The sequence below is a fragment of the Thalassophryne amazonica genome, chromosome 12 (assembly GCF_902500255.1).
Source record: "Thalassophryne amazonica chromosome 12, fThaAma1.1, whole genome shotgun sequence".
Classification (NCBI taxonomy): domain Eukaryota; kingdom Metazoa; phylum Chordata; class Actinopteri; order Batrachoidiformes; family Batrachoididae; genus Thalassophryne; species Thalassophryne amazonica.
This window is the reverse complement of record NC_047114.1, coordinates 3879877-4024055: the sequence shown is the minus strand read 5'-3', so window position 1 is coordinate 4024055 and position 144179 is coordinate 3879877. Positions and strand designations below refer to the sequence as shown.

At 41.7% G+C, this 144179-nt stretch overlaps 4 protein-coding genes across 6 annotated transcripts; all 4 read left to right on the top strand.

The window, feature by feature from the left end:
* The first annotated feature begins 6555 nt into the window (after window positions 1-6555).
* pex19 (peroxisomal biogenesis factor 19) lies at window positions 6556-34054 on the top strand. 3 transcript variants are annotated; one of them, XM_034183696.1, is made up of 9 exons: window positions 6556-6678; window positions 8654-8742; window positions 9017-9176; window positions 9251-9345; window positions 9435-9599; window positions 15079-15249; window positions 15491-15535; window positions 17660-17791; window positions 34036-34054. In XM_034183696.1, exons 1-8 carry the CDS (start codon window positions 6603-6605, stop codon window positions 17744-17746), a joined length of 888 nt encoding a protein of 295 aa, XP_034039587.1. In that variant the 5' UTR covers window positions 6556-6602; the 3' UTR covers window positions 17747-17791; window positions 34036-34054. The 3 variants fall into 3 exon arrangements, with proteins under 3 accessions (XP_034039587.1, XP_034039588.1, XP_034039586.1); XM_034183697.1 differs by lacking the exon at window positions 34036-34054 and having other exon boundaries at window positions 9251-9336; window positions 17660-18847; XM_034183695.1 differs by lacking the exon at window positions 34036-34054 and having other exon boundaries at window positions 17660-18847.
* A 4750-nt stretch (window positions 34055-38804) lies between these two features.
* On the top strand, window positions 38805-74621 carry copa (COPI coat complex subunit alpha). Its single transcript, XM_034184109.1, has 30 exons — window positions 38805-38954; window positions 39236-39349; window positions 39437-39510; window positions 40765-40845; window positions 40976-41052; window positions 41190-41299; window positions 43667-43776; window positions 51786-51885; window positions 52105-52323; window positions 53683-53833; window positions 58779-58845; window positions 58947-59022; window positions 59177-59259; window positions 60494-60719; window positions 60800-60938; window positions 65319-65481; window positions 65575-65721; window positions 65830-66019; window positions 66119-66214; window positions 67374-67462; window positions 67983-68106; window positions 68332-68421; window positions 68536-68639; window positions 68811-68957; window positions 72409-72549; window positions 72837-73019; window positions 73143-73253; window positions 73330-73491; window positions 73603-73797; window positions 74262-74621. The coding sequence occupies exons 1-30, from the start codon at window positions 38915-38917 to the stop codon at window positions 74319-74321; spliced, it is 3669 nt and encodes a 1222-aa protein (XP_034040000.1). The 5' UTR covers window positions 38805-38914; the 3' UTR covers window positions 74322-74621.
* Window positions 74622-76259: 1638 nt separating this feature from the next.
* Window positions 76260-105292, top strand: ncstn (nicastrin). Its single transcript, XM_034184110.1, has 17 exons — window positions 76260-76385; window positions 81277-81378; window positions 81746-81869; window positions 83685-83806; window positions 84464-84609; window positions 86208-86355; window positions 88291-88403; window positions 90207-90359; window positions 90916-91020; window positions 91691-91768; window positions 95594-95763; window positions 95873-95975; window positions 98130-98222; window positions 98359-98446; window positions 98547-98713; window positions 98789-99004; window positions 103719-105292. The coding sequence occupies exons 1-17, from the start codon at window positions 76328-76330 to the stop codon at window positions 103839-103841; spliced, it is 2109 nt and encodes a 702-aa protein (XP_034040001.1). The 5' UTR covers window positions 76260-76327; the 3' UTR covers window positions 103842-105292.
* A 2199-nt stretch (window positions 105293-107491) lies between these two features.
* On the top strand, window positions 107492-140499 carry LOC117522237 (vang-like protein 2). The gene is made up of 8 exons (XM_034183630.1): window positions 107492-107582; window positions 132320-132702; window positions 132861-132984; window positions 133056-133663; window positions 134110-134243; window positions 135291-135426; window positions 135516-135759; window positions 140077-140499. Exons 2-8 carry the CDS (start codon window positions 132632-132634, stop codon window positions 140335-140337), a joined length of 1578 nt encoding a protein of 525 aa, XP_034039521.1. The 5' UTR covers window positions 107492-107582; window positions 132320-132631; the 3' UTR covers window positions 140338-140499.
* The last annotated feature ends 3680 nt before the right edge of the window (window positions 140500-144179 follow it).

The following is a 144179-nucleotide window of genomic DNA, read 5'->3' as shown; positions in this document are numbered from 1 at the left end:
CACCAGGTTTGCACACACTGTAGCTGGTATTTTGGTCCATTCCTCCATGCAGATCTCCTCTAGAGCAGTGATGTTTTGGGGCTGTCGCTGGGCAACATGGACTTTCAACTCCCTCAACAAATTTTCTATGGGGTTGAGGTCTGGAGACTGCCTCGGCCACTCCAGGACCTTGAAATGCTTTTTACCGAGCCACTCTTTTGTTGCCCGAGCGGTGTGTTTGGGATCACTGTCATGCTGGAAGACCCAGCCACGTTGCATCTTCAATGCTCTCACTGATGGAAGGAGGTTTTGGCTTAAAATCTCATGATACATGGCCCCGTTCATTCTTCACTTAACACGGATCAGTCGTCCTGTCCCATTTGCAGAAAAACAGCCCCAAAGCATGATGTTTCCACCCACATACTTCACAGTAGATATGGTGTTCTTGGAATACAACTCAGCATTCGTCTTCCTCCAAACACGACGAGTTGAGTTTTTCCAAAAAGTTCTATTTTGGTTTCATCTAACCACATGATATTCTCCCAATCCTCTTCTGGATCATCCATATGCTCTCTAGCAAACTTCAGATCGGCCTGGACACGTACTGGCTTAAGTAGGGGTAGAGGTGGGTGGATCGATCCTAATATTGATAATATCGATACCAACGCTGATATTGATATTGAACAATCCTCGTGTAAAAAGATCGATACTCAAGCTTTTTTTCTCTCCCGCACGGACTGACTGCTACGCACGCAGATTCATCAAAGTCTGCTCTCTGTAAGAGCAGCGCTGCGCTGTCACACAACACGAAGCAGCGCACCCTTGTATTGTGGTTTGTCAGCCCTCTACCTCAGGAGATTTTGTTTTAAGTTGTGTTGAGTGATATTTTTTTTAAACAAAAATGTTATTGTGATAATAAAGTATGTTGTTGTCACGTACAATGTTTGGCGAAATTCTGTCCTAGGTCTTTTGGATCCTTTGGATCTATGAAGCTTAAATATAAAAAGTATCGGTATCGGTGATACTGGGCCTGCATTTACTTGGTATCGGATCAATACCAAAATTCCCGGCATCGTCCACCTCTAGTAGGGGGACACGCCTGGCACTGCAGGATTTGAGTCCCTCTCTGTGTAGTGTGTAGCCTTTGTTACTTTGGTCCCAGCTCTCTGCAGGTCATTCATTAGGTCCCTCCGTGTAGTTCTGGGATTTTTGTTCATCATTCTCATGATCATTTTGACCCCACAGGATGACATCTTGCGTGGAGCCCCAGATCGAGGGAGATTATCAGTGGTCTTGTATGTCTTAAATTTTCTTACACTTGCTCCCACAGTTGATTGATTCACACCAACCTGCTTGACTATTGTAGATTCACTCTTCCCAGCCTGGTGCAGGTCCACAATGTTCTTCCTGGTGTCCTTCGACAGCTCTTTGGTCTTGGCCATGATTGAGTTTGGAGTCTGACTATTTGAGGCTGTGCACAGGTGTCTTTTATACAGATAATGAGTTCAAACAGGTGCCATTAATACATTTAACAGGTGACAGGTCTGTGAGAGCCAGAAATCTTGCTTGTGGGTGACCAAATACTTATTTTCCACCATAATTTACAAATAAATTCTTTAAAAATCCTACAATGTGATTTCCTGGATTTTTTTTTTTTCATTTTGTCTTTCATAGTTGAGGTGTACCTGTGATGAAAATTACAGACCTCTCTCATCATTCTAAGTAGGAGAACTTGCACAATCAGGGGCTGACTAAATACTTTTTACCCCCACTGTACATATACTCAACAAAAATATAAACGCAACACTTTTGGTTTTGCTCCCATTTTGTATGAGATTAACTCAACGATCTAAAACTTTTTCCACATACACAATATCACCATTTCCCTCAAATACTGTGCACAAACCAGTCTAAATCTGTGATAGTGAGCACTTCTCCTTTGCTGAGATAATCCATCCCACCTCACAGGTGTGCCATACCAAGATGCTGATTAGACACCATGATTAGTGCACAGGTGTGCCTTAGACTGCCCACAATAAAAGGCCACTCTGAAAGGTGCAGTTTTGTTTTATTGGGGGGGGGGATACCAGTCAGTATCTGGTGTGACCACCATTTGCCTCATGCAGTGCAACACATCTCCTTCGCATCATCCGTGAAGAGAACACCTCTCCAACGTGCCAAACACCAGCGAATGTGAGCATTTGCCCACTCAAGTCGGTTACGACGATGAACTGGAGTCAGGTCGAGACCCCGATGAGGACGACGAGCATGCAGATGAGCTTCCCTGAGACGGTTTCTGACAGTTTGTGCAGAAATTCTTTGGTTATGCAAACCGATTGTTTCAGCAGCTGTCCAAGTGGCTGGTCTCAGACGATCTTGGAGGTGAACATGCTGGATGTGGAGGTCCTGGCCTGGTGTGGTTACACGTGGTCTGCGGTTGTGAGGCTGGTTGGATGTACTGCCAAATTCTCTGAAACGCCTTTGGAGACGGCTTATGGTAGAGAAATGAACATTCAATACACGAGCAACAGTTCTGGTTGACATTCCTGCTGTCAGCATGCCAATTGCACGCTCCCTCAAATCTTGCGACATCTGTGGCATTGTGCTGTGTGATAAAACTGCACCTTTCAGAGTGGCCTTTTATTGTGGACAGTCTAAGGCACACCTGTGCACTAATCATGGTGTCTAATCAGCATCTTGATATGGCACACCTGTGAGGTGGGATGGATTATCTCAACAAAGGAGAAGTGCTCACTATCACAGATTTAGACTGGTTTGTGAACAATATTTGAGAGAAATGGTGATATTGTGTATGTGGAAAAAGTTTTAGATCTTTGAGTTCATCTCATACAAAATGGGAGCAAAACCAAAAGTGTTGCGTTTATATTTTTGTTGAGTGTACATACATACATACATACATACATAGACTGCCTGGATTTTTCTGCCACTAGATGTCCCACTTCGACCACATTTCTCAACATAAACACTACTTGCTTCCTCACCCACTCCTCCTCAGCCCTCCCTCCTCTGCAGTGAGCAGAAAGAACAGCAGGTGGAGTCTTTTAACACATCTAACAGCTCTCTGTGGGAAAAGTCAGACTATGTGGATTCTTGTCCAACCACCTTCCTGCTCAGAGGCATTTTTAGAATGACTACGCAGACCGAAGTGAGTGCTGTTGTGTCTTTGTAAACTGGGAGGGGGCCAACAGATTCACAGGGCGTTCACATGGGTTAAACGTGCACATGAAGAAACCTCATGCACTGAATACACTGGGAAATAAGTGACCCCGCACGAGTTTGAATTATACTTGCCAAACTTGCTAAATAAATGGAGTCCATTTACCATTTGCTACAGGGATCGGCCGATCCTTGTAAAATTCTGTGAGCACCTGCAGGACAAGTAGACTGACAAATTCATGGTAGGAAACCTTTTTACCCATATGAATTGGAGGAATAGTGTAGAAACATATATGTCCGGGGTCGTAAGTGACCCCACGAGGTCACTTACTTGTGGGTTAATGATGGCAAGATGGTATGAGGCATCTGAATTGGGGTCAAGACACTGAAAATAATGTTAAATATTTATCGGCGTTACAGTGTGACTCAGTGCACTCAGGGTATTTGTCTCGCATCGCTTAGTTACTGCAGCAGTAACCTGTGACAACCGCTTTTATTTACACAATATGTGCAGCTGACGTATTTCCTGACCCTGAAAAAAAAGGTTGGGTGAGGAGGAGGGGGGGTGGCACACGCACATTCTTACTATTAATGACAAAATATCTTGAATTTCCTCAAATTGCTGAAAAATTTTCCTTTGAAATTACTTTTAATATTTAATGAAACACACAAGAATCAGTTGTAGAATTTTGTTTGTGTTGTGAAATGGGATTTTCTACTGCTTCATTATTTTGACCATTCAGTGAACAGTATTAAAGCAAAAGGAAATTCAATGTATTTTTTTTCCATTAATATAGTGACACAGCAACAAGAAAAAGAAGGATGCAAATGAACAGCCAGCATACGTTTCAGTGCAAATTATTTTTACAGTGCAAATCACAACATACGTCCCCCCATGCTGCTCCATAAGAGTGGGCTCAACTCTGACCCCCAAAACAAGCACATTAGCAGCAGCAGTCAGGAAAAAAAGCCCTCAGGTGTGCTGACTGCAGGAAGAAACCTCCAGCAGACCAGACTCAGTGAGGTGACCATCTGCTTTGTCCATGCTGCCAATAATGCATAAATCAAAGCAGAATAAAGAATTTTCAGACATGCAAAATAGAAAAATGTTGCAGCTAAGCAGCCACGTACAGCCAGTCCAGTGGTCACAGTGACTGATGATTGAAAAAACAGAGCATTTTTCCATTAAATATGCTCAGGTATAACACAAGTATAGCTGTAATTTAGGGGGGGTTTTTTTCAACGCAAAGTTGTGTTGAGATGAAATGACAAAGGTTTACTGTGTGTGCTGTGTGATTCTTGTACTGACCTGACAACATTTCAAATGATTAAAAATGATTGCACAGTGCAGTTTGTTCCGCCTGTCTTTCTTTCTGTCTGCGTGTGCTTCTGTGGATGTTACACTGTAATTTTACAGTCTTCATGTGGGTGTCAGATTATCTGCACAGCAAGTTTCTAAATTCTCAGATGGAACTCTGTCATGAACGCAGCATTTCCATAATAACTTGCCAAATCCACGAACATTCAGCTGCGGCTCGCAGCTCACTAACATCTGAGGTCACAGAACAGATCTTTGAATTCATCTCCTCTAATTCACAAGGTTTTCACTTACTCTGATTATTTGATTGATCGCAAACATCATTTCTGACCTTTGACCTTGATGGAACAAACCACTCACTGCATCTGAGTAACAGGTCAACAAACTGGTTCCACTAAGAGATAAATAACACACATGGTGTGGATTTATTTTAGATCAAAATATTTACTGGATTTCAGCTTTTTTAAAAATCAATCAATCAATCAATCAATTTTTTTTATATAAAAAATCTAATCGAAATCCAAATTCAAAATTACACACGTGTGTCTGCTTACATACATACAGCTATATACACATTTTAAACACAGGGAGCTGTGGAAAAAAAAAAAAACACACAAGATTGTTCACGGGGGTCCGCCCAAGTGCTGCATTACATTTAATGTCCAGCTCCTCAAATGATAAAGGTTTCTCATTGTTCATAAAAATGGAAGGACAGAATTTTATTTCAGGTGTATTTAGATTATTATGTTTTTGAGTATCCAATTAGATGTGCTCTTTTAGAGGTTTTAGGAATTGTTGGGTTAAAATCCATACATAAAAAATACAATTCTAAATTATTTCTGTTTAAAATCCACTTATTTCCAACGTGGTCCTCATATGTTGATTATATTCATTATGTGATGATTATAAAGCACTTTGAGAATCTTCATCAAATGGAAAAGTGCCAGAGAAATGCAGTCATTTACCATTCACTCTTTTTCCTGTTTATTGTATTATTTTCTATTCACACTTACTCATTTTCACCCGCTTACTCCAGTTAAGGGTCATGAAGGGGCTGGAGCCGATCCCAGCAGTCACAGGGCGTGAGGCGGGTTCCCCCTGGACAGGACGCCAGTCTGTCACGGGTCACATACAGGGGTGATTCTTTAACTACGGGCACTATTGGCCTTGTAAATGTAATTTCCACCACACCATTGCCTTACAATATAAAGCGCCTTGGGGCAACTGTTTGTTGTGATTTGGCGCTATATACATGTGCTGTGATGTCACTGTTTATCTCCATAGAAACTACCCAAACAATCTTTCATACAAACTGTTTAAAGGGACATTACAGTGTTGTGGTGGAAATTACGGCAATAGTGTGGGACAACTACATTTTGTTTAAAAAAAAATCACAACAGTTGTATGACATTGAATACCCCAATTATGGTTTGATTATTTTACTGCTATTTTATTCAGAGATATTTTAAAACATTAGAAAAAACGTTTCTTTACCATTCATTTTTATCATTGAAGATCAAAAGTCTGGGTGTGGGACAAGCACAAAACGGCAATATTTGCATATAATGATGCTGAAAAAAGGTGAAAAAGTCATCATAGACTACTAGAACAAATTTAAACACACTTTCATTGTAAAGATAACTATAAAAGTGTGAAATTTCCCCTTTTTTTCTGTTTTCATACAATATGATCAAAGGACATAATAAGTGCCCGTAGTCTAAGAATCACCCACAGACAGACAAACACATTCACACCTACAGACAATTTAAAGTTTCCAGTTCACCAAACCTGCGTGTCTTTGGATGTGTGAAGAAGCCGGAGCACCCAGAGAGAACCCACACAAACACGGGGAGAACACGCAAACTCCACACAGAAAGGAGACGGATGGGAATCAAACCCATGACCTTCTTGCTGTGAGGCAACAGTGCTAACCACTAAGCACTGTGCTGCCTATATTCTATTCTATTTCAATTTTATACTATTTTTTTGTTTTGTTTTCTTTTTTCAGTATCCGCCACCAGGTGGCAGTCAATCTCTGTTTAAGACAAAGACGGGATGTGTGACGTACGTAGGTGCGATAGCTCAGCGGAGCGTCACGTCATTCCGCTGCGACGGAGTGTTTTGAGTGATGGCGTCGGCAGAAGATTTGGCAGCGGACGAGCGCAGCTCCGAACAAGACGCAGAACTCGACAGGCTGCTGGACAGTAAGAGATTCATTTTATACTCTACAGTTTTCCGCTTTTTACACACGTCAGGATGGCTGAGGTTTGGCTGCTTTAGGAGCTTCAGTTCCTCCGTCACATCGACAAATTGGCTTCTAAAGAAAAATCGGAGCAGCGAGCCCCCCCCCCCCCTCCAAAAAACAAAACAAAACAAACAACAACAAACAAAAATAAAACAATCCGGTTCATCACACACAAAAAATTAAATAGCTAATCCACCCACTAATCATCATCTATGTGGCTGGGGGCTTCGTGTGAAGTAGTTTATGATTCCCAGGTGTTGAACTTTGTGTCACTGAACTTTTCTCAATAAAAAGACAATCAACAGGAGCAATCAGAGATTTCTGTGGTCCGCCAATCCGGATCCAGTTTCGCAGACCCGAACGCCCCCCCCCCCCCCCCCCCCCCCCCAAAAAAAAAAATCGGTCCACCTGCCTTCACAAAACTGACAAAATGTAGTTTCTTCTGAAATCCAAGCATTATAATGTCAGTTTTGTTTTTGTAATGTGTTGTAAAATTACAGCTCATTTTAATGAAGAGAACATCTTTACCTGGGGGTGAATTCTGTAACAAATATTCTATTTCTCTTTTAACACCGTCTGAAAGTGGACGCTCGTGTGTGCATACATGAAGTTTTGAAATTGCCAGAAATGACCTTTGACCCTGCCTGATGCATGTTCCTGGGGTGTGCACGCTAATATCCATGTTATTTGATTTCAAAAACAGTTTTGTTTTTTGTTTGTTTGTTTATTTAGAAGTGTTTTTTTTCTCTTTAACTTTTACAAAATATCTGAGAAATAGATTAATACAGAAATAAACTATTTCAGTGCATTTCCCACCATTGTTTTTTGTTGTTGATGGGTTTTTTTGTTTTGTTTTTGTTTTTTGTTTTTCTTGAGTGAGCAGCCAGATGATGTTACTTTGTAACTGTACTTGTACTCTGAATGGCTGTCACTGTGTGCTTCCCAGCATCCCTCACACAAGTCGTGGAAAGCCCCCATATGATCTATGATGTCACTATGTGTTTTACAGCCATCTGTTCGTTTGAATTTTTCCAGACAGTGTGAATTTTGATTATATTGGTAATGTCATATTATGAATCCCTTATGTAAATTCTAAGGAATAAAACTGTAGTGGTACCAGAGCTAATTCTTTTGATGACTTTAAATCTTCAACAAAAATTTGCTCAATGTAGCTTCTGAAAAGTGAAAATTTATTGCAAGCAAATTGAATGGTTTTATTTTTTTTTTATGTATTTATGAAATTGTTACTATTAATGACTTTGATACTTTCAGCATTTTAGTTGTAAAAGTAATGAAAATTTAATCTTGTGTCATCTGTCATTGGAAGTCTAATCTATATATTAAGAGCCAAGTGACCTGTGTGTGTTTGCGTGCATGTCTGTGGCTTCGATCATGGAGAAACTGGGGAGAGTTGACATTTTCTGTTTGGTATGTTTGTGTATTTTGGGTCAAGGATGAACTTTGTGAAACTGAAAAGTTGATAGGACCGATATTTTTGGAGAAATTACGTAACAACAGTGGATGTTGATAATTACATTCTGGACTCGCACGCCATTTCAAATCATTACAGAAACGTTGCATAATTTATTGCCACCCTTGAAAAATCTCAGCTACCTATTTTATAGACACCATCCAGTCTTGAGCCTGTGAATCACCACGGGCAACACACTAGTAAAATGTAAGACTGCAATTTACTGTGATTTTAACTGATTAGTCTGTATATTATTTTTACCATTTACTTTTGAAAAAATATAACTGTTTGAGTTTTTTTTTTTTTACTGGAAATGTAAAATTGTCTAACTGGTTGGATTATCTTTTGTATTTGCAGTTTTGCAGTAAAATGACCGCTTCCTCCAATGTAATAATTTACTGTGACAGCTTGCTGGAGTTTTTCTCCACTTTTCTTTTTTTTCCACACCATCCATTTATTACAGGTGCACTGCATGATTTTGACAAGATGCCGGCGCCTCCTCCAGCCCCAAAAAATGAAGCTGCTTCATCTGTAGACAGCGGCACACAAAAGGTCTGTGGCTTTTTCTACCAGGCAGTGCACGTACGATAGATTAACGGGCACAGTTACATGATAACATGTCAGAAAACCGCTAAAATATCGATTACAGGTTCTGACATCCTGAAGATGTGTCTTTATTTGATTCATAATTTCCCCCCAAATCCAGTGTTCTACAGTTAAAATGGGTTTTGTGGAGTTTCTGCTTCTTTTGAATACTGATGGGAGGAATGTACATTTAAGATCAGTTTGATGGATGATAAACATTTGTCTGTGTGTGCTTGTGAAGCCGCCCCTGCTAGAAGACTGTAAACTCTTTGAGAGTCTCCTAGAGGGGGACATGGCCACCCAGGCCAAGGAGGAGTGGGAGAAGGCCATGAACGAGCTGGCCCAGGAGCCAGAATTACTGCAGCACTTCCAGAAACTGTCAGAGGCCGCAGGCAAAGTTGGTGAGTTCCACATTTTTCAGCAATCCAGTGTCATGTGGAACCACTGCTGTCCTTACTGTTTTTATTTTGACCAGGTACTGACTCCGCCTCCCAACAGGAATTCACTTCCTGTCTTAAAGAAACACTCCGCGGCCTGGCCAGAAATGCAGACAACCTGCAGGTGGATGAAGTGAGATCAATCGTGGTTTTGAAGTGATGAAAATTCAGAATAGTTCTGTGACTGTAGGGTTTTTTTTGTCTCCCACTAATGTCTTCAAGTCTTCAGGACTAGCTGGAGATGATCTTGTCAAAGCTCTGGAAGGTCTTGGATTGGATGAGAGCGCTGAAGGGGGCGGTGATGATGGGAACATTCTGCAGTCTATCATGCAGAACCTGCTGTCTAAAGAAGTGCTCTATCCATCTCTTAAAGAGATCACCACCAAGGTCAGCATGTGGTTCCATAGTCCTGGAGTGGATCTAGAAATGTCTTAGTGGGGGTTCTGAATCTTTGCAACTGCAGGGATTAAAGGTCTCCATCACTATGATGGATTTCCTTCAGTTGGGCTGCAAAAAGGCTGAATGCAAGATAAAAAATTTACCGCATACACACGTGTCGCATTCAAAATGTTAAGAAATCGATTTTAGAGTAACATCTCTGTTTTTTTTGTTTTTGTTTTGTTTTCTGCTTGCAGCAAGTCCCCGCGTCTGTTCCTCTGAGTTCTTCTTTTAAAAACTGTTGAGGTCTAAGGTTCTAAAAAATATTCTGGACTCACACGTCATTCCAACTCATTATACAAGCTTTGCTTAATTTATTACCACCCTTACCACAAAAATGTTAGCTACCTATTTTATAAACACTACCAAGTCTTGAGCCCATGGATCCCCATGGGCAACACACTAGTATATAAATAAGTTTAGTTCATTTAACTTTTCTGCATAACTAAAGTGGTCGATGAAGCAGTATCTTTTTTTACTGTAATGTCTAAGCTCAGCATTACTGGGTCTGTTTGGGGTTCCAGCTTTGAAATCAGGTCAGTTAGGATGAGGGAAGCCAAAAATATGATAATGATTACACCTCCTGTGGTTAGTAATTTGATCAAACAAACATGTAGGTTGTGAAATCAGTTTAGGTTAAAGGCAAAGAAAAGGTGAAAACGTGCAAAAGAAAATACAAATACACACATTTAGCAGAACAACTAAATTGAGGGGGATCAGGTTGAGAAAATAATCATAAAAAAAAAACCCAGAATGCAATCCTGGATTCAATACCCCAAAATTTTTTCAGCATAGATCCCCCCCCCCCCCAATTTCACATCCCAGCTACAGGCCTGAGATTGGTTAGTGTGCTTGGTTTCAGTGTTCAAACCCCACTCCTGCCACATTTCTCCATGTAATGCAGTGTCGCAGTTGGAAGGGCAGTCAGTGTAAAACGTGTGCCAATTCAACATGCAGATCCACCTCAGATCTGCTGTGGTGACCCCAAGTGAAACCAAGGGAGCAGCTGAAGGGTCTTAATAATTGAATGAAGTAAAAGCTGTCCCCTGAAAATGTGTTTATCCCATAGATGTCTATTGAATCACTAGATGGAGGACCGGCCAATCTGCTCATTCGCTGGCTGTTGCCAGAGTGTTTCCATCTTGGTTAGCGTCTGACAACCAGACATCAGTACAGATCAGTGTGGACATGATCAATGCTTTCAGGAGAGTTTCAGGATACATCTGCATTTTCCGTGCTGTTACATTTATTCAAACTCAGTCCCACATATGTAGAGCCAATGTTTGTCCAAACAAATACAGAAGAGGATCAGACTATTTATATCATAGACCTGAATGAATTTGTTGGTCCCAGTCCAGATAGAAAATAATACTATCAGTTTGTCGAACACACTCTGTCTGCCACGACACCAGATACAAGTCTGATCCTTAATTAATTTCATTATGAAATTAAGATAGTAAGTAAGTAAGAGCTTTGCGCACTCGCATCATATTAAAGATATTAATATTAAAGACTCCTCTTAACCCACCTGCAGCGCCGCTTTTACAGAGCTCTTCTCTGTGAAAATTATAAATAAAATGAAAAGCCACGTCAGTCAGGGTGAAAGTAGAAATCAAAGGCCCAGTGACACGTAGCACGACTTGATTCATGCACTAGCACGACCTATGTTGTGATGGAGAGTAAACTCGTCTTTAGGCGCTTCAGTTCCTCCTCCGGGTGCAGACAGGATGCGAGAGGGGTGCCAGGGTGTGCTATTGCACAGAAAATTTTGAAATGTTCAGACAAATCCTTCACGCATAAATGTTGTGCTACGTGGCGCGATCTAATCGCCAACACGATGTGCACCTCGTCAAGTGGAGTGAAGAAGTAGTGAACAGAGCGAGTGGCGACGTCAGCGGATCGCATCAGAACGCAGCTCGTCTGAATGATTATAACAAGATGCTTAATCTGTTATAAACATACTTTAACAGCTGCACACAAGAAGGAAAGAACACACAACTCTTTTACCAAGCCGTGACAATGTAAACATGACAAACAATTATCTTTTTAGATGGCTCCAAATGCTTTCTGCAGCCTTTTAGGCACACGTGAATAGCTGCCGCTGAAGGCTCCTCTGTGATTCAGGAAGCGATTAGAGCTGTTTTCAGCGCCCAATTTGCAGAAAAAAAATGATTAATTCGCCACAAAATAATTATTTTATATACACAGCGTCCAGTGCAGGGCACGTGACAGCTGGTAGAACAAAGAACGTCATCCAGCTGTGAACACAGCAGGTGGGATCACGACGTGCGTGCCTTAAGATTATTCAGTAATTTCTGGACCAAGTTGAAAGAAATCTGAAAACACTACACTGAAATATGGAGCACATCATAGAGAAATCAGTCTTCTTCGTGTGTATTTTTATATTATTAGTAAATTACACAATGTCAAAGCAACTGTCACATGACCCACCAAATTAAGAGAAAAAAATTTCTATTCTATGAATTTGCTCTGACAGAATATCTCAGGATGGAAAACCTGATGTGAATGAAAAAAACAGAGGTTAATTCAAAAGGGATAAATTGAGACTAATGAAAGTGAGACTTCTGATTGAATCACTAAACGAATGGTGACATATTTATCACCACAAAACATTCAGGCAGTAAAACTGAAGTCACTACTTTACAGAATACAGATCGACACAAAAAAATTGAACCATTTTCTAACACTTATACACACTTACGAAAGCTCACTCCACAATTTATTATTATTTATTTTTTATTTATTAAACCTTTATTTAACCAGCTGATGATCCTTTGCCAGCTTGTTGCTGCACCTGAACGCTGCACAAAACAGCATTTTCAGATCACTTTAACCCAAGTTTAAGGAATAACGCTAAGCAAGATGGTGGCTACTGGCAACAACGCACGGCCTGCATCCGCCATCTAATGGATTAAATAGAAATCGGTGATTTATCTGGAAGTATTTAAATTATGTGCAGGTTAAAGTCTTTCTAGATTATGGTGCTGCATTAGAAAAGAGCAGCAATGAAATATAATCTGTTAAGCAGGAGAACAATTTGCTGTCTCCACCTCTTTTTGCCCTTAAACAGTGTGATTATTGTTACTTTTTGCAACTATTAAGAATGAGTTGATTCAACAGATACATTTTCAACAAACATGAACAATTTAAAAAATGTCAGAAACATCAGCTGTTTGCAGACAAAGTAGCAGTTGCATAATCACCAGAAAATTTTAGACAGTTTGTCCAGGAATCTCCAAAAACACTTTGTTCTATAACAGGATCCTGCAGATCACAGACGGTTCTCCTGCTTCAACGAACAGATGATAGAGTGTAACAACTTAATGAAAAATAATGACTAGCTGAACACAGTGAGATATGTTCAGATATTTTTAGTGGAAGATAAAGATGATGGTTTTCTGTTTACCTTTTCCTTTTTGCTTTTTCCTTTCTTTTCTTTTTCTACATGATTTTTCCCTAAATAATACAGAGCCATAACATAGTGACAACTGATTTATTTATTTATTTTGCAATTTAGCACAGTTTGACACAGAAAGAAACAAACTGTGTGACTGCTTTCATTTTGAGTTCTTTAGACCAAAACTCCATAATCTTTCAATGATTTTTCTATGACTTTTTCCTGAAATGTGGTACAGATGACCTGTTTTGTTGGGGGGGGGGTCATGGTAAGTTGGACTTTCTGATAGAATTCAGAGCCATTTTTTATACTATTTGATTTTACTACAGAAAAACTCTTCAATCATTACCCCCCCCCCCCCCCCAAAAAAAAAATAACACCTCTTTGTTGCTGAAAAAGTGTTCAGTAACTTTTTCAATAAATAAATAAATTGATTCTTTGAATCATTGTTGACCTCCACAGTGACTTTTAGTGACCTTGGGTCATTAATGTCACTTGCCCTGTATAGTGCAGCAGATAAGTGAATATTTACTGAGGGATCCTTCAAATGGTGATGCAAGCACCAAATTTGGCACACATACTCCTTAGACATTACTCTTTTAAAAATGCAGAGTGGCCACATGAACTTTCAATAGGCGGCCAAAAAGGGGTCAATTGAAGAATTACACAAGGGTCAAAATTTAAAAATGCTTCAATCATATTGAAAGGTATTCCATATTATTTGTCTGATCATAAAGATTCCAAAAAGGTATAGTTCGGACTATCTGTCAATGAATGTTATGGGGTAAAAACAGCAAAAACACTGAGGTCTATTTCAAAAAAGGAGATTTCTCCGTGCTTCTGTATAGCACAAACAAATCTGGTGCAACTAGATAGGAGTAATTTGTAAAACAGCTGGTGCAACACAGAAGTAGGTGCTGAAAAATTCAATAAGGTGCTGATAACATACAAAAAGTATACAAAAGAGACTAACCTTTCGACGTGAAAGTCACATCTTTATCAGAGTCCTGCAGAGACAAGGATGGTACAGCTTAAATATTAATAAGAACCAGGTGTTCTAATGCTTCAAAAAAGCACGACCATCCGTCAAACACAGCACTCACTCAATTAGTAATCAATTCATGATTAGAGACACATTGTCTCTAATCATGGTCAATTTCAGTTTGTACAGGGGTCAAAAGTTAAAGTTGCTCCATTTTTGGTTTAAAAAAAAAGTGGTGCAAATTACTGGTTGAGCTAATAGGATTAATAAATGGAATAGTTTTGATTGTGTTGAATGCTTGGTTTGCAAAGTAAAGGTTAAACAGTGTCGGCATCCATTGGATTCTATGACATGTGACATATGCTACCCTGTAACATAACTAAGCATGATACCTGATGCAAACTATTCCTTTTTAAAACCATATTCACTCAATTAATAATTTGCATCACTTTTTACCAAAATGGGACCAACTTTAACTTTTGACCCCTGTACAAATTAAAATTGACCTTTGTCACCATTCTTGCTGTTTTATCCCATAACTTCAGAGCATTCATTCACAGATAGTCCAAACTATACCTTTTTGGAATCAGACAAATAATATGGTATACCTTTCAATATGATTGGAGCATTTTTAAATTTTGACCCCCATGGAATTCTTCAATTGACCCCTACTTGGCCGCCTATTGAAAGTTCATGTGTTCACTCAGCATTTTTAAGAGTAATGTCTAAGGAGTATGTTTGCCAAATTTAGTGCTTGCATCACCATTTGAAACATTTTTCAGTTATCTGCTGCACTAGTATTTGGGGAAATATTGACCCTATTTATTGATTTATTTATTGATTTTTACTTTTTCTCTTGCACTGTTTATGTAAGATAGAACCTACATTAAAAAACATTATTTTGTTTTATTATTCTAATGAAATGACTGCTCGTGCACATTTTGCTTCATTTTCTTGCTCCCTGAAGTTGTAAACCTCTATATGTGTCAGTGCGCCATGCGACCTTTAACCTCTGCACCCCCTCTTAGTACCCAGAGTGGCTGGACGCCAACAGGGCGAGCCTGAGCCCTGAGGACTATCAGCGCTACGAGCAGCAGGCCAGAGTCATGGGTGACATTTGTAAGCACTTTGAGAGGGAGGATGAAGGAGCAGCGGATAAAGAGAACACGTTTGAGGCCGTCATGGACCTGATGCAGCAGGTGAAGCAGCACCTTCATGTTCTGGGTGTGTGGAGACTTTATTCTGAGTCCTTTCACTGTCTGATGGAACCACAACCAACGGGAATCGGGGTGTGTTACTCACAAGATCACGATTCTGGATGTTAAAAGCTGCAACTTTTTTTTTTCTTTTTTTTTCAGTGGGTTTTGTTGCTGAGAATATGAAAATGTGTGGGTGTGGCCACAGGAAACTAAAACTCACTGTGGATTTTATTTGTTTCAGCTGCAGGACCTCGGCCAGCCACCCAAAGAACTAGCAGGGGATGCAGTAAGTTTTCCACTTTGTTCAGTCTTATCTGGATTTAGGATTTTAGATGGGAGTTGCTGCCGTTGTCAGCTAAATCAAACAAGCAGTAACCCAGGAAACACACAGGAAAACATCTTTAGTACAACCAAGAAATCACTGTAATTCATTCAGTTTCATCCGGGTCTGGGTCACAGTGGCAGCAGATCAAGCAGCTCAACCCACACTTCCATGTCCTCAATCCTTCCTTGATGCTGGGGGGTCCCTCCAGCATGTCCTGGATCTTCAGCTGGGCCTGCTTCCAGTTGGACAGACCTCTCCATGAGGCATCCTCACCACCCCAGCTGTCTCCTTTCAGTGTGCAGGAGCAGCGGCTCTACTCAGAGTCCCTCCCACATACCCGAGTTGGTGTACCTTAATTGAGAGAATGGTGACATGATGAGTCGAAAAAAAAAAAAACAGTCATCTGACTCGTGGTGCCGTCTTGGGTTCAAAATAACGTTCGCTGTTAATGTGTCTGCATGTAAATCCAGCTATTTATTTATTCGCTGAAAATGCCGGGTTGTTGTTTGTTTGGAGGCACAAATAGACACAACAAGAGCTTCAAGATGTACAGATTCATTCCCTTCAGATCCGAACAGAAGAAACATTTGGGAAAATAAATTCACCTGTGTGGGATGGAAGTGACTTTATCATCAAAGCTTTGAGAGGTAAATTTATTGTTCAGTCCCATGTTCAGTAAAACTCAACTAAACCGTCAACGTATAAACCAGATATACACAGTCACCAGATAAAAAAAGTCCCAAAGTTTTTGTATTGTTTTCTACAACCCCTGGCAAAAATTATGGAATCACCGGCCTCAGAGGATGTTCATTCAGTTGTTTAATTTTGTAGAAAAAAAGCAGATCCCTCTACTTGGTCTAAAAAAGTAACCGTTACTGACTGCCACAATCTTTTTTTCTTGATTTCTTATAGTGTTTCTTAAAGCCAGAAAGTTGCCATTTGAAATGACTTTAGTTTTGTGTCATGTCTGTGATCTGCTTTTTTTCTACAAAATTAAACAGCTGAATGAACATCCTCCGAGGCCGGTGATTCCATAATTATTGCCAGGGGTTGTATGTAATAAACATCGTATATAACAGATTTTTGCTCACATCGGATAAAATGTCCCATCCGATCACAATGTATTTCCATTAAAAACACAGAACATGTGGGACCGGAGTCATTTCCATGATTAAAAGTCCGGCCGTTTATTTTTTCACACCGTGTTCAGACTCGGACCTGCAGCCTCACGTGCACCTGTTAAATCAGACACAAAAGGCTGTGATTTGACACTTTTTTTATTTTCAGCCCTATTTTCATCACAGCTATATTTATATTTATTTTGATAGCATCTGTACCTGGATGTGTTGCTGTATGCGGTTAAATGATTAAAAAATGTTCATTCAGTAGTTCAGCGCAGTTGGAATCAAAATGGCGCCATGTTCTGAGTTGACGCCACACTCCCAATAAAAGCACACTAACCCGAGTGTCTCACCCTGTCCCTGACAGTGAGCCCAGATACCAGAGGGAGGAACCCCAATTCCACCGCTTATATCCATGATCACCAGTTAAATGCAGAGCAAGTCACCAATTAAATGAAATGGATGTGGTAAAATAAAAAAATAGTTTGGGGTGTGTTAGATGTTGTGGGAACAACAGTGATGTGACTCTTCCGGAAATTTCTAGAAATGTATTTTGTTTGTTTTTTCTCGCCGTCTGTTTTCTGGAGGGGTGCAGGTCAGATTTCAGGCACGTATTTGCTGGAACAAAGTATTGTTTATAAAATGGATTGGAAACGTCTCAGATAAGATACCGTATTATAATATTTTGCTCAGACCTAACAGAAAACTAAATTGGTGCTTTGAAGTCGTGACTGCAGAGATCCATTTGTGCACTTTGTTGTACATATTTGCCAGTTTGAGAAATATGAAAAAAATTATTGTCTGTGTTTTTCTGTCATCATTGCTGTTTGCTTGTTTGAACAATTTTTTGGGGGGGGAGTTGTCTGTCAGAAATGGTGTCATGACTCTTGTGTATGTTAGAAAAAGGAAAAACAATAATCAGATTTACTTCCGTCCTTTTTGATTCTTTTATGTTTCTTTTCAGCCTCCTGGTTTAAACTTTGACACGGAGTCACTCAACCTCCCAGGGGGCCCGGGGGCCGGGCCAGCCGAGGAGTGCTTGATCATGTGACACACCGGAGTCGCAGTTCAACAGGAACGAAGGTCGCTGTGTGTGCGTCAGTGAGGCGTGGGGGTGGGGTGGATGAAGCAGAGACAGCGGACACGGTTCTCCCTCAGGCAGAAGACATGCGGACGGCAGAAAGAACAAAACTTAAAACGCTCCCCTCCTCGTGTCACTACACTCACATCTGAGAAGATTTTAAGGCCTCTGCTCCCATTGGTCTGCGTCCGGCGCTGCTCCTTCACGGTTTGCCGTCTGCTCTGTGTTGTTTTTAAACATCCTGTTTAACCCTCGCTGTAAAAATCTATGAGACCAGTTAACGAGTGTAAATGGTGCCTTTGCATAACGGTTATTTTTATATGTCTCACATAAGATGAAGATGATCTCAACATTCTGCACCAGAAGTTCCAATTTTAACCCGACGTAAAGTATTAACATCACCTCAGACAGACACACAGTCACATGATTAATATCTACATAATCATTCAAAACCACTCGTGATCATTGATGAGTCTCCAGCGCCTCGTCTTCTCTTGAACGCTCTTCATCTTCCCCTGGTCTTGATCTGGTGGAAGCTGCCTTTGCCGTGGTTCCAGTGTCCCGTGTAGTTCCTGTGCAGAGTGCTTCCCCTGTGAGTCCCCGTCTGTGGTGCAGGGTTCCTGCAGGACCTCTTTCATCCAGGAGATTCCAACCTCACAGAACGTATCCTCTGTGCACCAACAGGATGCCTGAAGTAACGGCTTCATGGTACCGATTTGGTGGCGGCTGCTGTGCGTGCGTTTGTGCGTGCGTGCGTGCGTGCTCTAGCAGCCACTTTGATAGTTGTTTTTTTGTTTTTTTTATTGTTTTCTTCAGTTGGAGGACGACGTTTGACTGGCTTCAGAGTAACGTGAACGTGAGCTCGGATTGAGGAGCTGCTGTCAAACAGGAGGTTGTGGAGTCTGTTTTCGTTGTACTTCATAGGTGAATTAAAGTAATGATGTCATTCAAATGAATCTGTCTCATGTCATCACTACTTTGTAAGAGAACATACAGCATGGAGCAGGTAGCTCATTGGGGTAGTTGGACTGCCATTTTGTAGAACTGGGTTCGATTCCCCGCCTTATTTCCTTGGATAAGAAACTTAATCTGCACTATTACAAGATACAAGATAGATACAAGATAATTTATTGATCATATGCAGGTTAACACAGAGTCAACGGTGCAATGAAATGCTTAGGATGAGAAGGACTGTTCAAACTCGCAGGAAGTACTAATAGCATGCAATATAAATACCGAAAAAAAAAAAAAAAATATATATATATATATATATATATATATATATATATATATATATATATATATATAAAATTCCAGTCCAACCAGCCGTAACTGGGTCCAGCATCAGCTGTGATGGTGTTCAATCAGGGAGTTGGGGACTCTGAATGGCTTCACGCTACAGAATCTGGGACCAGCATCAGTGAGCCTCATGGACTGTAAGGACCAGTGCAGCCAGTTACAAATGTACGTACGTGGACGGTGGCCAACATTCAAATCTGAAACTCTGTGGTCAAACAGAAACAAATCATTATTTCAAGACCCCCCCCCCCCCAAAAAAAACAAAACAAAACAACAGGTCAAAGAAATAAACCGAATGTTACAGAAGAAACACAAGATACAGAGATATTTACACTCAAAAGTGGACAGTCTATAAAACACAAAATGTGTACAGCCTGTTTACTGACACCATGTTTTCTTCTCAATGTGCTGTATATCTTTAACAAAATTAAAAATTATGTTCAAAAGAAGAGGAAATCCTCTAACCCTTAATTGGAATTTTGATTGACACATGAGACTAAGATAAAGTATTTTCAAGCTCAAAGTCCTTATAAAAGCTTTTATTTCACACACACTCATCTTCAACCACTTAGTCCAGATAAGGGTCGCAGGGGGCTGGAGCCTATCCCAGCAGTCATAAGAGTGTGAGGTGGGGTACACAGAACGCCAGTCTGTCACAGGGCCACAAACAGACACATTCACACCCGCACGCACAACTACGGACAATAAAGTTTCCAGTCCACCAAACCTGCGTGTCTTTTGAATGTGGGAGGAAGCTGGAGCACCCACACAAACACAGGAAGAACATGCAAAGTCCAAGGTGGGAATCAAACCCAAGACGTTCTCACTGTAAGGCAACAGTGCTAACCACTAATCCACTGTGCTGCCAGCTCAAATGCAACACCACCCCTGCTGCGCCAATTCTCCGGCCAATCTCACGCTCCATTGTTCCCTCACTCGTGAACAAGACCCTGAAGTACCTGAACTCTTTCACTTGGGACAAGACCTCATTCCCTACCTGGAGTAGGTAATCCACTGGTTTCCTGTTGAGAACCATGGCCTCAGATTTAAAGGTGCTGATCCTAATCCCAGCCGCTTCACAGAGAACCAACTCAGTGAGTGTCGGAGGTCACAGGCTGATGAAGCCAGTAGGACCACATCATCTGTAAAAAGCAGTGATGAGACCCTGAGCCCACCAAACTGGAAAACCTCCTCCCCCGACGACGCCTCAATATCCTGTCCATGAATATCACAAACAGGATTGGTAATGAGGCGCAATCCTGACGGAGGCCAACCTCCACCGGAAACGAGGCCGACTTACTGCTGAGAACCCAAACACAGCTCTTGCTGTGCGAGTACAGAGATTGGATAGCCCTGAGAAGGGACCCCCTCACTCCATACTCCCGCACCACCTATGATCTCCAGGGAGATCATACGCCTTCTCCAAGTCCACAAAACGCATGTAGACTACATACTCCCAGGCACCCTCCAGGATCCTTACAAGAGTGAAGAGCTGGTCGGTTGTTCCATGACCAGGGTGGAACCCACATTGTTCCTCTTCAATCAAAGGTTCAACTATCGGCCGAACCCTCCTTTCCAGCACCCTGGAGTAGACTTTACCAGGGAGGCTGAGTAGTGTGATGCCCCTGTAATTGGCACACACTCTTGGGTCCCCTTTTTAAATATGGGGACACCACCCCAGTTTACCACTCCTTAGGCACTGTCCCAGACCTCAACACAATGGTGAAGAGACGTCTTATCCAAGATAATCCCTCCACACCTGTTATGTGTCGACGCGGGTTGAGGAGCGGACCTGCGTCAGACGGAACCCAGCGCTAAAAATAACCAGAAAGCGGTTCCAATAACAAAAACAATTTATTTATTTCACCCGCTGGTGCACAACAAAGTGTAAAAACCAAAACAGCGTCCTTCTGGTGGAGTGAAGGCTGGCACGCTCTCCAGCGCCCAAAAGGATCGAAGCCCGGCGCTCCTGGACCCACTACCACTGCCAAACACCCCCCAGGTGGACACGACAAACCGACTCTCTGCGAAGCATAGAAGAGGTGAGGTAAGTCAGCAGTTACAACTAATATCCTTCAAAAGACACACACTATCAGCAACACATTCAGGTCTGTATTTTAAGCTTTATGCAAATGAGCAACTTCTCACAACAGGTGGAGGATCACTTGTCCGCATGCCACAGCAGTGAGAAGCAAGCTGCACAATTCTCATCACAATTCAAATATACTGCGTAACAAAATACCAAGTTACTATCAACAATTAGTCAAACACTTAATCACCTCTGATGTGTGCTGACAGCATGTGTCCCTCACCCTTCCTGCTTCACGGGCTCGATGTGTCAAACCCAGGCGCGGTCCTCAGCGTCTCACAAACGAACATCACAAGGTCGAGTTCCCGGCAATTCTGCTTGAATCACAGATGACTTAAATGCAGAACGCCATCCAATTATCTGCTTCAGCTGAAAGTCTTTAAGGCTGCACGTGAGCACCATTCACAGGTGCTGCACATGATATTGATGAGGGTGAAGGACTCTTCAGCCAGCACCTTCTCCACAGACAAATCAGTTTTCATGCCACCTGGAGAGCAAAGAAAAGAAAAGAACACCAAAATGTCCAGCCACACCCCCCAATACACAACAACACCCAGAGCCTTCAGCTTTTCTGGACAGATCTTATCAACCCTTGGGGCCTTGCCATTGTGGAGTTGTTTGACTACCTCAGTGACTTCCACAAGGGAAACTGATGATGATCCTCCATCAGCTTCCAGCTCTGCCTCTACTGTAGAGGGCGCTCCGGTCTGATGCAGGAGTTCCTCAAAGTGTTCCTTCCAGTGCTGTATTACCTCCTCAGTTGAGGTCAACAGAGTCCCAACCTTATTGTAGACAGCTTGACTGGTTCGCCGTTTTCCCTCCTGAGGTGCCTCACGGTCCGCCAGAAGTACCTTGGTGCTGACGGAAAGTCCTTCTCCATGGTTGGTACGAACTCCTCCCACACTCGCTGCTTTGCCTCCCCACAGCAGAGGCTGCCGCCCTCTGGGCCTGTCGGTACCTTGCAACTGGCTCTGGAGTCCTCAAAGATAACATATTCCAGAAAGACTCCTTCAGCAGCTTCCATGACCACCAGTGTCCACCACGGTGTTCAAGGGTTGCCACCCCTTGAGGCACCTAAGACCTTCAGGCCACAGCTCCCCACTGCAGCTTCAGCATTGGAAGCTTTAAACATTGCCCATTCTGGTTCAATGCCCCAACTTCCACAGGGATGCTAGAAAAGCTCTGCTGGAGGTGTGAGTTGAAGATGTGTCAGACAGTGGGCTCCTCCAGATGTTCTCAGTTCACCCGCACTATCTGTGTTGGCATACCAGGTCTGTCCAAAGTCGTCCCCCACTCTCTGAGTCAACTCACCATCAGATGGTGTTTGGTTGACATCATCCAGGCCTGGCTCCAGATGGGGGCCCCGGGCTTCCTCAGAGCCAGGTCACATTTCCTCTGCCTCATTTTGTCATGGTGTCTTGTGAAACAATTCGTAGTCTGGCCCCTTGCCTGAGACCAATTTGCCATGGGAGACCTTGCCAGGAGCACAAAAGGCTCCAGACAACACAGCTCTCAGGTTTATAGCAGCACACAAACCTCTCCACCACAAAAAGAGAGTTTCTGGAGAGAACAAACTCAAACATTTACTGTATAAAGTGAAAAATGATTGTAGATTTCTCTTTCCTGTGAATGACTGAACTAATATTTAGTTGTACGAACACTGTTTCTGAGACCTGCTTCACATATGGAGTTGACCAGCTTCTGTCCCTGTGAACAGGCTTTCCAGTCCTGGGCCTTTGGACTACAGCCCACAGTTCCTCTGTGTTTCTTGGTTTTTCCTCAGAAACAGTATTTTTGACGTCACCCCACAGGTTTTCAGTCCTGGGATTGGACTGGACTCTCCATAACGTTAATCTGGTGGGTCTGGAACCAAGATGCTGCTGACTTGTTGATGTGTTTGGGGTTGTTGTCTTGTTGAAACATTTCCTCTTCAAGTATTCTGATGTGTTCAAACTGATCCCTGATCCTGGGATGTGATCAGTAGACCTGAGAAACATCTGCATGTCATGATGTTCCACCAGGCTTCACTGTCTTCACAGTGGACTGAGGCTTCAATTCTTTTTTGGGGGCTCATCTGTCTGTGGCCCCGAGACCCAAAAAGACCAAAATGTTGCTCCATTTCTCTTCAGTCCAGTCAGTTTGTTCTTTGTTGAACCTTTTCAGCTCATGTGGTTTTTTCCACAGTGGGACTCTGTGGGGACTCTTGTCCATAGTTTGTTTTCACACAGACATCTTCTAATTGTTCCAGGACTCATGGGTACCTTCAGATCTTCTTTGATCCTCCTGGATCTGATCTTTGTCTGAGTCTTTGTCATTCTGTCTGTCTGATCCATTTGAATGGTGGTTTTCTGTTTTCTTCCACATCTTTCTGATTTTTTTTTTTTCCATTTTAAAGCATTTCAAATGATTTTCTGCAGTTCTTTATATGTTTTCTCCTCTCCAGTCAAATCTTTAATCAAAGTACTCTGTTCCTCTGAATGATGTCTGCAATGACCTGTTTAACTCAGCTGTTTACACTCAGAGAGAAAAACATGACAACCAGCAGGAACAACATTTACCGTCTTCATCCTTAAAACAGGTTTGGCGTCACTAATTTGCAGCACTGATGAAAAGTTTTATCATCCCCAGCCAGACATTCTATCCAGTATTTCATTTTGGTTGTACTTCAACTGCTGCATGTTTTGTCCTGCATTTGCCAATGTAGTGGTAAATGACATCAGACTGAAGCTAAATTGTGGAAAAGTGTGAAATAGAGAAGATATGTGGCTTTTGAATGAATGAATCACAGTTCACCAATGTAGCATATGTGGCTTCTGGTATCAAAGAGCACAGTTTTGTTTCTAAAACCACAAATACTGGCATCAAATTTCCAATTTCTGTTTTCCATTCGGCTAGTTGGGAATTTTGTTGTGACGTATTACATTCTAGCCAATCAAATCAAATCAACTTTATTTATATAGCGCCAAATCACAACAAACAGTTGCCCCAAGGCGCTTTATATTGTAAGGCAAAGCCATACAATAATTACGTAAAAACCCCAACGGTCAAACGACCCCTTGTGAGCAAGCACTTGGTGACAGTGGGAAGGAAAAACTCCCTTTTAACAGGAAGAAACCTCCAGCAGAACCAGGCTCAGGGAGGGGCAGTCTTCTGCTGGGGCTGAGGGAGAGAACCAGGAAAAAGACATGCTGTGGAGGGGAGCAGAGATCAATCACTAATGATTAAATGCAGAGTGGTGCATACAGAGCAAAAAGAGAAAGAAACACTCAGTGCATCATGGGAACCCCCCAGCAGTCTAAGTCTATAGCAGCATAACTAAGGGATGGTTCAGGGTCACCTGATCCAGCCCTAACTATAAGCTTTAGCAAAAAGGAAAGTTTTAAGCCTAATCTTAAAAGTAGAGAGGGTGTCTGTCTCCCTGATCTGAATTGGGAGCTCGTTCCAGAGGAGAGGAGCCTGAAAGCTGAAGGCTCTGCCTCCCATTCTACTCTTACAAACCCTAGGAACTACAAGTAAGCCTGCAGTCTGAGAGCGAAGCACTCTATTGGGGTGATATGGTACTATGAGGTCCCTAAGATAAGATGGGACCTGATTATTCAAAACCTTATAAGTAAGAAGAAAAATTTTAAATTCTATTCTAGAATTAACAGGAAGCCAATGAAGAGAGGCCAATACGGGTGAGATATGCTCTCTCCTTCTAGTCCCTGTCAGTACTCTAGCTGCAGCATTTTGAATTAACTGAAGCCTTTTCAGGGAACTTTTAGGACAACCTGATAATAATGAATTACAGTAGTCCAGTCTAGAGGAAATAAATGCATGAATTAGTTTTTCAGCATCACTCTGAGACAAGACCTTTCTAATTTTAGAGATATTGCGCAAAATGCAAAAAAGCAGTCCTACATATTTGTTTAATATGCGCATTGAATGACATATCCTGATCAAAAATGACTCCAAGATTTCTCACAGTATTACTGGAGGTCAGGGTAATGCCATCCAGAGTAAGGATCTGGTTAGACACCATGTTTCTAAGATTTGTGGGGCCAAGTACAAGTAGGAGTCAATCAATCAATCAATCAATTTTTTATATAGCGCCAAATCACAACAAACAGTTGCCCCAAGGCGCAGAATGCAAAGTATGGCCCGGAGCACTGATACTGTTTGAGGGCGGGAAAAACATTCGTGTCCAGGCCCTATGACTGTTAGCAGTGCAGGAAATATTACAAATATTTAGTTTTGATTATCACAACTATATATACAAAGTTTACAATCATATACAGAGAGTATATGATTAGAGAGGCTTCCCTCTACTGGTGGTTGGCTCTCACTGCGGTATTGTATCACTTCCTGTTCCGGAGCACAGCGGTGTTTTGCTGTATCTGTTAGCTGTTTAATCTGCGCAGTTAGATTGATCTAGTTACCTAGATAACGATTTGTTTCACAGTGTAATCTTTACGTGCCTTAACTAAAGCACTCCCTCTGCTGAATCACCTCTAAATTATTTACACATTATTCACTTTGTGTGTTTTTAGGAATCCGCTAGCTTAGCACAGCTACTAGCTCTTAGCCAGTTTAGCATGGCGGCTTCTCCTGTCTCTCCCGCACTTTTCTGCTCTGGGTGTGAAATGTTTAGTTATTCCTCGGCCTCCTTTAGCAGTAATGGTACTTGTAATAAGTGTAGCTTATTCGTAGCTTTGGAGGCCAGGCTGGGCGAATTGGAGACTCGGCTCCACACCGTGGAAAATTCTACAGCTAGCCAGGCCCCTGTAGTCAGTGTGGACCAAGGTAGCTTAGCCGCTGTTAGTTTCCCTCTGGCAGATCCCAAGCAGCCGGGAAAGCAGGCCGACTGGGTGACTGTGAGGAGGAAGCGTAGTCCTAAACAGAAGCCCTGTGTACACCGCCAACCTGTTCACCTTTCTAACCATTTTTCCCCACTCGGCGACACACCCGCCGAGGATCAAACTCTGGTTATTGGTGACTCTGTTTTGAGAAATGTGAAGTTAGCGACACCAGCAACCATAGTCGATTGTCTTCCGGGGGCCAGAGCAGGCGACATTGAAGGAAATTTGAAACTGCTGGCTAAGCGTAAATTTGGTAAGATTGTAATTCACGTCAGCAGTAATGACACCCGGTTACGCCAATCGGAGGTCACTAAAATTAACATTGAATCAGTGTGTAACTTTGCAAAAACAATGTCGGACTCTGTAGTTTTCTCTGGGCCCCTCCCCAATCGGACCGGGAGTGACATGTTTAGCTGCATGTTCTCCTTGAATTGCTGGCTGTCTGAGTGGTGTCCAAAAAATGAGATGGGCTTCATAGATAATTGGCAAAGCTTCTGGGGAAAACCTGGTCTTGTTAGGAGAGACGGCATCCATCCCACTTTGGATGGAGCAGCTCTCATTTCTAGAAATCTGGCCAATTTTCTGAAATCCTCCAAACCGTGACGATCCAGGGTTGGGACCAGGAAGCAGAGTTGTAGTCTTACACACCTCTCTGCAGCTTCTCTCCCCCTGTCATCCCCTCATTACCCCATCCCCGTAGAGACGGTGCCTGCTCCTAGACCACCAATAACCAGCAAAAATCTATTTAAGCATAAAAACTCAAAAAGAAAAAATAATATAGCACCTTCAACTGCACTACAGACTAAAACAGCTAAATGTGGTCTATTAAACATTAGGTCTCTCTTCTAAGTCCCTGTTAGTAAATGATATAATAATTGATCAACATATTGATTTATTCTGCCTTACAGAAACCTGGTTACAGCAGGATGAATATGTTAGTTTAAATGAGTCAACACCCCCGAGTCACACTAACTGCCAGAATGCTCGTAGCACGGGCCGAGGCGGAGGATTAGCAGCAATCTTCCATTCCAGCTTATTAATTAATCAAAAACCCAGACAGAGCTTTAATTCATTTGAAAGCTTGTCTCTTAGTCTTGTCCATCCAAATTGGAAGTCCCAAAAACCAGTTTTATTTGTTGTTATCTATCGTCCTCCTGGTCGTTACTGTGAGTTTCTCTGTGAATTTTCAGACCTTTTGTCTGACTTAGTGCTTAGCTCAGATAAGATAATTATAGTGGGCGATTTTAACATCCACACAGATGCTGAGAATGACAGCCTCAACACTGCATTTAATCTATTATTAGACTCAATTGGCTTTGCTCAAAATGTAAATGAGTCCACCCACCACTTTAATCATATCTTAGATCTTGTTCTGACTTATGGTATGGAAATTGAAGACTTAACAGTATTCCCTGAAAACTCCCTTCTGTCTGATCATTTCTTAATAACATTTACATTTACTCTGATGGACTACCCAGCAGTGGGGAATAAGTTTCATTACACTAGAAGTCTTTCAGAAAGCGCTGTAACTAGGTTTAAGGATATGATTCCTTCTTTATGTTCGCTAATGCCATATACCAACACAGTGCAGAGTAGCTACCTAAACTCTGTAAGTGAGATAGAGTATCTCGTCAATAGTTTTACATCCTCATTGAAGACAACTTTGGATGCTGTAGCTCCTCTGAAAAAGAGAGTTTTAAATCAGAAGTGCCTGACTTTGTGGTTTAACTCACAAACTCGCAGCTTAAAGCAGATAACCCGTAAGTTGGAGAGGAAATGGCGTCTCACTAATTTAGAAGATCTTCACTTAGCCTGGAAAAAGAGTCTGTTGCTCTCTAAAAAAGCCCTCCGTAAAGCTAGGACATCTTACTACTCATCAGTAATTGACGAAAATAAGAACAACCCCAGGTTTCTTTTCAGCACTGTTGCCAGGCTGACAGAGTCAGAGCTCTATTGAGCCGAGTATTCCTTTAAGTTTAACTAGTAATGACTTCATGACTTTCTTTGCTAATAAAATTTTAACTATTAGAGAAAAAATTACTCATAACCATCCCAAAGATGTATCATTATCTTTGGCTGCTTTCAGTGATGCCGGTATTTGTAAAACAGCTAACTGATCATCTGCAGAGGAATGGTCTATTTGAAGAGTTTCAGTCAGGTTTTAGAATTCATCATAGTACAGAAACAGCATTAGTGAAGGTTACAAATGATCTTCTTATGGCCTCAGACAGTGGACTCATCTCTGTGCTTGTTCTGTTGGACCTCAGTGCTGCTTTTGATACTGTTGACCATAAAATTTTATTACAGAGATTAGAGCATGCCATAGGTATTAAAGGAACTGCGCTGCGGTGGTTTGAATCATATTTATCTAATAGATTACAATTTGTTCATGTAAATGGGGAATCTTCTTCACAGACTAAGGTTAATTATGGAGTTCCACAAGGTTCTGTGCTAGGACCAATTTTATTCACTTTATACATGCTTCCCTTAGGCAGTATTATTAGACGGTATTGCTTAAATTTTCATTGTTACGCAGATGATATCCAGCTTTATCTATCCATGAAGCCAGAGGACACACACCAATTAGCTAAACTGCAGGATTGTCTTACAGACATAAAGACATGGATGACCTCTAATTTTCTGCTTTTAAACTCAGATAAAACTGAAGTTATTGTACTTGGCCCCACAAATCTTAGAAACATGGTGTCTAACCAGATCCTTACTCTGGATGGCATTACCCTGACTTCTAGTAATACTGTGAGAAATCTTGGAGTCATTTTTGATCAGGATATGTCATTCAAAGCACATATTAAACAAATATGTAGGACTGCTTTTTTGCATTTACGCAATATCTCTAAAATTAGGTCTTGTCTCAGAGTGATGCTGAAAAACTAATTCATGCATTTATTTCCTCTAGGCTGGACTATTGTAATTCATTATTATCAGGTTGTCCTAAAAGGTCCCTGAAAAGCCTTCAGTTAATTCAAAATGCTGCAGCTAGAGTACTGACAGGGACTAGAAGGAGAGAGCATATCTCACCCATATTGGCCTCTCTTCATTGGCTTCCTGTTAATTCTAGAATAGAATTTAAAATTCTTCTTCTTACTTATAAGGTTTTGAATAATCAGGTCCCATCTTATCTTAGGGACCTCATAGTACCATATCACCCCAATAGAGCGCTTCGCTCTCAGACTGCAGGTTTACTTGTAGTTCCTAGGGTTTGTAAGAGTAGAATGGGAGGCAGAGCCTTCAGCTTTCAGGCTCCTCTCCTGTGGAACCAGCTCCCAATTCAGATCAGGGAGACAGACACCCTCTCTACTTTTAAGATTAGGCTTAAAACTTTCTGTTGTGTGGGCCGCTGAAGAGGAGGTACTGCTGGCCCACCACCACCAGAGGGCGCCCCGCCTGGAGTGCGGGCTCCAGGCACCAGAGGGCGCTGCCGCCTTACAGGAGCAGTCCAGGTGACAGCCGTCACTTATCAACTGAAACAGCTGACATCCATCAGCTGAGGGGTATATCAGCTGGACGGCATCTCCATCTCATTGCCGAGATATCGTTCTACTAGGAAGGTAACGTACTCAGCCAATTGTGTTGTCTTCTTGACAGTAATCCCTTATTGCTTGTGTACAGATAGTGAATATTACAGCTGGAGACTGTGTTGGACTTGTTTTGGATAAGTACTCACATTCCTGCACTTATCAGTATTTTCCTGACGAGAGGTGGAGGTGGTGTTTCCACCCTACGTGTTACTGGGTGCAGCCGCACCCACATCTGACTGTTTCTGTTCCTCGCCAGCAGTACCGGATCCGACGAGCGGAGGCAGTGGCCACCTGGGAGTTCGGGACTTGGCGGCTCCAGTATTCCCGGGGTTCGGTGGCAGAGGAAATCGGGTGGTTCCGGTTCGACTCAGACGGACGTCTCCTATCGTCGAGCCTGCCCACACGACACCGTTGGAATTGGTTTATTTCACAATTGTGATCTGTTGTGTTTGTTGTGCGTGTTCACAACAGTAAAACCTTGTTGTTTGCCTTTCTTCATTGTCTGTTCATTTGCACCCCCTGTTGTGGGTCCGTGTTCCTCACTTTCCCCAACACTTTCCTTTTTGCTAAAGCTTATAGTTAGGGCTGGATCAGGTGACCCTGAACCATCCCTTAGTTATGCTGCTATAGACTTAGACTGCTGGGGGGTTCCCATGATGCACTGAGTGTTTCTTTCTCTTTTTGCTCTGTATGCACCACTCTGCATTTAATCATTAGTGATTGATCTCTGCTCCCCTCCACCGCATGTCTTTTTCTTGGTTCTCTCCCTCAGCCCCAACCAGTCCCAGCAGAAGACTGCCCCTCCCTGAGCCTGGTTCTGCTGGAGGTTTCTTCCTGTTAAAAGGGAGTTTTTCCTTCCCACTGTAGCCAAGTGCTTGCTCACAGGGGGTCGTTTTGACCGTTGGGTTTTTACGTAATTATTGTATGGCCTTGCCTTACAATATAAAGCGCCTTGGGGCAACTGTTTGTTGTGATTTGGCGCTATATAAATAAAATTGATTGATGATGATGATACAAATTTGAATGCTGTTGTGTTCGAACTTTTTATGGTCATTTTATACAGCAGAGTGATTTGCCCTCTATCTATCTATCTATCTATCTATCTATCTATCTATCTATCTATCTATCTATCTATCTATCTATCTATCTTCTTCCTGTTATATATGGGGAGTGCTGCCCTCTGTTGGTCGTTGGAGGTAATGATTATTTCCCAGTTTCAGTGCCATTTTCCTGAATTAGAATTTAGTTTTATTTATTTATTGGTTATTTGACTATTTTCAGGTATTATTACTATTGACATGTGAAATCCAGATTTAAATATGTTCCTGTGGATTTTTCCCCCCCTTGGGCCCCCCCAAGGGGGCCCGGGAGGGGGTGGGGGAGTTATTGTCCCACGGCAGGAACAGATCATTGGAAACAACAAATAGCTTTGACATCTCGTGTTGGTAAATTAATGGAAAGACAGACAGATAGATAGATAGATACTTTATTCACTCGATTGGTTAATGGAGGAATAGTACACTTAATTGAGGAAAGATGGCCAACTACCAGAGCGGGTTTAGGAAAGCGAGAAGCACCACTGACTCCATCTTATGTTTAGAAGATGAGATAAGGAAAGCTCAGGTCAACAACGAGACTGTGGTGGAGATACTTTTAGACGTAGAGAAAGACCTTATGACATGCTCTGGCTGGAAGGCCTGTTAATCAAGATGGATATGAGAGGACTAGGAGGAAATGTGTCTAATTAACTGGGTAATGGACTTCTTGAAAGAGAGACATATTCAAATTAATATCAGAAATATCAAGGAAATGTCATGTAGAAAATGGAACCACTCAAGGGAGTGCGATAAGCCCTACACTGTTTAATATGATGATAAATGATACACTCAACAAAAATATAAACGCAACACTTTTGTTTTTGCTCCCATTTTGTATGAGATGAACTCAAAGATCTAAAACTTTTTCCACAAACACAATATCACCATTTCCCTCAAATATTGTCCACAAACCAGTCTAAATCTGTGATAGTGAGCACTTCTCCTTTGCTGAGATAATCCATCCCACCTCACAGGTGTGCCATATCAAGATGCTGATTAGACACCATGATTAGTGCACAGGTGTGCCTTAGACTGTCCACAATAAAAGGCCACTCTGAAAGGTGCAGTTTTATCACACAGCACAATGCCACAGATGTCGCAAGATTTGAGGGAGCGTGCAGTTGGCATGCTGACAGCAGGAATGTCAACCAGAGCTGTTGCTCGTGTATTGAATGTTCAGTTCTCTACCATAAGCCGTCTCCAAAGGCGTTTCAGAGAATTTGGCAGTACATCCAACCAGCCTCACAACCGCAGACCACGTGTAACCACACCAGCCCAGGACCTCCACATCCAGCATGTTCACCTCCAAGATCGTCTGAGACCAGCCACTCGGACAGCTGCTGAAACAATCGGTTTGCATAACCAAAGAATTTCTGCACAGACTGTCAGAACCCGTCTCAGGGAAGCTCATCTGCATGCTCGTCGTCCTCATCGGGGTCTCGACCTGACTCCAGTTCGTCGTCGCAACTTCACACAGCCATTGAAGAGGAGTGGACCAACATTCCACAGGCCACAATTGACAACCTGATCAACTCTATGTGAAGGAGATGTGTTGCACTGCATGAGGCAAATGGTGGTCACACCAGATACTGACTGGTATCCCCCCCCAATAAAACAAAACTGCACCTTTCAGAGTGGCCTTTTATTGTGGCAGTCTAAGGCACACCTGTGCACTAATCATGGTGTCTAATCAGCATCTTGATATGGCACACCTGTGAGGTGGGATGGATTATCTCAGCAAAGGAGAAGTGCTCACTATCACAGATTTAGACTGGTTTGTGAACAATATTTGAGGGAAATGGTGATATTGTGTATGTGGAAAAAGTTTTAGATCTTTGAGTTCATCTCATACAAAATGGGAGCAAAACCAAAAGTGTTGCGTTTATATTTTTGTTGAGTATATGTTCCCAGATATTCAGTTAGGCATTGGTAAGTCATTGTTTGTAGATGATGGAAGTTTACGGAAAAGAGGGGAAAATGTAAAATTTATTGTGGGAAAGTTACAAGAAGCGGTAACTCAAGTAGATTGGGGAAGGAAGTGGAGCTTTAGGTTCTCTGTTGAGAAATCTAAAACTGTGTTCTTTACAAGGAAGACAATTGGAGAGGACATAAAACTGATGTTGTTTGGTAAGAGTTTGGAGACAGTGTCAAGTTTTAAGTTTTGGGGAGTTTCTTTTGATTCCAGACTGACATGGAAGGACCAAATACTGAAAGTGGTGGAAAGATGCAAAAAGGTGATGAATATAATGAGGTGTCTGTCTGGATCAGAGTGTGTGTCTGTGTTGGGGGGGGGGGGCAGATATGGCGTCTTTAAAGCAGATTTAAGTGTCTCTGATAAGAATAAGACTGGAATATGGAAATCTGGTATTTGGATAAGACCATTTTGTCCTGGTTGGACCTAGTTCAAGCTCAGGCCCTCAGGATATGTTCAGGAGTGGTGCGGTCATCTCCATTGTGCTCTCCAGGTGGAAGCAGGAGAAATGACACTTAGCTTGTGGCGAAAGAAACTTCGGGCTAATTATTGGATAAACCTGATGTGTCAGAGAGACGATCACCCGGTTAAAGCAGTGATTCAGCGAGAGAAGGGGCACAGTTATCAAGCTTTGGGTGGTCAGGAGAGGTAGTCGCAAAGGAACTGTTGGTGCATGACAAGGTGTTCCATCTGCCCGGGAGTTTTGTGGTCTCCTGTTCGTTTGTGGCAGCTGGAAATGCCCAGTGTTGACTTTGCACTGCTTGGACATAGGACAGAGAATAATAATGGCATCATGATTAATGCATTTTATGAGTACGTAATAGAGAGATATCAAGACCATGTTTTACTTTTTACTGACGGGTCGAAGGATCCTGTAACAGGTGCTACTGGAGCAGCTTTTGTAGTCAAAGGCTGGAATATAGAGTCATGCAAGAGAACATCAGATTTCTTGAGTGGAGCTGTTGGCTATTTTAATGGCAGCCCAGTGCTCATCACAGATTTCTCATCATAAAGTATTGGTGTGCAGTGACTCTATCAACTATCAGTAGTACTGGGACAGGATCATCCAGGAGTCGGCAAGACCTTGTCTGTGACATTCTTTTGGCGAATAGGGATGTGGCAAGGAAAGGAGTGGAGGTAAGACTGATGTGGGTTCCAGCACATGTGGGTATCCCAACAAATGAGAGGGTGGGCAGGTTGGCCAAAAAAAGCTGTGGCAAAGGAAAACATAGACATCAGTGGCAGTTTTTCCAAAGCAGGGGGCAGTATGGAGAGAAATTACAGTTTTTCCTCAATCACTTTGGTGCATTTCTCACAACAGTATTAAACTTTGCACAACAGTTTAGTGCAACCTCCACAACATTTAGTTGTTTGAGCCCAACCTAGTGGCAGTTTCATGTTCATTTCATCAAAGTGCACATGCTTTGTGTGTGTGTGTGTGTGTGTGTGTGTGTGTGTGTGTGTGTGTGTGTGTGTGTGTGTGTGTGTGTGTGTGTGTGTGTGTGTGTGTGTGTGTGTGTGTAAAATCTTTTGAGCAGGGGTGGTGGCCAAGTGGTTAATGTGCTTGGTTTCAGTTCAGAAGGCTCCGAGTTCAAATCCCACCCCTGCCACATTTCTCCATGTAATGTGGAGTTGCGTCAGGAAGGGCACCCGGCGTAAAACCTGTGCCAATTCAACATGCAGATCCACCTTGGATTTGCTGTGGCGACCCCAAGTGCAAACAAGGGAGCAGCCGAAGGGACTTACTTACTTACAATGTCTCCTTAATTGATTAGCTTCTCTCAGGCGAACCTTAGCTTTTACTAATGAGGGGGGTGTGTGAAGCATTATTTGAGACACTTCTTCACAGTCACTCCCAATTGAATCCGATGAACCTCCACTTTACAAGCATGTATAAACCAAGAGACGTGATAGGCACAAGGTGCATACTGTATCTACAATACAGCAACACATGGAAGGTCAGCCTTATGGAAGAGGGGTGAGGATCCGTGGAGGAAGGGAACAGAACTGGGGAAGAAGAGGTCAACCACATAGGCAGATTCCTGAAGAAATCAGGGCAACACTTTCGGATCATGTTGTCAATCACAGCCTCACAATGGCTGAGGCTGGTCAAAGGTTGCAGCCAAATGTTGGGAGAACCACCATCAATTCAGTCAAACATTTTGTGGGGAGAACAGGTGACAATATTGTAATTGAGAGTAATTCAGCATGAACCAATTTGCTCTGCACTACTGTCATACATGAGGCAACATTTTACATGAGGTAACATTTTATATGTAGACTTACAACGTTATTGTAGCATACATTTGGTGCGGTATAGTGTGTAGTAGTGTCATAGTGCAGAACAGTAGTACTGTAAAGATTTGGCATATTTACTACCCTATTTACTATTTACCCTCGTAGAGGTGGAAGAGGTCCCTGTTGTGTGTTGGGGGGTTTGGCTGGACATTTTGGTGTTCTTTTCTTTTCTTTGCTCTCCAGGTGGTATGCAAACTGATTTACTGTCTGTGGAGAAGGTGCTAGCAGAAGAGTCCTTCACCCTCATCAGCATGATTTGCAGCACCTGTGGATGATGCTCACGTGCAACCTTAAAGACTTTCAGCTGAAGCAGACAATGAGATGTCGTTCTGCATTTAAGCCATGTGTGATTCAAGCAGAATTGCCGGGAACTCGACCTTGTGATGTTCCTTTGTGAGACGCTGAGGACCGCGCCTGGGTTTGACACATCGTGCCTGTGAAGGAGGACGGGTGAGGGACACATGCTGTCAGCACACATCAGAGGTGATTTGATTGTCTGAATAATTGTTAACAGTAATTTGGTATTTTGTTACGCAGTATATGTGAATATTGATGAGAGTTGTGCAGCTTGCTTCTCACAGCCGTGGCGTGCGGACAGATGATCCTCCACCTGTTGTGAGAAGCTGCTCATTTACATAAAGCTTAAATTCAGACCTGAATGTGTTGCTGATAGTGTGTGCCTTTGAAGGATATTAGTTGTAGCTGCTGACTTACCTCACCTTTTCTATCCTTCACAGAGTCGGTTTGTCGTGTCCACCTGGGGGGTGTTTGGCGTGAACGTGGGTCCAGAGGCGCCGGGCTTCGATCCCTTTGGGCGCTGGAGAGCGCGCCGTCCTTCACTCCGCCAGACAGACGCGTTTTATGTTTGTACACCGAGTATTGCACAAAAGGGGGAAAATAAATTGTTTTGTTATTGGAACCGCTTTCTGGTTATTTTAGTGCTGGGTTCAGTCAGACGCAGGTCCGCTCCTCAACCCGCGTCGACACATAACAGTCCCCTTTTGACTCTGCAGCAAGAAGAAGACATTTGTGCAATGGTGGTTGCAATACTGAGAGAAATACAAAGTGCTGTGGTAGAAAATGACAACATTTTTGGAAATATTCAATCCATATCAATTGCAACCATAGACCGAGTCCTCAGAAGAAATGAAACGTACATGAAACAACTGTACAATGTGCCAGTTACAGTAGTGTTCACAATAATAGTAGTGCTATGTGAGTAAAAAGATTAATCCAGGTTTTGAGTATATTTCTTATTGTTACATTGGAAACAAGGTACCAGTAGATTCTCACAAAGCAAGACCAAGCAACTGGTGTGATGTCCATCAATTGCAGATTAGTATTAATAAAACAGTGGAGATGTTGGTGGACCCTCGGGCTGTTGGAGACCGTAGTGTGGTCACCATACATGGACATATCATTGAACAGGTGGATTCATATAAATATCTGGGGGTTTATATCGATAATAACTTAAGCTGGCACATGCAAGTGTCAAGTGTTTGTGCCCGAATCCACCAGCATTTGCACTTTCTTCGTCGACTCCAACTGTTTGGTGTATGTAGGAATATTATGCTGATTTTCTACAGAGCAACGATTGAGTCAGTGTTACGGTATGGTATTACTAGCTGGTTTTGTAATTTAACGGTTAAATCAAAAACTCAAATATTAAATCTGATTAAGATAACTGGCAAAATCATGGGTATGGTGGAACCTGTAACTCCCCAAGAGTTGTTTGAACAGGCAGTTCTCAGATGTGCTGACAATATTTTAACAGATGAGTCTCATGTTCTGCACTCTGAATATACTTTACTTAACTCAGGAAGGAGGTACAGGGTTCCTCTTTGTAAATGTAATCAATATAAATATTCATTTATTCCATTATCAGTGAAGCTCATAAATCAGCAGATAGTTCAGGGAAGATAGCTTAAGGGTATGTATTGCGGAATTTGCACAAAGATGTTAATAATGTTGTGTATTTATATTTTATCCTTTGACTTACTGTGTTGTTTTTAATGTATGGGTGCTATGAACTGGATGTGTTGTTGTGTAGCAGACTCTGTCCAAGGCAAATTTCTCCTTAGGGAGACAAATAAAGACACTTTGACTTTGACTTTTGATTCATGATATGCACACTCTTAAGGCTATGAAACTGGGCTATTAGTAAAAAAAAGTAGAAAAGGGGGTGTTCACAATAATAGTAGTGTGGCATTCAGTCAGTGAGTTCGTCAGTTTTGTGGAACAAACAGGTGTGAATCAGGTGTCCCCTATTTAAGGATGAAGCCAGCACCTGTTGAACATGCTTTTCTCTTTGAAAGCCTGAGGAAAATGGGACGTTCAAGACATTGTTCAGAAGAACAGCATAGTTTGATTAAAAAGTTGATTGGAGAGGGGAAAACTTATACGCAGGTGCAAAAAATTATAGGCTGTTCATCTACAATGATCTCCAATGCTTTAAAATGGACAAAAAACCAGAGACACGTGGAAGAAAATGGAAAGCAACCATCAACATGGATAGAAGAATAACCAGAATGGCAAAGGCTCACCCATTGATCAGCTCCAGGATGATCAAAGACAGTCTGGAGTTATCTGTAAGTGCTGTGACAGTTAGAAGACGCCTGTGTGAAGCTAATTTATTTGCAAGAATCCCCCGCAAAGTCCCTCTTAAATAAAAGACGTGCAGAAGAGGTTACAATTTGCCAAAGAACACATCAACTGGCATAAAGAGAAATGGAGGAATATTTTGTGGACTGATGAGAGTAAAATTGTTCTTTTTGGGTCTAAGGGCCGCAGACAGTTTGTGAGACGACCCCCAAACTCTGAATTCAAGCCACAGTTCACAGTGAAGACAGTGAAGCATGGTGGTGCAAGCATCATGATATGGGCATGTTTCTCCTACTATGGTGTTGGGCCTATATATCACATACCAGGTATCATGGATCAGTTTGGATATGTCAAAATACTTGAAGAGGTCATGTTGCCTTATGCTGAAGAGGACATGCCCTTGAAATGGGTGTTTCAACAAGACAATGACCCCAAGCACACTAGTAAACCAGCAAAATCTTGGTTCCAAACCAACAAAATTAATGTCTCACAGATGTGAAGAAATCATGAAAAACTGGTTATACAACTAAATACTAGTTTAGTGATTCACAGGATTGATAAAAAAGCAGTTTGAACATAATAGTTTTGAGTTTGTAGCGTCAACAGCAGATGCTACTATTATTCTGAACACTACTGTAAACGGAACAGTGACAGAGTCAAGGAGCTCCGTCACCAGTATGTACAGTTATTATTTTATTTTTATGTTGCACAATGCTGTGAACACATTACAGTAGAATTGCAAAGGGCATATACTGTAAAGTAAAAATGTGAAAAATACATATTCAGTGTCTTGTATAATTTTACTTTTGTTTTCAAGTTGCCATAAGTGGTATATAATGCAGCCTTGAGCATTTTCAAGTAAGAACACCAAAAATGTGACTTTTTATTTTGCATGAGGAAACACTTCCAGAGTGAACTGTCACAATGAAAACATGTTCAAGCCATTTGATTTGATTGTTCAAAGATGCAGGTGTCAGGACTTGACATTTTGACGTCACTGACACTTTCATTGAATTAAATACTTGCTTTTGAAGAATGAACTACCCATTTTGATCAAGTGACTTGCTTTTGTGGCATGGATAACCTATTTTGAACAAGTGACTCACTTTTGCAGGTTATCTATTATGTTATGCAGCAATCACTAATTTGAGAATAGCAGCGGTTAAAATGTAAATTGTGTGGTGAGAAATGCACCAAAGTGACTGAGAAAAACCGTAACCTACTGTCTTCCTACTGATACAGCAGATGGCAGCAGTGCACCAAAAAGGATGTCAAACGCCAAGGAAGAAGAAAAAGAAACAGGAACAGGCTACGTGTCAGGAAGAAGGGGTTCGGTTCGGCCTTTCTGTCTCATCAAAATTGTTGAGCGTTTGAACGGACGAGTTTCTTTTATTTTCCACTGACGATGTTAACCAAGTTTGAAACGAAATCTGCTCGTGTCAAAGGTGAGAAGTTGCACTTATTAGCTAGTTAGTCGCTACTGTCGTTAGCTACGTGCCTTTTTTTTCGGTTAAAGTGTCTTATTCAACGTCAAACACTTTTATTATTATTTAATGTTCTTTTTGTTTGGAGGTCCTGTTCCACTGTCTTTTTGTTTGTGGAGCACTTTCTCGTGGCAAAATGGTTTTGTAATACATACTGAATTGTTGAATGGGAACTTTCTTTAGCCTGCTAATGCTAAAATGTTTTAATGAGACTGTGAGGGTGGTTGATTTTTTTTTTTCAGGCCTGAGTTTCCATCCAAAGAGGCCCTGGGTTCTCGCCAGTTTGCACAACGGAGTCATCCAGCTGTGGGATTACCGGATGTGCACGTTGATTGACAAGTTCGACGAACACGATGGTAAACCTGTGACGTCAGTCTTGTAATTTTGTCCACGTCCACGCATGTTTCGTAGCTGTGCAACATGTAGTGTGTTTCTGCCCACAGGTCCTGTCAGAGGAATTGATTTCCACAAACAGCAACCTCTCTTTGTGTCTGGAGGTGATGATTACAAAATCAAGGTAACACCCCCCCATAAATAATCAGTTAATAATGACAACCACATCTACTGCCAAATATCCATTCATTTCGATGCAAATAACAGTTTTGGCACATTTTGCCCTGACCTTGGTTCTGGGTTTCTCTCACATTTTTTTGTGGTGCATTATTTTTGAAGTGATTTGGCTGCGGTGGTAATCAGCTCTATATTTTTGGTTCTGGTCGATGGTCAGCTGACAGCAGCAGTATGTTTAAAACTCCTGTTGTATTGTGATTTAAACAAATGGAATCGGGAATGACAAGGAAAACTGTGATCTCTTCATGGTCTTTTTTTTAATTATTTTTATTATTATTACTCAAAAAATTTTAACATGACAAAAACAGATTACAGAATATATCTGTAAAACACAGACCAAAAAGGGGGAAAAAAACCCACCTGAAGACACCATGGTCTTTTTATATGCCCCCAAGAAGACCCATTTTTGAACAGATGTACTCAAGTCAGAGCTAGTACCTCAAAAACCTCAAGTCCCACAGTCTGTCTTGGCTTGGAGCACTAGACTCAACAAGTATAACTGACAGCTATTGTTTGCTAAACCTTGGTTCACACAATCTCAAACAGAAAAACATGCTGTTCAGTTATACCAAAAATGATCAACAGAATGAAATGAACAAAATGAAATCTAATAAATGCAGACTGAATGGTTAGAGACATCAAAAAATTAACGACACACATGCATGCATACATACACACACGTGTGTGTATGTACATATATAATATGTGTATGTGTATATAAAAAAAAAATCATTTGAGAACAGCTTTAGTTTTGTCAGCATCCGAAACAAGTTTTAAATCACAATATGTTGTCCAATATTAAAAACAAGTTGTAGCTGACAGTCTGATTTGGTATGATGCAGAGCAGTATTTCACTGTATTGTTGGCATGAAAGTGAAAACTTACATTTATTAGGGACATTTTGTACAAGACCATCGAGCTATATGATGACAAGCAGTGGTCTAACTGCTGATCCCTGAGGCACACCTTTAAAACAAAGTGAGATAGAAGTGAAACCTTCTGTGTCTGCACACACTGGGATCTGTCTGATAGATGGTTCTCATACAAACTTTGTTCTTGCAGTCCTAAACTGATGAGTCTCTGCTTCAGTTATAAGTCTGCTGTGGTTGTGCACACAGTGACTGTACATGTGACATTTCACATAATTACTTAAAATGTCACGTTTTTTAATGTTGACTGTAGAGTTCCTGTTTTGTTTCAGGTGTGGAACTACAAGCTACGACGCTGCCTTTTCACACTCCTCGGACACCTGGACTACATCAGAACCACCTTCTTCCACCATGTGAGTTCTGCTTTTGTCCGTCTTTTTGGGTTCTCTACATTGATATTGAGCATCAGAGCGACAGTCGCCCTATTACCTCATCTGCACAGAGCTTTTAAACTGAAGTTAATTAGATTCGTCCTTCCTGCAGGAGTACCCCTGGATCTTGAGTGCTTCAGATGACCAGACCATTCGTATCTGGAACTGGCAGTCCAGGACTTGTGCCTGGTAAGAGATGCTGTGCACTGTAATGTCACTGCCACCCCTGAAGAAACCTTGAAGAGGATGAGACCTGTTGATGTGCATTATGAACGGATGAGCAGGAGAGTCGTCAGTAATGATGCTTTTTGTGTTCTTGTCCACAGCGTTCTGACCGGCCATAATCACTACGTGATGTGCGCCCAGTTTCATCCGTCTGAGGACCTGGTGGTGTCAGCCAGCCTGGATCAGACCGTGCGAGTGTGGGATATCTCTGGTGAGGGCCTGGGGATGGACCCGAGGCTTGTTGGGCGGGGCTGGGGATGAGGTGGTATATAGGACAGGAAGAGGAACAGTGGGTGTCCTTTTCCTCTCCTTTCCAGTTTTACGAGACAAATCTCTGTGGGCTGTTGTGCAGAAACACCTCTCCTTCACAGCAGAGCTATTTAGTTTTCTAAATTATGACTAATGTGTAGGTTTGAGCTAATGATGTTGGAGAGGTGTTTCTGTATCTGCATGCTTTTACTAAGGTGTGTGTTGTCTTATTTTTTGATTGCTTCTCGTTTCTAACATTCTCACATGTAAAAGCTGTGGCTCTTTCTCCTGTTCACCAGCTTTACTGTCATGCATGTTGGCATGAGTGCATGCAGTGTCAGAGGTCGTAGGTCACAATAATATGACTGCAGGGTGTACAGATTTCAGTTTCAACTCACTTTGATTCATGCACCATGTCTAATCAACAGAGGGGAATGAGCAAATGCAGCATGTAATCATTATACAAAGCCAAGACTAGGATTTTTTTTTCCTTACATTTCATTTTAAATTAAAATATCTTTATTTTAGATTATTTAATCTATGAATTGTCACAAAATAATGAAATAAGGACTACTGTATTTATCAGCATATAAGTTGCACTGTGGTCTCCCCCACCACTTCTTTTGTATCATGAGCTCTTTAATTTTGGGATTTTTGTGCATTGTTGTAATGTACTTCATATTACTGCTGTTTATTATTTTGTTGAGTGGTTTGATTCCTGGGAAAGTCTGATTATAGTCATTAGTATTATTAACATTTTTTTTTCTTTGTTTATAAGTTGTACTGGAGTAGAAGTTGCAAAACCTCATAAACTAGTTGTGGTAGTTTGAGGTAGTAAATATGGTAGTTTGGAATGTAGGGGGTGTGACGCTTATGTAATTAACAATAACATGAATGTAATGATATGATACATTTATGTTTTTCTGAGATACAATTTGATTAACTTTTTTACCTCAAAAAAATTTAGTACTTATATCCTTAATTACTTTACTAATCCTGTTAAGTTTATGAATGTAAATGTCTGTGAGCTCCACTCTGCAAAAGTCAGTAAGGTCTTGTCCTTGCTGCCTTCCTTCAGATCTTAGTGGACTCTCAGCCATATTCACTGCGCTCAGTGAATTCAATCAATTTTATTTATATAGCGCCAAATCACAACAAACAGTTGCCCCAAGGCGCCTTATGTTGTAAGGCAAGGTCATACAATAATTACGGAAAAACCCCAGCGGTCAAAACGACCCCCTGTGAGCAAGCACTTGGCAACAGTGGGAAGGAAATTCTTGACAGCACACTCTCTCTTCTCCGCTCCTGATGTTTTGGAGTTATTTCTGTGCTTTGATCCTGACATGGGTTCAGTCTGCACCACACCGCCTCAAGTCGAGCTCCAAAGACTGCATCTTTAGCTACTTTTAAAGTGCTGCATTCATGAGAACGAGCAAGTGTTTACATTTCATTGCATCTCTGCATCCAGGCTTACAACTATTTTTCGCACTGTTACGTAAACTGCAATTAATCCTTTGGAGCGAGCGATCCGTTTGGATCAACAAGTGTCTGCTACACCACTAATGAGAATAATTCTGAATTGTTTTGGATGAGTGTCATACTGATGCTTTACTCAGCACTGATGTTGAAATAATGTGCTTGTGCTGTTCTTGGCATGAAGGCTGACTCGACCAAAATAGAAGTTTTTGTTTGTAGCCTTTCATTCATAACCATCACTAACCTATAACTCAAACCTCTGCATGCGACTCTAGTATCAAAGTTCATCTTCCTGACATTCAACGCCCCATCAGAGCACCTCCCACCACCCACTCCATCAGCTGAGTCCATGCACGTCCTGTGTCCTGGTCCCATGCTCTCCCCGGAAACATCCAGACCTGCACATGGGTTCTTTGGGGCCTTTTCTCTGCCTCTCTGCTTACTGTTGAATTGACTGTTCACCACAATGTTTTGATGGGTCGGAATCACAAACACGAGCTGTTGTCTCATTTGAGTCTGTGAAGCTGCGCTGCTGTCAGACTGTAACTGTGACTGTTTTGCGGTTGCTGTTGATTGACTAACTGAATCCAGAGTGCTGCTGCAGCAGTGATTGTTTCCAGACTCCAGTTGGGGAGGAATGTGAGAGCACAGGTTCTGTTCCTGACTTTCAGCCCTGTGTGTGTGTGTTCAGTAGTCCAACAGTCGGTTTTCGCCTCCTTTAATTTTTTATTCGTAGTACTGCTTCATTTGATGTTTGTTTTTTAACTTGTCTTCTCGTCTGTTTCTTCTTGTGCACTGCGTAACATGAATACGGCTCTGCTGTTGCACGTGGTGCTCTGAATGTTGATTCCAGGTCTAAGGAAGAAGAATCTGTCTCCTGGTGCTGTGGAGACGGAGGTGCGCGGCATTTCTGGTGTTGATTTGTTCGGCGCCTCGGATGCTGTCGTCAAGCACGTACTCGAGGTGAGCGTGTTAGTAACAATTACCTCAACATTTGTTTTCGCAGCGTGGAATTTTGTTACTGGTGTTTTTTTGGTTGTCCCCATGGGCATGAAGATTGTTACGACTATCAGACATTTGACCCCAGTAACCTTAACCTTTAAGCAAATGATAGACCTTAGACTGACCTTGCTCAGGCATTTGTGGAATCCACCAAAGTGTGTTCGTGCACAAAATTCCTTGACCTTTTGCCAAAATAAATTATTTGAGGTCAATTTTTGTGGTCAAACATCATTAAATTATCAAGTTTGGTAGAAATCAGCAGAAGGACCTCAGAAGTCGACCAACAAACCAATACATAGACATGACCTCTGCCTTAATGAATGACCTTTGCCGAGTTGGACCTTGCTGGGTAAATTCGGATCCCACCTCCATCTGTCCGGTTAGAATCGACCCCAGTGATTGACCTTTGATTTGGTTTGTGCGGTATCATAATTCACCTACGTATGTTTTTGGAGATGATGGGGGGGGGGGGGGGGGGGCTGAATTTTGACCTTGACCTTTTCCAAAACAAGTTCTTCAAAGACCATTCTGTGGGTGACTGTCATCCAAATATCAGTCAACGTTTGTGTAAGTCGGCTAGAGTCACCAGAAGGTCTCATTAGCTACAGATGAGGGCGACAAGCAATTGCTGTTTTTCACTTCATTGATGTTCTGGGGGCGTGGCCAGCTTGTAATTACTTGGCCTTAACATGGGGGTGGTGATGGTCTAGTTAAGCAGTGGGCTTGATACCAGAGGGTCCTCAGTTCAAACCCCAGCCAGACCACACAATCACTGAGGGCCTTTGGGTGAGGTCCTTAATCCCAGTGTGCAGTGAGCACCTTACATGTCAACATCCTGATACTGGTGTGAGAATGTGAGGCATCATTGTAAAGCGCATTGAGCTTCTGATTCAGATGGAAAAAAGCGCTTTATAAATGCAGTCCCTTTACCATTTAATGTGCTCATTGATTAATGACGGATTAAAAAGGATGGACGAATCAACACTGAGTCTTTATCTCCTGCTGGCCAAAGACCCAAAGGGGGATTGTGTCGTGGCGATTTCTGCCCATCAGTCTGTCTCTGTCTGTCTGAAAAAGGGTATAAGCATTCTGAAATTTGCTCCTTTCACATTTTTAGGAAGGATTTCACTAAACTTGGTATAAGTCCTTCTCATAAGTTGGTAATATGCATATTATCATATCATTCAAATTGGGTCCATTTTACCAGAGTTATGTCCCTTGATATAGAAACCTAGACTCCGTCAGTTAAGTGAGTGGGTTCCTGCATTCTGAAATCAACTCCGCATATATTTAGAACAAGAGCAGTCAGAGATTTCTGATGTCCGCCAATCTGGATCCAGATCACCTCCTTTGACCCAATTCTTCAAAGACTATATAAAGTGAAATCTTGATCCAGAATTCAGATCCGGATCACCTTCAAAATTTAACGGAGTCTTCCATGGCCTCATGTGAAAATTTGGTGAGAATCCATGAGGTAGTTTTGATGTAATCCTTCAAGGCCTATATAAATTGAAACTTGATCCAGAATCTGTATCTGGATCCAGATCACCTCCAAAATTTAATGGAGTCTTCCATGACCGAATATATATGTGTTGAAAATTTCATCAGAATCCATGCAGTAGTTTTGATGTAATCCTTCAAAGCCTATATAAAGTGAAACTTGATCCAGAATCTGGATCCGGATCAACTCCAAAATTTAATGGGTTCTTCTGTGGCCTAATATCTATCTGTGGTGAAAAGTTCTTCAAAATCTGTGCAGTAGTTTTGATGTAACCCGGCTAACACACACACAGACAGACAAATAAACGCAGGTCTGTTTATTACATCCTTGTCAGATGTAATAAATTTCACGAAAACTGGTGCAAGTCTTTGAAATGTTATCAGAATATGTGCCAAAGCAGTATTTGCCAGCAGGTGATATTGTTGTCTGAGCACTTTTCTTACTTCATACTTGACTCCTTAGCGGAACTGAAATTGTCTTGTTTTGGTTTTCATGCATTTTTCACAGTGAAATTGCTGTACTGCTAGTTAGCATGCTAACATCTCTGTAAGATGTCTTGTAAATCACTTCAGATGTTATTTGGTTGCACCCCCCCCCCCCCAAAAAAAAAACAAAAAAGTTTTTAAAGTGTTTATTTCTTGCTAACTTTTACAAAATATATGAGAAAAATTAAAAACCTGGTAGCTTAATACAAAAATAAGCTGTTTCTGAGCGTTTCCCCACAGTCTTTGTTTATTTTGTCTGAGCAAGCAAGCTGATGTCAGCTGTTGCCTTTTTACTCTGATTGACAGTCGCTGTTACAAGTTGCTCAACATTTGTCTAAATTAGACTTCTGGTCTGTTTTGGCCCCGCCTAGCTGACCGCTGTCTCTTGGTGCTGCAAAGTAGCCATTTTGACTGAAAATGAACGGCAGCTCATCGCGTTGCCTCTGTCGCTTGTAGCTAATGTGTCCATAGTGTTATAGGGAGAAAGGGAACAGAGATTAAACAGTTTTGATCTCTCACCCAATGATTTTGACCTTTGCCAAAACAAACCCTTTAAAGGAAATTCTGGGAAATTCACTTCATCCAAACACCAAATTTGTTGGGAATCTGCCAAAGTACCTAAGAGGAACAAGGGACGGTTTCTGAAATTATAGTCCGATACCTGTTTTATATCTGACAGGTGTGACACACTTTGAAGGTTTAATTAAAATAACATGAGAATTTTTCCTTTGACAAATTTGTGTCAGTTGCCACAAGCCAAACCTCTCATTTTGCTTTGTCACTCCATGTTGTACTGTTATAAAAAAAAAAAAAAAGCCCACCAATGAGAGAACCTGAGGTTTTCCAGTCGAAGCCCTCAAGTCCTGAGAGATTTCAGTGTTTTTCTGTAATACACTATGCACTTGTGATCACTTTGTTTATGGGGTTTATCCATGTCTTAATTACACACACACACACTTCAGAATGCCAAACAATGCTTGTTGTACTGGTGAAAACGTGATTTGTCCTCAGCAGAAATCGGCTGCATATTTGAAATCTTGCTTCAGTGTGTCGTTCTTTTGTCCTGCAGGAGGTTGCTACCCATCATTTTGACAAAAACAAGATTTTATTTGCACAAAGAAACTTTTCAATCAATTTTTTCAATCAATCAATTTTATTTATATAGCGCCAAATCACAACAAACAGTTGCCCCAAGGCACCTTATATTGTAAGGCAAAGCCATACAATAATTACGTAAAAACCCCAATGGTCAAAACGACCCCCTGTGAGCAAGCACTTGGTGACAGTGGGAAGGAAAAACTCCCTTTTAACAGGAAGAAACCTCCAGCAGAACCAGGCTCAGGGAGGGGCAGTCTTCTGCTGGGACTGGTTGGGGCTGAGGGAGAGAACCAGGAAAAAGACATGCTGTGGAGGGGAGCAGAGATCAATCACTAATGATTAAATGCAGAGTGGTGCATACAGAGCAAAAAGACAAAGAAACACTCAGTGCATCATGGGAACCCCCCAGCAGTCTAAGTCTATAGCAGCATAACTAAGGGATGGTTCAGGGTCACCTGATCCAGCCCTAACTATAAGCTTTAGCAAAAAGGAAAGTTTTAAGCCTAATCTTAAAAGTAGAGAGGGTGTCTGTCTCCCTGATCTGAATTGGGAGCTGGTTCCACAGGAGAGGAGCTTGAAAGCTGAAGGCTCTGCCTCCCATTCTACTCTTACAAACCCTAGGAACTACAAGTAAGCCTGCAGTCTGAGAGCGAAGCGCTCTATTGGGGTGATATGGTACTATGAGGTCCCTAAGATAAGATGGGACCTGATTATTCAAAACCTTATAAGTAAGAAGAAGAATTTTAAATTCTATTCTAGAATTAACAGGAAGCCAATGAAGAGAGGCCAATATGGGTGACAGATGCTCTCTCCTTCTAGTCCCCGTTAGTACTCTAGCTGCAGCATTTTGAATTAACTGAAGGCTTTTCAGGGACCTTTTAGGACAACCTGATAATGAATTACAATAGTCCAGCCTAGAGGAAATAAATGCATGAATTAGTTTTTCAGCATCACTCTGAGACAAGACCTTTCTAAGTTTAGAGATATTGCGTAAATGCAAAAAAGCAGTCCTACATATTTGTTTAATATGCGCTTTGAATGACATATCCTGATCAAAAATGACTCCAAGATTTCTCACAGTATTACTAGAGGTCAGGGTAATGCCATCCAGAGTAAGGATCTGGTTAGACACCATGTTTCTAAGATTTGTGGGGCCAAGTACAATAACTTCATTTTTTATCTGAGTTTAAAAGCAGGAAATTAGAGGTCATCCATGTCTTTATGTCTGAAAGACATTCCTGCAGTTTAGCTAATTGTTGTGTGTCCTCTGGCTTCATGGATAGATAAAGCTGGGTATCATCTGCGTAACAATGAAAATTTAAGCAATGCCGTCTAATAATACTGCCTATGGGAAGCATGTATAAAGTGAATAAAATTGGTCCTAGCACAGAACCTTGTGGAACTCCATAATTAACCTTAGTCTGTGAAGAAGATTCCCCATTTACATGAACAAATTGTAATCTATTAGATAAATATGATTCAAACCACCGCAGTGCCTTTAATACCTATGGCATGCTCTAATCTCTGTAATAAAATTTTATGGTCAACAGTATCAAAAGCAGCACTGAGGTCTAACAGAACAAGCACAGAGATGAGTCCACTGTCTGAGGCCATAAGAAGATCATTTGTAACCTTCACTAATGCTGTTTCTGTACTATGATGAATTCTAAAACCTGACTGAAACTCTTCAAATAGACCATTCCTCTGCAGATGATCAGTTAGCTGTTTTATAACTACCCTTTCAAGAATTTTTGAGAGAAAAGGAAAAAGATGCTTGCAGATGTTTATGATGGATCTTCTACATATAAATTTGCAAGTTTAGTTTTGTAGTTCATTTTATATATATATATATATATATATATATATAAACTCACTCAGTATACACACGTGGACAAAATTGTTGGTACTCCTATATTTTATGCAGACATTTTAATATATGGTCAGAGATAAATGCAAACAAAACAGTTTTGTTTCAGCAGAATATTTTTTTTAAACTGAAGTTATTTGGCAACAAGAACAAAATAAAATGCTTTGTAGGGGGGGAAAAAAAATTCCTGACATTAAATGTATGCTGGACACAGTTATTGACACCCTTTGATGAATTTGCAGTTAATCACCACTTTTACAGGTGGTTTTCTTCAGACAAGTTGGGATGAACATTTCTGCGTTATTGAATGTGTCTTGGACTTTATTTATACCAATCTTTACAGAATACAAACCATACGGTATTGTATGTTTAATCTCTTTGAAGGAGGCAGTTATCAAAAACAGTGACTGTGCAAGAAAGAGATGAGTGAGGAAAGCCAATAAGACACCCAGACAACTAAAGATGTGATGGACTGCTGTGACTGTGATTGGAGAAATTGTGCACAGTGCAACTTTTATCTGTTGCACCAAAACGCATAGTGAAGTGGAGCTGAAAAGATGGAAGTCTAGGTTTGTATCTCTCACTTACCTTCTTGCAAACTATAGCTGAAATTGTACATCTTTTTAAGTAAGTCTTCTTCAGGGTTGTCACTTGTCTCCTTCATGCACGACCCCTTAGTTTTTGAGACCTGCCTCCACCACACTGCTTCACCATGCAGTACCGTACAGTTTATATTCCTTAAATATTGTTATAAAAGTCTAAGACACCTTCAGTGATGTGGAAATGTTCATGTGTTCACCCCCTGACTTGTCTGAAGAAAACTGGCTGTAAAAGTGATGATTAACTGTAAATTCAGGTTGCCAGTAACTGCCGAGCATACATTTGATGTGAAGATTTTTTTCACTTGACGAAAGCATTTTGTTTTGTTCTTGTTGTCAAATAACTTTGAGCATTTAAAAAAAAATACTTTGACTTAACGTTTCTTTGTTTGCATTTTGACCATATATTAAAATGTGTACATAAACTACAGAGGTACGACCAACTTTGTCCACATGTACAGGAGCAGTTTGTCATGCATGTAAAACAGTGCCATCTTTTGGCCATAAATGATAATGCAGTATTTTTCACCATGCATACATCACAGCAAAAATATGCCTTGCAGGACTTCCTAAAGTAGCAAAAAAGAAAAACACTCACTGTGACTTATACTCCAGAAAATACAGTAGTACTTTATTGATCTTGGTGTCTTCAGCCTTTGACCTCAGACTGAATGAAATTCTGCACACATGGATCCAAAGAAAATCAACAAAACATACAAAGAGCAAAAATAGTCCAACAGTGTACCCATGCAGACAAAAGGGTAAAGGTAGAAGCAAGCTTGTAGACACCTACCCCTTTAACCAAAGAATTAAAAATAAAAATTGTACATACGTATATAAATAATTATACATATACCTAATAATAGGGATGTGAATTGTACAACAACTCACGATTCAATGCGATTCCGATTCTTGGGGTGACGGTTCGATTCTGAATCGATTTTTGATTCAAAGAGCTCTGAGAAATAGTTATTACTTAATAAATGTTTATGTTTAAGAAAATGCAGCTTTACAAGGTTAATCAAGTGATTCTAAATGTAAATTTACTTATCTGCTTTGCTCGTTCAGAGTTGGCTGGCAGTTTAGCGAAGCGCTGGTCAGTAGTCGGCAGAGACCGCTGCGCCCCTCTTTTAGCTCCGGGTGATAGCGTAGCATGTGGGCTTACGGATTTGGTTTCCGAAGTACTTGACTTTCATTTTGCAGATTTTGCACACTGCATAAGTTATGTCAAGCTCCTTCTTACACATCAAATAATAAAATCCAAAATGCGTCCAAACATTTGCCTTCAGCAAAGACGGTGCTGGCTGAATTAGCTCTTCATCCGCCATGCTAAGCTGCAGCTCACAAATGTTTTTAAGCACGCTGGACCCTCCCCTTGCAGGGACGCTGTAGTACAGAAGCTGTTGCCTGACAAACAGTACGCGCAGTGAGTAAGCAAGAAAATGTTTTAAAAAAAAATGCTTTTTAAAAATTGATTCTTGGACATTTTGGATCGATTCAGAATTGTAATAAATAAGAATCGCGATTCGGATGTGAATGTTTTTTTTTTTTTTTTTTTTTTTTTTTTTTTTCTGGCACCCCTACCTAATAAATATAAATTGATCTCTGAAATACAATTCCAAAAACACAAACATACAAGCAACAGTACACCAAAACAAAAGCAGTAAATCTAATTTAACATAGTATAACGAGCAATCAAATAGTTTCTGTAGAGTCTTTTAAACAGAAACACAATGACTTTGTATAGTTGTTTGTATCTTTGATGTCTGAAATAACAATGTGCCTTGTAAGTTATAACTTGAGTCTCTCATTTTAAACAGGTCCTGGACATGTAGTGGCAGAAGTTTATTTTGTGCTTTGAACATAATTTGTATTATGATATAATCAATCAAATCCCAAAATTTCAAAATATGCAAATGGGCAAACAATAGATTTGTTGGCTCACGATATGGTTTCTTTCAAATAATTCTTATGGCTTTCTTTTGAAGTAAAAATAGAGGATTTGTGTTAGTTTTGTAGGTGGTTCCCCAAACTTCACTAGGCCATATATGGAACAAGTAATGAATGATGTAAGGTAACTCATGAGTGTTGGGGGAGGAAGTCTTGTGCTTTATACAAGATGGCAATAATCTTTGACATTTTAGATTTAACATAATTTGTGTTTTCCAACTTAGATTATCATCAATAAATACCCCAGAAATTTAGTTTCATTTATGAGTTCGGTTTCAACAGTGTACTCTTAAACTTCTACATGTGTTTCTGGGCTTATTACCAAATATGATACTTTGTTTTACCAAAGTGAAGTGACAATTTGTTGGAATCAAACCATTCCTTGAACTTCTGTAGTTCCTTCTCCATTGTGCTGCCGCAGGTGATGGGTTTTGACTTTGGTGAGCTGAAGGTCACTTTTCTGTGTGTAGGGTCATGACCGGGGTGTCAACTGGGCAGCCTTCCATCCCAGCATGCCTCTGATCGTGTCTGGAGCTGATGATAGACAGGTCAAGATATGGAGAATGAACGGTGAGTTTTCATTTTAATCTGAGTCGAGTTTGTACCTGTTGATGACTTCTGGTCTACGCCGCCACCATTTCCAGCTGGACCTTCTTTTGTATGATAGTTGTACCTGTCAGTGCCGGCTTAAAAACTTAGCTTTCTGCATTTGATTTTAATTGTTTTTCCAGCTGTCTGATGTTTCATGGTTACAGTGCCCTTTTTTTTTCTGCTTCTCCTTTGGCCCAGAATCCAAAGCGTGGGAGCTGGATACGTGTCGTGGTCACTACAACAATGTGTCGTGTGCGGTTTTCCATCCACGCCAGGAACTCATCCTGTCCAACTCTGAGGATAAGAGCATCCGAGTCTGGGATATGTCCAAGAGGACCGGAGTGCAGACCTTCAGGCGGGACCATGATCGATTCTGGGTGCTGGGAGCTCACCCAAACCTCAACCTGTTTGCTGCTGGTGAGCATCTTGTGTTTTTCATCTCCATACACTTGATCAAGGTTTGACTGTCCTGTCGACATTTATAATTCGGTTGCATTTAATTAAAAAAAAAAAAAAGTTCACCACCCTCTGATTTTCTGATTTGGTGTCATGCTAGTCCACGACATTCAACACTGATATTTGAGATCGCAGCTCTAAAAATATTGGCCCACCTGACACTGAAATTGTAAAACTCTCACTCTGCCCGGAATTGCCTTTGTGTCTCTGATCCTCAGGACTGTCCAGCTGTAATATGATTATGTTGCCAACATGAACGAGCGAAGCTCCTCACCATCTCACTGTCATGTAGGGCCTTCAGACACCCCCCCCCCCCCCCCCATTAAAAAAAAGTTCTGGGGAGCATTAGCATGGCTAAAAACCTTCAGCTTCTGTGTCTAAGCCCCCCAGAACCCCCCTTCCCAACTACAGCTCTCTTAACCGCCTGCATTTTTAAGCATTTTTCTTGATTTGCCTCTCAAATGCCTGGAAGGTCCTCACCATCTCATTCAGGTCCTTCAGGCTTTTTACAGAAAATGGTTCTGGGAGCATTAGCATGGCTAAAAACCTTCATGTAATATACACACTAAATAGTCACTGACTGACCTCGTGAGCTGTCAAGGTGAGCGCCACCTCTCGCTTTAGCGTTCCCGGTTTCAGTGTTGACTCAACATTCAGCATTTCCTGTTTAGTGTCGATTGTCCACTGAATTCCCATGAGATCTCTATTCGTGCAAGATCGCCTCTTTCTTTCTTCTTCTTTTTATTTATTTTTTAATTTTTTTTTATTGAGACAAAGTTACACAAAATCCTTACAGAGGATAAATATACCACAGCAAAAACAACTTACTGAAAAACAGGTTAATCTCTCGTACTGTTGGTCCAGGAAGCGTTCAACATTTGACATTCCTGTTTCACTGTGGAGTCAAAATTTGGCACTTCTGGTTTGAGCGAGCTTGCACCAGCACCTTTGGCGCCGTTCTTCGCTCATGTAATGCAGCCATCTAAGTTGTCCTTCCAGTAGATGTAAGGTGTTGAATCTTGGCTTTCCAAGACACGTGATTGTCTTTTTTCCCCTCTGTTGGTACAATCAGTAACCAGTTTTGACAAATGGCAGTGAACGCCACAGGACTTCATCTGTCCAACAGTACGTCAGTCCGTGTTGAGTATTCTGTGGACATGCACATTAAAATTGTTTCCCTGCGTCAGACTGGCATCCTGTCCAGGGGACGCCGTAGACTCTCACATGCTCTCACCACTCAGGGCACAGACGGGCCTCAGGGCCGACACAGGACTTCCACCTTTACGCGGGAGTGCTAAGATGGTCTTTTCTGTCCTTCAGGTCATGACAGCGGCATGATTGTGTTTAAGCTGGAGCGCGAGCGTCCAGCCTACGCCGTGTACGGCAACATGCTGTATTATGTCAAGGACCGCTTCCTCCGACAGCTCGACTTCAACAGCAGCAAGGACACTGCGGTCATGCAGCTTCGCAGGTACGTGCTGCATTCACACGATGACAGCAGCTCGTAAACTGAACGTTCAGCTTGGGGAGGACGGGATCATCTTTCCAGAGCAGCAGCTGTGCACTGCTGCGGGACATGTGGTTAAACATTAAGTTTTGTGCTTGCCACAACAAGGACAAAGTGGATGTTGAGTTCCGTTTTAATGGAGGGTAAAGATGAGCAGCGAGACCTGAACAAGCTTATTGCAGAGAAACAGATTTGTCTACAGTAATAACTTGTGATATTATAGAGAAATTAGGTGCAACATTACAAAAAGGTAACGTTTTAAGCATCATTCAGAGCTGCAGCTTCCTGTTTTTTATATATATATATATATATATATATATATATATATATATATATATATATATATATATATATATATATATATATATATATATATATATATATATATATACTCAACAAAAATATAAATGCAACACTTTTGGTTTTGCTCCCATTTTGTATGAGATGAACTCAAAGATCTGAAACTTTTTCCACATACACAATATCACTATTTCCCTCAAATATTGTTCACAAACCAGTCTAAATCTGTTTATTTATTTTATTTATTCAATGTTTTATCAGGTAAGTCAATTGAGAACACTTTCTCATTTACAATGACGACCTGGACAAGAGGCAACACAACAGCAGGACTGAATAACAGATTCACAATCTCCACATACAACAGTGAAAAACATACAGTAAAACTGTAGAAACAACAACAATAAAACAGAAAATGTTAAGAATTAAGATATACATTATTAAAAACGTGCAGTGGTCCTGTAAAATGTTAGAAATTGAGTTTTTAAAAGTAGATGGAGGTAAAAACAAACTAAGCTTTAGAGACTGTTGTAAGTTATTCCAGTCACTTGCTGTAGAAAACTGGAAAGAGGAGCGACCAAAGACTGTGCGAACTTTTGGGACCACCAAACTGATGTAAGTGCTGGAGCGGAGAGCGCGACTAGAAGTGTGGATGTTTAATAAAGAGCTCAAATAGGATGGAGCCAAGCCAATCAAACATTTTGTAAATACACAATAGCCAATGGATTTGTCTACGCGTGTGGAGAGAGGGCCACTTCACCATTGAGTACAAGTCACAGTGGTGCATGGTGAAAGGTGCACCTGTAACAAAGCGTATGGCAGCATGATATACAACATCAAGTTTGTGGAGCAAAGTCTTTGATGCCATTCTGTAAACTAAGTCTCCATAATCAAGGATGGGGAGAACTATAGTTTTTACCAAAAGCTCTCTTATTGGGTGAGTGAAAGTGTTTTTGTGGCGGTATAAAAAGCCAATTCTCGCCTTTGCTTTGGTGAGCAGATTAATGATGTGGGTTTCAAAAACTAGAGTTATCAAGCCATACACCTAGATACTTATAGTGCGAGACAGTCTGAATTTCTGATCCGTCCGGGATACAATTTTGCCTGGACTCTCAGGGAGCGGGAGGTTTCTGTTAAAGAACATACATTTGGTTTTTCTTGTATTTAACGTAAGTTGAAGCTCAGAAAAGACATGTTGAAGTGAAATGAAGCTGTCTTGGAGCAAAGACAGAGTAGTGTTGAAACGGGGACTATGCGCATACAGGATAGTGTCATCTGCATACAAATGCATTTGACACTGACTGGCAGCATATGTGATATTATTTATTTAAATATTGAACAGGGTGGGGCCTAGGATGGATCCTTGAGGCAGACCTTTTTGAAGATGTAGGGGTTCTGAGAAGAGCCCTTCAACTCTCATCACCTGCATATGCCCAGAGCAAAAGCTTTTAAACCATGTAATGGAGTTGTCTGAAAAACCTGTCTCCCGTAGCCTATCCATCAAGATGTTTAAGTCCACAGAATCAAAAGCTTTGGCTAAGTCAACAAACATAGCCACACAGTACGCCTTATTGTCAACAGCATTGATGATATCATTGAGGACCTTCAATGAGGCAGTCAGACAGCTGTGATAGTGAGCACTTCTCCTTTGCTGAGATAATCCATCCCACCTCACAGGTGTGCCACCAAGATGCTGATTAGACACCATGATTAGTGCACAGGTGTGCCTTAGACTACCCACAATAAAGGCCACTCTGAAAGGTGCAATTTTATCACACAGCACAATGCCACAAATGTTGCAAGATTTGAGGGAGCGTGCAATTGGCATGCTGACAGCAGGAATGTCAACCAGAGCTGTTGCTCGTGTATTGAATGTTCATTTCTCTACCATAAGCCGTCTCCAAAGGTGTTTCAGAGAATTTGGCAGTACATCCAACCAGCCTCACAACCGCAGACCACGTGTAACCACACCAGCCCAGGACCTCCACATCCAGCATGTTCACCTCCAAGATCGTCTGAGACCAGCCACTCGGACAGCTGCTGAAACAATCGGTTTGCATAACCAAAGAATTTCTGCACAAACTGTCAGAAACCGTCTCAGAGAAGCTCATCTGCATGCTCGTCGTCCTCATCGGGGTCTCAACCTGACTCCAGTTCGTCGTCGTAACTGACTTGAGTGGGCAAATGCTCACATTCGCTGGCGTTTGGCACGTTGGAGACGTGTTCTCTTCATGGATGAATCCCGGTTCACACTGTTCAGGGCAGATGGCAGACAGCGTGTGTGGCGTCGTGTGGGTGAGCGGTTTTCTGATGTCAGTGTTGTGGATCGAGTGGCCCATGGTGGCGGTGGGGTTATGGTATGGGCAGGCGTCTGTTATGGACGAAGAACACAGGTGCATTTTATTGATGGCATTTTGAATGCACAGAGATACCGTGACGAGATCCTGAGGCCCATTGTTGTGCCATATATCCAAGAACATCACCTCATGTTGCAGCAGGATAATGCACAGCCCCATGTTGCAAGGATCTGTAAACAATTCTTGGAAGCTGAAAATGTCCCAGTTCTTGCATGGCCGGCATACTCACCGGACATGTCACCCATTGAGCATGTTTGGGATGCTCTGGACCGGCGTATACGACAGCGTGTACCAGTTCCTGCCAATATCCAGCAACTTTACACAGCCATTGAAGAGGAGTGGACCAACATTCCACAGGCCACAATTGACAACCTGATCAACTCTATGCGAAGGAGATGTGTTGCACTGCATGAGGCAAATGGTGGTCACACCAGATACTGACTGGTATCCTCCCCCAATAAAACAAAACTGCACCTTTCAGAGTGGCCTTTTATTGTGGGCAGTCTAAGGCACACCTGTGCACTAATCATGGTGTCTAATCAGCATCTTGGTATGGCACACCTGTGAGGTGGGATGGATTATCTCAGCAAAGAAGTGCTCACTATCACAGATTTAGACTGGTTTGTGAACAATATTTGAGGGAAATGGTGATATTGTGTATGTGGAAAAAGTTTTAGATCTTTGAGTTCATCTCATACAAAATAGAAGCAAAACCAAAAGTGTTGCGTTTATATTTTTGTTGTGGTGTATATGTGTGTGTGTATGTATGTATGTGTGTGTGTGTGTGTGTGTGTGTGTGTGTATATAAATAAATAAATATACAAATAATGGATGGTAAGGAGTCCAACATAGAGAAATATTGGATGAAGAAAAGTTATATTGGACGAGGCGTAGCCGAGCACTCCTTACCATCCATCAATTATGTTCTCCACCTTCCTCCCAAATTAAGCAAACAACAAAGAGTCAAGTAAATTAGATCAATTTATTTTGTTGTGAACAGCATATGAATGCTTCTAAAACGTCAGTAGCGTGCTGCTTGTCTACCTTCTTGGTGTTTTTGGCATCCTTGGAGTTCAATATTTCCACCAGTTCCTCCTCTGTGAACTCAGCAAACCTCGCTGGCAGATGATTTTCTGCTGTTGACGTTTGTTACCATTTTTTCAACCAGCGTCTGTCAGCAAGTTCCTGACCTTCGTATGCCGTGCTCTGATTGGCTAGCTATTGGCAGTAAGCTCTAACGCTATTGGTCAGTGGGAACCGATCCAATATAACTTTTGGTCCTAGTCTTTTTTGGGTCCTTTTGGATCCAACATAACTTTCTGGCGCCGAGCATGCCAATATTGCTCTGTGTCACCACAGTGGATCCAGTATGGATCTGCACGTTGATTTGGCACAGGTTTTACACCGGATGCTTTGCTGGCTCAACTCCACATTCTATGCATGATGGGCACAGGTGGTCTTTGAACCAGGAGCCTTCTGTTTTTTAAAGCAAGTGCATGAACCACTTGAGCACCATGCTGCCCTGCTGTTCTGTTTTAGTGGTGAACAAAACACGATGCACATATAGTCGTCCTACATCTGTCAGTGAAATAAATGTTTGTCCTTCCACATGTTGTGTAATTGCTTACTGTCGGTTGCTGCAGACAGCCAGTGTGATAGTTTACATAGGACGTGTGAATGCAGCATTAGCGTGTGTGTGTGGAAGAGCAGGTTAGTGTTTATAAAAACAAAAAATTTTTTTTATTTTTTTTTAGTCTATGTGAGCACTTTTCTTGCAGCATATATGTACTTGTAATTTATGCAAAAATAAGCTAGTTCAGCTTTTACTTCTCCAAAGTAACTTGTCTATTGTTGAGTTGGACATTTTGTTCTGTGCTTACGTCTCCAGCAAATACTGTATTTACTGCATGCAAGTGTAAAAGCTGGCAGCAGCATCCAGATGTGTGCACCAACCAGTGGCAGGAACCGTGGACCCTGTGGCTCATTATTTTGACACGAGGGCGATCTGTTGGACTGAGATGTTCTACCTTGTGTGAACATCTGTGCACACAATGTAAAATGTCCCAGGAAATTGTCTCCAATATTACATCACTTGTCGTTGTCACAAGACTCCTGACAGCTCCATCAGAATTGAATTTCTTTTTAAATATTTAGAGGAGTAATCAAGAGTAGGTCCACATACACATTCTGATAGAATTAATTCAGCTTTTTCTCACCTTTGGTGCTGTTCTATTCAATAACATTCTCTTTCTCAGTGGGTCTAAGTTTCCGGTGTTCAGCATGTCCTACAATCCTGCTGAGAACTCTGTCCTGCTCTGCACAGTGAGTATCCAAAAAAGAATGTGCTGTATATTAAACAATCTGCAGTGTCTTGTGTGTGCCTTCTTTTTTTAAATAAATGTAATCTTCTTCCCTTCCTGCAGAGGGCAACCAACTTGGAGAACAGCACCTATGACCTGTACTGTATTCCCAAAGAAAGTGACTCTCAGAACCCCGATGGTATCAAGACATGTTTTATCTGATGAACCTGCAGTTTTACATTTTTCACCTGTTGTCTTTACACATTGAATACATGTTGTTAATACTCGTGTTTGTGCTGTTTATACTGTGGAATGGCTCTAATGGTTTTGTATTTGCTGGATGTCTTGATTAGCTCCGGAAGGGAAGCGGTCCTCTGGTCTCACAGCGGTCTGGGTAGCCAGGAACAGGTTTGCTGTCCTGGACCGAATGCACTCTGTAAGTCTGCTGTGCACATCTACAAAATGTGGAAATGTAACTTTAATTTTAGTATGTTGACGTGTTGGGAGTTAACATGAACAATACATTGTGGTACCATTCTGGGAAAAAGTTAACACATCTTTAGCCTCTCATATTTACATATTTGAATATTGTCATGTTTTCTGATTGATCAGAGAAAGAGGATACATGAGAGGTTTAAAAAAAATGCTGATATTGAACAAGATTCTAAAGAGTTCCTTTAGAATTTATAGATTTAATTATTTCAATTTTTTGTATTGTAACATCTAAATAGAACCTCGTCATTTGATTGGTGGATTGTCACATTGCATTGATTTTTTTTTTTTTTTTTTTTGTCCCATTGATTTACCAATTTCCTTTTTTAAGTGAAATTTGGTTCTGTTTACCATTTTATTTGTTTCCGTGTTTCATTGGATTGAACAACTCCACAGCCTTTTTGTAATAGTGCATCCATGATTTGAGGAAGTGGTATATAGCACCCAGACTTTGTCTTGATGATTACTTATTTTGGTGTCATAGAAATCATATTTTCATTTCTTGAAAGATGGAAGGTTCTTGGGGGGAAAAAAACAATTTAACCATTGTACTCACAAGCATTCATTCATTACATACACTGAAGTCAATCGTGAGATTCCAGTTTAACTTATATATATGTATACACACACACACAAATCATATTTCTCTGAGTATGTCTTATGTTTTTCTTTTTTTATATAGTTTGGGAGTGTTGTGCAACTTGTATATTAAAAAAAATCACACATTTGTTATTAATAATAATTTTAATGACTATTTGTACAGGATTTTCCCAGAAATTAAAGCACTAAATAAAATACACTAAGTATACTTCAGCAAGCCACAAAAATTCCAAATTAAAGAGCTGATAACACCAAAAAAAGGTGCAACTTATACTCCAGTAAATACAGTATATAATTAATTTGTTTTTAATGTCTTGAACAGTAAGTTGTTGTTATGCCTGTGTCTACCTGCTGGTTTAACAGCTTTCTTGAAAACAAACCTATTTTCCCAAACGTGTTGAAAGGTTGCGTGATCTGCATCTCAGAACACTAAATTCTGAGGTAGATGTGGATAAAAGCAGTGGTACCAGGAGGACTGCATCACTGAAAGAACGTGTGTTTTGGTGAGGAGCAGAGTTTTGCGTTTGTCTGTTATTAGCTCATACGCCGTCTTTTTTTTTTTTTTTTTTTTTTTGTAGCTGCTGATTAAGAACCTCAAAAATGAAATTGTGAAGAAGGTGCAGGTGCCGAGTTGTGAAGAAATCTTCTACGCCGGCACCGGCTCTCTGCTGCTGCGTGATGCCGATGGCGTCACTCTGTTCGACGTGCAGCAGAAACGCTCACTAGCTACCGTTAAGATCGCCAAGGTGAAGTATGTGGTGTGGAGCGCGGACACCAGCCACGTGGCCCTTCTGGCTAAACACGGTGAGACAGTTGGATTACTTTTCATACTTTAAACCTGATGAGGACTTTTAATGAGATGATGTATAAATGTGTCTTTTCAGCCATCATGATTTGCAATCGTAAGCTGGAGAGTCTCTGCAACATTCACGAGAACATCCGCGTTAAGAGCGGCGCCTGGGACGAGAGCGGCGTCTTTATCTACACCACCTCCAACCACATCAAATATGCCCTCACCTCTGGGTGAGTCACACTGCCAGGTGTCATTAGGCAGCTAATCCTACTGATTTACGAAGACAGTAGAACTCTGATTGAAGGCATCTGCCATGAGTGCTGTTTCTATCAACCACCTTAGTCCACTCAAAATGCACGTTTGCTTCACGAAATATATATAAACATTTTAAAACTCTTATGTTTTTAAAACATCATAGTTAGCCTTTACTTAGCTTAACTGTCCTCCTTGTTGCTGCTCAGTCTCTCCCACAAAGTGCACACAACTGGAGTGCAGAGTAGTATGAAGATTATTCCCTCTGTTTATTCGAGTGTGGTCTTTGAGTTTATGTCCATGATTTATTAATTTCAGTCATTCTCCAAGTCTACGGTCACATTAGCTACAAGCAACGGGGGCAAAGCAATAACTTAACGTTCATTTTCTGACTGAAAATGAACGGCCACCAGCTAGGTGGTCCCAAAATAGACCTGAAGTCTATTTTATGCAAATACAGAGTGATGCGACATGACGAGTGCCAGTCTGAGTGCATAGGCATTGTGACATCAGCTGGTTGTTTGCTTGAACAAAGTAATCCAAGATGGTGGAAAATGCTCTGACTCAGCCGTTTCTGTATAAATCTTTCTCATATATATATATATATATATATATATACTCAACAAAAATATAAACGCAACACTTTTGGTTTTGCTCCCATTTTGTATGAGATGAACTCAAATATTTAAAACTTTTTCCACATACATAATATCACCATTTCCCTCAAATATTGTTCACAAACCAGTCTAAATCTGTGATAGTGAGCACTTCTCCTTTGCTGAGATAATCCATCCCACCTCACAGGTGTGCCATATCAAGATTCTTATTAGACACCATGATTAGTGCACGTGTGCCTTAGACTGTCCACAATAAAAGGCATAATTTAATTTAATTCAGTTTATTTTCCTTTATATAGCGCCAAATCACAACAAAGCTGCCTCAAGGCGCTTCATACAAGTAAAGTCAACAAGGAAATGTTGCCGGTGTACAGGACGGGAGGGTTGCAGAAAACACCACTCCATCTCTGGATGGAGCCACAACTCAGGAAAAAAAACAGGCAGGAAAGACAACAAATACAGTATAATATGAACCTCTAACCAAACACCAGCATTACTGAAAGCAGCCAAAGATAACGATGTGTCTTTGGGATGGTTATGAGTATTTTTTTCTCTAATAGTTAAAATTTTATTAGCAAAGAAAGTCATGAAGTCATTACTAGTTAAAGGAATACTCAGCTCAATAGAGCTCTGACTCTTTGTCAGCCTGGCTACAGTGCTGAAAAGAAACCTGGGGTTGTTCTTATTTTCTTCAATTAGTGATGAGTAGTAAGATGTCCTAGCTATACGGAGGGCTTTTTTATAGAGCAACAGACTTTTTCCAGGCTAAGTGAAGATCTAAATTAGTGAGACGCCATTTCCACTCCAACTTACGGGTTATCTGCTTTAAGTTGCGAGTTTGAGAGTTATACCACGGAGTCAGGCACTTCTGATTTAAGGCTCTCTTTTTCAGAGGAGCTACAGCATCCAAAGTTGTGCTCAATGAGGATGTAAAACTTTTGACGAGATAATCTATCTCACTCACAGAGTTTAGGTAGCTACTCTGCACTGTGTTGGTATATGGCATTGAAGAACATAACAAAGAAGGAATCATATCCTTAAACCTAGTTACAGCGCTTTCCGAAAAACTTCTACTGTAATGAAACTTATTCCCCACTGCTGGGTAATCCATTAAAGTAAATGTTAAGAAATGATCAGACAGAAGGGGGTTTTCAGGGAATACTGTTAGGTCTTCAGTTTCCATACCATAAGTCAGAACAAGATCTAAAGTATGGTTAACGTGGTGGGTGGACTCATTTACATTTTGAGAGAAGCCATTTGAGTCTAATAGATTAAATGCAGTGTTGAGGCTGTCATTCTCAGCATCTGTGTGGATGTTAAAATCGCCCACTATAATTATCTTATCTGAGCTAAGCACTAAGTCAGACAAAAAGTCTGAAACTCACAGTAACAACCAGGTGGACGATAGATAACAACAAATAAAACTGGTTTTTGGGACTTCCAGTTTGGATGGACAAGACTAAGAGTCAAGCTTTCAAATGAATTAAAGCTCTGTCTGGGTTTTTGATTAATTAATAAGCTGGAGTGGAAGATTGCTGCTAATCCTCCGCCTCGGCCCGTGCTACGAGCGTTATGGCAGTTAGTGTGACTCCGGGGTGTTGACTCATTTAAACTAACATATTCATCCTGCTGTAACCAGGTTTCTGTAAGGCAAACTAAATCAATATGTTGATCAATTATTATATCATTTACTAACAGGGACTTAGAAGAGAGAGACCTAATGTTTAATAGACCACATTTTACTGTTTTAGTCTGTGGTGCAGTTGAAGGTGCTATATTATTTTTTTCTTTTTGAATTAATAACATACGATGCCAGTATGGTAGCCAAACGAAAGGGAAAATAAGTGCATCTTAAGTTTGGACTTAAAAGTCTCTACAGAATCTGTTTTGACATAGGGAGATCGTTCCACAGAACAGGGGCAACTGTGGTTAGCATCTAGTTTAATGGTGCGTTATCACCACCTGCTACAGAGTGACTCAGACAGAACCTCATTCAGATCAGTGTGTAGACGGTGTCATCTCGTGGCCGTAGATGATAATGCAGGATTTGTAAACGTTACTTTGAAACATAAGTTTCAGGACCAGCCAAACATCTTGGTGCTGGGGTGGAGCTCAACTTAGAGTGCCTTCATTAGAGAGAGTAGTGTCAACTCAAGAACATGGTGCCATTTTGGGTCCAACTGAGCTGAACTACTGAATGAACCTTTAATGTTTTCAACATTTTTTTTTAATAATTTAGCCACATACAACAACACATAAAAAAATATATGTGCTATAAAAATAGTTAAGCTATCAAATTTACAATTCATGATTTATTTAATTTAAAGCCTGATTTGTGCAGCTGCAGCTCTGTAACTCTGTGTCATACAATGACGTGTGTGACAGTTATAAAGTTCTCCATCTCTGGACTATTTTGACCCTGGACTAATTTGACCCTCAACAATCTTTTCTTTGTACAGTCATCACCTGTAAATCAAAGGTAAGCTGAACATTTTCCTCTTTTATCGACTTCGTGCTGTAAATTTGAGGACTTTTCGGATTCCATTTTTAATCGTGCACATTGTAAAACTATGATTGCAGACGAAGGATTGAAAGAAAAAATTGTCTGATTTAACAGGTGCACATCAGGCTTCAGGTCAGAGTTTGAACACGGTTTGAAAAAAATAAACGGTCAGACTTTTAATCACAGAAATAACTCTGATCCCACTTTCCTCAAGTCAGTGAGTGTCAGAGCTGAACTTTAATTTGTACCTCTGTTACTGTGCACATCCCGACTGCTCGGGATTTTTAATGGAAATACATTGATCGGACGGGACATTTTATCCGATGTGAGCGAGATGTTTGGAATGGATTAGTTACAGTCAGGAGGCGCCAAACATCTACGGGAATTCTGCATCGGGACGTGGACCTCATTAATGACCAGGTCAAAATTTCCTAAAGTTTATTTTCTGCCAAATGTATTTGATGCATTATCAAAATGTAATCAGTGTGCGCAACCTGATGCGCACATCAGGCTGCAGCTCTGAGTCTGAGCACAGTGTGGAAAAAAATAAAATTTTGTTTTTTAAAATCACAGAAATGATTCCGGCCCCACATTTGAGGGGTTTAATGGAAATGCATTGCGATCAGATGGGACATTTTATCCGATGTGAGCGAAAAATCCGTTATATACGGTGTTTATTACATGGAAAACAATAGAAAAACTTTGGGACTTTTTTTTTTTTTTTTGGTCCAGTGACTGTGAATGTCTGGTTTATATGATGACGGTTTAGGTGAGTTTTACTGTACATGGGACTGAACAATAAATTGACCTCTCAAAGCTTTGATGATGATGTCGGCTTCCATCCCACACGGCTGACTTTATTTTCCCAAATGTTTCTTCTGTTCCAATCTGAAGGGAATCTGTACATCTTGAAGCCCTTGTGTGTGTTTGTGCCTCCAAATGCACAACAACCCAACATTTTCAGTGAATGAATAAATAAAATAACTGGATTTACATGCAGACACATTAACAGCGAACATTATTTTGAACCCAAGAAGGCACCATGAGTTTATCCTTTGACTTGTCATGTTGCCTCTCTAATCAAGGCACTCTAGCTCAACCTATAGTCCTGAAAATACTGTAGATCAGAAATAATTTTGTTTGCTGTTGTTCCTGATTAAAGAAAAAAAAAATGATAGAAAAGCGGCGCACCGTGCACATGAACAGAATTTCACACCGCACCTTTGGTGTTGTTGCAGTGATCATGGCATCATCAGAACTTTGGATCTTCCCATTTACGTGACCCGTGTGAGAGGCAACAGTGTGTACTGCCTGGACAGAGACTGCAGGCCACGCGTTCTCACCATCGACCCCACGGAATACCGCTTCAAACTCGCCCTGATCAACCGCAAGTATGATGAGGTGAGGTGGCTCCTGTTCTGTTTGAAGGCCAGCTTTGATTTTTGTAGCCCAACCTCCTTTGCGCTCATTCCTTTCACCCCCCGTGACTTCTAGGTTCTCCACATGGTGCGTAATGCCAAACTGGTGGGCCAGTCCATCATTGCCTACCTGCAGAAGAAGGGCTACCCTGAGGTGGCGCTGCACTTTGTCAAAGATGAAAAGACGCGCTTTAGCTTGGCTCTGGAGTGCGGCAACATTGAGGTGAGCCTGTCAGTCACTGCTCTATTTAATTAGTTCCACTGTGTTTTGTTTCTGCGCTCGCTAGCTTCACCTTTGAGATGTTGGCCAATGTCTTTGTCTGTACTCCAGGTGGCGCTGGAGGCAGCCAAAGCGCTTGACGACCGCAGCTGCTGGGAACGTTTGGGTGAGGCCGCACTGCTGCAGGGTCACCACCAGGTTGTAGAAATGTGCTACCAGAGGACCAAGAACTTTGACAAGCTCACCTTCCTCTACCTCATCACCGGCAACCTGGCCAAGCTGCGCAAGATGATGAAGATCGGTAAGACGTGAAGCTTGCACTGGTACCTGATGTAGTGATGCTCTCGGTTTTGGTGCCGTGCTCTTACGTTTGGTACCTTCTTGTGCTCTTGATTGGCAGCTGAAATCAGGAAGGACATGAGCGGTCACTACCAGGCGGCTCTGTACCTGGGAGACGTTGGTGAACGGGTTCGGATCCTGAAGAACTGTGGACAGAGTAAGTTCAGTCCTCAGTTTTGTTGCTTTGCACCATCTTGAGCTGTTGGATTTGAAGTCAGAGGTTTAAATAAACACATTTATCTTGCATGCCTTCATGTGGGCGTGGCCAGAAGCCTGGAGATGTGCACCTTTTTGTGTCAGTATGCTACTACTTACTGGCTAGCTGACCTCACAAACAAGATTACTACTGCTCATCATGATTGTGAGACAGCTGTATGATGGCAGGCTAAGTTAAGCTAACTGGTGTTCAGCGCTATTGTTGTGGCTAGCTAGCTAGCTAGCATGCAGTGGTGGGCACATCCTGCGCTCAGAACCCTCAGAAGATTGGAGAATCTGCCCTCAAACTCGTGGAAGAATGCCAACAACGCTACGTCAAGCTGGAATTTAGGCTTGGAAACTCGTGAGGAAATTCAGCAACTTGAGGTACCCGAGTTAGCATCACAGCCATGGCATACAGTGTTACTAATGTGGAAAATGCATCTTTGAATGAATTTTTATTAAGACATTACTGCTGTATGTAAAATAGTCACATTCTAAGTACAATTAGTTAAGGTAGCAGCACCGCACATCAGCAAAATGTCTGACAAGTTAATTTAGCCCAAAAGGTAATGTTAGCCTAGCTCATCTGTGGTATAGGCTAAGTAGTTGTTGACTCATAGGTTATCTCATGAATGCATTTTCTGGAAGGAGAGTAGTTTTTTTTGTCGGGTCTTTCTGAATGTCCAAGGGTTCTGAAAGCACCAACAGTTCTGCTCATCTGCTAGCTGCTAATTAGCAAAGGTAATGTTCTCTTCAGTGGAGTAGCTTTTCAGCTAACATTGAAAACCATTAGTGGGCCGGAAACTTTACAGAGCAGAGAAAATAACAAAGAACAAACAACTTTAATATAGAAAGATAAAAAAAACAAACAAGATTATAAAATCAAACCTTCACCGTGCCTTCTGATGGAATCACTACGATCACTGGTCCAAGATGGCGGCCGCATTTCTTGCGCCTCAGCAACAAATGTGGCCTCTGCTCTTTGTCTATGGTTGTAATTGCTTGCTAGCCCCTAACCACAAATAAATTATCAGTTGTATTTGAAGAAATGCTGTATATCTGTAATTGCTGTTTAAATTGTGAAGCGTGACCACGTTCTTCATGTCTGTCCTTTACAGAGTCTCTGGCCTACCTGACTGCAGCCACCCACGGTCTGGATGAAGAAGCAGAGGCACTAAAGGAGACCTTTGAACCAGAGAAGGAGACGGTGTGTGTTGAAGAAACTTTCCTCAGTGCCTTCATACATCTACACAAACTCCATCTTTTACACTCAAACACATTTGCTGGTTTTTTGCTTTTCCCACATACATAAGTTATAAATGGTTAGAAGCATGTTTGTCTTTTATATTTGAGTTTTCATCTTCTGAAATTTATCCTTAAGACACACCAATTTGGTAAAGTTGTGGTATCAAATCACCCAGCGGGTCCCAGGTCACCCTCTCAGATTGGCATTAAAACTAAACATCTATATGTGCTCTTATACAGAAATCACAAATATTAGGTCTGTGTTCCTGATAGTTTTGAAGATACGGCCCTTTGAAATTTGAATTAATTTTTGATTTTGCTTGATCATTTTCAATGGTATTTTTTAAATTTATTTAGTAGGTCTTTCTGATCATCTTTGTATAAAAATACACACACACACCCAGCCAGTCTGAGAGGGTGACCTGGGACCCACTGGGTGATGTGATCTAGAATGACCCTGGGATCATTTTTCTGTCCTTTAGGTGCCAGAAATTGATCCTAATGCACAGCTGCTCCAGCCGCCTCCACCCATCAACCCTCTGGACACCAACTGGCCTCTGCTCACTGTGTCAAAGGGATTCTTTGAAGGCATCATTGCAGCAAAGGGTGAGTCCTATTTCACGTGTACACCACCACCACAGTGACGTTTAGGGCTTCTTGTGTCATGCTCAGGGTCACCACAGCAGCTCTGATGGGGATCTGCATGTTCACTGGGCACAAGCTGTACAAAGCCCACGTTACACTAAGAATGAACACATTAACATGTTTGGATCAGATGCAGTCATGCAGCATTTGAACTGTCAGGCTGAGGTCAGTAGTGTTCTGCTGCAGGGAAGGCGGGTCAGATGACGGCTGACCTGGACATGGATGCTCCTGGAGGTGAGGGTTGGGGAGAAGATGCTGAGCTTCAGCTCGATGACGGTAAATCATCGTAAACACTAAATATTTTAAAGCTTATATATATTTTGGTGAGCCACATCATGCAGAAATCATTGCACATTTCTTGTTTTTTTGTTTCCCCATTTTCTCTTGCAGATGGCTTCATGGATGCCCAGGAAGGATTTGGGGAGGAAGGAGTCGGGAAGGAGGAAGGGGGAGGCTGGGAGGTGGAGGAAGACCTGGACCTTCCTCCAGAGCTGGTGAGAAGATTTACACATTGTTATACACCACGCAGTCACTATTTAGTCTAAATATATTATGAGGCGTTCAGTGTCTTCTCACTGCTGTAGGTGTTTTTTTTTTTGTTTTGTTTTTTTTGTGATCTTTTAAATTTTCATCCTTCAGTATTCTATCTTGTTGCTATCCAATAGGATGTGCCGCTTGGTGCAGGAGGCGGGGCAGAAGAGGGCTTCTTTGTCCCACCCACTAAGGGCATGAGTCCAACCCAGATGTGGTGCAACAACTCCCAGCTGCCAGTGGACCACATGTTAGCCGGCTCCTTTGAGACCGCGATGAGAGTAAGTTCCCGCTGTGGTCCTGGTTTCCTCCAAGTAGCTTTGTTTGGTCATCTGGTTTTAAGTTCTCTCTCAAAATAAACCTGAGATGAAAAGTCAAACTATGCTGGCATTATTATTATTATTGTTGTTATTATAGCTGGTTCTGTTTAAACTTTCTGGAGTATTGTGCCAAACTATTTATTTGGAACCCAGGTGACGAGTTAGTCTATAATATAAAAAATAATAATAAAACAAAATCATTTGGGGTCACCATCGGGAAAGACATCTGGTTGTAAAATAAATCTGGCCAAGACAACTACACATATGTTAAGAGAATGATGAGCGGGAAAAGGAACTTGGTTTTGCATTTGACACTATTTCTTTATGCCAATTTCAAATACAAAAAGGAAAATGGGCTTCTCTATAAAAAAAAATTCTAAAATTATCTTCTTTAGACTCAAACTGAAAGTAAATCTCTACAACTTGATATAAATTAAATGTCTAAAAGCCAAGATGATGGGTTGGATAAGTAAAGGGCCCCTTTGGTATAATGCCTGTAAATAATCAGTTTTATTGGTCATTTTCTTCAGACAAGTCAGGGGATGGATACATGAACATTTCCAAGTTACTGAATATGTCTTGAACTTTATTTACATCAGTTATGAAGAAATACAAACAATATGACACTCTATGGTAAATCTGTGTGGAGGAGACAGTTCTCAAAAACTGAAGAGTGAGGAAAGACACCGAGACAACACAGACGTTACAGGCTTCTGTGGCTGTGATTGGAGAAATTGTGCATCATGTATGTTTTGCATTCTCCAGCCTCAGTTATACAGCTTCATGTTGAAGTGGTACAGAGGAGGGTTTTCTTTCACCAAAACGCCATATCCAGGCTTACATCTCAGATGCACCTTCTGGCAAATTGTAGCTAAAGTGTCAGGTCTTCTTTTTAAGTGAGCTTTGATGTTAAGAATAAAACCAGTCCAGACCAGCATTTGGTGTGGACTATAGTAGTGTTCAGAATAATATTAGTGCTATGTGACTAAAAAGATTAATCCAGGTTTTGAGTATATTTCTTATTGTTACATGGGAAACAAGGTACCAGTAGATTCTCACAAATCCAACAAGACCAAGCATTCATGATATGCACACTCTTAAGGCTATGAAATTGGGCTATTAGTAAAAAAAAGTAGAAAAAGGGGTGTTCACAATAATAGTAGCATCTGCTGTTGACGCTACAAACTCAAAACTATTATGTTCAAACTGCTTTTTTATCAATCCTGTGAATCATTAAACTAGTATTTAGTTGTATAACCACAGTTTTTCATGAGTTCTTCTCACAAATCCAACAAGACCAAGCATTCGTGATATGCACACTCTTAAGGCTATGAAATTGAGCTATTAGTAAAAAAAAAAAAGTAGAAAAGGGGGTGTTCGGTCGCTGTATCGGACCGTCGTGGTGAAGAGAGAGCTGAGTAGGGGGGCAAAACTCTCGATTTACCGATCGATCTACGTGCCGATCCTCACCTATGGTCATGAGATTTGGCTCATGACCGAAAGAACGAGATCTCAAGTACAAGCGGCCGAGATGAGTTTCCTCCGCAGGGTGGCTGGGCGCTCTCTTAGAGATATGGTGAGGAGCCCGGTCACGCGGGAGGAGCTCGGAGTCGAGCCACTGCTCCTCCACGTCAAAAGGAGTCAGTTGAGGTGGCTCGGGCATCTTTTCCGGATGCCCCCTGGACGCCTCGCTGGAGAGGTGTTCCGGGCACGTCCCATTGGGACGAGGCCCCAGGGAAGACCCAGGACACGCTGGAGGGACTACATCTCTCGGGTGGCTTGGGAACGCCTTGGGGTTCCCCCGGAGGAGCTGGGGGAGGTGTGTGTGGATCGGGAGGTCTGGGCGGCTTTGCTTGAGCTGCTGCCCCCGCGACCCAACTCCGGATAACGCGGAAGAAAATGGATGGTAGTGTTCACAATAATAGTAGCATCTGCTGTTGACGCTACAAACTCAAAACTGTTATGTTCAAACTGCTTTTTTATCAATCCTGTGAATCACTAAACTAGTATTTAGATGTATAACCACAGTTTTTCATGATTTCTTCACATCTGCGAGGCATTAATTTTGTTGGTTTGGAACCAAGATTTTTCTAGTTTACTAGTGTGCTTGGGGTCATTGTCTTGTTGAAACACCCATTTCAAGGGCATGTCCTCTTCAGCATAAGGCAACATGACCTCTTCAAGTATTTTTGACATATCCAAACTGATCCATGATACCTGGTATGCGATATATAGGCCCAACACCATAGTAGGAGAAACATGCCCATATCATGATGCCTGCACCACCATGCTTCACTGTCTTCACTGTGAACTGTGGCTTGAATTCAGAGTTTGGGGGTCGTCTCACAAACTGTCTGCGGCCCTTGGACCCAAAAAGAACAATTTTACTCATCAGTCAATCAATCAATCAATTTTTTTTTTTTTATATAGCGCCAAATCACAACAAACAGTTGCCCCAAGGCGCTTTATATTGTAAGGCAAGGCCATACAATAATTATGTAAAACCCCAACGGTCAAAACAAAATCCAGTCCACAAAATATTCCTCCATTTCTCTTTATGCCAGTTGATGTGTTCTTTGGCAAATTGTAACCTCTTCTGCACATGTCTTTTATTTAACAGAGGGACTTTGCGGGGGATTCTTGCAAATAAATTAGCTTCACACAGGCGTCTTCTAACTGTCACAGCACTTACAGGTAACTCCAGACTGTCTTTGATCATCCTGGAGCTGATCAATGGGTGAGCCTTTGCCATTCTGGTTATTCTTCTATCCATTTTGATGGTTGTTTTCCATTTTCTTCCACGCATCTGTTTTTTTTTTTTTTGGTTTTTTTTTGGGTCCATTTTAAAGCATTGGAGATCATTGGAGATGAACAGCCTATAATTTTGTGCACCTGCGTATAAGTTTTCCCCTCTCCAATCAACTTTTTAATCAAACTACACTGTTCTTCTGAACAATGTCTTGAACGTCCCATTTTCCTCAGGCTTTCAAAGAGAAAAGCATGTTCAACAGGTGCTGGCTTCATCCTTAAATAGGGGACACCTGATTCACACCTGTTTGTTCCACAAAATTGACAAACTCTGACTGAATACCACACTACTATTATTGTGAACACCCCCTTTTCTACTTTTTTTTTTTACCAATAGCCCAATTTCATAGCCTTAAGAGTGTGCATATCATGAACGCTTAGTCTTGTTGGATTTGTGAGAATCTACTGAATCTACTGGTACCTTGTTTCCCATGTAACAATGAGAAATATACTCAAAACCTGGATTAATCTGTTTAGTCACATAGCACTACTATTATTCTGAACACTACTGTGTGTTTGACTGCTGCATCTCAAAAAGAGCAAGTTTGAAAACCAGGTCTTTATTTTTGCTGTTTGTAACGTTCCGGTTGCATTTCCTCCACAGCTGCTCCATGACCAGGTCGGCGTTGTGAACTTTGCCCCTTACAAGCAGCTGTTCATGCAGACTGTGTCCAGGGGTCGGACCTGTTATCTGGGGCTGCCCTCTCTGCCCTGCCTGCGGAGCCACCCCCAGAGGAACTGGAAGGTACAACTGTGGGCTTTTAAACTGTTAAACATAGTTTGACCTGCTTTCCTTAATTGTGTGCTTCTCTAAATTGCTTAGTTTTACAGAAAAATGCTTGTTTTCCTACGGACATTTAAGGCCCACGGGGTGGGGGGTGAGGAGGTGTAGCAGAGACCAGCACTGGATATCTTTTTGCAAGATCTCACAAAAGTGTATCCAGTGCCTCTTTTTTTTTTTTCCCCCTCCCTCTCTTCCATGTTTTTTTTTTTTTTTTATACGTATCACTTTATTAATCATTTAAACTCCAGGACTGCGGTGCGAAGCAGGGGCTGCCTGCCGTGGGTCTGCGCCTCTCTGACCTCATCTCCCGCCTGCAGCAGTGCTACCAGCTGACCACGGCTGGCAGGTTCGAGGAGGCCGTGGAGCGTTTCCAGGTCATCCTGCTGTCCGTGCCGCTGCTGGTGGTGGATAACAAACAGGAGATCGCGGAGGTGAGCGTCGCGCCCGCTGTGAATCAGCTTGGTCTCCAAACGCGGCTGAAAGTTTACACTGCGGTCCGCCTGTGGGAGTAAAACTACTGACGTGCACGATGTCACCATTCGGACATATTTCAGGCTCAGCAGCTGATCACCATTTGCAAAGAGTACATCGTGGGTCTGACCATGGAGACAGAGAGGAAGAAGCTTCCCAAAGACACGCTGGAGCAGCAGAAGAGGCAGTGTGAGGTAATGATCTGAGGTGACGGAGCCGCTACAGGTTGAACCTCTGCCGATTGTCTACATTTTACCTTCTTTCTTCCAGATGGCGGCTTATTTTACTCACTGTAACCTGCAGCCAGTCCACATGGTGCTCGTGTTGCGTACAGCTCTAAACCTCTGCTTCAAACTGCGCAACTTCACAACCGCCGCTGGCTTTGCTCGCCGCCTGCTCGAGCTGGGGCCAAAACCAGAAGTTGCACAGCAGGTTTGTTGTGTAACAGCCACAATTTCTATTAAGTGACTTCAGTTTGAACTTTTAAATCTGCGGTACTGTCATTTTTTTTCTTCATCGTAAAAAAAATGTTTTACCTTTCAGACTCGCAAGATTTTGGCAGCCTGTGAGAAAACCCTGACAGACGCCCACCAGCTGAACTATGACCCCCACAATCCATTTGACCTGTGTGCCGCCTCCTTCGTCCCTCTGTATCGCGGCCGACCCGTGGAGAAGTGCCCGCTGTCTGGGGCCTGCTACTGCCCCACCTACAAAGGCCAGACCTGCAGGGTCACACAGGTAGGTTGGAAACAGCCGGCAAGACGAGAACGCCATTATCATGAGTCAGACTAGCAGGTTGCTGTGAACAGCTGAATATTTCAGCATATTTACTGTTTCTTTGGTGTGAATCTGGAATCAGTCTTTTTTCAAGCTGAAAACAAAATGCAAATGTGAGATTCCCTGTTTTCTGCTGCAGTTAACGATTGATTTCATTTTCCACTGCTGGTTAAGGAGCATCAGTGCGATTTATTTTGCATCTTTTGCTCTCTTTGCCTCACCCCTCTTCTGGACTCCAGAGCACTCTGCTGCTTTTGTCTTTGGAAGTGTGGGGAAGCCTGAATACCCTGAAATCCTCTCCATAAAAGTCCCGTCTTCATTCGTATTGGCTAATTACCAGATGGTTTGATTGGAATGGAGAAGAAACCATGAGATTAATCAGCCAGGTTAATGATTTTATCCCTCTACCCCTCTTCATTTTCTAGGTGACTGAGATTGGCAAGGACGTGATCGGTCTGCGTGTGAGTCCCCTTCAGTTCCGTTAAAAGGATGTGTGGAAGACACAAGAAGACAGACACTGTAGAGATAATAGCTATTGATAAGAGAAATGGAAGCAGGGATTTATGTTTATTCACAGCAAGAGATTTATGTTAAATGTCTAATCCTTTCATGTGGTTCTGTGCATCATTTAACCTGGAAACAGTGCTGCTTCGCCTTCTGTGTGCTCAAACGTGTGATTACAGTCAGCACACATGCTGTCTTTCTGACTTGTGTGAGTTCAGTCATTCGAGTTGATCTGTGATCTGTATTTGGACAACAAACAAAAATAAAAGTCTTTATTGGTGGATTTGTGAGATTGTTTTTTCTTTTTGTAGTTCTTGGGTACAAGTCACAAGTGCATCAGACTTGGACTGATTAGAGATTACCAGTTTGCTTTGTTTGTAGCAACCCTCAGCTCCCAATTATCCCCCAAAAAGGTTTGAGATGGCCAGGATTATACTGGAATTGCAAATTTCCTCTTGTTGCATTCTGAAGATCCTGGAGCTGAGAAACCTGACTAAAGGCACAGATGCTGCATAACAGGTGTTTGTTAGAGGAATCTGAGCACGTGCAGCACCAGCTTGTGCTTCAGTGAATGGCTTCAGGGTCTGGTTTGTTTCCTTAGAGAAACGTGGTCACTGACCTGCACCAGCTACAGGGTATTTTACCCTCCAGTCTGCAGTTCTCAGCACGATCCAGCACCAGCAACTTACTTTTTGGGGACCAATGCAGTTTAGTTTTAAATCCAGGCACTCAACCAACAGGTGCTGTGAGTCCTTCAATTACAAATGTGAATTTTGACAGGGCATCTTGACAGCCAAATTGGTTTCCACAAAGCTTTGGACTCTGCCTCCGGTTTTATTTTTGAAGAACTGGACTTTAACCAGTAGCCTAATATGACAACTTTGGACCCAAATCTCTGGCAGGTCTCCCAGTTCTGATTGGCTGGTTGACTCTTATGATCCAGGACATTTCTGGTAGATGTCCAGAGGCAATGGACTTCACTATAGCTGTAGTGGTTGCCTGTGTGACGTCTGTTATCAGTTGTGTTGAAGGTAAAAATGTCAAGATCTTCTAATTACAAAGGATGTAAGTGCTACAAAAATCTCTTAGATGAATAGGCCCGTGCTTGTGTAGGCTGAACTGGATGAGAGTCTACGACACGCCGGTCTACTTTCCCGGCCAAGGTTAATATCAATTTATGAAGGTGGTAATGTGGACAAAGTGTCTTGTTCAAGGACACTTCTGAAAACAAATCTGTTTAGAATATTGGTCATTCAGCCCTTTCCCATGAAGTCACCTACTGTGATCCTGAATGGTACAAAATAAGTCAAACTCCTTTAGAATCTTGGTTCAGACCACTGTTGCCACAGCTGCTTTATTAGTCATTTTATACCGACAACTTGTAACTAATAACAAATGTAACTAATAATCTAACTTGGTTACTCTTCATATTGAGTACTCAGCAACTTTGAGTACTCAATATGAAGAGTAACCAAGTTAGATTACTAGTTACTTTTGAGTTACATTCAGCAGCTGTTGACAAGTTGTACGCAGCTGCTAATGAAGTAACTGTAAAAAGTAAATAAAGTAACTGGCAACACTGGTCCAGACCCATATATCCTGATGACCTTTGGGTGGGGGAACCAATACGCATTGTTTGGGTCAAATTTTCAAGTAATTCAGACAGTTTGAGTTTTTACAACAGACTGAATAAATACATGTTTTCTGAATAATGTTTATGCTTATTACAAAAATGATAAATGTTTAAATTGACAAAGCAAAGAGTGATTCTCACATTAGCTGTTTTTTTTTTTTTACTTTATATATATATATATATATATATAGTTTTGCTTATTATTCTGTTCTATTAATAGTTTCGTAGCCTTTCTGTTTTATTTTCGTTTTAAAACTTTCTTCTCGCAGACAGGAAACAAGCGGAAACAAACTCTTTTTAAAGCGGAAACCAGCAGCACTTCCTGTTTTCTTGTGTTCTTTTTCAACCAGGAAGATGGACTTACTGTCGAAGAAATTAACGATTAAATTAGTGTTTTCGGTTTTCTTAATCGGTAAGTTTAATTATAAATGTGCTCAGTGTGAGTGTCAACAAGTCTATATATTATCAGAGAGTTTGCATCTAAAAGACTGTGAAGTTTAATGTTTTTTTTTTGTGTGTGTGTGTGTGCTCTGAGTTAGCTGAATGCTAAGCTAGTGTTAGCAGGCGGCTAACAATGTCATTCAGCGACTTTTCATTTCGCTTCAAATAATTTCTGGGCTTCATCTGATTCTCAAACTTTATCTGCGTTCTTGATTTGCTTCTAGCAGCTGAATGTTAAACATATTTTTATGGTTGCGTTCTAAATCAGCTGATTTGCAGCCACAAACAGATTAGCTTCACTTCTGCCAAATCAGCTGAAAAGATGATTTACTGATTATTTATTATTGCTAGTTATTGTGGAATAAAAAAAAAAACCTAATTCGAACGAGAAATGAAGTCCCCTTTCAGACAGACTCACTTGGACTATTCTTTGCTCAATGTTATATATTTTTTGTGGATTATTGAAACATATGATTGAAAAAACACAAAGCAGCTGCAGTGAATTATTTTATTAATAATTATTGTCTGTGTGGCTGAATAAATCTTAAAATTATCAATGTTTTATGATTAATAGTCGTAAGTCCACTCCCTTTGGCTGCTCCTTTTTCACTCTGGGTCGTCACAGCATATCCGAGGTGAATCTGCATCTTGATTTGGCACAAATTTTACGCCGGATGCCATTCCTGACGCAACTCCACATTATATGGAGAAATGTGGCAGGGGTGGGGTTTGAACCAGAAACCTGCATTGAAATCAAGAGACTAACTACTTGACCACCAACTCTGCTGAAATGTATTGATTAATATGAATTGTTTATTAGTTTGCATGGGTGTTTACCCCGCCCACTACCCGAAAAACAGCACATCACTGTCACCTGGGCAGTGAGCTCATGTAGAGGTGACACCACGTTGTTTCTTTGGGTTGAGCCCGACTGAGTCCCACCCTTGTAGACCCGGCCACCAAGGACTTGCCCGCAAGATTGATTAATTGGAAATTATTTTGTAGGACTGCAATAAAAGATTATTTTAATCAGCTAAACAAATAATACCTTGGTAGGATTAAAGATAAAATATTCTAAGTGTACTGCTCCTTGTTGAAACGTCTACATAGGCTGCTTTTTTTTTATTAAGGGCAAAATTCCACTGTAAGAAAACAGTTTTCCAAAACATCTTTATCATGATTGTATTAGATTAAGGAGTGCCTTTGTTTAGAGAGCTTCTCCCTCCCTCCCTCTCTCTCTTTAAACAATAGTTTAATAGATCTGCTTTTAATAATTATGTTCATAGGCTAATTGAGGGATTGTTTTTCTGTTTAATCAATCATTTTTTTTACTACCGCTGCAGCTAATAAAAAATAACTCACCATGCGCGTTATTCAGTTAGCAAAATAGCTGATCATTTTTCTGTTGATTGGCTCTTTAGTTTTTAGTCTTTAAAGAGACTTTGTAGTCTTTAGACCAATTTGCTCAATCTGACTGCAAGAAAGGGAGAGGCTAAAGATGGAGCTGTCTGCTACGATGCTGAGCCATATAAACCTGGAGCTGCAGCAGGCAGAGTTTGAGCTGGTGCTGAGAAGGATGAGACCAAATAAAGCACCAGGACCAGACCAGATCTGTGGCCGCTTGCTGAAGGCCTGCAGCAGACAGCTTGCTAGCGTGTACTGCCATCTCTTTAACTGCTCCCTGGCTGAACACTCCGTCCCTTCAGTCTGGAAATCCTTCATCATACGAGGTCTGTCAATAAAGTATAGGTCCTTTTTATTTTTTTCAAAAACTATATGGATTTCATTCATATGTTTTTACGTCAGACATGCTTGAACCCTCGTGCGCATGTGTGATGCATAAGTAATGAAATGCGTAATGAAAGACGTGCGGGCGAATTGCAGCGTCGGGTCGCAGCCGCCGCGATGCTCCGCCACAGGAAAAACACCTCTGTTGGAAGCCTTAAGGACAAGTTGGAACATGTCCAGCTGTTAAACAATTTCTCATATACTCACTCCACTGAAAGCCATCAAAAGCCGCCTGGATTTTACAAATGGTTATCAACACGGAGGTGTTTTTCCTGTGCCGCCGTACCGCGTCGGCTGCGTCCCGACGCGCGGACCCGTCCGCACGTGTTTCATTAAAAAAATCTTTAACAGTGGAATATCCGGATAAAATGCTGAAACTGACTTCTTCTGAAACTTCTCTGTTCTCTCACAACGTCCTGGAACAATAGAGCCTGAAATGTGGAGGTTTTCAGCTTGAAACAGGCTGACGATGGCGCCTGAGAGCGCTGCGCGACGTCTCGCACCGTGGGAAGTCTTTAAAGCGACAGTATCACCTCAAAATCTCTCATCAGCCGTTAAAATTTTCACTTCAGGGTTCAAGCATGTCTGACGTAAAAACATATGAATGAAATCCATATAGTTTTTGAAAAAAATAAAAAGGACCTATACTTTATTGACAGCCCTCGTATGCCCTGTGCCTAAAAAGAGTAACCCCATCTGTGACAATGACTATCGACTTGTGGTCTTAACATCGCTAGTCATGAAATGCTTTGAGAGGTTAATTCTCACCCAATTTTAGGCAGATGTCGCTAAGCACGCTGACCCGCTTCAGTTTGCGTACAAACATCACAGAGGGGTGGACGACGCCATGCTAACGCTGCCCAGGTCTTTTTTATGACTGGTGTTTGTGGACTTTTTGAGTGCTTTTAACACAGTGCAACCCCATCTGATGGGACAGAAACCTCTCCAGATAGATGTCAGTCCTCACCTCATCCTCTGGGTGCTCTCCTTTCTGACATGCTGACACCAGAAAGTGAGAGTCAGCAGTCACCTCAGCTCATCCAAAATGACCTCTACAGCTGTTCCACGGGGCTCTGCTATCTCTCCAGTTCTTCACACTCTTTACGTCAACGACTGCAGAAGCACAAACCCGGACATTACTAGTACTCTGATGACACTGTCATCATGGATTTCACAAATTCCTCAGATCAGCTGCAGACTGAGCTGGTCACTTTTTCTAACTGGTGCAGGTGGAACTGCCTCGATCTGAATATCACCAAAACAAAGGAACTAATAATAGACTTCCGTAAGGCCCCCTCCGCCATTCCAACTCTGACTGTCAACTATCAGCAGATAGAGAAGGTTGAAACATACAGATACCATGGGACAGTATTGATCACAAACTCACCTTCAAGGTAAATGCTGATATCATCCATTCCAAGTGCCAGCAGAGTCTCTTTTTCCTCTGGAAATGCCTCAGACGTCCACCAATCTGTTCTTACAGCATTTTGTAGATATTTCATTGAATCCATAATCACCTTTAATATCACTTCCTGGTTAGGAGCACTGTCCAACATTCATAGGAACCCACTAAACAGGATCATAAAACTGAGCATAAAAAGTAATTGGACAAGAGCAAGAATCACTCATCAGCATATATGATAGGAGGACTAAGAAGAAAGCTCCTCAAATCACCCTGGACATCACACACACACACACACACACACGCTATACAGTCGGTTCTGCCTCTAACCCTCAGGCCTCAGACACAGAGTCGTGTCAAACTTTGCACCCATAAGACTTTGAAACAACTGAATCCTCTTCGACTACTTTTAATTAATATTTATTGTTCCTCCATTATGGAGGTACTATTCTATTTAGTTACTAGACATATATATATTATGTGGGCAGGGTGTGTGTGTGTGTGTGTGTGTGTGTGTGTGTGTGTGTGTGTGTGTGTGTGTGTGTGTGTGTGTGTGTGTGTGTGTGTGTGTGTGTGTGTGTGATTGGTAGTTTGGTGTACTGTGTGGACGCTCTCTGTTGCTCTTTCACGTGTGAAGTTCCTAACAGAAAAATAAAGTTATTTGAATTGAATTGAATAGTTAATTAACAATTTCATATCTAAACTGAAGATGCTACCTTCAGTTACTAGAAATTGGAAGTGATTTTTTTTTCCCCTCCCTGTTTTGACTGTTTTGTCACATAATGGATTAAGTGATGAATCTAATTTTAATAAGGAAAAATGGATTTAACCTCAGTGAAACCTCAGTTTATCGGGCAAGACAAAAATCATCTGAAAAACCTGCTTTTCCAGTGTACCACCATTCTGAATGTAAATGAGATTACCCTTTGAGACAAAAAAAAAATTGTTCTTGCACATTAGGTGTGATTCTAAAGAATCTGAAACATGTCAAAACAGAGAGATCAGTCTTTAGTGTTGAAATTTTCATCTGTAGGAATGAGGAACAAACTTTAAATACATTAGGAAGTGATTAAAGAACATCAAATTTATTTAGGGCTTTGTTAAAAGATAAAATAATATGATCATTTATCATATATTATAAGTATAATGGTAGATTATGAGACCTTAACTAACTTTTAATTGACAAATTGAGTGGTTTTGTCTGTTTATTCTTTGAATGCTTGTCATTCATAGAATCAGTCTTTGTCACACATGGACAAAGACTGAAGCATGCTCCATTTTCCCTTCTACCTCACCTCCTGTCCCCCATCACACACCCCGTCCTGGCCACCGCTCACGCCACCCCCTTTTCCCTCTGTACCTGTTCCCCCCAAGCTAGCGGCAGCGCGACTCCAGTTGCAGCGGCTACCACACACTCACATCGTCTCAATTTGGATAACGGACTGTTTCAAGTTTAGTGCACATAAACAGTGTCAAATGTATATGTGTTGTCTTAATTCTGATGTGTGCCATTATTACGGTAAACAAGTAATAATTGTGGATTAATTGCTGTTTGTCTGTGGTAATGTGAGTGTGGACGTAATCTCGTTGTTGTTGCACCTGTAATGACAACGACAATAAATCTCATCCATCCATCCATTGTTTGCTGTTACAGAAGTGTTTTATTTTGCAGCTGTCAGCTGTAATTCAGTGGAAAAGAAGATTTATGTGAATCTCAATTACACTGCTCCATGTGTCCGACTGCTCAACGCAACTCATCAGATAGGCTGCCAGTGTGAGTACATTTGTCATCATTCTTCTTTATTATTTAGAAACAAAATGCATAATGCGAAACAGCATTTTCAGACAACTTATGTTGTGTGGTTGCATCAGATGGGTTACATTTGGAAGCAAGGCTGCTTTTGTTTGCACACACACATTCTGGAGCTGTGAAGATGACAAATTACAATTGACAATTGATGACAATTGACTCCATAGTAAAAGATGTTTTTATCCCACAGAAACCCAACCAGCAAAACTTAGTGAAATGACAACATTATTTTATGGACAGAAACCAGGGATATACACACTCAAGCCACTGTTTTATGCTAGCAAATAGTCATATGTGTTGGTTAGCAAATGAGTTTTTCTTACGTTTTCAGCCTCCCTGTCTGGTAACGTGGGCGTGCTCCATGTGCTTGAGTCAGAGGAAAACCTGGACTGGGTTCTGCAGTCTGGCCCCAATCCTCCTTACATGGTTATCCTGGAGCCTCACCTCTTTAACAGGTACACTGAACACACCCTTTAACCAGATCTTAGATTATAATACTTTAATTGACAAATTAACTTTTTTGACAAGTATGGAAGTTTAATTGAACAAAAAAAAAATATTCTATGAGTTTAATCACATCGTGACTTCTAGCAATTTGGCACCGTAGTCCGTTGAAGGTGGGCGCTAAAGGATTAAAATATGATGCAATAATCCTACATCTGGGGACAGCCCTTGTATGTCCCCATCAGAAACATGGCACTGTCTGAGTTTTTGGGCAAATTACACAGCAAACAAAGTGAAAATGGAAAGAAAAATTGACGATGGGGTGGAAAGTAGACATGTGTTGTGGTTTGTTTACGACCCGGAGCTCAAGCTTATGTTGATGCAGTTGTGCAGGTGAGAGAACACAGATACTCTGGTTAGCTGTGTAGGCTAACACTTACTGACACGACCTCTCACATTCGCCTTGTCTTCCCTTCTCCACCGGGATCCGAAGAAAACTGTACTTTTAGCGACTGCTTCGGTGATTGCAGCTGAAAATCAAATGGAACATCATCTTTCCGTGTCAAGTGATGCTGTGTTTGTGTTGCACAGTGGCAGGCTGTCCCCAGAAGTGGTCAAATCCCGTGATACCACGCACAGGTTCAAAGGAGACTGCACTGCCCCGTTGTAACAAAAATAATATTTATATTAAGGGTGTATTTTTACATTAATAGTCATAAGTTCAAGTATAATTTAGTATTTGTTTTGCTGTATTCTATTTACTGCAGTTCAAATTATTAGCCCACTTTTACAAGATTAATCTTTATCTTTGTTTTTAAAATAAAACTGTAACTTTATTACTTTACTATACCATTGACTACTGGGTTTATTCATTTAAATAATGCATACTGTTGTGTATCTGTGGTGTATGTAGCTGCAATACACAGTCAGATATGTTTTTAAGAATGTAATAAAACCAGTGTGGACTTGGTATTAATGTTATTATCCAATATTGTTTGATTGTTGACCAAAAGACACAACAACTTGAGTTCTTCATACCAACATTCAGTTTATTATTCCCTTCTCCAAGGACGTTTTCACCACTGCCTGTTGGATTGCTGGCAAAAAAACAAAACTAAATAAACTGAAAATTTCTTATCCAGCTACAAAAATGAAATGGAAAATTAGCGGGACAAGAATGCAGACTTGTGTGACATACACCCTCCTCTGTTAATTAGCACCACAGCATTCAACTGGCTCCATGTTGGCGTGATCACTTTGGTAGATAAATGACAAGATATTCACTGAAGGGTGTTGTTTGAGTTCTGATAACTGTTGGGAAATAAAACAGCCAGTTGTGTTGCCTCCCAAACCATGCTAGCACACTGGAATTTCGATAAATATTGAATAATGGGTAAAGTAGCAGTTCTGCAATTACAAACCCAATTCCAATGAAGTAAGGACGTGTAAGATAGAATGAGATGAGATTTATTATCATTACACAAGTGCAACAACAAAGAAATTATGTTTACACCCCAATTACTTCAGACAAAATACAGTAATTAATCCACAATTATTACTAGTTGAACGTAATAATGGCACACATCAGAATTTTGGTTTCTGATTTTTGTTTTTTTAATGCATTGCACAGTCTTAAATAAGTGGACTACATGGTCTTCTTCACTTTAAAGCCAAGCAACACAGACAATTGATAATTGCAAATACAAACTATAATGTAAGAAAGCCCTCCGTTCTGCTGACAGCAGCAGATCTGTGGCTAGATAAAGTTCCACACACTCTATCTCACGGGAGTGTTTGATCAGTGTTTTATCTGTTTTCGTGGTCAGGAGTGTCATGATGAAGCTGAAGAGCGGCTCCAGCAGGGTGGCGGGTGTTGCTGTTGTGGCGCCAAACACAAACCCGGCCGAGGGCTTTTCTCCGCACACCACCTGTCCCAACGAGAACACTGGTGGGTTTGCATGCTCAAACCTGACCTGCAGGATTGAAGTCACAGAGATAAACCTTAGAAGGCCCGGCTGCAGCTTTCAGACTGTTTTTTGAGCACTTCCTTTTTTTTTTTTTTTTTTACAAAAGCAACGTTTTTCACCCTCTGATCACAGAATTGATCATATTTTTCCTCATCAGTTCTAAATGAAATGCATGAGAAAATAATGCGAAGCTGCCAAGTGTGAAACTATAAGCTGTTTTCACACGATGGCCTGTTTAGAGCTGACGCCGCCGTTTTGACCTGATAATAAAGCGCCTTGGGGCAACTGTTTGTTGTGATTTGGCGCTATATAAAAAAAAAAATTGATTGATTGATTGATAATGTCTGACACGTGTTAACAAGCAAGTCAGCGTTAGATTTTTTTTTTCCCCTCTCATATGAAATTTGCACCTATTTTATATGCTGTTGAAGAGCTGATAAAACTGAGTGAGAGTAGTTGAGACGGATTATGGGTGGATTTTTTTTCCACATTAGTAGTAGGGGTTGACGCCTAATTAACATGTCCTGTGTACCATCTGTAGTGTCTGTGTCTTCTGTAGTATCTGTGCCCTCTATGCTATGCATGCCCTCTGTACCATCTGTCATATTTGTGCTGATGATTTATTCTGTTTGTCTCAGGTGTGTATTCAGAAAGCTACGATCCATCATTTGCTTACTGTAATGTGACCCTGTGGAACCCGCTGGGAAACGGTCTGTCCTATGAAGAGTTTGACTTCCCCATATTCTCCCTGAAAGACGACAATGACACTCAGGTCATACGACAGGTAAGCATGACATAATTGAAAGTGAAAGGTTATCTATTAGACCTTTTTTCAAATGCTGAAACAGAATGTCAGGCATCTTTGGATTTGATGATTGAGTTTGTTTCCAGGTGTAACAAGATAATTAAAAACAATGTCAGTCATGAGTACGGAGTGAACCACTGTAACCCTGAGAGACAGGCCACAATATTTGAGAAAGGTGCCTATAAATAAAATGATTATTATGATTTTCTTCTTCAGCTGCCCAATAGGGCTTTTTTGAGGGCAATACTGAAATTGGGGCATTTAATAAAATATCAAGCCCTGACTTTTTTACAGTTTAGCTTCATTATAGATGACTGTTTAGTCAACAACCAACCAACATATTTCTCGCTGCCTTCGGTCGTATTAGCTGTTGGTGTGTAACACTGCTTAGCATTTGTATAAAATAGACTTCTTGTCTATTTTGGCCCCACCTAGCTGGCAGTATAGTGACATCTTGTGGTTGCAGAACATCTGCTCTGATTGAAAATGAATGGCAACTGGTCGCTTTGCCTTTGTCTCTTGTAGCTAATGTGACCAAGGAGTGGTGGGGTCCCAACCATGCTTGATAACAGTAAACAATGCTGGCAAATCGCCTTCTGTTGGACAAACTAAGTAATGACACCATTTCCAACAGACAGTGTTTTTCTGCATTGTTTACAATTCCAATGAAGTTGGGACGTTGTGTAAAATGTAAATAAAAACAGAATCCAATGATTTTCAAGTCCTCTTCAACCTATATTCAATTGAATACACCACAAAGACAAGATATTTAATGTTCAAACTGATACACTTTATTGTTTTTGTGCAAATATTTGTTCATTTTGAAATGGATGCCTGCAACAGGTTTCAAAAAAGCTGTGATGGGGTAACAAAAGACTGGGAAAGTTGATGAATGCTCAAAGAACACCTGTTTGGAACATTCCACAGGTGAACAGGTTAATTAGAAACAGGTGAGTGTCTTGATTGGGTATAAAAGGAGCATCCCCAAAAGGCTCAGCCATTCACAAGCAGAGATGGGGTGAGGATCACCACTTTGTGAACAACTGTGTGAAAAAATAGTCCAACAGTTTAAGAACAATGTTTCTCAACATTCAGTTGCAAGGAGTTTAGGGATTCCAACATCTACAGTCCATAATATAATCAGAAGATTCAGAGAATCTGGAGAACTTTCTACATGTAAGCGGCAAGGCTGAAAACCAACATTGACCTTCAATCCCTCAGGTGGCACTGCATTAAAAACTGACATTGTGTAAAGGATCTTACTGCGTGGGCTCAGAAACACTTCAGAAAACCATTGTCAGTTAACACAGTTCGTCGCTACATCTACAAGTGCAAGTTAAAACTCTACCATGCAAAGTGAAAGCCAAACATCAACAACATCCAGAAACACCGCCGCCTTCTCTGGCACCTAGCTCATTTGAAATGGACAGACACAAAGTGGAAAAGTGTGCTGTGGTCTGATGGAACAAAATATGATTATTAGTGATGTACTGTAAATAAAAAAAAAGTGCTGCCTGATGGTTCTTGTCATTACTGTCTTTCAAAAACAAATGAAGGTTTTCTTTTTCCCCTTTTAGTGTTACTATGACCATAATCGTGGTGTGAATGGAAGCGCTCCGGAGTACCCGCTCTGCTCTATGCAGCTGTACTCGCACATGTCTGCTGTCACCGACACGGCCACGTGCATGCGGAGGAACGACCTTAACCTCGGCATCACTCCTGGCGGTACATGTACACGTGTAGTCATTTTTTCTCTCTTGCTGCATTTTAAAAGACATATTGCATGTTATTTAACGTGCTGCTGAACAGCACCACATCAAATTATTTATGGTTGTAAGTCTGTCCGTGCATGTGGTCACGATTAGTGGTCGCTGACGTACTTTATTGGTAATTAAACCTCTCACTCGGTGACTCAGCAGGTGCTTTTCTGGAAAACCTTTTTCTCAGCGAGTGACATCAGTCCAAGCAAATGCAGAAACTGCACAATGGCAAACAGACAGAGTGAAACCGATGTTGCATCATCAGGCCATGAAACTGCTGATCATTCATACAGTACATACAGTGATGCTCAGTGTTTATTCACATCAGTGGACCTGCGAGCACTCGCTTGGAAAAAGTCAGGAATCTGTTATTTTCAGGAGCTTCAAGGCTTTCTACCAGCTCGCAGATGTGCACAAGTGTCACGTGCGCCGCCCGGTTCAGTGCTCCATGCAGAGAGGAGATGACACTCCTTTAATTGTTTGAGAGAGTCTGTCAGATTTTGGCTCCAGATGTGTGCGGAGTCTGCTGTCTGTACCAGAGCATGACACTGTTTTAATCCCGTTATAACTGGTGCCGTGAACACACAGTTGCTGCATAGATGGCAACACGTGTGAGCGTGCACAAAGCTGTGCCTCTGTTTTTAACCAGCTCCGTTCCAGAGTAGAAAGTTTGTTCAGTGTGTAGGGAAGATGTTTCGACTTGACGATTTCTTTGCCTGATTACATATGGTTGATATTGTGGGCGGATCCTCAAAAGCGATTGATGACCATTCTTACATGTGTGCGGATTATTGGACACATCAGAGTTATAAGAACTTGGAATTACATGAACAGTTACATCAAACTAATATTTGTGAGGTCAAATCACGTGGATGCAAATTTTTTATTATTATTATTTTATTTTTATTTTTTTTCTGAGCTTTGTGTGGATGTGGATTTCATGTGGAAAAAGAACTTCTCCGCGCACAACAAACTTTCCAGTCTGGGCTGCGTTTGTGACTGCTCGACATGTACACGCAGCACGTCTTCTCACAGTGGAGAGCGGCTGCTGCTTTTACCGTGACTACATCAAAATGAACAGTTATTATTTTAAAACTGAGTCATCATGACACGATGTGATGCTAATGAAAACTCTGCAATTCATCCGCGGCTCCATCCTTAACGTTAGCAGCAGTTTGTCTACATTCCATTCAATGGCGCCCTGGGACGTTTGCTCAGAGTGACGTAAACACTCTGAAAGAGGAGTACAGATGAGTACTTTGTTTTCGGCAGTCTCCGTAGCTGTTTGTTTTGACTTGAGGCTAACAGACTGTTCACAGCGGTGCACAAATTAATACAAGTGTATCATCACAGGACGCCTAACAGCCAAAGTCTGAGTTTGCGGAGCTGATGATGTTTTGAGCTTGATAATCCTCGTTTTGAGTCATGTTGGGTTTTCTTTCAGTTACGCCGCGGTCATACGTGTTTTTGGAGTAGATGTGTAAATTCATCTACTTCGTAGCACAGTTGCAGTATTTTTATTCTCCAATATCCAAACGCACCCCAACAGGAATTAAAGTCTATGGACATGACTACACGTCAGCAAATTCGTAAAACAAACAAAAAAAAAAACAGGAGGCGCCACTTCATCTTCCAGCTCACACTCAATTATATGAGTGTATGTTTTTATGGACATTAAACAGAAAAAGGTTGGCTTGAGAAGAGAGATGGATTGTGCGGTCAAGTATTATTATTTTTTTACATATGCTTCACTTGCAGTAATATAATGGTTGTGTATTCAATGTATATGTCAGAGGTAAAGTAGTATTTTATAGAGTACAGCAATACTGAAATCTGTGTACAGTAGTACTTTTTTAATGTAAAGTTTAAAATGTGTGTACGTTTGGTATCTCCTGTTCAGAATACGTGTGTGACCCGCTGGGTGACTACAATATTTGGAGCTCCACCAGACCGCTTAATGTGACAGAAAAGGGCCACAAAATGTGGGAGAGCGTCGTCATCGCAGCTGCCAGGGTGAGTTAACATCAAGACCAACAGTTATTAGTAACACATAGCTGGTCGGGATGGTACAGAACCAGGCCTGCAGATGACGCCTCCTTAGAGTCACAACCCAAAATGTCTGTGTCTGTTGGACGACGTGTGGTTTCACCAGAAATTGCTGCAGATTAGCTGGTATGAGGTCGTTTTTTGTTGTCAGTCAACCACCGACGGCAAAAAGAAAGGCAGTAACTATTTGTTACTTCTTGTTAGAGTCATCATGATCTCTCAGATGAGCCTTCATTTGTCTGATTTTACTGAGTTGTCATGTTTTGTTTTTTCTCCCCTCACGAACATATTTCTCAGTCATTTCTTTAGTTACTGTCTGGAAATAGAATCCAAATGCAGAATGCCTACACAGATTTCAGGTGATTAAAAATTCCAAACAATTAGAGCAAATTGGACGGTTTGTCAAAAACATGTCAATAATGACGCCGTTTACTGTAATTTGACATGTGATGACTTCAGGGGGATTCACTTCACCAAATCAGCTTTTGTCACTCGTGACTCTCCCACGTCATATTTGACTAACTGCTCTAAACTTATATAAAGATTTTCATATTTATTATTTGAGCTGTTATGGTTCTTGAAAATTACACTAATTCACTCACTTCAATCAATCAATCAATCAATCAATCAATCAATCAACTTTTTTCTTATATAGCGCCAAATCACAACAAACAGTTGCCCCAAGGCGCTCCACATTGTAAGGCAAGGCCATACAATAATTATGAAAAACCCCAACGGTCAAAACGACCCCCTATGAGCAAGCACTTGGCCACAGTGGGAAGGAAAAACTCCCTTTTAACAGGAAGAAACCTCCAGCAGAACCAGGCTCAGGGAGGGGCAGTCTTCTGCTGAGACTGGTTGGGGCTGAGGGAAAGAACCAGGAAAAAGACATGCCGTGAAGGGGGGCAGAGATCGATCACTAATGATTAAATGCAGAGTGATGCATACGGAGCAAAAAGAGAAAGAAACAGTGCATCATGGGAACCCCCCCACAGTCTACGTCTAAAGCAGCATAACTAAGGGATGGTCCAGGGTCACCCGATCCAGCCCTAACTATAAGCCTTAGCGAAAAGGAAAGTTTTAAGCCTAATCTTAAAAGTAGAGAGGGTATCTGTCTCCCTGATCTGAATTGGGAGCTGGTTCCACAGGAGAGGAGCCTGAAAGCTGAAGGCTCTGCCTCCCATTCTACTCTTACAAACCCTAGGAACTACAAGTAAGCCCGCAGTCTGAGAGCAAAGCGCTCTAATGGGGTAATATGGTACTACGAGGTCCCTAAGATAAGATGGGACCTGATTATTCAAAACCTTATAAGTAAGAAGAAGAATTTTAAATTCTATTCTAGAATTAACAGGAAGCCAATGAAGAGAGGCCAACACGGGTGAGATATGCTCTCTCCTGCTAGTCCCCGTCAGTACTCTAGCTGCAGCATTCTGAACCAACTGAAGGCTTTTTAGGGAACTTTTAGGACAACCTGATAATAATGAATTACAATAGTCCAGCCTAGAGGAAATAAGTGCATGAATTAGTTTTTCAGCATCACTCTGAGACAAGACCTTTCTGATTTTAGAGATATTGCGTAAATGCAAAAAGGCAGTCCTACATATTTGTTTAATATGCGCTTTGACGGGGACAGTTTGTGTGTACGTATTTGCATTTTGATTTATTGAATAGTTTACAAAACAGTCATAACAGCAACAACTACATAGCTAAATCTGATCTGTGCTTGATGCCCCCCCCTCCCTCAACACACACCTCTCATCTCCCTTGCAGGTGGATAGCAGGTCGTTTTTCTTCGACGTGGCACCAGGGGCAGACAGCGGAGTCTCTGGGTTCGTTACCCTGCTGGCAGCCGCCCACGCTCTTCGTAACGTCACCCAGGAGGCCGAACCAAACCGCACCATCCTCTACACCTTTTTTCATGGGGTCAGTTCTCTTCTTTTGGTTCTCAGTTATTTAGAAGAAGCTGGACTGAGTTGGTCATGTTACTAGGCTTGTTCATGTAGACCGCTGACTCTGTGCTGGTTTCAAGTCCACCTGGTTTCAGTCCAGCATCATTATCTGAGTGACATCGACTTACAGCTCCAAATGTTCATAATAACATTTTCAGAAAGGCGACAACTCAGCCTAATCTTATAAGGCACTTCAGCTTCTCCCAGAGTCCAACGCTCATGTCTGCCACCTGGATTGGTTGAAGTAGTGGTTACCAGTGGAGGTCATGTGACATAGACGGTCAGGGCTAAACTAGTCCAGTTGCTTCGTCACCAGCAGGGAGACACTAAATGTGGGTTTATCCTGTGTGGCTCGTCCAGGTTCAGGGAGAAAAGGTGCAGGACGAAGAGCCCCTGAGGACTAGAACCACTGAGCTGATTCTATAAATTATTATGGGAAAGAAAACTGTGATGACTGAATGTAAATGTCTGCTCAGCAGTTTGTGTGTATGTGCAGGTGTCAGTAACATTTGTTCACTATTTGACTTCAGGAAACCTTCGACTACATCGGCAGTTCGAGGATGGTGTACGACATGGAGAACAACCAGTTTGCTGTGGACCTGGACAACGTGCACTCTGTTCTGGAGATTGGACAGGTGTGTATCTGATGACTGTTTTTGTTCACCGGCAACAAAAAGTCCTTTTAGCCTCTAATTAAACATGTTCAAACTGTGCTGATGCTAGTTACCTTGCTAACCAGATTCAGCAGTTTGTGTACATCCCATTGAGGAAAGTTAAGAGGAAAGTCACTGCACCATGACTAATGTCATGGTGCAGTGACTTTTTTTACCACATCCACAGCGTGACATCAAACACACGCACCTACTTGTTACCTGTCTAAAATATGCGGCTGCTCTTTTCTGTGGTGGTGCCAGATATAGATGAGTAACATGTCACCTAATGAGGCCACAGCCACACGAGTTTAGTTAAAAAAAAACAAAAAACACCAGCTTTAATTTTGACTTTTGACCCAGTGGCCTTGATCCCAGTAACTTCGACCTTTGCCAAAACAAAAACATGAAGGTAAATTTTGGGGTCAGCCTTCATCTACATATCTAGTTTAGAAATGAGGCCAAGAATCTGCGAGGAGCAGGAGATCAAACAGACAGACGTCGCACAAATGATGTTTTGATGATGATTAAAGTGTTAATTACCTTTTAAGGATTTGTTCATTTGCAGCTATGATACAGACATGTTTCTGCCAAACTCACCTGAACCTTCAGCGGGGTTTGTGGTCTTTGTGAGCCGTTTGTTTTCTGGCTGTAGGTGGGACTCCGGGCCGACTCGCAGCTGTGGCTTCACTCTGATCCAGTCTCCAGAAGGAACAACAGCATCAACAGTGAGGTTTGTCATCCTGTGTGTGTGTGTGTGTGTGTGTGTGTGTGTGTGTGTGTGTGTGTGTGTGTGTGTGTGTGTGTGTGTGTGTGTTTTTTTTTTTTTTTTTTTCTTCCATCCTGCTATGAGGTCCAGTTACATGTCACAGCCGTCATCCTGACTCCAGAAAGGTCACAGAGGGTGCAGGGTTTTTTTTTTTGTTTGTTTTTTTTTGTTTTGTTTTGTTTTTAATTTAAACCATCGACTCCGCCAGGTGATTTTCACTGAACACTCAGTGAAATCACCTGGTGGTCAGACAGAAACCTGCAGCCTCTCTGTCCTTTCTGTGACTAAGTGTGGCGTGCCATGATAGTTAACTCTCTGAGGTGACCCCGTTCAGATTCGTCTGATCGCACCAGATTAGTCGAGTCGTGCACTCAGCCAATCAAGAGCTGATCAATCAATAAACTTCAGGTGAAAGCAGATTTATATCCTGTTTGTATCAGGCTTATTTGCAGAGTACTCTGAGTGACATTTATGGGTTTGATCACCTAAAGTTTTATTTTAACTGCATAGACTAACTGCGTTAGTCCTGCTGAACCCAAATTACAGTTAGAACAGAAATGCGTGTACACGAGCTGAGAGCAGGTGTCACGCGTGAGGGGTTTGTTTATTTATTTATTTATTTGTGCTGCCAGCAGTGCCGAAGACTTTGACCAACAACACAACCTGTGTTCCTGTTTTAAGTATTCTGATGCACGTACAAAGTTTGTGCACATGCATCATGCTGCTGAGGTGCACATAAACGTTCTACTTTGCTCGAGTGGTAATAATCAAACAGACGTTAGCATCCATGAGCCCGTGCTGACACGTGCAGTGGAAGCAGTGGGGCTGCGGTGGTGACACAGAGGTTAATAATATTGACCTCTGTGGGGGTGAGAGCCCCCTCCAGGTTTAAGAATTTTCATGAGACGACTGCCAGAAGACACCCCAGACCAGTACTTAAAGAAAGTAACTTGGCTTTTTATTAGGGCCCGAGTAGGCAACGTCCTATGAGGTCCCTATTGTAATTGCGCTGTTTATTATTATTATTATTATTATTATTCCTCTTGAAATCGAAATTTCGGCCTCTTCCCATGCTCAAAAACTCACCAAACTTTCCAAAGTCGTCCGGCCGGATCTGACATTCGATATTTTGGGGGCGTCGCACATGGTCGCAGAAAAATTGAGAAATAGCGCCCCCTAGAGATTTTCAAAAACCCCTCCGCATTGGGCTTTTTTCGTCATAGCCTCACGAAATTCGGTACACATATTTACCATGCCAGGACGCACGAAAAAGTCTCTTACTGTCATGGTGAAATATCGACAGGAAGTCGGCCATTTTGATTTAAAGTTTTGATTTTGAGCAAATTTTTGCCATTTTTGGCCATTTCCACTACTTACTTTTGAACGAACTCGTCCTAGGGATTTCATCCGATCATCTTCAAATTTGGTCAAAATCATCACAACACAATGGTGATCAAAAGTTATCAAAAAATTCTAATTAAGTTAAAAGGCGTGGCTGCTAGGGGTCGTCAAACTTTGGCGAGCTTTTTGGATCACGCCATTTCACTTCGAACGGCTGTCACGCCCACATACTTCATCGTAGATCCTTCAAACTTGCTGGACATGATGAGGTCCTGATGTCACATACTTAACCCAATCAACTTCATTCCACTTCTAAAACATGCAGAACAAATCAATGAATGTAGGCGATGAACGCTGTGAAGTTACGAGTAACGGTGTCCGTGTGGCGGCGTGCCGAATATTGCCCATTCGCCATGAAATTACGTTCTTCATTTTGACAGCTTTAATTTTGTCACATCATCATGAAAATTGATACACAGGTCGAGCATGACAACCTCTTACAATTCATAGGGGCGTTGCCCATGGGCGGGGCAAAATGCCTCAATAGCGCCCCCTTGAAACATTCAAAAACCCCTCCACATAGGGGTTTTTTTGGAGTAGTGAGATGAAAATTGGTACACATGTGTGACTTGCATAGACGTACAAAAAAGTCTCTTGCACCATGAGTCTACTCCAAACAGGAAGTCAGCCATTTTGAATTTTCTTCTCATTTTGGCGTGATTTCCACGTTGTATTTGAACGAACTCCTCCCAGGGATTTTGTCCAATGCACTTCAAATTTCTTTGACAGCATCCAAAAATGATACTGAACAAAAGTTATCGAAAGCTTTTCTCTATGTTGAAGGGTGTGGCCGCTATGGTGCCACCATTTTGACCCTTTGCCATAGAACATCAAGTCATGATAACTCCTTCATGCTTTGCCTGATTGACTTTAAACTTCACATGTATGATGACGGTTGGCCCCTAAACACACCCAGCCCCTGTGTTTGTACACTGAGCGCCCCCTAGTGGATGAACAATCAACATGTCATAACTCCTTGATGCATTGTGTGATTTGTTTAACATTTTAACTGTGTGATGAGTGGTTACCCCTGCATGCACATGCCCACATGTGGTCACAAGGGCACCCACTGGCCTGGGTAGGCGGTCGCGCGGAACGAGGGCCCGTATATGATTGCTTGCAGTCCTAGTTATTATTATTATTATTATTCTCACTTTTGAAATCGAAATTTCGGCCTCTTCCCATGCTGAAAAACTCACCAAACTTTCCAAAGTCGTCCGGCCAGATCCGAAATTCGATATTTTGGGGGCGTTGCACATGGTCGCAGAAAAATCGATCGAAAGCTTCTCTTTATGTTGAAGAGTGTGGCTGCTATGGTGCCGCCATTTTGACCCTTCGCCATGGAACATTATACTTAAACAGGTACTGATGTCACATACTTAACACCATCAACTTCCTTCCACTTCTAAAACATGCAGAACAAGTTGATGAACATAGGCGATGATCGCCGTGAACTTACGAGTAACGGCTTCTGTGTGGTGGCGTACCGAATATCGCCCTTTCGCCATGAAATTACGTTCTTCTTTTTGACGGCTTTAATTTTGTCATATCATCATGAAAATTGATACACAGGTCAAGCATAACAACCTGCTACAATTCATAGGGGCCTCGCCCATGGGCGGGTCAAAGTGCCTCAATAGCACCCCCTTGAAAATTTCAAAAACCCCTCCCCGTAGGGGTTTTTTTGGAGTAGGGAGATGAAAATTGGTACACATGTGTGACTTGCATAGACGTACAAAAAAGTCTCTTGCACCATGAGTCTACTCCAAACAGGAAGTCGTCCATTTTGAATTTTCTTCTCATTTTGAAATGATTTCCACATGTTGTATTTGAACGAACTCCTCCTAGGGATTTTGTCCAATGCACTTCAAATTTCTTTGACAGCATCCAAAGATGATACTGGCCAAAAGTTATCGAAAGCTTTTCTCTATGTTGAAGGGTGTGGCCGCTATGGTGCCGCCATTTTGTCCCTTTGCCATAGAACATCAAGTCATGATAACTCCTTCATGCTTTGCCTGATTGACTTGAAACTTCACATGTATGATGACGGTTGGCCCCTGAACACACCCAGCCCCTCTCTTTGTACACTGCGCGCCCCCTAGTGGATGACAATCAACATGTCATAACTCCTTGATGCATTGTGTGATTTGTTTAAATTTTAACTGTGTGATGAATGGTTGCCCCTGCGTGCACATGCCCACATGTGGTCACAAGGGCACCCAGTGGCCTGGTAGGCGGTTGCGCGGAACGAGGGCCCGTATATGACTGCTTGCAGTCCTAGTTATTATTATTTTTTTTTTTTTTTGACAGAAATAGTACTTTGACTTGAGTATATTTTTTTTTTCTCTTCACCACTTAGTTTCTGTGTTTTTGAATTTTCTGTTCCAGGTGAAGAAACTCATTGAAAACTTGCGGTCGGCTTCCGGAGGCCTAAACGTGTCCGTCGCTGAGTCGCCATTTTCTCAGCCCCTCCCACCCTCATCCTTCCAGCGTTTCCTGCGAGCGCGGCCAATCCCTGGTGTTGTAATCACTGATCACCAGAAGTCATTCAACAACAAGTTAGTCGTGTTTTTAACTGTTTTTGTATGAATACAGTGCCGTATGTACCGCTGATTACGGATTTTAATGGCATGAGAAGTAATGTATTGCGTTCTGCTCTGTGTGCAGGTTCTATCAGAGTATGTACGACAACTCCGAGTACCTAAACTTGACCTACCCTGCAAACCTGTCAGCAGAGGAGCAGCTTGTGTATGTTACAGATCTAGCAAAGGTATTGATACTTACTGCCAATATTCAAGAGGATTTAGTAAAAGTGTTCTTTCCTTTTTTTTTCCTTTTTTCTGTATTATCAGCACTTAAATTTGGTGTTTTTGTGCATTGTTGTAGCGCTTTTTATTCGTAGCATTTATTCTTTTGTTCTTAGCTTTTTGTGCTTTGATTACTCGGAATGTCCTTTATAGTAAATTGTCATTATAATTGTTATTAATAATGAATGTGTGGTCTTTGCTAAGTACTGTAAGTCACAGGACCTTCCAAACTAGGAAAAAAAAGGTGAATTATACTTCAGAAATACAGTAATTGTTTCTGCTTTGTGGTTATTTTTCCACTTGAAATTTGGCAGGTAAATGTAAAACTGTTGTGTCCCACTCTAACAGGACCTGAATGCATCATTGTAGCACAAGTGACACATTTCACTGCAGCTAATAGACGGAATTGCAATGATGTCAGGTGCTGGGCGGGGCCACACCGGTAGGCAGATAAGTGTTCTGTAGCCACTGACTGTGCGCACTCAGTAATCCATCACATGCTGACAGATCAGCGCCGTGCATAAAAAACACACCCAGATAGATGACAGTCCGTTTGAAAGGTTTTCACTTTGCAGTATTTAGTCTAAGGATCAGATGTGGTTTGGCTCAGAATTGTGTCCAGTACAGATGGAAGATGGATCACATGAGCTCACCCTCTGTTCAAACTCATCACATTAAAAACAAACCTCCCCTTTTTTGGTTTTCTCTGTGCAGCTCCACATTTAAGCGACAAGCTATGGCTGAAGTTATTATGAGGGCTGCAAACTAACAACGATCTGATTTTCGGTTCAATCTTTTGAAATCAATCACAGTTGAACACGTGCAAAAGAGCGATTTTGCAGACAATCAGACGAACACAAGGTGTAAAGTTGGACTCACCGGTGTCCAAATGACTGTAAGCTGCAGAAGAAATAAAACCAGCAAGAAGAGACACAGAGGTGACTGTCCAGGAACCCAGGGTTCAGTTCAAACTGGTCTGGTGGCTTGTGTTTTTTTTTGGGGGGGGGTCATGTGATCCACACAGCTGTATGTAATCAACATGCGGATGTATATAATTAAAGCAGCCGCCTCATTGTGGTGGCTTTTTTTTTTTGGTCACAGAGAAACCTTTGGCTCGTTGTTTTTCCTCCATTTTTTTCACCCTTGCGCGCACAAGCAGAACTGCTGCGTTTAATGACTCTGTAACACAACTGCAGCCTGACGCACGATGAGCACACCGCCCGGACTCTGCAGGAGTGTCTTTTATGGACCACGTGTAAAAAGTTCCTCAACTTCAGAGCACGTCCAGCAGCTGCACTCAGCCCACAGAGATGGAACCAGACAGCAGACAGACCTCAACGTCTGCAGCAGCAGGCTGATAACAGTGACCCCTCAAGTGACCACTGATAAAATAATTGTCCACCTCCAAAAACTTGAAATCCTTCACGGTCCTCATCTCCGAGATTTAATTTCTCACAATATCACTTTCGATCTTCAGGATCAAGAGTCGGCACGTAATGTGAAGTCATCTTCCCGTGTGTTTTCTCACCGCATCTGCTTGGAGTCTGGAGTTTTCTGCCGACCGTCTGTGTGCGGGAAAGGTGGAAGTAAATAACAGTGATACCTTCTATCCCTAAATTATTCACACTTGGAAAATTCCTGGTCATTTATATTCTTTGCTCTGCATGCTGATTTTCAAGCCTTGGCAAGATGTTAATATTGTAGATTCTGTGTTTGGGACATTTTTGTCTCATGTGCAATAGTACTATACATTCATGTGCAATAATACTTGTACACTTATTTACAGCATCACTTGAACACTTGTGCAATATTATGAAACATTCTTTTTTTTCTTGCTTGTAAATGGTGTATTCTGCTGTCAATATCGTTGTTCTGGTTTTTTTTTTTTGGTTCTTCTTTTTACAGACTTTGCACAGTTCTTCTGTGACTGTCTCTTTGCTGCTGTAGCATCGTAACTTTTTCTCTCACGTGACAAATAAAGGATTCTCTTATCTTATCTGAACATTCCTAAAACTGTTTGCAGTACCAGAACCAATCCTGGTATAACTTTGAAAGAGAACCTGAGGCATAATGTGGTGAAGGTCAAACATATGTGTGTGTGTCCGTCCTTGGTGCAGGCTCTGGCTGATGTGGCCACCTTGGTGGCTCGTGCGCTCTTTGTGCAGGCGGGAGGAGCGGACGTGAGCCGCATCAATGCCGAACCTCAAATAGTAAGAATGTGAATTGTCCTTTGTAGGTCATGAAACTGTTTCACTTTGTTTCTGATCCAGTGTTTGTCTCATTATCATGACAGAGTAGTTTTTTAGATTTTGTTTTTTACTGTTTAAAGTATTTCTGTGTCCTCAGGTGACCCAGATGCTCTACAGTTTCCTCGTCCAGTCAAATAACTCGTGGTTGCAGCAGATTGTGACGTTGGACTTTGCCAAGCAGCTCGGTGAGTAACGTTATGAACTGACGTCTGTGGTTAACGTGGTAATTTAACAATGAAAACTCTCAATTAAAAGGAGAAAAAAAACCTCTTTTCCCTCCATCAGCACCCAAACCTCTAAATCTATATGTGGGCGTAGCCCAGCAGAGCAGTAAACTAGTGACACACTCCATCCAGTGCCTGATGGCCAACCTGACAGGCACCGCCCTCAACATCACGCAGGACAACTGTCAGAAACAGAGGGAGCACGAGGACGACACAGAGAGCAAACACGTGAGTCTCCCAGACCAGAAAGACTCCCTGTCTCTGTGGTATCAGTTTTTTGGACCACTTTGTCTCCTCCCTCAGATGTACAGATACCTGTGGGTTCAAGGTGTGGCTCCTCCCAACAGCACGACGAGGCAGGGCGTGTGCGTCCGCTCCACCGCTCGCCTCTCCAAAGCCGTGTCCCCAGCCTTCGATCTGCTACAGGACTATAACTCCAAAGACTACTCCACGTGGACGGAGTCCAGGTGGAAGTCCATCAAAGGCCGGATATTCTTGGTGGCCAGTCATGACCTGGAGGTAAGGCTGCTGCCGTGCCCACAGCCTTCACACCGTGGTGTTAGGAATGCGCAGTGTGAATTTGACTTGCACGTCCTCACCACTCGGTGCTGGATGCATGTCGACGTAACAGAGTGACTTTGTCCTCAGAGATCAGTCACTGGGTTTAACATCATTTGAAGAACGCAGGCAGAAGATCAGCCCGAGCTCGTTTCCAGGTTACCTACGTGCTAGCTTGTTTTGTGAGCCAGTTTGAGCAACTGGGCTGAACTTGCTGTCTTTGTGATTGCCTGAATAATAACTGTTGTTAAATTTGAGCTCAGGATGTCCTGATCAGGCTTATTTACCCCCGATCTGAATCATTTAACACCGAGTATCTACAGAAACTGATCCGATACTTGTATTCTCAGCGATATCGCACGCTGCAGTCAGATTGTCCCAGTTCCGCTAACCGCTAATTATTGAAGCTAACATTTTTGTTAGATTAGCTTTTCAGATAACTTTGAAAACCATCAGTGGACCAATTAGCTTCTGATAAGTTTAGTTCAGATAACTTTTAGACTGCTAACATATTTTTGCAGGCATAGTAAATAAAGCTTAACAGTTACAAACATTTAAGTCTAAAATCAAGTCAGTGGTTGGCTGGTCAGTATAACACACAGTTACTGAAATGTGTGGTGGGTTTTACAAATAAATCTGTATATGTAAATATATCATTTTTTCATTTGTAAGAAAAAGGCAATTTCAAAACTAAAAATTTTGTTTGTGATTCAGCACTTATAGCGAATGTGTGGCTGCTCACACTGCCAAGAACACTGCCATCTACTGGATTTATAGTGCCATCTACTGGATGGCAGAGTTCGTGGCAGTGTGAGCAGCCACACATTCGCTAAAAGTGCTGAATCACAAACAAAATTTTTAGTTTTGAAATTGCCTTTTAAAAAGAAAAAAGAAAAAATGACATATTTACACATACAAATTTATTTGTAAAACCCACCACACATAACGTTTCGGTAACTTGTTGTGTGTTATACGACCAGCCAACCACAGAGGTCAAGAAACTAATCTTCCCGTAATGCACTGCGCCATGTGTGTCTCAACGCTAAAAGGTTCAAAATTAGTGTATTTCTTTAAAACTAAAACATATAGCTGATATTTTCACTTGGTGAAATTACAGACGTGACGTTAACTTCAATAACTTGTCTGGAATCAGTTTGTTCAAAATTTTAACAATAAGTCAAAACTTTTCTGCCTGTGCAAGACTCCAGTAATACGCCCGTAGGTCCGTATGATGTTAAGAATAAATGATCTTTTTTCCTTCCTCTTCCATTCCTTTCTCTCTGGTCACCAGGTCTCTTTTGCTGAGAGAAGGCCGATCTGAGATAGACCTGCTGACTCGTTGTGTCAGTAGCTGCCTGCCAGTGTACTGAAGTCAGTACTGAAAGTTATCAGTTTAGCTTTTATCTGTAACTTCTGCTAAATTTTTTATTTTTATTGGTTTAGCTTTATAAAAGATAACTTTTCAGTTATTGGATTAACAGTTATCAAAGCTAACTTTTTGATGCCCACCGCTGGTCCTGAATGCATATGGTCACATCCGGGCCACCGTAGGAGCGCATTTTACTATTTACCTTGTTTTGAAGAAACTTAAGGCCCTCTGACACGAGCATGTCTTAATCCACGCAGTAGCACGTTGTGATGATCGCGCCCGCTGTGTTCACAGCTGGACGCTGTTCTTTGTTCTACCGGCTGCCACGTGCTCTGCGCTGGACACTGTGTATATAAATAATTATTTTGTGACAGATTAATCATTTTTTTTCTGCAAATTGGGCGCTGAAAACAACTCGAATCGCTTCCTGAATCACAGAGGAGCCTTCAGCTGCAGCTGTTCACGTGTGCCTAAAAGGCTGCAGAAAGCATTTGGAGCCGTCTAAAAAGTAAATAATTTGTCATGTTTACATTGTCACGGCTTGGTAAAAGAGTTGTGTGTTCTTTCCTTCTTGTGTGCAGCTGTTAAAGTATGTTTATAACAGATTAAGCATCTTGTTATAATCGTTCAGACGAGCTGCGTTCTGACGCGATCTGCTGATGTCACCACTCGCTCTGTTCACTTCTTCTTTACTCCACTTGACGAGCTGCACATCGTGTTGGTGATTAGATTGCGCCACGTAGCACAACATTTATGTGTGAAGAACTTTTTGAACATTTCAAAATTCTCTGTGTGGAACAGCACGGACTGGCGCCCCTCTCGCATCCTGTCTGCACCCATTAAAGACGAGTTTACTCTCCAGCATGACACAGGTTGTGCTAGTGTGTGAGACAAAGGCATGCTCGTGTTGGAGCCTTTACAAGTCAGCTGTCCTTCCTGTCACACCCTAGCTGGCACCGCTAGTGTTAAAAATCTATCCAATGAGTGTAAACAAGACTAGAAAAACCTAAGTAACAAGTAATAAATACATAACTCGCAGCACAACGGCATCCTGCTGACTTTACTTATTAAATAGCACACAGTGGTCACAGAATCATATCGTCCTGCTGTCTGAAGCTGCTTTGTGCTTCACAGGGATTCAATAGCTTTGATATTTCAAAGTTCCACTTCATGGTACTTTTTGAGCGCTCTGTAGTATCAGGATTAGGTCCGCTGTGTTCTCCTCGGGTGAAGACGTCTGCATGTCTTTGTGAAACATCATTTAAATCTCAAAACATTTCTATTTTCAGGTAATTTGGTCATTTGTTTATATTAAATTATCGGTGTTGAAGTTTTAAACTTTATTTTGACCTGTTTATGTTGAGCATGTGCACGATCTTATAACCTTGCTCTATACGAGTATCTTGTTTGTTTTTTGGTTACTGTTTGGATCTTAAAAATTTTACTTCTGGAAGTTGACACAGAATTTAAACTTTACTGTTTTAATGTGAACCACTGGCAGCAGAATTAGGGCAGTCACAATTATTACAATATTCGCCAATCGCAATTATTTTTCATATTCGCGAATATTTTTCATAATCGCGATTACTGTGAATTAATTATTTTATCAATAAAATTGCATAAACAGCTCGGAATCTGACGTCATCATGCAGCAGCAGCCGCACGCTGCCTCACTCACTCTGTTTCCTCTCGTCTTGGTAGGGTGGTTAGCGAGGCTCGGATAATAACATGGAGCGTGAGGAGGTTCTGGTTCCAAAACCACGCACCGCTGTGAATGCATTTCGGTTTTGTAGGGCTGGCTCGACTAGTCATGACTACGTTGACGATTGAAATCGTTAACAACTAATTTAGTAGTCGACGAGTCTTTGATTTTTCTCTGAATTCATAGTTTTAGGCAGCGAGCCGTCCTGCCGTCATTTGGACGTTCAAATTTTGAATAAGACAGCCAATTAAAACAGCAGCCGTCTTGTTCAAAGCCTTTTAAAATGCTCAGTTTACCGAAGGAGCTGTGTGTGTGTGTGTGTGTGTGTGTGTGTGTGTGTGTGTGTGTGTGTGTGTGTGTGTGTGTGTGTGTGTGTGTGTGTGTGTGTGTGTGTGTGTGTGTGTGTGTGTGTGTGTGTGTGTGTGTGTGTGTGCGCGCGTGCGGAGTCAACTCACTGCAAACTGCGAGGGGACGAGATTCCTGAACGGAGGCACGAGACGTTACGTTCTGCTGTGAACCATCATGTGAGACAGCGAGCGCGGAGCAGAGAGAGATTTTAATAAAACCAAACCGTGTGCCTTTACTCTCTACTTTCTCTACCGGTGCGGTTCCGATGGCACCGTCCTGTTCAGACCATGTGCGCATCGTATACTGAATTTATGAGATCATGAGATGAAATAAACGGTCAAATATCCTTAAAACATCCTTAAAAAATTTGAATATATAAATAAACTGAGCAAAAATTACAGAAAAGCTGTGCTGTGATGTTCAGAGGCACAGATCACAAAAAGCTGAACTTTAACAGCTGTTATTTTCCAATGGTATGTATTTGTTCAATCTTGAGCTTAATGTAGTGTTCAAGCACAAAACGTGACTGATGAGGAAAAAAAAGGATGACTTCATCACACTAATATGAACTGGAGTCAGAATAAAAATACAAGCTGCTGGTTTCTGTTATTTTTCAAAGTTATTAAGCTGTAGCTATATGTTTTAATTATTTCAAAGTGAGTTGCCTCTTATTGTATTCTGATTTATTTATACAAAAAAAAAAAATATGGGGAGTCTAATCAGCCCGCATTGTTCTGTTAAGTTTATATCAGTTTTCCTGCACATGTCCAGGTTTTTTCCTTCTTTATAAGAGTTTGGTGTTTGCATTTGCTCCACAAAGTTTTAAAACACAATAAAATGTTCACACTTTTCTTTATAGCAGTTCTGTAATTTCAGAAATGCAACAGAAACAACCACAAATCAGAAAAAGTTGGGACTATATGTAAAATGAAGATAAAAATAAAAATGTTGCACTATTCCCGGTTTCTCCACTCAGAGAAGCCAAATGTTCTTCCAGAGTTGTGTAATCATACTACGATAGTAGAATATAAAGAAGGGAAAAAAAGAAAAAAAATAGACAATATAATCGTCAATCGCAATTATTTGCCTGACAATTAATCGTCTCCAGAAATTCCTAATCGTGGCAGCCCTAAGCAGAATCTGCAGTGGCAGCAGAGCTCCAATGGTTTTCCAAACACCAGCTGGTTAAAGTGTTTTAATATGAACCCAAAATGCTGTGTTGTAAGCCCCGCCTCTCCTTCCTCCTCCCCCCTCAGATGCTGACGCTGGGTGTGGGCGTCGGCGTGTTGCTAACGTCTCTGCTGCTGACGTACATCATCAGCTCAAAGGCAGACATACTGTTCAGCTCGGGGAGGGAACCCGCCAACGCCACTTACTGAGGAGTCCACGCGGCCTGAGAGAGAGAGAGGACGCGAACCCACAACCACTACTACTGTCACCTCTACTACTACTTACTACTGCTACTACTGTTACTACTACAACCACCACCCCAACCCCCCAGGGTCTTTAGAACACACCGAACCAGGTACACACACCGTTTAGACAAAGCAGAGGGTTTTTCTTTCTTCGACGATGGCTCTGTTTATGGACTCGCTCCGGTGAGGTGAGGAGTGGGCCAGACTGGACTGACCCGGATGGATCTGGACTTACTGGGGTCAGAAGACACTGTTGAGGCATCAGCAGGCCCTCGGAGTGTACGAGATGTTCATATTTCTTTCTTGTCCTCTGTTTATTTGCTAAAGAATCTTGTGTTTACTGTGTCGACGGTTTTGGCACGAAACGCGAAGCATTATTTTATGTATTTTTGTGCGTCTGTAAATGTGTGAATAACTGCAAAGTGTTGAATTGGTGGTATCAGTACGTGCAATACTGCAGCTGTCCTCATGGTTTAATTACTGTAACTTATCAATCAGCTCCAACATTAAGAAACCACTTCAACCGAAGCTCCATCAAACTGATTCTTTTCCCAAAATGTGCACTAAAATGTTTTGTCAAACTGTACCGCCGGAATTCTGATTTTTTATTCTGTGTTGACAAAAAGTACAATCATAATGAAACTGAAGTTGCTGTGATTGTGTGGAGATAAATAATTGGCTGAGCCCTAAAGCCTCTGCTGTGACCCTCATTGTATCGATTAGTCGCCACCCGAACAGGAAATGTGACATTGAGACAACGTTTTGACACTGAAAATGTGCTGGTACTTTGAGTGTGCACTCATTGATATTTTTTCCCCTCCCCTACGCGGGTTTCTTGAAATAACTACGGAGCCCCCAAAGGGACATAAAAACACAAAAGATGAGCCAGAGATGGGCACTGGATAAACTTTTGCAAGATCTCACCACAGTTTTGCCAAATGACTGAGCAACAGTGCAGCGAACTGACCTGGAAGGGAATAAAATTGTGCAAAAATACTTTGAAAAATCCATAGTCATAATTTATTATTAGATGTTGAAATGTAGGCTACTGGTACACGCTAATGTAGCAGAAAATTCATGCAGTCTTATAATCGATAAATTAACAAAAGAGGAATGATTGTAGTTGTCTGTGGCAACTACATTCACGACATCTCACAAAAACTGTCACAAGATCGGGGAGAAACCGCTGCACCATGTTGCCAAAACTGTTGGGACATTTTGCAAAAACTATATCCAGTGCCTGTCTCTGGTACGTTTGTTTGGTTTTTTTTTTCTTGTCCCTTTAGGGGCTCCGTAGTAAATAACTTCTGAAACACGAGAGGTTTTAATTTGATGTTGTTGGATGTTAATTTAATGGCTGGAATTGATGATTTAATTGTGATGCCTTTGTAAAGAAATAAACAATGTCTTTTCTACTTTTTTTTTAATTCGAGTACTTACACGAAATTAGAAATATGAATGTTAAATTGTCAATGTTTCAGGCTAAAGATTTGTAAAATTATTAAAAGGATAAATTCTGTAAATGTTAAATTTAGAGAGTGGATATTGATGCATTGCTGCTTCTTTTATTTTAAAGGGAAACCATATGTTTGTTCTATGTCACTTATGCAATGATGTTTTTTATTAATTTAACCAGATTAGAAATAGAGGCTTAGACATCCTGCTTTTCATAAGAGAAGGGAAGAAAGCACGAATTGTTGGCACCAAAGATGCAAAGACACAAAGGGAAACGTGACCAGCATTGGTGTAATGCAATCTGCAACCTCACCACTAGATGACACCAAATCCTACACACTGTAGCTTTGAATGTTGAAGCATATGTTGATTTTAAGGTTAGAAATGAAAACTTTATACCAGCGCCCTCTAGGAGCTATAACCACTGTGACAACCAATCCCGGTCTCCCCCAAGTGCATTTGTGTGATTGTCAGCAGCATCTGTCAAACGGCTTGAACAGGTTCCAGTGAAATTCTGTTCGAGGTTGATCACAGGCCACGAGTAGGAGGAGAGGTGATTAGATTTAGGTGCAGAATCTGTTTTTTTTTTTCCATCAATATACTAAATGATCCTGGAGCCCATCTGCCTCCAAATCAAATAAACTCTTCCGTGGTCCAAAACTCACCTCCCAACAAATGTTCATTGAAGTTTGCTCCAAAAAACCCCAAAGATGTAAGCAAATGCATCTTATTTCCCCGTACAAACATGGATTGATCACTAACATTTGCTCATCCTTTGACCAATTCATCGTTAGATTGCAAGAAGAGAAACACCCCAACCTGCGTTGCCGAACCCAACGTCGAACTCGTCAGAGGTCTTGGTGAGGTGATTTTACGTACCAAGTTTCACCTTTTTACACCAAGTCTTTGTCAAGATATCGCATGCCACTTTCGATGACTCTTCCATCTGGTGGCCACGAATACAACTGGAACATGTCCGAGGTCTTAGTACCAAGTCTTTACTAACATACACAAGGTTTCAGAGACGTGGCCCCCTGGTGGCCATAATTAGAACCTGAACATTTCCAACGTTGTCCTTGTCCAAGGTCTTAGTACCAGGTTTGATACTTGTGATTTTGGTGATACTGAAAAAGTATGATTAAAACTCGGCGAGTACTGTGAATTTTAAAGGTTGTCGCGCACCACTTCCTTTAGGGGAGGTGATGGTCTAGTGGTTAAGGTGTTGCTCCCAGTGTGTAGTGAGCGCTTTGTATGGCAGCACCCTGACATCGGTGAATGTGAGGCATAATTGTAAAGTGCTTTGAGCGTCTGATGCAGATGGAAGTCTATTTACCATTTATTCCAGTTGCTTGAACTTTTCTGCTACAGCTGTTGGTATGTTTTCATAGAAAATGGCAAATGCCATTCTGCATGCATTGATGTAAAATTTTCTTATACATGTACGCAATTTAAAATATTATTGCAAAAAGCCCCAATTCCTGAGATCTTTGCTAGTCTTATGTATTTTATTTATTTATTAAACATACTTTTTTTTGTAATTAATAGTGTTTACTGCATTATTGCCACCATCAGGCCAAAGAAGAAACTACATAGAGTGTCAGGCATCTCTGCATCATTACACTGCCCTGGGTCCTGGATGGCAACCACACAGATAGACAACCAATCCATCCCTGCTGCATCCAGTGAAGTGTGGGCGTGTCCTTGTCCTCCAGCACCGCAGACATCAACATCGAGCTACCCGGTATGTTGGAACGCGCACAAAGAAACACACCGCACTGCCAGATTAACGTTATCGACAGTCCTCAACCGAGTCTCCGGAAGTAACCCCAAAATCAGTGTGGTGCTAATGCGCATTCCTATCCAGCAGGTGGCAGTAGTGGACCTTAATGCTATAGAAAAATTAAGAAACTTAATTTGAAATTTTTCATATAGTTTGTGTGAAGGGAAATATGATTATTCCTCTTAGTTATTCCAGGAGGGAAATGGGGAATTACGTTTTTAAGGTGAATATTCTTGAAGAAAGTGGATGTTTGTACATGTTCTAATTTGCAACGTTAAAAAAAACCTGTTCACGTAGTTTCGGCGGTATCGCGATATGTGATTGGAGCGTGGTCTCTAGAGGGCTCCCCCCCGCCCCCAGAGAAATATGGGCGGGGCCAGGCTGGCTGGGAGGCGGGGCTGACGGTGCTGCTGCGGAGTGGAAAGAAAAGTGTAGAGTGAGAAAATACCTGAATGGATAATCCGGAATAAGTAAGTGCTGTGTTCTTATTGATTTATTAGAATTTTTTAGGAGACGTCTGGAGCTGTGATGGCGGCGCAGATCTTTGATTTAAAGCACGTTCTGCGCCTCCAGGGTCCAGTTTCTCCGAACAATAGCGGGCAGGAGGCGATGGTCGCCGTTTTTAAGTTTCGGACCCTCGTCGGTCCTTTTGTTGTCCTCACGGAGGCCGCGGACCCCCAGCGGAGGCTCTCGGTTTGATTGCAGGCTGATGTTGTGGATTTTCTCCGTGGGAACAGATTTCAATTGGAGTCCATTCATTTCGTCAACATTTGGACCGTTCGGCACCGGAACCTGCGGCCCGGTGTCGCGGTCTGAACCGGTCACCGGGACGCCGCTGGTGTCGGAGGTCTTTTTATTTATTTATTTATTTATTTATTTTGTGAGACCCCTAAAACTCCCCACAGCCTGCTGTGCGTGTGAATTTTATTTATTTATTTATTATTATTTAATTATTGATGAATTTGTCTGTTTTACGGTGGCTTGTTGTTTCCAAAAAGCTTTAAGCCTCGTTTAAGCGATTCGAGTGTTTTCTGAAACAGCTAAATGTTGCAGCAACCACAAGCCAAAAGGTTTAAAAATTAAACGAACAACTTCCTGATTGGTGCTAATAAGACAGATTGTTGATCCCGGTATTATCAGGCGTATTTATACTTATGACCCGGTATCTCTTAATTATCATTTAGCAGCATCTCAAAATTAAAACTTAAAGACTGAACAGTGCACGTGCTCATGCATGTGTTCCATACAGTTTGCAAATCCAAACTATTCCTGATTGGACTGGACCATTTCAGAATTCATGCACACAGATTTGTGCCTAAACTGTGCATGCGAACATTTCGACGCAAAGTTTGGAATTTGTTCATTTAAACTTGAATTCATATAAGTCTCTGCGGCCCTTTGCATGTCTCTGTCCGGCCCTCGTGAGGTCTGTGATTATTATTACATATATTAAAAATGTCAAGCTTGTGTGTTGCAAATCGTTAGAGAGGTTTATTTAGGTATATTTAAATATTTACATAATATTACAATAATAAAAATTACCTATAAAAGCTATTGAATAGGTAATTTTTTGTAAAATTTGTAATGGCAGACAGCTGAGTTATCGATGGTGTGGCTCTCGGACATAATTCAGGGTCCCTATGTGGCCCCTTGTAAAAATGAATTGCCCACCCCTGATCTAGTGGTAGAACAGAGAAACTGCGAGTGGAAATTGTCGCTGCTGTGGAGCATGCAAACCGAATCCACATATGTTAGTAAATGGTAAATGGACTGCATTTATATCGCACGTTTCCATCTGCATCAGATGCTCAAAGCACTTTACAATTATGCCTCACATTCACCCTGATGTCAGGGTGCTGCCATACAAGGCGCTATCTACACACCCGGGAGCAATAGGGGATTAAAGACCTTGCCCAAGGGCCCTTAGTGATTTTCCAGTCAGGCGGGGATTTGAACCGAGGATCTTTTGGTCTCAAGCCCAACACTTTAACTACTAGACCATCACCAGTAAGTACAAATGTCAAGTTCGAAATGGACGTGTGTAAAATCTACAAAATGGCAGCTTGTTTACTCCATAACAAACCGCTCAACACCAGTTTTTACTACAAGGCAGAAAGAAAAGACTTCCCCCACCAGGTTTATTTTAACAATGCATCTGTGCTATTTTCACTGCTCAAATTTCATTTGTAAAAATGTTATCTTAATGAAGGAGGAGGGCAAAGGATTCTGGGAAAACAATAATGATAAATAGTTGTCGACTTACTCTGTTGATTGGAAAGTTTTGTTGGATGGAATGTTCCATGATGCATGTCTGAATGTCCTCAGACCACTTAATGGTACAAACTGGATTTGACCTGACTGCCTTAGGTGCAGCCATGATGCATGTCCAAAAATGTCATCATTTGCATGCAGTCTTCATATCTGTTAGGGATGTGAATCGTACAACAACTCACGATTCAATTCAGAATCGATTTTCGATTCAAAGAGCTCTGAGAAGTAGTTATATTACTTAAAAAATGTTTATGTTTAAGAAAATGCAGCTTTACAAGGTTAATCAAGTGATTCTAAAGATGTAAATTTACTCATCCGCTTTGCTCGTTCAGAGTTGACTGGCAGTTTAGCGAAGCGCTGGTCATTAGTCGGCAGAGACCGCTGCTCCGCTGCTTTTAGCTCCGGGTGATGACGTAGCATGTGGGCTTGCGGATTTGAAGTGTTTCCGAAGTACTTAACTTTCATTTTGCAGATTTTGCACACTGCATAAGTCATGTCAAGCTCCTTCTTACGCAGCAAATAATAAAATTCAAAATACGCCCAAACATTTGCCTTCAGCAAAGACGGTGCTGGCTAAATTAGCTCTTCATCCGCCATGCTAAGCTTCAGCTCATGAATGTTTGAAGCATGCCGGACCCTCCCACCCCTCGCGGAGACACTGTAGTACGGAAGCCGTTGTCTGACAAACCGTACACGCAGTGAGTAAGCAAGGAAATGTTTAATAAAATGCTTTTTAAAAATTGATTCTTGGACATTTTGGATCGATTCAGAATTGTAATAAGAATCGCGATTCAGACGTGAATCGATTTTTTTTCCGACACCCCTAATATCTGTCTTGGATAAACCTTGGCACCATGAAATGTTGTATTCTTTGCTCATCAAGCACACACAAACACATTTATGACAAAGTTTTGGTATGACACATACCACTTGAATATAACAACGCGATCTCGTCACCCACTTACCACGTCAAACGCACCACTTTTCGCAACCAATCACATAGCTCCACTGGTCCACATGGCAGGGCAAGACCCACCCACCTGGGGGCAGCCCGAGTGCAGGATTAAGAAGCAGCCTAACCTTAATGTCAGAGCTCTTGTTTGCAGCAGTACATGTGATGTTCTGCTTCAAGACCCCAGAGCTGTCATAGTTGACTCTGTTCATCAGTGGAGGCATATTTTTTTTAATACAGCAGCTGGTTTATAAGTCCATCTCCTGTGAGTCTTTGAGTGCGCTCACCACATACAACTACAGGGAGGGAATCAACAGGCAGAAAAACCCCAACAGTTTTATGCTCTGTGTCGCGGTGAGCATGTTAAAGCTTCTTAAAGTTTGTTAGAATTAAGTCCATGAGTGATTTTATTTACAGGGTGTTATGACTGAATAGTTGTTATACTGCTGGTGGATGGTGTGTTGCCACCTAGTGGTGCATTTATTTTGTTTATTTTCATATTTTTGTCTCACTGCTGTGACACACAAGCACCTCGATCGCTGGTTAACAAAAGTTGTTTTTCTTCGCTCTCTTAGCTGTTATTCCAGTGAGGAACGCAAGTAACAAATTTCTGTTTTGTTACCATATATGGTCAGTTGAGGGCGTTTCTGAATGCAAATGCCTAATCTAATCTGCAGTACCAAGAAAAGTTCTGGTGGCTTCCCCAGCCACATGTTCTATCTATTGTTTAATTCCAGTAGTACAACCCCAATTCCAATGATGTTGGGACGTTGTGTGAAACGTAAATAAAAACAGAATACAATGATTTTCAAATCCTCTTCAACCTATATTCAATTGAATACACCACAAAGACAAGATATTTAATGTTCAAACTGATAAACTTTTTTGTTTTTGTGTAAATATTTGCTCATTTTGAAATGGATGCCTGCAACACATTTCAAAAAAGCTGGGACAGGGGCAACAAAAGACTGGGAAAGTTGATGAATCCTCAAAGAACACCTGTTTGGAAGATTCCACAGGTGAGCAGGTTAATTGAAAACAGGTGAGTGTCATGATTGGGTATAAAAGGAGCATCCTCAAAAGGCTCAGCCGTTCACAAGCAGAGATGGGGTGAGGATCACCACTTTGTGAACAACTACGTGAAAAAAATAGTCCAACAGTTTAAGAACAATGTTTCTCAACGTTCAATTGCAAGGAATTTATTTACATCATCTGTAGTCCATAATATTATCAGAAGATTCAGAGAATCTGGAGAACTTTGTACATGTAAGCATCAAGGCCGAAAACCAACATTGAATGTCCATGACCTTCGATCCCTCAGGCGGCACTGTATTAAAAATCGACATCATTGTGTAAAGGATCTTACCACGTGGGCTCAGGAACACTTCAGAAAACCATTGTCAGTTAACACAGTTCGTCACTACATCTACAAGTGCAACTTAAAACTCTACCATGGAAAGTGAAAGCCAAACATCAACAACATCCAGAAAGCCACCACCTTCTCTGGGCCTGAGATCATTTGAATGTCCACATTTCAAATTGTTTCTGGAAATCATGGACGTCGTGTCCTCTGGACAAAAGAGGGAAGACACCATCCAGATTGTTACCAGTGCAAAGTTCAAAAGCCAGCATCTGTGATGGTATGGGGGTGTGTTAGTGCCCATGGCATGGACAACTTACACATCTGTGATGGCACCATCAATGCTGCAAGGTACATCCAGGTTTTGGAGCAACACATGCTGCCATCCAAGCAACGTCTTTTTCAGGGACGTCCCTGCTTATTTCAGCAAGACAGTGCCAAGCCACATTCTGCACGTGTTCCAACAGCGTGGCTTCGTAGTAAAAGAGTGCGGGTACTAGACTGGCCTGCCTGCAGTCCAGACCTGTCGCCCATTGAAAATGTGTGGTGCATTATGAAGCGCAAAATACAACAACGGAGACCCCGGACTGTTGAACAACTGAAGTCATACATCAAGCAAGAATGGGAAAGAATTCCACCTACAAAGCTTCAACAATTAGTGTCCTCAGTTCCCAAACGCTTATTGAGTGTTGTTAGAAGGAAAGGTGATGTAACACAGTGGGAAACATACCACTGTCCCAACTTTTTGGAAACGTGTTGCAGGCATCCATTTCAAAATGAGCAAATATTTGCACAAAAACAATAAAGTTTATCAGTTTGAACATTAAATATCTTGTCTTTGTGGTGTATTCAATTGAATATAGGTTGAAGAGGATTTGAAAATCATTGTATTCTGTTTTTATTTACATTTGTCACAACGTCCCAACTTCATTGGAATTGGGGTTGTAGTAGCCAGTAAACCATTAGTGATCAGTATGTCTGGTATTTAGATTTATAATTGCAAATTGTTGTTTGTTTTTTACTTTCACTTTTCATGCTCTGTGTGCTTCTTGCCCTGTGTGCTGTTATACAATGCTGCTGGAACCTCAGTTTCCCTGACTGTCTTCCCAAGGGATTAATAAAGTTCTATCTAATCTAATCTAATTCCAGTTTTACTGTACTATTCTGGTGTATATTTCATCCCAAATTGGCTGTGATCTTGGTATCTGGGTGGAGCGACCAGTATGTGCCATGTCTGTCAATAAACTAAGTGTGAGATTCAGCCTCAGCTGTTCAGAGTTTCCAATAATGTACCCAGCATCCACTGTTCAACATGTAACTGTCTGGCGATTGTCCTGTAATTGTTGTGTAACTTCTTGACTTTAGATGATGATGGCATTTTTTGCTTTTGAGTTATTGTCTGCACAAGCTAGTTGGGGTGGACTAACTCATTAACTCACTCATTTACTTTTTTACAGGGATTTATTTCATGTTAGGCCAATGAGGTGGTGCAGTGGTTAGCACACTTGCATGTCCTCCTCTTGTCTGTGTGAGATCCTCTCTCCATCAAAATAAGGACGTAGTTTGAATGTTCTCCTTGACTAGTTAGAGTTGTGTCACCAAGAATATCAGAGGAATAATCAGAGTGGTTAGAGTGAAGCTGGTAACGTGTTACTGAGTAACATGTTACACTACTCTGACCACTGTTTTCAGTAACGAGTAATCTCAGGCTGTAATCAGATTAAAGTTACTTCTCCAGGTCACTGTGTGTTACTGTTATTTTTGTATTTTTGCTCAGTATAAATCGGGGTGCCTGACCGGTCGATGCCAGAGATGGTGTGGTTCGATCGCAGCATTAAAACTGGCCCGTGGGCAGGGGCACGTCTGGGGTTTTGGCTGAATTGCCCACTTCCCCTACTTTACGTTTGATGCTGCAAGCTATTCATCTGCTGTTTTGTGCAGCAGCTCCGAGTTGTCGTCTGTCAAAGCGCGGTGGTGGCAGCACACCTGCACTGAGCTTTACTAAGACATTTTTACACTTTTATTTTCTTTAAAATTCTGTGCTGCTCTGTGAGTGTCCTCTCTAAAAACAGCTGAAGACTTGCAGTGCATAATAACAACAAATTACTCATGCTTTTTTTTTTCCACCCAAATGCATCCAAAGTCTCTTTCTGAGGATGACATGATGTAAAAAAAAAAAGCAGATAAAACTTACATACCTGTCAGTCTGATTGTGTTTTCTGCATAAATACATGTTATCCATCCTTCTTGTTCAGATGACAAACCAGGGGGAAAGGGGGTGTGGGGAGAGATGCAACCCCCCCACAACAGCCCTGGATTAAAGGTCCAGTTTTGAAGACATTTTTTCATACTACTTCTAATTTCAAATCCCCGCCTGACTAGAAAATCACTAAGGGCCCTTGGGCAAGGCCTTTAATCCCCTAGTTGCTCCTGGTGTGTCATGAGCGCCTTGTATGGCAGCACCCTGACATTGGGGTGAAGCGCTTTGAGCGTCTGATGCAGATGGAAAAGCGCTATATAAATGCAGTCCATTTAACAGCTAAAATGTTTAGAAAGAATTTAAGTGTTACAAAGAATTTAAATGTTAGAAAGAATTTAAGTGTTACATTTATAAACAATGTAGGTTATAAATGTTAGGTTTTACCATTACAGTGCTGCCAACAGTTAATTATGAGGTCAAGAAAGATGTTTTTTTTATAAAAACAAGTATTTGTGTTCATTGAAGTCAAGAAAGACTTGCATTATTTCATGTTTTACAAAATTTTTTTTTTCAGGAAATAGTGTTTAAGTTAAAAAGTCAGGACGTACATTGTTTAATTTACGTTACTGTTAAAAGTGTACTTCCAAAAAAGTGAGTTTTGGTAAAATGGGTTATTTTCATTTTGAGGTGACTGTTGGGGGGGGGGGGGGGCTGTTATCAGCAGATGCTGGAAGTAACTAATAAAGAATAAAGTAATTAGTAACCTAGCTTAGTTATTTTTAAATGTGAGTAATTAGTAAAGTAACTAAGTTACTTTTTGAAGGAGTAATCAGTAATGGATTACTTTTTCAAAGTAACTGGCTACACTGTATCAACAACAGTATCTGCGTTTGTTTTGTGTCTCGCAGTTGTGATTATGATTTATACTACCGGAGTTACGACCTGTTATCACTTAGTATCACAAAAATAAAGAGAACATCATGATGGTGGTCCAAAGACATTTAAAAAACAAAACAAAACACTGATTTGGACTCAGCGGTGAGTCAAGAAAAACTGAGTCTCTTGAAAAGTAGAGCAGGTGGCTGAGCAGGTAAGAAGCTGGACTGCCAGTATGTAGACTCAAATCCCATTCAGTCTACATAGTCTCAGTCCACCCAACTGTAAATGGGTTCCAGTCTCCACTGGAGAAGTAAAGCGCTGGTCCCACCAAATAATGAACAGTGAATAATGAGCCATGTAACATGTTTTGTTTTTTTGGTACGAGTCCAGTTATTCAACAATTGTGGGAGAATCTGAGAGGCAGAATATAAAGGAGGCTCATCTCTGAGCGTGGCGCTAATTTCAAGAAATTCAAAATTTAGCAACAACAGCGTGGGGCAGTTTATGTACGAGTTACTATGAGGATTTTAGAGGCGTGTGTGATTGAGGACGAGGCTGTTAGAAGCCCATTATCTGAGCACCTGGCAGCTAAGAGGGACCGGAGAGGAAATTTTGGACAGGCTCAGCCCTCTTGCACATGACAATTCCACCTGCTTTGTGTGCCGAACGCTGTTTATAAAATAATTATTTTGTAGCGGGTTAATCATTTTCTTCAGAGCTTGGATGTTGAAAACACGTAATCGCGTCTGGAATCACAGAGGACCATTTCATCTGAACCCTTTTGTCCCTCTCTCTCTCATGCTCCATGAAGTGGAGAACGTATTTTGAAACAGAATAAAGGTAACTATTTTTATTGTAAGAGCTTGGTAAAACAGCTGCATGTTCATTCCTTCTTTATAAGCTGCTGTAAAAGTATGTTTATTATAGATTTAACATCTTGTTAATGGCTCAGATGAGGTGCACTCTGTGCGCACTGACACAATGACTCGTGCTCAAGACAAGCATTTATGCAAAACGCCAGCTCACAAAGGAGTGATTTTGCAGACAATAACGGACGAATACAAAGTTAAAAGTTGGATGTCAAATGTGTGTTTAAAGCTGTGGAAGAACTAAAGCCAGCGAGACGGAGCACAGAGGCGACTGTCCAGGAGCCTGTGGTTCAGTTGTAGCTGGTCTGGTGCTTTGAATGACTCTGTAACACAGGTGGGCAGCAGCCTGGTGCACACAGGCCGGACTATACTGGAGTGTCTGTTTTTGTGTATATATATATATATATATATATATATCTTGAATGGATGCTGTGAATTGAAAATCCACACTTTAAAGGGAACATGTGTGGGAGGGCTGGAGGTTTTGCCAAACCATGCCTAAACGTGCACCAACGTCGCGTTAACATGGCGCCACATGGATCACATGTGGCTTGATGTGGATCATATGCAACGACACGAGCCATTCGAGGCGAGACGGGGCTGAAATGACAGGTCAGTCATGACTCATTAGAGGCTGATACCTGGTACATGTGAGGAACAGAGAAGCACATAGAGGCGCCTTAGTACCGGATATGTGATCGATTAAAATGTGGATCATTCTTCTAATAATCGCTGACACACCAATGCGTGGCTCATTATTCATGGCTTATTATTTGGTGGGACCGAGGCTTAACCTGTGTCAGATTGGTGTTCTGTCCAGGGGTGGGTTGTCAGCTCTTCTCCATTTGAAACTATGGAATATGGAGATGAGCCCCAGCACCAATGGGCCTCAGGGCCTATATAGGACTTACTACTACTTCTTCGTGGAAAGACCCGACATCCAAGGTGTGCAGGTGTTGACACCCTCAGAGCCCTGAAGTGAACACAGCAAAAATATCAGAAAAAATTTTTATAGCATGTGCACAGAACATATAATTCATTCCCTTGGTTTGAGTAAATGATGCACACAAGATAATTTAATTCTGGCAACACACCAGACCAGTACATTAATTTCAACATCTACATGCAGGTATCTTTCTTTGCAGATGACATCTATTTTGTGCTCCGTAAGTGTTGTCCGCCTAAACACAATAATAATATCTGTCATTCAGTGTCTTGTCTTTTTAGTGTGTTCTCTGTGCACTCAACTTGGCTCAGTGCACAGGTGAGTTAAATCTACAAACTAATTGATCACATCATGGGAACATGTATTTTTGTGTGCGCACACAGTAGTGTTTTGAGTGCTAGAGTGAAATGTGCGCTCTTTATATATTTTGTCCCTTTTGATGACTCTGGAGTTCTGTGGGGACCACCGGTGGACCTGCAACCTGCTGCTGTGTTGGCGTCCTCCTCTTTCTGTGCGCGGAACACACCGCGGGTCAAACACTGGAAAAGTACACACTGTTATTCTGATGCCTTTATGATACAGTCAGATTGCATCCTGTCATTGTGTCATGTGTCGTCGTATTTCTTGGTTGTGATTTTGCATTTGATAATCTTTCCAACATCTCCTGTGAACATCAGCTTCTCATGAACTGGCATCTTATGGCTAATCATCTCATAATTGTGATGTTGCATCTCAAAGTTATGAGCTAGTATATTAGCTTAGCATCTCATAATTAAGATTTAAAATCTCATAATTATGGTCATTTGTCTTTCTGACTAATTATATTGTAATTATGAGTTAGTATCTCCACCATAACTTGGTGTCATGTAATTATGTTGATTTTCACTGACTCGGCCGTTCGCAACAAACCTGAATATACACACGTAGCTGTAAATTATAGATGGCTGGATGGATGGATTTCAAAAACTGACTTAACATTGTTGTGACTTAGCAGCTCATAATTATGATGTAGCGTCTTACAGTTATGGCCTAGTTTCTAAGTGTCGCCTAGCATCTCAAAATTAAGACCTAACAAACCATAATGATGTGATTTTCTGATTTTGTGTCGATGAGTTAACGTCTTGTAGTTATACTCAACAAAAATATAAACGCAACACTTTTGGTTTTGCTCCCATTTTGTATGAGATGAACTCAAAGATCTAAAACTTTTTCCACATACACAATATCACCATTTCCCTCAAATATTGTTCACAAACCAGTTGAAATCTGTGATAGTGAGCACTTCTCCTTTGCTGAGATAATCCATCCCACCTCACAGGTGTGCCATATCAGGATGCTGATTAGACACCATGATTAGTGCACAGGTGTGCCTTAGACTGCCCACAATAAAAGGCCACTCTGAAAGGTGCAGTTTTGTTTTATTGGGGGGGATACCAGTCAGTATCTGGTGTGACCACCATTTGCCTCATGCAGTGCAACACATCTCCTTCGCATCATCCGTGAAGAGAACACGTCTCCAACGTGCCAAACGCCAGCGAATGTGAGCAATTGCCCACTGAAGTCGGTTACGACGACGAACTGGAGTCAGGTCGAGACCCCGATGAGGACGACGAGCATGCAGATGAGCTTCCCTGAGACGGTTTCTGACAATTTATGCAGAAATTCTTTGGTTATGCAAACTGATTGTTCCAGCAGCTGTCCGAGTGGCTGGTCTCAGACGATCTTGGAGGTGAACATGCTGGATGTGGAGGTCCTGGGCTGGTGTGGTTACACGTGGTCTGCGGTTGTGAGGCTGGTTGGATGTACTGCCAAATTCTCTGAAACGCCTTTGGAGACGGCTTATGGTAGAGACATGAACATTCAATACACGAGCAACAGCTCTGGTTGACATTCCTGCTGTCAGCATGCCAATTGCACGCTCCCTCAAATCTTGCGACATCTGTGGCATTGTGCTGTGTGATAAAACTGCACCTTTCAGAGTGGCCTTTTATTGTGGGCAGTCTAAGGCACACCTGTGCACTAATCATGGTGTCTAATCAGCATCTTGATATGGCACACCTGTGAGGTGGGATGGATTATCTCAGCAAAGGAGAAGTGCTCACTATCACAGATTTAGACTGGTTTGTGAACAATATTTGAGGGAAATGGTGATATTGTGTATGTGGAAAAAGTTTTAGATCTTTGAGTTCATCTCATACAAAATGGGAGCAAAACCAAAAGTGTTGCGTTTATATTTTTGTTGAGTGTATGACTGTGTTTCATATTTGCAGTGACTTCGTACCGTCTCACGAAGCCTGACTTATTTTCATAGCTGGGGTTAGAACTTAGTGCCTCATAGTTGTGGTTGGATTTGAAACGTAGTATCTCTGAATTCTTGCTTAGTAGCTCAAAATGAAGCCTGAACGTCTCATCATTTATAGTAGAGCTCTTGGTGAAATTCTGTTGTACCTATATTAATGATAAATGTCCACCAGGTGGAGATATAGCTCCATTTCAAGAACCTTGAGTACAGACCGCTGTGGGACAGGATGGTGAACCTGTTGCCTTTAGTCACAGTAGATCTTTTAAGTATGACTTTGTATCTCAGCTAATGGGAGCGGAGGCTTCGTGGAACCTCGTTCCCAAGGATACGGACCGGAACCAGGACTTTGTAAACTCTGAATAATTTGAGTCTCTGATGTTGAGCCGTAAACAGGTTATCTTTGCACACGGACACACACGTGTGTTGTTGTGTGTCTGCAGCAGTTGTCTTGTTTGTTGTGGTTTTACTGTGGTTTTGTGTGTGTGTGTGTGGTCCCATGGGATGCACTGTCTGTTATTTTCACAGTTGTTTTTTGGGGGGGGAGAGGCTCACTGGTCTGGTTGGCGAGGGTCCAGATGGTTTGGCAGCAGCTGTTGCCTATGTGCGGACACTCGATGTGTTTGACGACAGCTCGGTTGCTTTTCATCTTCAGAAGAATCCTCGTGAGTTGGGCTGCATGTTTGTTCCAAAAATACAAACCCAGTGAGTCGGTTCTGGTCGTATGAGTCCAGACGGTTTGATTTGATGAACAGTGCCATCGCCAAGGCCACATATTCCCCATCGCCAAAAATCCACTTTCACTTGCATTTAGCATCATGCTTTAAGAATTTATCTCCATGCTCGTAAAATGTCATCGAGATCAACCCACACCTGGAGTTCAGATCTTCTCAATCATGGTTCCAAAATATGTTCCAGATCAAATTCTAAATAAAGCCCCTTATTTTCCAGGACGTCGTCCACCTGCTCATCACATTTCATCAACATGCTCTCACAATGTTTTGAGTTAAATGTTGCTATGTGCCAAGCATTCCTCTGGATCTCAGTTCCAGAATATATTCCAGATCACCTCCATAATTTCATCAATTATTTCCTAGAACATAATCTGTTGACTCCCCAAATTTCATTGAGATCTGTTCATTACTTTTTGAGTTATTTTATTAAAAGACAGGAAAAACAAATGTAAAATGTATAATATCTTTTCCATAGTTTTAAGATGCAAATATTGATCATTTTCATTGCCAGTTAATAATTATTTTTCAATGAATTGATTGTTTTGTTTACAAAATGTTATAGATGGCTTTCAAAGTGTCCAGCAGCCAAAGAACCAATCTCCAAAGATGTTCAGTTGATTTTTAACAAAGAAAACCAGCTGGTTAATCTCTAATTTAGAGGTCAAATCATATTTCATGTTCTGCTGGTTTTGAGGTGTTTAAATGAGTTAAAACCAGAGTTCACGAAATCTCTTTAAATGTAACATAAAACTAGAGGAGGACTCGGTGCCTGAATCCCAGTATGCCCCAAAATGGAGCGGCTTCTTCTGTGACCTCCAACAGGATTTATTTTTGTGAGTCATGTTTATTTATCTGGCATATTACATACACCATGAAAACAAAAATACACAGCTTAATTAAAAGTAATTAAAGCATAAAAAGAGAAGAGACATAAATTAAAACATTTTATTCAACAGTAAATATAAATTTTACTTGAAACAAGAGTAATCAGAGATTTCTGACATCCGCCAATGTGGATCCAAATCAGCTCCAAAATTCAGTGGAGCCTTTCATGTCCTAATATCTATCTGTGGTGCAAATTTCACCAAAATCCGTGAAGGGAAATCTTAATCCAGAATCTGGATCCAAAATTTAATGGTGTCTTCCATGGCCTAATATCTATCTGTGGTGCAGATTTGGTGAGAATCCTTGAAGTAGTTTTAACGTAACCCTTCAAAGCATACGAGGTCTATCCGTAAAGTATAGGTCCTTTTTATTTTTTTCAAAAACTATATGGATTTCATTCATATGTTTTTACGTCAGACATGCTTGAACCCTCGTGCGCATGCGTGAGTTTTTCCACGCCTGTCGGTGACGTCATTCGCCTGTGAGCACTCCTTGTGGGAGGAGTCGTCCAGCCCCTCGTCGGAATTCCTTTGTCTGAGAAGTTGCTGAGAGACTGGCGCTTTGTTTGATCCAAATTTTTTCTAAACCTGTGAGACACATCGAAGTGGACACGGTTCGAAAAATTAAGCTGGTTTTCGGTGAAAATTTTAACGGCTGAGAGATTTTGAGGTGATACTGTCGCTTTAAGGACTTCCCACGGTGTGAGACGTCGTGCAGCGCTCTCAGGCGCCGTCGTCAGCCTGTTTCAAGCTGAAAACCTCCACATTTCAGGCTCTATTGATCCAGGACGTCGTGAGAGAACAGAGAAGTTTCAGAAGAAGTCGGTTTCAGCATTTTATCCGGATATTCCACTGTTAAAGGAGATTCTTTAAATGAAAGACGTGCGGACAGATTGCGTCGGCTCGCAGCCGCCGCGACACTCCGCCACAGGAAAAACACCTCCGTTGGAAGCCTTAAGAACAAGTTGGAACATGTCCAGCTGTTAAACAATTTCTCAGATACTCACTCCACTGAAAGCCATCAAAAGCCGCCTGGATTTTACAAATGGTTATCAACACGGAGGTGTTTTTCCTGTGTCGCCGCACCGCGCCGGCTGTGTCCTGATGCGCGGACCTGTCCGCACGTCTTTCATTAAAAAAATCTCCTTTAACAGTGGAATATCCGGATAAAATGCTGAAACCGACTTCTTCTGAAACTTCTCTGTTCTCTCACGACGTCCTGGATCAATAGAGCCTGAAATGTGGAGGTTTTCAGCTTGAAACAGGCTGACGACGGCGCCTGAGAGCGCTGCGCGACGTCCCACTGCGTGGGAAGTCCTTAAAGCGACAGTATCACCTCAAAATCTCTCATCAGCCATTAAAATTTTCACCGAAAACCAGCTTAATTTTTCGAACCGTGTCCACTTCGATGTGTCTCACAGGTTTAGAAAAAATTTTGATCAAACAAAGCGCCAGTCTCTCAGCAACTTCTCAGACAAAGGAATTCAGACGAGGGGCTGGACGACTCCTCCCACAAGGAGTGCTCACAGGCGGATGACGTCACCGACAGGCGTGGAAAAACTCACGCATGCGCACGAGGGTTCAAGCATGTCTGACGTAAAAACATATGAATGAAATCCATATAGTTTTTGAAAAAAATAAAAAGGACCTATACTTTATTGACAGCCCTCGTACAACCGCAGTTCCAATGAAGTTGGGATGTTGTGTAAAATGTAAATAAAAACAGAATACAATGATTTGCAAATTTCTCAATGTTCAGTTGCAAGGAATTTAGGGATTCCATCATCTACAGTCCATAATATAATCAGAGGATTCAGAGAATCTGGAGAACTTTCTGCATGTAAGTGGCAAGGCCGAAAACCAACATTGAATGCCCGTGACCTTCGGCAGCACTGGCAAAACTGACATCGTGTAAAGGATCTTACCGCGTGGGCTCAGGAACACTTCAGAAAACCATTGTCAGTTAACACAGTTTGTCGCTACATCTACAAGTGCAAGTTAAAACTCTACCATGCAAAGTGAAAGCCAAACATCAACAACATCCAGAAACACTGCCACCTTCTCTGGGCCCGAGATCATTTGAAATGGACAGACGCAAAGTGGAAAAGTGTGCTGTGGTCTGATGAGTCCACATTTCATATTTTTTTTGGAAATCATGGACGTCATATCCTCTGGACAAAAGAGGAAAAAGACCATCCAGATTGTTACCAGTGCAAAGTTCAAAAGCCAGCATCTGTGATGGCACCATCAATGCTGAAAGGTACATCCAGGTTTTGGAGCAACACATGCTGCCATCCAAGCAATGTCTTTTTCAGGGACGTCCCTGCTTATTTCAGCAAGACAATGTCAAGCCACATTCTGCACGTGTTCCAACAGCGTGGCTTTGTAGTAAAAGAGTGCGGGTACTAGACTGGCCTGCCTGCAGTCCAGACCTGTCGCCCATTGAAAATGTGTGGCACATTATGAAGCCCAAAATACGACAACAGAGACCCCGGACTGTTGAACAACTGAAGTCATACATCAAGCAAGAATGGGAAAGAATTCCACCTACAAAGCTTCAACAGTTAGTGTCCTCAGTTCCCAAACGCTTATTGAGTGTTGTTAGAAGGAAAGGTGATGTAACACAGTGGGAAACATACCACTGTCCCAACTTTTTGGAAACATGTTGCAGGCATCTATTTCAAAATGAGCAAATATTTGCACAAAAACAATAAAGTTTATCAGTTTGAACATTAAAATATCTTGTCTTTGTGGAGTATTCAATTGAATATAGGTTGAAGAGGATTTGAAAATCATTTGTATTCTGTTTCTTCATTGGAATTGGGGTTGTATATAAAGTGAATCTTGATCCAGAATCTGGATCTGAATCACCTCTAAAATTTAATGGCGTCTTTATGCCCTAATATCTGTGCTGCAAATTTGGTGAAAATCAGTGAAGTAGTTTTGAAGTAATTCTTCAAAGACTACATAAAGTGAAATCTTGATTCAGAATCCAGATCACCTCCAAATTTTAAGTCTTCCGTGGCCTAATATCTGTCTGTGGTGAAAATTTCATCAAAATCTGTGCAGTAGTTTTGACGTAATCCTGCTAACAGACAGACAAATAAATGCAGGTTGTTTTATTACGTCCTTGGTAGATGTCATTAAGTTAACAGCCTTAGGCTCCGCCCTCATGACCCTTTAATTGGAATAAATGAATGGACGCGTTCAGCTACAGTAAACCTGTGGAGAGGATGGTGATGCAGATGACGGCTGGTGACTCTGGATGTTCGTTTGGTGAGTTAACCCGCCTCTGGTTGTAGCTCAGAAATGGACACGTGCACCAAAAATCCGAAGAGCCACATTTTGTGAGCAGCAGTTGTCTGGTAACAGAAGGCGAGTTGGATGAAAAGAAACCCATCAAACGCTGTAAAGTTGATGTGTTTGTGGATTGAACATGAGCGCTCGCTGTGAGGCGGGTTCGAGAACTCAGAGTCGCTCATGAATGAGGCCACAGGACTCTGGGCTCAATAGGAAACCTTATCCTCTTCATTACTGGACCACACCTTTGAAGATCAAGTGTTCACACACCAACAGTCGCTGCTTGGCAGAAACATGGAAAGTAGCGTTCACTGCGTTTGTGTTCGTATTTGCTACCTCTGGGGGAGGGGCGGGGCTTTGGCCATCATCCCGTCTGTCTGTTCACAAAAGTCCTTTTCGGTTACATTTTGAGAGCAGTCCAGATTTGCCTCAGACTCAGTCTTTTGATCTTGTGAACATTCTTGCCTTGTGACATCATAAAGCTCTTGTTGGTTTGTGTTCACATCAGAAGATCCTGTAGAAAGAATGAAAACTGTCTATAATCTTGTGATTTGGTGTTTTAAGTAAATCTACATTAATGTTGACATGCACTGTGACAGCTGGGTGTTGGATCAAGTAGGGGATCGCTTGTTGGGGTGAAGTCTGATGGGACCTTGTAGCTTCTGTGCCCTCTACGGTAACCACGAAGGCCCAACAGGAACCCTGAACACATGATGGCAAATGGAACTCTGCTGAAAATAGAAGTCCTCAACGGCGGATCGGGTGGAGGAGGTTATGGTTTGTAACCCACCAGCTGTGAAGGTGGATGAAGGCTGGAGCAGGTCCTCAGACCCCGTCCGTGTGGGGTTTCCCAAATGATCAGACCAGACAAACGGTCTGTTGACCCTGAATGGAGAGTTCCTCTTCGTCTGCCATCCCATCCGCGAACTGACCAAGTGACCATCTTCCTCTCCTCTGGGAGATTACCATGACGACAGACTGGGGGGGGATCAAAGTTGTTACCGTAAGTCGCACCTGTTAAAAAATACCTCTTGAAAAAGAGAAACCTGTCTATACGTCACACCTTTTTTCTGTATTATCATCTCTTCTAATTGTCATTATTAATAAATGTGATTTTTTTTTTTTTTTTTTTTTCGGTGTAAGTCAAAGGAGCTCCCAAACTAGAAAAAAACTTGACTGATCTCTGATTTAAAAACAGGGCCAAGTGGTTAGTACGCTTGGTTTCAGTGTGGAAGGTTCCTGGTTCACTCCCCACCCTGCCACATTTCTCCATGTGATGTCAAAATGCATCAGGAAGGGCATCCGGTGTAAAACCTGTGCCAAATCAACATGCAGACCCACCATTGATCTGCTGTGGCGACCCCGAGGAAAACCGGGGAGCAGCTGAAGGGTCTTTCTTACTGACTTTACAGGTGCAAGAAAACCCCGTGCTTCCCTTTAGTTTTCTGTCAACACTTTCCTCAGCTTTAGTTTAGTGTTTGACACCAGCAAACTTTCACAGCTGCTTTCGTGCTTCCTGCCCCTCCCACTCATGCTTTATGCCCCTCCCACTTTTCTGCAGCTGTTTTGCAGCTGATCTGTAAACTGTGAGCACAATGCACATTATTGCATTAATAGCTGTGATTTATTTCTTGTTTTGCTGCCAGGATAAACATTAAAGCCGACCTTTTTGTTAAAGGAAAATGTGGAATTCCAGATAATTCCATCCTGTAAAATAAGAAATGTGTTGTGGTCGTCTGGCGCTCTGAGGGAAGCACATGGAACTGTTAACTTGTGCAGTTTTCTGTATCTCCTGTGAGATCGAACGTCCCTGCAGAGGAGACCCGACCTCCTCTGTCATCACCTGGAGATAAGATCTCGTGATGAATTCTTTTGAGAGCTGCTGTCTGGAATCCATGTTTCATGGTGACAGCATGTTGTTGAGGTTCAGCTTCTGGTGAGGTGCTGTGGGAGGGACAAATGGGTTTAAAACTAATGGTCATGTGAGTTTAGTGGTATTGACTCAGGGGTCTCAAACAGCTGGCCTGGGGGCCAGATCGAGTCTACAAGATAATGTCTAAAGGCCCCACATGTTGAGGCTGGAAGGAAGGTTGGGAAACGCTCAGTGGATTCTTCTTCTGACAGCTGCACTTGAGGTTGGAATGAAAAGAAGGTCATGTGACATAAACGTGTCCCACCATGCAACTATTCCTTATATTGTATTTGGTCATGTGTGTCCGTCTGTTTGTGAACATAATAAAATGATTTGGCTTTGAGAAGAATAATTTAAAAGTCAAGGTCGCAGACAAAGGTCATCTTCCAGTGCTTATGTATTGAGGATATTTATTGCGGCTGCTTTGAGCATTGAGTTAAAGACCGGGGGAACCCATGATTAGGGTTAACCAGCATTCGAAGAAAAAGGTTACAGCTGATGACTGAACAATTTCCCATCTAAAATAAATCAGTGATTTTGGACGGTCACTCATGATACTGTGGATAAGAATGATACACATTAGATAGGTTGAAGGTTTTCCCATTTTGGAAGGACGGGTATTTTTCTGACCCCAATAACTTTTAGAGTTCCGGCCTAATTGGTACCTAATTCAGGCACGAACCTGGCAACACTCAGCCCAACCCGCCTACCAGATTTGACTGGGCTGGATCCCATAGTGTTTTTTTTTTTTTCTTTTTTCAGGCACCAGTAAGTTTTAGGGTTGCAGGCCAATCGTGACGATAATGAAGTCTGCTCTGCTCCGCCCCCAGCCGAACCTGCAGGCCACGTTTTGTGCAGATCGGCCCAGTGACCGCTGAGAGGTTGTCCACAAACCTCTGTGTGACGGACAGACACACAAACCAGCAGTTCCTATAACCTGTAGTTACTAAACACTAATATAAGGTCATATACACTCAACAAAAATACAAACGCAACACTTTTGGTTTTGTATGAGTATGCCGGCCATGCAAGAACTGGGACATTTTCAGCTTCCAAGAATTGTGTACAGATCCTTGCAACATGGGGCCGTGCATTATCCTGCTGCAACATGAGGTGATGTTCTTGGATGTATGGCACAACAATGGGCCTCAGGATCTCGTCACGGTATCTCTGTGCATTCAAAATGCCATCAATAAAATGCACCTGTGTTCTTCGTCCATAACAGACGCCTGCCCATACCATAATCCCACCGCCACCATGGGCCACTCGATCCACAACACTGACATCAGAAAACCGCTCACCCACATGACGCCACACACGCTGTCTGCCATCTGCCCTGAACAGTGTGAACCGGGATTCATCCGTGAAGAGAACACCTCTCCAACGTGCCAAACGCCAGCGAATGTGAGCATTTGCCCACTCAAGTCGGTTACGACAACGAACTGGAGTCAGGTCGAGACCCCGATGAGGACGACGAGCATGCAGATGAGCTTCTCTGAGACGGTTTCTGACAGTTTGTGCAGAAATTCTTTGGTTATGCAAACCGATTGTTTCAGCAGCTGTCCGAGTGGCTGGTCTCAGACGATCTTGGAGGTGAACATGCTGGATGTGGAGGTCCTGGGCTGGTGTGGTTACACGTGGTCTGTGGTTGTGAGGCTGGTTGGATGTACTGCCAAATTCTCTGAAACGCCTTTGGAGACAGCTTATGGTAGAGAAATGAACATTCAATACACGAGCAACAGCTCTGGTTGACATTCCTGCTGTCAGCATGCCAATTGCACGCTCCCTCAAATCTTGCGACATCTGTGGCATTGTGCTGTGTGATAAAACTGCACCTTTCAGAGTGGCCTTTTATTGTGGACAGTCTAAGGCACACCTGTGCACTAATCATGGTGTCTAATCAGCATCTTGATATGGCACACCTGTGAGGTGGGATGGATTATCTCAACAAAGGAGAAGTGCTCACTATCACAGATTTAGACTGGTTTGTGAACAATATTTGAGGGAAATGGTGATATTGTGTATGTGGAAAAAGATTTAGATCTTTGAGTTCATCTCATACAAAATGGGAGCAAAACCAAAAGTGTTGCGTTTATATTTTTGTTGAGTGTACAACCTTTCTGTCACTCACCTGACCTTTGACCTTGCGTAAAAGGTCAGACTCGTGGTTGTAACTCTTTAACTTCTGGAAGAAGTGGGTCCGTATTGGACAGAACTGATCAGATGTGGTTTAATTTGCGTTGTTGTGAGTTAAACGTGTTCATCCGACGGAGAAGCTGATTTTATTGCCCGAAGGTTCAAAGGTGATTTATTTGAGTCCCGACAGGAAGTGCTGCACTCCGTTTCTTACTGAAGGTCAACTGCACCCTGCGGGCCACACCCACTTGTCATCACTTCAGTCAGCGTGTGAAGTGCCGACATCCGTCATGCCAACACTTTTATTTTGGTTATTTTCGGCGGTGTAGAGAACGGAGCTACAGAGGGCGGCGTGAGGTCAGGTTTCTATGGCAACTGTCAACCTCCAATCCCTCTCCAGCTGAACACTCTCTTTCATCGCCATGGCAGCAGAGGGCCCCTGTCACCCAGGGGACGAGGGGAGTGTGGGAGGGAATGTGACACGGCGGGAGGGAGGGAGGGACCAAACAAGTTTTCTGAAAACACTGTAATTCAATATGGCTGCTATTGTGTCGGACCCATCTGAGCTAACGCAGGTTCAGCTCGCGCCTCGGCGTGAGGAGGTAACATCGTGTGACGACTGAAAAGGGAAGAAGAGTCGGCTCCGTCTGAGGGGTCGGAGGTTTGATTCTACTCTTTAAACCTGACACTGATGACCTTTGACCTTCTGTAAGAGTGATTATTTATTGATTGATTGATTGATTTGGTTGATTTATCAACAGTTTGTGAGCAGAAACCCAAAGTTGACAGTAAACGTTAAGCTGTGACTGGTGAAGCACCGTCTCTCCAATCACAGCCCCTGAAGCTGGGAGCTCCAGCACAGCTGTCACAGGTGTCTTGGTGGCTTCCCTCACTGGACTCCTCTCTGAGCGCTCACTCGCGTTATTTATTAGGACGCCTGCTTCAGGCAGATTTACGGCACCGTCAAATGATTCATTATTGATTTCACTGATGTCAATGAGACGAGTTTGACCTTTTAGAGTTGATCATTTGATCACTGATCATTCTTTAACACTACCACAGAGTTGTTTAACACCATCTGGAGTGTGATCAAATGGACTCTCTGCATCAGAGTTAAATCAACTCAATCATAGTATCAATGATTCTGTTAGAGCTGATCAACCTGTTTTAACACTATTTGGAGTGTTACCAAATGTACTCTCAGCAATAGCATTAAATCACCTCTGTCATTGTATAAATCTACTCTGTTAAAATTAATCAGCTTTCTTTAACACTATGCTACAGTTGCTTTCATGCTATGGTAGAGTTGTTTTAACACTATTTTAGAGTTGCTTTAACATGCTGGAGGCACTTTAACACTGTGCTAGAGGTGCTACAACACTATGGTAGAGGCATTTTAACACTACGGTAGAGGTGCTATAACACTATTTTAGAGTTGCTTTAACACCAAGTTTCTTTAACGCTATGGTAGAGTTGCTTTAACGCTATTTTAGAGTTGTTTTAACGCTATGGTAGAGTTGTTTTAACACGATGCTGGAGGCGCTTTAACACTATGCTAGAGGTGCTACAACACTATGGTAGAGGCATTTTAACACTATGCTAGAGGTGCTACAACACTATGGTAGAGGCATTTTAACACTACGGTAGAGGTGCTATAACACTATTTTAGAGTTGCTTTAACACCAAGTTTCTTTAACGCTATGGTAGAGTTGCTTTAACGCTATTTTAGAGTTGTTTTAACGCTATGGTAGAGTTGTTTTAACACGATGCTGGAGGCGCTTTAACACTATGCTAGAGGTGCTACAACACTATGGTAGAGGCATTTTAACACTATTTTAGAGTTGCTTTAACACAATGCTGGAGGCGCTTTAACACTGTGCTAGAGGTGCTACAACACTATGGTAGAGGTGCTATAACACTATTTTAGAGTTGCTTTAACACCAAGTTTCTTTAACGCTATGGTAGAGTTGCTTTAACGCTATGGTAGAGTTGCTTTAACGCTATGGTAGAGTTGCTTTAACGCTATGGTAGAGTTGCTTTAACGCTATGGTAGAGTTGCTTTAACGCTATGGTAGAGTTGTTTTAACACTATTTTAGAGTTGCTTTAACACGATGCTGGAGGCGCTTTAACACTATGCTAGAGGTGCTACAACACTATGGTAGAGGCATTTTAACACTACGGTAGAGGTGCTATAAAACTATTTTAGAGTTGCTTTAACACTAAGTTTCTTTAACGCTATGGTAGAGTTGCTTTAACGCTATGGTAGAGTTGCTTTAACGCTATGGTAGAGTTGCTTTAACGCTATTTTAGAGTTGTTTTAACGCTATGGTAGAGTTGTTTTAACACGATGCTGGAGGCGCTTTAACACTATGCTAGAGGTGCTACAACACTATGGTAGACGCATTTTAACACTACGGTAGAGGTGCTATAACACTATTTTAGAGTTGCTTTAACACGATGCTGGAGGCGCTTTAACACTATGCTAGAGGTGCTACAACACTATGGTAGAGGCATTTTAACACTATTTTAGAGTTGCTTTAACACTAAGTTTCTTTAACGCTATGGTAGAGTTGCTTTAACGCTATGGTAGAGTTGTTTTAACACTATTTTAGAGTTGCTTTAACACTATGCTAGAGGTGCTACAACACTATGGTAGAGGCATTTTAACACTACGGTAGAGGTGCTATAACACTATTTTAGAGTTGCTTTAACACTAAGTTTCTTTAACGCTATGGTAGAGTTGCTTTAACGCTATGGTAGAGTTGCTTTAACGCTATGGTAGAGTTGCTTTAACACGATGCTGGAGGCACTTTAACACTATGCTAGAGGTGCTTTACACTATGGTAGAGGTGCTACAACACTATGGTAAAGACGCTATAACACTATGCTAGAGGTGCTTTACACTATGGTAGACGCATTTTAGCACTATGGTAAAGATGCTATAACACTATTTTAGAGTTGCTTTAACACTAAGTTTCTTTAACATTATGATAGAGTTGCCTTAACACGATGGTTGAGGTGCTTTAACACTATGCTAGAGGCATTAAAACACTAGACTAGAGGTGCTATATCACTATGGTAGATGCATTTTAACACTATGGTAAAGGTGCTATATCACTATGGTAGATGCATTTTAACACTGTGCTAGAGGCGCTGTAACACTATGGTATATGCATTTTAACACTGTGCTAGAGGCGCTGTAACACTATGATAGATGCATTTTAACACTGTGCTAGAGGTGCTATAACACTATGATAGATGCATTTTAACACTGTGCTAGAGGTGCTATAACACTATGATAGATGCATTTTAACACTGTGCTAGAGGTGCTATAACACTATGATAGATGCATTTTAACACTGTGCTAGAGGTGCTATAACACTATGATAGATGCATTTTAACACTGTGCTAGAGGTGCTATAACACTATGATAGATGCATTTTAACACTGTGCTAGAGGTGCTATAACACTATGATAGATGCATTTTAACACTGTGCTAGAGGTGCTATAACACTATGATAGATGCATTTTAACACTGTGCTAGAGGTGCTATAACACTATGATAGATGCATTTTAACACTATGGTAGAGGTCCTATAACAGTATGACAGATGCGTTTTAACACTATGGTAGAGTTGTTTTAACACTATTTTAGAGTTGCTTTAACACGATGCTGGAAGCGCTTTAACACTGTAGTAGAGGCATTTTAACACTGGTAGAAGTGCTATAACAATGTGGTAGAGGCATTTTAACACTATTTTAGAGTTGCTTTAACACTATGATGACGTTGCTTTAACATTATGATAGAGTTGCTTTAACACTGTGATAAAGTTGTTTTAACATTATGATAGAGTTGCCTTAACACAACTATGCTAGAGGCACTATAACACCATGCTAGAGGAATTTTAACACTATGCTAGTCATTTTAACACTATGGTAAAGGTGCTATATCACTATGGTAGATGCATTTTAACACTATGGTAGAGTTGCTTTAACACTATTTGGAGTTTGACCAACTGCACCCACTGTATCATAGTGTTAAATCGCCGCTATCAAAATGAATCAGCTTTCTTTAATACTGTGATAGAGTTGATTTAACACTAACAGAGTTGTTTTATCATAATGATAGAGGTGATTTACCACTTCAGTGGAGTTGACTGAACACTCTGAATTGATGTGATATTGCTTGGGGCCAGATGTACTCACTGTAGAGTATTTTGTTCTGCAAAATTTACTCTGGAGTTAAATGTCTGATTTATTTTTGGTCTCTTAAAATCGTGGATTGTAGTTCCTGCAGGATTTGCTGGCTCTGGATGAAGTGATCCTTCAGTCAGTCTGCACTCTGAGCTCATATTGATTATTGGCTTTCAACTCTAATACGCTGCGATCGACTCCTACGCGAGTCAAAACATGATTGATGTCCAGACATATGTGGATCTAACCATGTTCTTTCCTTCTCTTCCAGGACACAGCTGCCTCCGCTCTTCTCCCCGCTGTGACTTTTCCCACCCGTCATCCTCTCCCTCTCCTCTTCCTCTCCTCCTCTCTCTAACCTCCCTCGCTCTCCCTCCTCCCTTCTCCTGCTCTCTCCTCAACCGCCTCCAAGATAGATTCCCTCAGGAGTAAGGTTGGCCTGCTCAAACTGCCCCTGACTCTGTCCACCAAGACCATCTCTGAGCGCAAGAGTCAGGTGGGAGGAGTCGGCGAGCAACGCAGCACGGGGGGAGGAGGAGGAGGAGGCGGGGCTCGCAAAGCCTGCTTACCGCCGACCCGAGACATGGACAACGAGTCGCAGTACTCTGGCTACTCGTACAAATCCTCCCACTCACGCACCTCCCGCAAGCACAGGTAGGTCCGAGTGTTCGCCGAGACAGATCGGAAAGTTCCGCGATACCTTTTCACAACATGTTGATATGAAACGTAGCAAACGCGGTCTGTTGAGTGTTTCTTGTCGTGTCCGGAGCTTTTTCACATGCTCGTCAATGCATGTTGCTTTTGCCTGAAAGGGATCGGCGGGACCGTCACCGCTCTAAGAGCCGAGACAGCAGCAGCCGTGGAGACAAATCAGTTACGATCCAAACTCCCGGAGAACCGCTGCTCGATGCCGAGTCCACCCGCGGCGACGAGCGGGTCAGTGCCACTGCTTTTTCGCGGCACAACCTCCTATTCACACACGTTGATAATTTCTCTCTGTCTTATAGGATGACAACTGGGGCGAGACCACCACCGTCGTCACCGGCACATCGGAACACAGCATCTCCAACGAGGACCTGACCCGTGTGTCCAAAGATTTGGAGGAATCAACCCCATTGGAGTGCAAACGCTTCACTGGCCCGGCATTGGGAGGCTGCCTGAGCTTCTTCGCCCTGGTCACTCCTTTAGCTTTCCTGATCCTCCCACAGGTCCTGTGGCGTGACGCTTTGGAGCCCTGCGGCACGCCCTGTGAAGGTCTCTACGTGTCTCTGGCTTTCAAGCTCCTGGTCCTGCTTATCTCCTCCTGGGCACTGTTTCTCCGCCCTCCTCGCGCCACCCTCCCACGCTTCTTTGTCTTTCGCTGCCTGCTGATGGTGCTGGTGTTCCTCTTTGTGGCGTCATACTGGTTGTTTTATGGCGTGAGGGTTCTGGAGCCCAGGGAGAGGGACTACAGGGGGATTGTGGAATACGCAGCCTCGCTGGTGGACGCCCTGCTCTTTATCCAGTACCTAGCTCTGGTGCTACTGGAGGTCCGGCACCTGCAACCGGCTTTCTGCCTGAAGGTGGTCCGAAGCACAGATGGAGCCAGCAAGTTCTACAACGTGGGCCACCTCAGGTTCGTGTGGCTGGTTGTGGAAAATTCTGTCAGGAAGTTTGCTTTAAGCTAGTCAGAGCTGCGTGGTTTGGACAAGTGGACAAGAGGGCAACACGACAATCCTGCTGATATAAACGTTAGGGATGGGAATCGAGAACAGATTCCAAATTCTCCATTTCACTGAAACTGTGCATCTTAGAAGTTATCATTCCTTGTATCAACACTGGCATGTTTTTCTGAGAGTTTTACACTGTGTCACGACAGGAAACTCTGCGTCTAACAAGAAAACGAACAGCGGCATTGACCCTGAGAAAGAATCAGGTCAATAAGCAGAGTAGATAATGTAGAAATCTGACCAGTTCCCATCCCTCAGTAACTATGAGTCTGAAGCAAAATGAGAAGACGCCAAGGGCTGATATTGCAGTATTATTATGCAGTAATGTGTGTACTCTGATGTGTACTTTCAGTATCCAGCGCGCAGCCGTCTGGGTGCTGGACCGTTACTACAGCGACTTCCCCGTCTATAACCCGGCCCTCCTCAACCTGCCCAAGTCCATCCTGTCCAAGAAGATGACGGGCTTCAAGGTTTACTCCTTAGACGGTAATGACGGCTTCACTGTGTCGTGTTTTCTATCGACCGCCTGCACAAACGGTTCTGTATGAATATTAGGGCGAAATAATAATAATGATGATAATATTATTATTATTATTATTGATAATAAGATGATTGTTAATAGTTGATTGTTTCAGCAACCATGTTTCTTTATTTTAAACAGAATGCAGGACTTTCATTTTCAGATGAAAGGTGGCCACACGTCTTTTACTGGATCTGCATGTTTTTTTGTTTGTTTGTTTGTTATGCCCTGCGGGGCATATAGCATCCAGGTTGTCTGTCCTTCCGTCTGTCTGCCTGTCTGTCTGTCCGTAACGTAGCTCGGCACCTATTGCTCGCAGAAACTTAATATTTGGTGGGTACATGCCTTGGAGGAGTACTTCACATGGGTTCAAAGGCCAGTGACCTTGACCTACTTTTAAAAAATTACCAATAGTTGCATTTGTTGAAGGCTACCGACTTTTTAAGGTCACTGTTGGCCACATCCTCTAAATAAATATCATGTCAATCTCCAATTTTTCCACTGTGTATCCCAGTTTACATCAAACACATGAGGGTTCAACCAAATACCCACCCCACACATGTACATATTCCTGCACTTTACATGGAAAATATTACTGCACATGGGGCATTTTGTGATGAATGTCTAGTTTTTTTTTTTTTCTTTGCGACTATTTGAGATTTTGAAAATGTGGAATTTTTTCTAAAACCATAATAGGAGAAAATATACCATATGTCACATGCTTACAGATGGCTGGCAGTAATTGTTTGGCCAATGATACAGCATTTGTAATTTTACATCTGTGCAACACCACAAATAATTACATTAAAAAGCAGTAATCTGCATCGTCTCTACTTTCAGCTTTAATTCAAAGCCTTTAACAAAAATATCTCATGAACTGTTCAGGAATTATAGCAGTTTTTTTACTCAGTCACTCCATTTTCAGTCCATAAGTAACTGGACAAACTATAGGAAAAATCAGCTCAATTCCAGAGATGTCAATATTTATTAAGTGATGAATTTATTGTCTGCAGAGAACACCACCAATAACTCCACAGGCCAATCCCGGGCCATGATCGCAGCCGCTGCTCGGAGGAGAGACAACTCCCACAATGAGTACTACTACGAGGAGGCCGAGATGGACCGAAGGATCCGCAAGCGCAAGGCCAGGTCAGACTCAGACGACCTCACTGGGGTCCAGGTACTCGCCAGCGGCATCCAAGGTTCTGGAGTTATTGATTATTTTTTTTATCTTCTAGGTTGGTTGTGGCGGTGGAAGAGGCCTTCACACATATCAAGCGTCTCCATGACGACGAGGCTGCTTCCTCCCCCAAACACCCCAGAGAGGTGATGGACCCTCGGGAGGCGGCTCAGGCCATCTTTGCCCCCATGGCTCGGGCCATGCAGAAGTACCTGCGCACCACACGGCAGCAGTCCTTCCACAGCATGGAGAGCATCCTCACCCACCTGCAGTTCTGCATCACCCACAACATGACGCCCAAGGTGACTGCCGGCCCCGCCCCACCGGCCGCTGGGTGTTTTACACACTCCAGTTGTTTTTCAGTTAAAATAGGGATGTTTCTGTGTAGGCTGTCAGTTGTCCAGGTGGTTTCCATAGTAGAGAAGCTTGAATCTTCGACTGGACTGGGTTGCTTGACGTGAAGACGTTTCGCTTCAAATCACAGAAGCTTCCTCAGCTAAAATTCTTGCTCTGGTAGTCTGACTTCTGTCTTGACTGTTGTAGAGATGAATAAACCAGAAGCCAACAAAAGCTGGAGTTTTTAACCTAACCAGACCCCTCCTACAGAGAGGCAGACTGCTATAGGCTAGTGACTAAGCAATAGCACCTAATTAGCACCTATTGTGGTCTAGTTAGCACCCTCCTAATGATGGGATGGAAGCCTCTCCTGATGGCTCCCTTGACGACTCTCCTGATGACGTGAATGACTCATTACCATGAACAAAAGACTGAAACTGCTTTGACCTGAGTACCACATTGTAAACAGGGGACAAAACGTGTCTCAGACCCCTTCCCCGGTTAAGGCTGGGTTTCAACTGTTTTACAAAGAATGCCTCCTTGACCCCTCTCTCAAACCATTTCTTCTCTCTGGCTAATATTTTAACTTCCTTGTCCTCAAACGTTTGGTTAGTGTCTTTCAGGTGGAGATGAACTGCAGACTGAGGTCCACTGGCACCCTCTCTGCGGTGCTGGTATAGCCTCTTGTTTAAAGGTTGCTTAGTCTCACCTATGTAGTGTTCGTTACAGTTTTCCTGACATCTGATATAATACACTACATTGCTCTGTTTGTAACTAGGGATCCTGTCCTTAGGGTGAACTAATTTCTGTCTCAAGGTGTTAACCGGTTTAAAGTAAACTGGGATTTTGTGCTGTCTGAAGATCCTCTGTAGTTTTTTCCCCTACTCCTGCTAAATAAGGGAGAGACACTCCTCTTCTTCTTGTCTCCGTCTCCTGTCTAACTGGTCTCTTTGTTCTCTGGGACTTCTGCACTTTGTCCAAGGACCATCGTGGGTACCCACATACTGTGAGGGCTTTCCAGACAAGTTGTTGTTCTTTGGCCCTTCCCTCTGCAGTTGTGGGCACCTGTAGGGCTCTGTGTTGAAGAGTCCTGATCATCCTGAGCTTGTGTTCAAGGGGGTGGTTTGAGCCAAAGAGCAGATATTGGTCAGTGTGAGTTGGTTTTCTGTAAACCCCTGTCTGGAGCTGCCTGTTCTCTCCAATCGTAACATCACAGTCCAAGAAGGCTAAATGGTTGTTTCTGGCATCCTCACGTGTGAACTTGATATTGGAGTCCACCGAGTTGATGTGTTCTGTAAAGTCCTCAACTTCCTGTTGCTTGATTTTGACCCATGTGTCATCGACATATCTGAACCAGTGACTGGGAGAGATACCTGTGAAAGACGTCAAGGCTGTCTTCTCCACTCGCTCCATGTACAGATTGGCCACAATGGGGGATACCAGAGACCCCATCGCACAACCATGAATCTGCCTGTAGTAATTCCCCCTAAACAGGAAATACGTGGTGTTAAGACAGATCTTCAAGAGTTGGCAGATGTGGTCTGGTGTGAGTTTGGTCCTTTCAGGTAGAGACACATCCTCCAGCAGTTTCTGCCTTAAAATAGGGATGAGACGTTCGTGCCAAGATGAAACAAACCAGGATTTAAGGTGGACGTCTGAATATTTACTCATTAAAATCTCAAAACGATTCAATATGAATTCACAAATGAGATGAAATCAGTAAATCAGCAAAAAGAAAAAAGAAAACATGCAAAGAATTCCAAATCATAGCATTTTGAGCAGATTTTTTTTTAATGGGGCAGGGTGGGGGTGGTTCAGTGCAACTGGGAAATCTGTTCATTCAAGGAGTCAAATCAAATCAATTTTATTTATATAGTGCCTGTGTCTTTTCTTTTTTTCTTCGTGTAATTTTTTTCTTTGCATCTCTTCTTTTTTTAATTTTTGGTTGGTTGGGGGGTGGGAGGATGCATTTAGTCACTTTATACAGAGAGTAGCGACAAATGAGAATGTGGCGCCATTTTGGGTCCAACTGTGCTGAAACACTGAATGAATCTTTTATGTCTTTTTATGTTTTCAACATTTTTTTTTATTTTTTTTTAGCATTTAACCACATACAGCAACACACCCAGGTGCAGGTGCTATCCAAATAAATATACAGATAGTTAAGATATCAAGTTTACATAAATTTACAGTTTATGATGATATATATAATTTATTTAAAACCTGATTTATGCTTCTGCAGCTCTGTAACTCTGTGTCATGACGTTGACGTGCGTAACAGTTTTAAAGTTCTCCGTCACTGGATTATGATTGATTCTGTATTAATTTGTCCCTCAGTAATCTTTTCTTTGTAATCAACATCCATTTCAAAGGTAAGCTGTACAGATTCCTCTTTTCTGACTCCGTGTTGTAAATTTGCAGACTTTTGTCAAATGTATTTGATCCATTCGTATAAATGTAATCGGCGTGCGCACTGCAAAAACTATTAAAATATAAGAGGAAAGAGTGAAAGCAGAAAAGTGTCAAATCACAGCCTTTTGCTGTGTCTGATTGTGTCTGCATGTCAGGCTGCGGGTCAGAGTCTGAACACAGTGTGAAAAAAATAAACGGTCAGGTTTTTAATCACGGAAATGACTCCAGTCCCACTTTCCTCGAATCGGCGAGTATCAGCGCGGAACTTTAATTTGTATCTCTGTTACTGGGCACGTCCAGACTGCTCTGTCCGGTACATGCAAAGGGTTTAATGGAAATATATCGCACAGAACATTTGATCCAATTTGAGTGAAAATCTGTTATACAGAATTTGTTATGTACACAGTGTTTATTACGTGAACATTCAGTAAGGTATATCTTATATATTATATTCCAATTCTAAGGTGGAACTATGCCAGTGTACAAAGGTATATCTAAATATCTAAAAAGGAAGAGTAAAATAGGAGAGTAGAAAACAGTAGAGTAGAGCCACTTAGGTGCCTGGTCTTCAGAACCACATGAAAAACATCCAGTTCATACAATGACGGTTTAGGTGAGTTTTACTGTACATGGGACTGAACAATAAATTTAGCTCTCAAAACTCTGATGAAGTCGCTTCCATCCCACACAGCTGACTTTATTTTCCCAAATTTTTCTTCTGTTGCTTCTGTTGTCATGTTGCTGTTCAGAATAAAGGGGCTCTAGATGCACCCCCACCCACCCCAATCCATCCTTGATTTTGAAGCTGATTTAGATACTTTTGGATGATAAATTTGCCTGAGTTAGTAAACAAAATAAATATCAAAATTAAGTTTTACAAATTTGTTCAAAATTATATTCCCGGCAACATTGACTGAGCTTTGAATTGGGGTTTAGTTTACAGAGTATCCATTATACACAGTACCCCATAATGATGATGATGATGTGAAGGTTTCTTTGAAATTTTTGCAAATGTATTCACATAAAAAAACTAATAAATCACATGTACAAGTACATAAGTACTCATACATAAGTATTTACATCCTTTGCCACGAAGATCAAACGTAAGCTCATGTTTCCACTGATCATCTTTGAGATGTTTCTCCAGCTTAATTGGAGTCCAACTGGGGTCATTCAGTTGATTGGACATGATTTGGAAAGACACACACCTGTCTACATATAAGGTCCCACAGTACACCTCAGAGACAGGATTGTCTGGAGGCACAAATCTGGGGAAGGATACAGAAACATTTCTGCTGCTTTGACGGTCCCAATGAGCACAGTGGCCTCCATCATCTGTAAATGGAAGAAGTTCAGATCCACCACGACTCTTCCTAGAGCTGGCTGCCCATCTAAACTGAGGGATCAGGGAGAAGGACCTTAGTCAGGGAGGTGACCAAGAACCCGATGGTCACTCTGTCAGAGCTCCAGCATTCCTCTGTGGAGAGAGGAGAACCTTCCAGAAGGACAACCATCTCTGCAACAATCCACCAATCAGATCCACCAACCTGATGGAGCTTGAAAGGTGCTGCAAAGAGGAATGGACCAAATTGCCCAAAGATAGGTGCACCAAGCTTGTGGCATCCTATTCAAGAAGACTTGAGGCTGGAATTTCTGCCGAAGGTGCAACAACAAAGTACTGAGCAAAGGCTGTGAATACTTATGGATGTGGGATTTCTTAGTTTTGTTTTTTTTTTTTTTTGGTTTTTTTTTTTAATAAATTTGCAAAAGAATCATTTATTTTCATGATGACAAATCAACATTTAGTTCAGATGCAGGTAAAACTGGAGGCTGTAATACGTTGGGGGTTTTTTTTTTTGTTTCTCTGCCAGGCCTTCCTGGATCGGTACCTGACCCCCGGCCCCACTATACAGTACCAGCAGCAGAACGGCAGGGGGCGCCAGTGGACCCTGGTGAGCGAGGAGCCTGTGACCTCTGCTCTGCGCCAGGGCCTGGTCTTCACCGTGCGGCGCCTGGACTTCTCCCTGGTTGTCACGGTAATGTCGCTGCCCTTCCTACGGCTTGGTGAAGAGTTCATCGACCCCAAGAGCCACAAGTTTGTCATGAGGCTGCAGTCGGAGACGTCTGTGTAAAGGTGGGACCCCCCCCCGATGAAGTCAGACGTTTAGGCCTTTTAAGGGCACGGGTTCATTGGGGTCAAACCTCGTGCCTCACGTGTACTCTGTTTACAAACTGGAAACACACAGAGGCCTTGACTCCTGTTTAAAAAAAAATATAATAAAAAAATCTCATTATCTGAAGAGGAACGTCTGTTTTTTTTTTTCCTGCCGGGCCGACTGTCTGACAGGAACTAGAGGATGGAGGAACACTTTTCTCTTCCTCTTCTTTGTGTTTGAGAAGCTGCTTCTTTGGACTGTTTTTATATTAAACCGTGTGACTTTTTTAAACTGACAGAATGTAGCATCACGTCCGTTTGACTAACACGTCAAAATGCCTTTTTCTCCGATTGTAAACAAACACAGAAGCGCATTCCTCTGTTCTGCCTCAGATTCTGTACATTTGCTAAAATAGGCATCTGTTCTTTTCCCCTGCACTGGTCACAGATCCTGGTCAGTGGGCGGGACCAATTCTGGAAGGTGGGCGGAGCCGCCCTGTTGTTTGGTCATGGCGAGTAACTAGCGCAGGTTGTGGTGCATGTCACACCTGGATCAAGTGGTTTCACCTCACAGTTGGGACCAAACAGCCTAATGTTTGGTAAGAGTGAGTCTGTCAGAACCATCTTATGCAGACAATAACTTAGAAACTGTAAATGCTATCATCTTGTGCACCTCCAAGTTAAAAGGGCATATAGCAAGGACAAAGTGATTAAAATATGGTGAACTTTGAGGCATCTGATTAATCGAAGAAGCAAGCCTGTGTAACGTCCCATAGACATGTCTTCCATTTGCTGGCTGCACGACCCGCATTCATGCATGCTAACAACTTGAACTCGAAACATGACGCCTAATATATGGCCAAATATGGGACAAAATATAAAACAGAACAGGAAATTAAAACTGGAATCAACCAATGGATGGATTGTTTTGAACATGGGGACGATACCAAAATTTTTCATCTGTACTGCAAATTAGTCTGATTTGTAGTATGGCACCAAAACGTTTCCAAACCTCTGAAGCACCTGTGTTTCAAACATTGCTTCGGGGAAGATATCATGTGCTGTGCTGCCACCTGGTGGGCACCAGCACCTGCCTTAAGTGTCATGCTAACTAGCTTGCACTCCTGCTATTCCAGACGTTTTTGTCCATCATCTTTATTTAAACACGGTGATACAATGCGCTGCCATTAAGTTACAACTGATCATGAATTCTTCAGTTTGATGAATGTTAAGTATTAGCATGCTAATGCTAATAAGCTGTTTAAGCAGAACTGAGCTGAATGCTGCTTTAGCTAAGAAATGTTTCTGAAATGTCCCTTTTAAAGTTATTATTTTGTCATAAGGGCTACAAACTGGTATCTGAGAGCAGCTTCTTCTGAGTGGATCAAAGTTTGTTGTTTAGCCTTGTAACGTTAGCTTACCCAGCAGCTAACAGCCTGCTGTAGGAGCCAGTCACGTACATTCACAAGCTAACATTAGCTGTTACGGTTTGAACCAAATCAAACCATGAAACAATGATTTGTTTGTTTGTTTTTTAAGCTCAGTTTACTGACACGTGCGCTTATTTACGCTAACGTCCCGCGTGAACCTCAACACGGGGCCCATGAGTCCATTTAGCTGCGCTAAATACACCCCAAAAACACAGAATCTTATAAAGTTTATTTGCTAACATTTTGCCAGAATGTCAAAGCTTCACTTAATATGAGACAAAATCACTGAAGTAAAATGTCAGTACTTTGCTTTTAGGTAAAACATGTTAAATATATTGTTACGTGAAAGAGTCTTTTGGAAACATCTTGTTTTGAATAATTTCTAATAAACTGAACTTATTTTGAGTCAGTTATTCAGAAAATATTTAAAATGTATTAATTCTACTCAAAGCTCAAAATGAATCTTAGCAGCTTGTTTAAAGATGTTATTTCACAAAATCTTAAGTGAATTTCCACTTGTTCAATTTATTTTTTTTTTTTTTACATTACAAGTTAAAAATAGTTTCATCTTTAGAAAAATTGCCATTTGAACAAGTGAAAATTCACTCAAGATTCTTTTAAATAAGGTTTGAAATTAGCTGTGAAAACTCATTTTGTGTTTTTTTTTTTTTAAACAAATTGAGCCATTTAAAAAATTTGGTGAGTCAAAAAAATCTTGTTTTATCTGAGATGTGACTCAGAACACATTTCAGTGTCCCTTTCACTTAAGATTTTTAAGATGTATTAACTAAAAAAAAGTCCTTATATATTACTGAAAGTTGATTTTTGTCTTTTATTGAAGGAATGATCTTTTTGTCATTAAGTATAGATTAGATATTTTGACTAAAAATTAGACAAATATCCTGAAGATTTTTTTCAGTGTGTTTTCACTCAGAGTTTGAATAGAAACACTGTCAAGAGATCTTTTTATTTTTTAATTTTTTTTTTTTGTCTCACACACGTTTCTCTGAGGTCAAAAATGCCTTAAATTACAATTACGGTAGAGGGAAATGTGAGTTTTTCAACTTCCTGTGCGCCTCCGGTTATCTGCTTCTTCCCTTCACACTCGTCTTCTGCACATTTTCTGAGAATCATTTTTTATTTTATTTCATTGTTTTATATTCAACCAGCTTTTTTTTATTGGGGGAAACGTTTCTGAGGATGTGTTTTTTAGTTTCCGAGTTACTCAGAAACCAAACCAATAAACTGCCGCAGGTGAAAATGTGGCGTCTGACGGAGGAGAATCAGCCACCGCGAGATTCAAATTTTTTTTTTTTTTTTTTTCCAGTCGCATAAACCTGAAGCAGATTTTTGATTGTAAGTTGTCGTGTCTCTGCAGCAGACGTCTTTCTGGGCTTAAACGAGCACAGCGAACACGCCACCGCCATCTGGCCGCCGCCTTATCCCCACACTGAAACCTCTCGCATGCCGGGACTCTGACACCAGCTTGGCATTAGCGTTTTCTTTTCATATTTTAAGTTCCCTTTTCCATCGTGCACCTGTGGTTCAACATCTGACATTTCATCCAGATTCTTTTCTCTTTTTATTAAATGCATGATAGAATTATTTTGGGTTCCAAAATATTTTATAATAATTTGTTTTCTATATTTTTATGGTGCCTAAGTTATGATGATACAAATCTCTGAATGTTTTTACTTTTTAAACACAAGTGGCTTGTAAAGGAAAAAAAAGGGTTTTATTGTTGTTTGTTTTGTTTTTGGTTTTTTTTTTTTAATTGTCTTGTATTTTCTTTTTGGTAATTGTAGCTTGCATTGTGTATTAGACATTTTTTTTTTCTGTTATTAAACTACTTATTCCATGTAAATATTCATTTTTAACACTTCATTATTGATGTTTTTCTGTAAATTACATTTTTCCTTAATTAAATTTTTTAAGTTGTTTCACCTTGAAAGGAACGACAGGAATAATAATAATAATAATTTTTTAAATAATTATTAATGTCCATTTACAGTGCTCTTTTGACTGTGTGTGAGCAGGACTAGATTGACAGAAAAGTCATGTGAGGGTGGTGCAGAATGTGTATGAGGATAGTAAACCAGGGCTGAGATGTGCAGTTGAAATTGGTTCAAGGTGGAAGTGGGATTCCATCAGGGATCGGTTCTGAGTGCTTTATTGTTTGCAGTGTGATGGACAGGTTGACAGACAAGATGGCCATCTTTGTGGACTGATGTTTGCAGATGACATTGCATTCTGTAGTTGGAGTAAGGAGCAGGTTTGAGATGAGCCTGTAGAAGTACAGCTATGCTCCGGAGAGATTGGGAATGAAAGTTAGTAGAAGGAAGATGGACAACATGTGAATGAGTCTAAATACTTGGTCTCAACTGTCCAA

Excerpts from the sequence above, each read along its gene's own strand:
- pex19 (XM_034183696.1), top strand. The coding sequence starts at position 6,603 with ATGGCGTCGGCAGAAGATTTGGCAGCGGACGAGCGCAGCTCCGAACAA. Across the intron at positions 8,743-9,016 it reads TAGACAGCGGCACACAAAAG|CCGCCCCTGCTAGAAGACTG; the intron begins GTCTGTGGCTTT and ends GTGCTTGTGAAG. Across the intron at positions 9,346-9,434 it reads ACAACCTGCAGGTGGATGAA|TCTTCAGGACTAGCTGGAGA; the intron begins GTGAGATCAATC and ends AATGTCTTCAAG.
- copa (XM_034184109.1), top strand. The coding sequence starts at position 38,915 with ATGTTAACCAAGTTTGAAACGAAATCTGCTCGTGTCAAAG. Across the intron at positions 41,300-43,666 it reads GCGAGTGTGGGATATCTCTG|GTCTAAGGAAGAAGAATCTG; the intron begins GTGAGGGCCTGG and ends TGTTGATTCCAG. Across the intron at positions 65,482-65,574 it reads TCAACCGCAAGTATGATGAG|GTTCTCCACATGGTGCGTAA; the intron begins GTGAGGTGGCTC and ends CGTGACTTCTAG.
- ncstn (XM_034184110.1), top strand. The coding sequence starts at position 76,328 with ATGGACTTACTGTCGAAGAAATTAACGATTAAATTAGTGTTTTCGGTT. Across the intron at positions 84,610-86,207 it reads ACACTCAGGTCATACGACAG|TGTTACTATGACCATAATCG; the intron begins GTAAGCATGACA and ends TTCCCCTTTTAG. Across the intron at positions 99,005-103,718 it reads TGGCCAGTCATGACCTGGAG|ATGCTGACGCTGGGTGTGGG; the intron begins GTAAGGCTGCTG and ends CTCCCCCCTCAG.
- LOC117522237 (XM_034183630.1), top strand. The coding sequence starts at position 132,632 with ATGGACAACGAGTCGCAGTACTCTGGCTACTCGTACAAATCCTCCCAC. Across the intron at positions 132,703-132,860 it reads CGCACCTCCCGCAAGCACAG|GGATCGGCGGGACCGTCACC; the intron begins GTAGGTCCGAGT and ends TTTGCCTGAAAG. Across the intron at positions 134,244-135,290 it reads CAAGGTTTACTCCTTAGACG|AGAACACCACCAATAACTCC; the intron begins GTAATGACGGCT and ends TATTGTCTGCAG.